The sequence below is a fragment of the Cibotium barometz genome, chromosome 1, assembly GCF_041138505.1.
Source record: "Cibotium barometz isolate CiBa-2024 chromosome 1, ASM4113850v1, whole genome shotgun sequence".
In the NCBI taxonomy this organism is placed as follows: Eukaryota; Viridiplantae; Streptophyta; class Polypodiopsida; order Cyatheales; family Cibotiaceae; genus Cibotium; species Cibotium barometz.
This window is the reverse complement of record NC_141046.1, coordinates 34,877,909-35,022,087: the sequence shown is the minus strand read 5'-3', so window position 1 is coordinate 35,022,087 and position 144,179 is coordinate 34,877,909. Positions and strand designations below refer to the sequence as shown.

The window sequence follows — 144,179 nt, the reverse complement described above, 5'->3', positions numbered from 1 at the left end:
CTCATGTGACATATCATTGGAAAGAGCTTGAAAAGTAGAATCTAGATCTACTTTGTCCGACAAATTTGGAGTTTGCATGTTCAAGTTATGGCCAAAATAATTTTTTTAAATACATTCCCATTTTGAGGGATTTTTTCCATTTTATCTAATATTGACTTAATATCCAAGTTGAGCTCTTCTTCATCGAGTTGGGGGTTATCATTTCTACGACGATGACCTCGATCCTCCATGATCCTATCAATACGAAAAATCTTGTTAAGTCCCTTTATTTACGATTCAAATCCGATTTTTGATTCATCTGATTCTGGGGTTCTTTAGATTAGGTGTGCTCTCCACTAAATTGTGGGATAAAGATACTCGCATTATCAGATAACAATTCATTCAGAACATATCATTCATATCTTTAACACAATAATGGCCTATTAGACCGAAATTTCCATCTGAACAGTACTCCATGGGGGATTTCAATTTTACAGATTTTTAATTTGTCATCCCTTAACTTGATCCACTGGGTCAACAGTACTCCATGGGGAATTTTAATTTTATAGATTTTTAATTTGTCATCCCTTAACTTGATCCACTGGGTCAACAATAGAAATCTGTCAGCACAATCCACTAATCTCATAGTGATTTGTTGAAGTCATTATCGTTATTCTAGTTATACGAACATCAACACAGGGACTCGTCCCATTCATCCTCATTGTGGTTTTGCTCAGTTTATCGCTTTTCAACCAAAAATTCAGGAATCATCTTTTTTCAATCAGAATCCAATTCAACTCATCAGTTCTCAATCAGAATTTTAAAATCATATCAACCACATTCGAATTCATCATACGGATAGCATTTTAGCTTATAATTTCAAGATCTTAGATTTACTCGTATATACTGCTAGTAAAGAGCTGTAGTTATACCCTCGATATATATGGGTAGTCACGGTCCTTAGAACTATAAGGTAAATACCATCATATCTAGGCCTCTAGCCAGTCAGGGATTCCGTATAATTGCAATACTTCCATTTGAAGACCCAATTATCAATTTATGAATTTCAATCTGAATAACAATTTGTATGAATTTTATCACACAATTACAACCTTTTAATGCTTCTTCATAAATTTTTGACATTTTTGGCTTCTTGGTTGATCCACATCAACCAAATTTGCTCTGATACCAGCTATAAGATCCCTGTCCCCACCACGCAACGACCACCACGCAACGAATTCAAGGGTGCTAGCAGCGGAAGTAGCACTTCTTGTGCAGGGCAGGGTTCCACACTCGGGGCCTCCCACGGATATCCCGACAAGAGACTAATCCATCGGTTCTTCCAAAACCAAATCCGTAAAAACTTCCCTTGCCCGGAAAGCACGGGCGATTCCTCCAGGATAACTTTTTCTCTAACGTAGTCAAAAGCCTTATCTAACAGAACTGATCTGACCGAACCCGTAAGTCCCATAATTAGTTCAGGGAAAAGATTGCACTTGGATCATAGAGACCAATGCTTTTTTCCTCATTGAGAGGCACAACCGTTGATTCTTTTCCATTAAACAATTTCTATCCGGGATATACTTCATCTATCGTACCATAACAGAATTGAGTCTCAATTTAGGGATCCATCAGTCTAGCCCTAACCCCATATAGCCCCATGGGTTAGCCAACCGCCTAACCACTATAGTGATGGGATCTAATTAGGAATTTGGTTAGGTTTTGTCCCGAATACCAGGGAAAAGAGTTCCCAGGCTCCCTAACCGGATATTCATGCAAACTTAAAACTAGTCACACCACTTACACACCCAATATGAAATTGCCTTTTTCACAGAATCAGCTATCTTTAAAAAACAATCATTTAATGAAACCATTGAGTCACTGATCCTAATCCTCAAAATCTCTGGTTAAAATCCTTATTTCCAATCATTCCTTCATCAGTGTACCTATGGCATCATTGGCAACCAAAACGCTCACCCCCTGTCCACTCTCAGGGGCCTTTTCGAGAGTTCCTAGCTCATAGGTAACTGGCAATATATTCACATATCAAAATGGAAACTCAGTTGAAGATCAGTAAGATCAACCAACGGGTCCATATAAAAGGGCCATGGACTCAACAGTTGAGGACCTGCAAGGTCAATCAACCAGATCCATGCCCGAATTCAGAAAACAACTCTTACTCGTTGTTCCAATATCTTCCATGACGCACGTGTGGGTATCGTCGGCGACCCAGATCCCGAGCATCGTATGGTTAGCACCCTCTAGGATCCTTCGCAGGTGACCTAGTGCTTCACTCATCGTACCGGAAGCTCACCATTTTAATCGAACTGAGGCTAGTCAAGACCTCGACCAAGACCTTGCTACGCGAGACGTCCTCCATTGACTCTCCGTCAGTTGTTGCAACTTATTAGATTAGGTCTCCACGACCTCATTCACAAGACGATCAAAATGCTTCCCCAGCATTCTTGACATAAAACATTCATTAAATAAATATAATTTTTATAGCGAACTCTCGTCTTTCCACATTGTTCCACATCAACCACATTATTTAATTCCACAACCATTTCACAAGTATTTCTATTCTCATCCAATCACATCATTTTCATCTCATCATATCTTTCCTCAAATTTATCCTCATCAGATCTCATCCACTCGCATCTACCCCCATAACCACATCTCATCAGATCTCATCCACTCGCATCTACCCCCATAACCACATCTCATCATAATCACATCTCATCACATTATTTAATTCCACAACCATTTCACAAGTATTTCTATTCTCGTCCAATCACATCATCTTCATCTCATCACATATTTCCTCAAATTTATCCTCATCAGATCTCATCCACTTGCATCTACCCCCATAACCACATCTCATCACATCACATTCATTCACATCTCATCCATTCAGACCACATCACATTCACTCACAACTCATCCATTCATTTTACCTCACATCTCATTCATCACTTCTATCTACATCATATCTCATTCATACACATCTCATCTCATTCATCCACATCCATCCAATCGTTCACATGTACGACTACTCATATCTATCCATACATTCATATCTATCACTTCACATCCACATATATTCATGTCACATCACATCACATTCTTTCACATACACATCTATATCCGTTCTTTCACATACATCCACATTTATTCTTTAACATACTCATTCACATCCATTCTTCACATACACATACACATTCACATCCATCCTTCTTATACACATCCTTATCCATTCTTTCACATACTCATTCACATCCATTCCTCACATACACATACACATCCTTATCCATTCCTCACATACTCATTCACATCCATTCCTCACATACACATTCACATTCATTATCATCACATACATTCACTCATATCCCATATCATTCATTTACATTCTGATTCACATGACATGACATCTCATCCATTCATTGACATTTATCTGATTCACATCGCATCTCATCACATCTATCCACCTCACATTCTCATCACCTCTATTCACATCACATCCATCCATCCATTCATTCCCATTCACATCACATCTCATCGCATCTATCCACATCACATTCTCATCAATACTATTCATATCACATCCATCCATCCATTCATTCACACTTATCTGATTCTCATCACATCTCATGACATCTATTCTCATCACATTCATTTAAACATAGAATTTAAGAGAATTTTAATTTTTGATATAAAGATTCTTTACGCATCTATTTGTGCATAAAATCAACTTCAGTGGGAATAACACCTTTAACAAAATCCTTTTATGCATCTATTTATGCATAAAATCAATTTTAAGAAAAATAACACTTTTAAAATAAAAATAAATCCTTTATGCATCTTTCTATGTATAAAATCAATTTTGATGAAAATAATACTTTTCGAATAAAAATAAACCCTTTATGCATCTTTCTATGCATAAAATCAATTTTGATGAGAATAAGACTTTTGGAATAAAAAGAAACCCTTTATGCATCTTTCTATGCATAAAATCAATTTTGATGAGAATAAGACTTTTGGAATAAAAATAAACCCTTTATGCATCTTTCTATGCATAAAATCAATTTTGATGAGAATAAGACTTTTGGAATAAAAATAAACCCTTTATGCATCTTTCTATGCATAAAATCAAATTTGATGAGAATAACACTTTTGGAATAAAAATAAACCCTTTATGCATCTTTCTATGCATAAAATCAAATTTGATGAGAATAACACTTTTGGAATAAAAATAAATCCTTTATGCATCTTTCTATGCATAAACTCAAATTTGATGAGAATAACACTTTTGGAATAAAAATAAATCCTTTATGCATCTTTCTATGCATAAATTCAAATTTGATGACTGGGGGATGTCTAATGGATGTAACTTCCCAAGCATTTTTACTCTCTCGGCCTTGACTTTCTAACAGGTCAGACATTGATGTACATGATTAAGTACATCCTTTTTTAGACCAGGCCAAAGAAGCTTTTCTTCACAGACATGTAGGTTTTGATGAAACCTGGATGTCCTGCAATAAGGCTGTCATGGGCTTCATTTAGAATTTGACCCTTAGTTCCCTCATCATTGGGAATGCATAGCCTACAATTATAATACATAATTCCATCATCCAGGCTATACCCTTGAATTCGGTTCAACTCCTGTGGACTTTTGCTTTCCTGCATAAGTAGGGTAGCAATAGGGCCAAAGAATCTATCCTGCATTCTCTCTTGCCTCAATAATCAAAGGATTTGACACTACAGTAATTGCAAGCAAGGAGGCTTTTCTGCTGAGGGCATCTGCTACCACATTTTCTTTGCCTGGGCAGTACTTGATTTCAAAATCAAATTCCTATAGGGTCTGCATCCACCACCTTCTTTGGCGCATGTTCAGATCCTTCTAAGTGAATATCCACTTTAAGCTCTGATGATCTGTCATCATCAAAGTGAATCTTTGACCCAGTAGATAATGTCTCCACCACAACTTCAAGGCATATACTACTGAAAGGAGTTCTAGGTCATGGTGGAAAGCATAATTTCTCTCATGCATTCTGAGTTTTTGGGATTCATAGGCCACTGCATGACCTTCCTACATGAGTGCACCTCCCAAGGCAAAACCACTGGCATTAGTTACTACCTCAAAGGGTAGAGAGAAATCTGGCAACTTTAGAACGGGATTGGTTACCAAGGTGGTCTTCAGCTTATCAAAAGCACTCTGGCACCTGGAAGACCATTGAAACGGGATATTCTTTTTGAGAAGATTAGTCAGGGGGGAAGCTATGAGAGCATACTTTGGTATAAAAATTCTATACCAACTAGTCAATTCCAAGAATCCTCTGACTTCTTTCATTGTCTTTGGTTTAGGCCAATCTATGACTAATTGGACTTTTGCAGAATCTGGAGAAATTTCATCTTTGGATACCAGAAAGCCCAAGTATTCAACATGGTCGGCAGAGAAAGTGCATTTTCTCTTTTTTGCAAAGAGTTGGTGCTTCCTTAGAATCTCAAGAACTTTTCTGTTGACATGAGCTTCATGGTCAGCTGCATTCTTTGAGTAAATCAGAATATCATCAAAGAAAACAAGAACAAAATCATCCAAGTATTCTCTGAGAATGTCCTGCATTAAGCGATTGAATGTAGCTGGGGCATTTGTCAATCCAAATGGCATGACAGTGAATTCATAATGCCCATACTGAGTATTGATGGTTGTCTTCACGATATCTTGCTCATTAATCTTGATCTGATAATACCCTAATTTGAGATCTATCTTTGTGAAGATCTGGGCTCCACTTAGCCCTGTCTAGAAGCTCATCAATTCTGGGGATAGGATACTTATTCTTAACTGTCACAGCTGATTGAGACCTCTGTAGTCCACACAGAGTCTTAGCGTTCCATCTTTCTTTTTCTGAAAGAGAACTGGTGCACCCCAAGGTGAAACACTGGGTCTTATAAACCCTTGTTCTAACAGCTGTCTAAGCTGTTCCTTGAGTTCGATGGCTTGAGGAACTGGCATTTTGTACGTGCGCAGGGCTATTGGCTGAGCTTCGGGGGGGGGGGGGGGGGGTCAATTCTATCACATGATCTACTTCCCGAATTGGAGGCATCTCTGTTAATTCTGCTTGGAATAAATCATCATAATCACTTAACCATTCAGGTTCTTTAGCTTTTAACTTTGTGCCTACTGGATTCATTTTGACAACATAAGGGAGCTGCTTCTTTCTAAGTCCTTTTAGTAACTTAGAAGCCTTTACTAATAACTGCAAACTTGGGGATCCTGAAATTCCGGTTCCTTGAACTTTATTTCCGTGAAGGTCACAGAAGGAAATGGTTCCATTATGACAGTGAATGTCAGCTTGATTTTTGTGGAGCCAATCCATTCCAAGGATCCCGTCAAAAACTCCCAAAGATATAGACTGACAGTCAGGTAAATTCCCATCTAGATTGAACTAAATACAATCTGTCTCAAGGTGAGTGAAAAGAATCTTCCCACTGGCCAATTTAACTTGCATAGGTTTCCCTAAAACCATATATAAAGTATGGTGGGGGGTTGCACAATCCTCCCCAAAATTTTATAAACATTAGGAAATGTTCCCTAGCCCATTTCCTAAGTAACACTCTCGGTATTGAAAGGGGACCAAAGATACACCTTCAATGTTGAAAGTGGACATAAGTTTGTTCGAATGTAAAAGAGAGAAAAATAAAAATATCTTTATCAGTCTGTGATACTGAAGCCAATGATGCGATCAGTCAAATGTGATATTGTTTCACAATTGTTAATTAGTGTAGAGCTATAATCGTCGTAGGTGCACACGAGTTATCTTTGACCTCGTAAAATTGAAGCCATAATCTGTAAAAAAAACATCCAAATCAAGAACAAAATTAAGATGCAGGCAAAGCTTCTCCTACAAGTGGCTATCGAGGCAGCTCGATCAAACTTTTCACTACCATGTCAGGTGTCGGTGATTCCAGAAATGGACACCTTTATTCTTTGCGACATTCAACGTGGATCGTTCTCTTTTGAGGTCGTGGGCTTTGATGCTCGATGAAAGAGCTTTGGGTAAGCTTATCTTTTAAGGTCGTGGGCTTTGATGCTTGATGGAAGAACTTTGGATAAGCTTATCTTCTACTACATTTTGTAGAGAGCTCGTCCTTTATGAACTTCATAGCCAGCCCTTCAATATCTTGTGTGTGGTGTTTAGAGAACTCAGAAGCCTGCTCCTAAACGTGATCATATAGATGCACATTCTTTACAACCGCATGGGCTGCCCTGGTAGATCTGGGAGCACAACCTTACTATCTCTTTCGTAGGAATTGAAGGGGATGATAAAGTAGGTGAAATTGTACTTGTAGCCTTGCTAGGATTCAATTTTGAAGATGAAATCATTATATAAGGGGATGGTTTGTAACAAAATGATTTTAGGGAGTACGTCAATGTTATGAGCAAAAAATTACGAGCAAGATTCTTTCGAGCGAGAAAAATAAGACCAACACCCAACTATAGTTCTCTTTGAAACTACATGTGGTGACAAACGAGAGAGAGAGAGAGAGAGAGAGAGAGAGAGAGAGAGAGAGAGAGATTGTAAGATAGATAGACATCCCTTTGTACCGTTGTTATTACCTTAAAAAAGTATTGAAAAATAATTCATTTAAGAAACGTCCCTCATAATCACTCTCAATATAATAATATTATACATAAATAATTACTTATTAAACATATCATATGACAATATCTTTCAAGTGTTTTTATAGTATTAATAACAAGATATTTATGGACATGTTTCTACAGAAGTTTAAATTATCGTAAATAAGTATTAACTTGGGCTCATATATCACTCTCATAAAATACATGTAATATTTAATGCTATATATGCAAGGTTTTCCAAAATATAACCCCATAGATGTGCTCAAATGGGGTTTTTCGATCAATTTGAGTGGCTGAATGACTATATTTGGACATTGGATGTGAAAGTTATGTCACTTTTAAAAGTGCTGTCCAAGGTAGTTTCGCCAGCGAAACTACCTTGAAAGACCTTGTTCAAAGGGGTTTCGCTGGAGAAACTACCTTGATGGCTTGCTTCAATGAGTTTTCTTTGGAGAAACCCTTTCATGAAGATAGGTTGAGAGAGGTTTTTCAATGTCACCCCCTATTAAGTAAAAAGTTGTAAGAAGGATCATAAGGGAATTTTCATAGAGAAGTCTACTCTACATGTGGGTTTCTTCAAAAGCCATCCCATTATGTTCTCACCATTCCCAAAGATTCACATAAATAGTCGTGTATAAAATAGGCATTCCTATAATACTTTTCATATTTCTAAGTGAAACTATGCTTTCTTCTGATCCATTTTTGTCATATTTTTGCATAGTTGGAAGCTTTGTTTTTCCTTCGCTCGGACGCTCGGAAGATTTCGCTCAGAAAATGCTCGTCCCCGATTTTAGGATACACATGCGTATGGGGTGTGGCCTAGGCACATGGGGGATTAGGGTATATTTAGGCATATGGGACTAGGGCACATGTGGCCTTGGGACTATACAAGGCACATGGCGTATGTACTTTGTACCACCTTTTTGATATCTTTTGATACTATACAGTCTATCGTCCTTGGAGCTTATGGCCCAAGCTTTCATGGCTTTCTTTATGAACCTATGGCTACTCTAGGCATTGAGTCTAGTTGTGAGGACTCCAACCATTGAGGTCTACTCTATCCCAAGATTCCTCCCTTGCATACCTACTATGAAAAGCCAACATTATGTTTAGAAGAGGAACGACTGATTGTGGAAGCATCTCTTCTCAAGCTCTTTGAGTGGTGGGATAATAAGTAGGACATAAATATCCATTAACACCTAGACGTCAAAGACACAAGGATATTAGATACCTCCCTTGCATACCTACTATGAAAAGCCAACATTATGTTTAGAAGAGGAACGACTGATTGTGGAAGCATCTCTTCTCAAGCTCTTTGAGTGGTGGGACAATAAGTAGGACATAAATATCCATTAACACCTAGACGTCAAAGACACAAGGATATTAGATAGCCCCTCTAGTTGTATAAAACATGAGTCCTCTTCGATGGTGGGACTCCAAACTACACACCTAGATGCATACAAGGATTTATCATTCCATGAATTTCAAAGCATATGTAAAGAAGGTCAAATGAACATGGCCCTTAATTCCTTCCCACATGCACTAAACAGGGATTGAAAAATATATAACTGTGTACTAGTCTACCTTGAAAGCCTACCATGAACAAGAATAAGGGCTTTAAGCTAAGCAAGTGTATGTGCATCATCTCGCCCATCGTCATGCAACCCATAATAGATGCTCCCCTTGGTGTGAGTACCTGGTCATCACTCTTACCAAGTCACTCTTGCCAAGTGTAGTAGGGCCTTGAATATGCCTTTCGAGTAGGTAATTCACATGTTGTCCTCATGCATTGTCTTTGTGTGGAAATCCATGATTGTTAGTTATACGATACGGGGAAAAAAAGGATGAGAGCCAAATGGATATATTTAAGTTAGCCTTTTCGAATCTTGTGCAACTTCTCATTTGAAATGATTTCCTCTTTCTTTGTTTTGGTAGTTTCAAGTGCTCTATCAAGAATCTTCCTCCTCTAATCCAATAGTTCAACATGGATTTCGGTGATAGTTATCTATGACTTGTCCAGTGATGATGAGCTCCATGAAACTAGAGAACTTTATAAAACTTCTTGAGCCCTGCTATACTCAATATTTAATTAGTCTTCCTATCAAAATCCATGCTACTAATATTCATGAGATGAAGTTTTGCAGAAGAGAGCAGAGAAAAATAGAGAGAGAGAGAGAGAAAGAGAGAGAGAGAGAGAGAAGAGAGAGAGAGTGCATGGAGAGATTTAGAGTGAGGAACAGTTTGAGAGTGAAATAGAGCATGTATGTACATGTACATACATATGCCTATATGCATGCATGTGTGAATGAATGCATGCATGCATATATGTATGTGTGAATGAATGCATGCATATATGCATGCATGCATATATGTATGTGTGAATGAATGCATGTATCTATGTATGCATGCATGCATGTATATATGTAGAGGGAGAGGGGGAGAGATGAAAGCTTTTGAAAACTTCTCACTAATCAAAAACTTCTCGTCGCTAAAAAATATTCCTCATTTCTTTGTTCGATTCAATGACTTTATTAGTGGATTATGGTGGGTGAAGTTTTATTGTCTTGCCATATTACACCATGCTAATAGACACTTGGTGTGTTAATCATGTATCCAATTGCTAGCTCATGTCACTTTGAATGCCTTCATTTGGAAGAGCTTTCATTGGTCCTTTCCATGGTGTTTGATGTTGTATCAAGATCTCTAAGTGTCACACTTGTCCATGTGTGTGGATTGATTACCCTTTTTGTAGTTTTCATAGTGCTTGCCCCAACCATATATCACCAATGTAATTTTCACTTGTACTAAGTGCTTTCCCCAACCAATTCATCACCACTGCAATCCTAAGCTATGGAAAGGGAAAAGTGGGGAACCAGGCAAAACCACTAAGAGGATTGCGTATCTTAAACCTGTGATCATAATTAGCACAAGTTTAAGGTACAAGTTTAAACTGGGGAACTAGATAAAACCACCAAGAGGATTGTGTACCTTAAACCTTTTTGTAATTTTCACTTGCACTAAGTGCTTTCGCCAACCAATTTATCACCACTGCAATCTTAAGCTATGGAAAGGGGAAAGTGGGGAACTGGGTAAAACCACCAAGAGGATTGTGTCCCTTAAACCTGTGATCATAATTAGCACATCTTCCATCAAACCAAGTCGTGGGATCCTTGCGTGACAGGCCAGTTTGATGACTTTATCCAACTTCTCTAGTGATGTTTGATCCCACTTGTGGGTAAAGGTCTTTCATGAAGGCAATTACAACCTAGAGTTTCATCCAAGATTGTAATTACTCCTCTTGGTACAGTAGTGTTTCATTAGGAGAATCACTCTCCCAAAACTTTGGTTTGCCTTGCATCATGACTTCTATTTCCCCATAGCATGTCATTAATTCAACCTCACCACCATCTACTAGGACTTATTTCCTTTCCACATCAATTGCTTTAGTATTTATAAAAATTTGAGATTGTAGTACAATAATGTCCCTAATGAGATACTCATTTGTAGTGCACCAGATCTCAACTTTATGCATGTTGTGATTTTTTACTTTTGTGTTTTTTTACATTACTTTTTGGTTTATATGAGGATTCTTTCCTCTAACTATGCTATTATTCTCCTTTTAGTGATGTGAGACCCCTATCCCTCTATCTATGGGGAAGGGAATCACACTAAGGGTAGAGCGACTAACTTAAGGCCTCATATCACAATATCCTAACACTTGGCTATACCATCATTTCCTCTAGCTGATTAGAATAATCCTTACATAAGGAAGGGTGAATGATTCCTCTAGGTGTTCCTTCAAGTGCTTTCCCTTCATAATTCTCACATGAAGGTTACATCGAGGCTCAACAAGATGTCTTGACTCCTTGATTATGAAGGCAATTCTTCTATCCTTATTCATGATTTGATTACTAGACTAAACTACTCATTCCAAGTTTCATCGTTCTATAAACACAAGTTTGTTTGGAAAGTACCCGCAACTCGAGTCCACCCTGTCGCCCACTTTCTAGTGTTTGATTCTTTTCTACTTAACCGAGATCTATAGTCTCAACCTAGGCCCATCCAATCTTTTGGTTCTATCTTATGGAGTCGCTCTATGAACTCATGCACGTAATTGAAATAGCCACTTTACTCACGCACACAACTTAATTTCACATATGCACTCCTTTGAAAACAATCCTAACATAAATTTTATAGTTCTTTCTAGAACATGCATATATCATATACATATCCTAATCAAGACATATATGTCACATCATTATCACAAATCTCCTCAAACAACAACCGTGATCCTTAGACCAAGACGGAAGGCATCTGTTTCACTCTAGATCTCCTTCCTTGTCTATCACACCAATTGTGTTAGGAGCATCTACATTTGGATGAGAGGGGTCAAATTCTAAGAGGACCACCTTCGTGTGATGCACCCTGCAGATGACACCCCATAAATGTTAGGAGCATCTACATTTGGATGAGAGGGGTCAAATTCTAAGAGGACCACCTTCGTGTGATGCACCTTGCAGATGACACCCCATAAATGTGACAATCTATAAACATGTGTGGTACCTTCACAAAGTTCCACAAATAAACACATAATGCATCGCATGAATACATTATCCAAACAATAAAACATGATTTTAGAATAATATACACCATATTCATATCTGAAGAAGTAGTGTAAACCATCACAAGCTTGTCAAGCTCCATTCAAAACTCCAATCGAGCAAGTCGAATTCCTCTAGATACACATATCCTAGCCAGGTCTTCTCAACATCTTCCCTTCCATTTTGGGGCCACTTCCCAGTCTTGATTACATGTTATTCCATTCAACTTCAAGTAAAGTCCTTTGCGTACAAAGAAGGTCTTTCTAAGGTCATCCACTAGCTTCTCTTATTTGGGTCCTATCTTCATATGAAAATCCCTAAGAGCATTACGGTCATTCTAAACATCTTCCTTATAGAGTTCTTAAAATATCCCAACCTTGATTTCTTCTCTTAATGGGATTCATTTTCCTATTTATCGGTGTAATTTCATTCCTTCACAAACCTAAGGACTTGTCCTATTGATTTGAGCCTTTGATTTGAGCATATCCGGTCCTTGTCTTTCCTAACTTCGTCCTTATTTTGAATCAATGTTATTCTTGGGCTTTAAATTTACTACTAAGGATCATTTAATTTGATCACTTTAATGTACTTCTCTCTAGGATATGAATTTTCCATTCATTAAGGTCAATAAGTTTCTCTCAACATCCCTAATTTAAGGATTAGTCATGATTTTCTCTCTCTAAATATATGTTATCCTTGAAGAGATTAATATAATCTAACCACATCTACAGAATCCGGCTCTCAAGTGTAAAATCTAAGGTTTTTGGCTAATCTTAGCCTTAATTTTTCCATGCATGTGAATGCAAGTAAATAGTTTATATCTCTTTCTTTCTCTAGAATCCTTGACTACCCTTGCACCAATGATTTTTCCTTTTAAAAAAAACTCATTTAAATCTTAACTATCCCTAAATTTCTTTCATTCAACTAGGGTAATTCCTTATCTTTTTATTATCTTTGTCTCTCTACATATTTCTCTCTACTCTCTCTCTCTCTCTCTCTCTCTCTCTCTCTCTCTCTCTCTCTCTCTCTCTCTCTAGGCATGGGAGTGTCCCTAAACTTACAATTTGAGTCTAGTCCTCCAAATTAAACTCCACTATTCATAACTTAATAAAAAATAATGCCTAAACTTAGAATCTTAATTAAAGCATCTAGATTAATTTTCCTCTCTCTAGGAACTAGTTTAACCTAAGGCCTAGCCGTACATTATTAAATATAAATTTTTTCCTAGGTTTAGAAGTAAGATGTCCCAATACTTAATTTTCCTATGGTTCTAGGCAACAAGAAGGTTCCCTCAATTTATTAAGGTCTCTATAAAGGTTATGTGCAATATCTAATTTAAGTTAAGGGTAAAGAGTCAAAATTAGATCTTTGAGATCTTTGATTTTGAGAAATGTGTAGAGATTGGGAAATTATTATTATAATTTAATTTAAACTTGAATCAGTGTAGAATAGATAAACTTGAATCAGCGTGAAATAGATAAATAGTTTAGAAAAGAATAGGAGAAATATCATTTTTAAGCAAGAGGTTCAATTGTACCTCTAAAAATTGACTTGAAAGGGGTTGTTGTACCCTATGTGCAGAGAATTAAATAGTCCACGTATTTTTTTATGGATACCTGGGTGCTTGTACAACTCCAATTATCACTATTTTACACTCAAATGATTACTTTACAACCTAACATATGACTAAGGAACATGTGTAGCTAGGAATCCCTCTGCCATAGAAAGAACGCAAGGAACAACCTACCTTGTAGTAAGGTAAAGTCCTTTTCAGTACTATCAAGAACTTCCAAAGAGTAGAAAAACTTGATAATACTGAAAAGATACTTAACTGTACATTTAGTACTATTAAGTACTCCAAAGATACTTAATTGTACCGTACAATACTGTTAAGTACTACAAAAGATCTTAATTATACCTTCAACAATGTTAAGCATTAAAAATATACTTAAGTATGTCTTCATCAGTGCTGTTAAGTACTACAAAAGATCTTAATTATACCTTCAACAATGTTAAGCATTAAAAAGATACTTAAGTATGTCTTCAGTGTTGTTAAGTACTCCAAAAGATACTTGAGTGTACCTTCAGCATTGTTAAGTACTCCAAAAGATGCTTAATTGTACCTTTAGCACTATTAAGTTCTCTTAAAGATACTTAATTGTACCTTCAACACTATTAAGTAATCTAAAAGATACTTAGTAGTACATTCAAAAATATTAAGTACTGTAAAAGAATATAATAAAGCACTCCAAAACTTACTTAACAATACCTTTGAGTACTATTAGGTACTTTAAAAGAGTACTAATAAATTATTATTTTTGCTATCAAGTACATTTGCAAAGTCAAGTACATTTTTTCTACCTTTGAGTATTGTTAAGTACTTTAAAAGAGTACTATCAAATCATTTGTGAGGTCATGTGATTTTCAATACCTGGCACTAAGGTGAATACCTTTTTAGTACTGCCAAGAACTTCGAAATAGTACTGAAAAGTACTCCATAGCTTTCAAAAGTACTCAAAAGTACCTTTCAATAATGTTATGTAACTTAAAAGTAATTGTTAGTACTGTTATATACTCTTAAGTAGACTAAAATAGCACTCTATACCCTAATGTGTGTAATAATATATTTTATGTTTTGGCAGGTGGAGTTCTATAAAAGATTTTAGGATAGCCATCCATAGGTGCATATCTCTCTAAGATGCTTTAAGGGCTTGAAGCCTTACTTTGTGTGCAAATTGAAGGATTGGATTACTTGTTGTGGTATATATCATGTATAAATGATGTATTTTAAATATGCCTTCAATCAGATGCGACATAACTAGTTTGGGCACCATGGGGAATCATGTATATGCATTAGTAGAATTTGTGTTCTAGAAACTTGTAAGAGTCTGTGTGCAGCTCTTCAATTTGTATACAACATTTTCATAGCTCTTTGGGGATCTCTACTGCCAATAACTTCAAAATACCTTTTTAGTGTTGGAAATCATGGATCTAGGGCTAGGCTAGCCTATGGAGGCTCAAACATAATGCTAAACATCATTATAAACAAATGACAAAAAGCAATACAAAGCAACACAAGATGCACTTACTTGACCAAGAGATTGTGTACTTGAGAATGAGTTGTTGCTTTTTTGCATTACATTGAAATGACCCTTTATATAGGTCCAAGTACCATATGGGCTTTGCCTTTGCATGTGGGATAACTCCTAGCCTTCACCACATTCATCCACATCCCTTTGACCTTGTCTATGATATGACATAGATCACTTTTTCTAACACCCTTCCTTGATCATGGCATATCATAATGCCCTTCCTTGCTTCTAACATTACATGAAAGAAAAAGCTTAACTCATAAGGAGTATAGCTCTACAGTACATAAAAGAAATTAGCATCGCTCATAGGGAGCATAGCTTCTACATTGCGAAAAGAAAATAGCATGACATGAAAACATTCCTCTCCCATACCCCATCTGTTGAGATATCGAGCTCTAGTGAGGCGGTGGACACTGATGACCCGCCTGGGGGATAGGCCCCGCACTTACACCACTGGCATGGTTGGTGAGATCTTGGGTGATATGCGGCCAGTGGGATGACAGGCTGTGTGACAGCCACTCTAGAGACTGGCATAGTTATAGCGCCAGCTCATTTAGTCGGGTTCACACTATAGAGAACCCGTGTATGTATTGGTTGAGTACCTTTCATATTATTGTGTACTCTTATCTTGTATATGGTGTGTTGAGTGTTGAGTAGAGAAGAAGAAGATTTTCAGCCTCTCACCTAGTGTGTTCTCTATTAGGGTTTGTGAGTGTGTGTGTGTGCTTGTAAGAGCTCAAGCTCTCTTCCCCCCTGCATCTTTTCATGGTATCAGAGCCTGGTTTGTGCTAAGGGCTGAGCTGCAAGCAAGAGAACCACAAGAAGCGGTACAAGGGTAAGAGCTACAACTACTCTTCCCTATTGTGTTGGTGACTACACCCTTGTCGGGAGCTCTACGGGAGGCACCGACAAACGATCTCCGATTGAGGAGCTTTCTTCGCGGGAGTGAAGCTATAGGGCAACTATATAGTCCTTCGGACTGTAGTCCTTCGGACTGTAGTCCTTCGGACTGAATTTCTGGGCCGAAAAAGCATTTCGGGCGCGTCTGGACCTCCGTTTTTTAGAAAGCAGGCGATTTCGAGCACTGCGGGTAAGTCATCGATTCTCTGCAGAACTCTGTTTTTAGAACTGCAGGAAGACAGATTGACTGTGCAGACACTGTGGGTGCTGCAAAGAGGTCTACAGTTGCCATTGGGTGTATGTATGTGCATTGAGGTCACTGGTTGTGACATTTGAGTGGATTGCAGTACCGCTGTGCAGAAAATACAGCAGTTGTGTAGAAAAACCAGAGTGCAGTTTCTGGTGAAATTGTGTGTTTGGCAAGATGTCTAATGATAGCATAACACAGATTGTGGCTGAGAAGCTGGACAAGAATAACTTCCATGCTTGGAGGTTCAGGTTGACGAATTTCCTGATGGGAAAAGGCTATTGGGACTACATAGAAGGTGAGCATGAAGAGGCACCGGAGATACCGGATATAAATCCGACTGCTGCATTAGTATACAGGAAACCATGATTGGGCACATTCAGGATGCCAAGTCCCCCAAGGAGGCGTGGGACACCTTGGTAAAGCTTTATGAAACAAATACCAAGGCACGTAAGATACAGTTGAAGAATGAACTTCATACTGTGGAGAAAAAGAGCATGTCTGTGAATGACTATGCGCTGAAGATAAAGGGTATTGTGGAATCCCTTGCATCTATTGGTGTGTCAGTAGATGATGATGACAAGGTGGAAGTCTGTTTACGTGGTCTCGGGCCACAATACAAGGCGTTTAAGACGTCTATTCAGACTCGGGAAAACATTCCCAACTTTACAGATTTGGTGTCTATGCTGATTATCGAAGAGAAGAGCTTGGGTGAAGACCAACAGTCTTCACAAAGCAAAAACAGTTCAGAGCAACAGGCCTTCTACACGAGTTCAGGAAGAGGACGAGGTAGAGGAGGCCGTGGACGCGGTCAAGGAGGTGGCCGAACAGGTAATCAGAATTACGGCCAGCAGCAGCAGCAACAACAATAGTCCCAGAATCAACAACAACAACAACACGCAGGTGGAAGAGGCAAATTCAGAGGCAGGGGGAGTCAAAGAGGCCGTGGAAATTGGCAAAGGCAATATAATGATGCACGTGAATGCTATTATTGTGGTAAGCCTGGACATGTGCAGTCAGAATGTTATAAGAAGTAGGCTGACATGCAAAATGGGAAAGTGCAGCAAAACAACTATGCATCCTCAAGCAGAAATAATGAGGATAATGAGAGGTTGTTTGTTATGCAGCATGTTGTGAATGCCATGTCTGAAAATGTTGATGCAGCACAAAAAGATAATGTATGGTATGTGGATTCAGGCGCTTCGAACCACATGACGAGTCATGGAGAGTGGTTCAAGGAGATGAAAAACCCGAAAAGACCAGGTTTTGTGGAAACAGGGGATGACACTGCTCATCCAATTGCCCACGTTGGAGATGTGCCATTGTCTATGCAGGATGGCAAAGTGAAGTACCTTGCAGATGTACTTCATGTACCGAACATAACAAAGAATCTGGTTTCAGTTGGCCAGATGATTGAGCAGGGTTTGCAGGTTCGGTTTAACCCTGATGAGTGTTATGTTGAAGATTTTAAAGACAAGTGCAGGTTGGTTGCAAAAGGCAACAGAGTGGGCAGAATGTTTACGTTGGATGTAGACATGCCTGAAATGAGTGCTGCGATGTTTGCAAATGGTTCAGGAGTTGTTGGAGACACAGACATATGGCATAAAAGAATTGGACATGTAAATGTGCAAAGATTGAAGTCTATGCAGACAAAAGGAATTGTGACAGGGCTGCCAAAATTTAAAGTGGAAGGTATGCAGAAAATATGTGAAGCATGCCAATTTGGGAAGCAAACAAAGCATGTGTTTCCACGTAACAGATATGTGAGCAGAAATGCACTAGATGTTGTGCATTCAGATGTATGGGGTCCTACGAAGACCGTTTCTATGGGAGGCTGCAGGTACTATGTCACTTTCATTGATGACCACACAAGGAAAGTGTGGGTATATTTCATGAAGGAGAAGAGTGAGGTATTCACTCACTTTCAGAATTTCAGAGTTTTGGTTGAAAAGCAAACAGGGAAATATGTTAAGTGCCTAAGGTCAGATGGAGGGGGAGAATACTTCTCCAATGAGTTCTCTGAATTTTTGAAGAAGAATGGTATTCGGAGACAGTTCACATGCAGATACACTCCGCAGCAAAATGGAGTTGCTGAGCGGAAAAACAGGCACATTGCTGAGATTGCGCGAGCATTGATGGAAGAGAAGAATATGCCGCATTGCTATTGGGCTGAGGCTGTTTCTACAGCAGTATACATCATGAACAGGACTCCAACTGCAGCCATACATGATGTAACTCCAGAGGAGAGGTTTACTGGCAGAAAACCAGATTTGTCTCATCTGAAAGTTTTTGGATGCATTGCATATGTGCATGTGCCAGATGAGCTGAGAACTAAGCTGGATCCGAAAGCTGAAAAATGTGTGTTTATTGGATATTCCCTTGAGCAAAAGGGATACAGGTGTTATAACCCTGCTACACGTGAGTTGAGGGTAAGCAGGGATGTTATCTTTGATGAGATGAGCAGCTGGTATGCTGCTGAAAAAGAAGCTGTTGGGGCTGATGTGAGTGGAAGTGTGGTTGCACAGAATGCAGGTCAGCAATCACAGTCTTTGAGTGGACCAGGAGAGTCCTCATCTAGTGGGTCTGTTGATAGACCATGGAGTGGCAGGCTACGTCATAATACTAGCCCTGCAAATGTGATTAGTACATCACGTAAAGGAAAAGAGAAAATGGTTGAGCCCCTTGGTATGCCTGACATTTCTGTAGGGCACTCTCATGTTGATGGAGAGTCTAGTGGCTCAGATATGAGCCTTGATGAGGAGCTTGGGATCCCAGCTATGAGAACACCTGGTGTAAAGAAGGCTATGGAAGCCATGAATGAAAAGCTACGAAGATCAGGGAGAGTGAAGAACCCTGTGCAGAGATTTACATATGATGGTTATGTGGCACATCACTATGCATATATGGCAAAGGTTGTGCAGGTTGTTGAGCCCACATGCATTGATGAGGCTGTTGGAAATGTGCATTGGGAGAAAGCTATGGATGAGGAGATGGATGCACTATATGGAAATGAAACTTGGTATTTAGTGCAATTGCCTGAAGGCAAGAAAGCCATTGGCTGCAAGTGGGTGTACAAAGTTAAACATAACAGTGATGGAAGCATAAACAGGTACAAGGCTAGATTGGTAGCCAAAGGATATGCGTAGACATATGGGATTGATTATGAGGAAACTTTCAGCCCAGTTGCCAAGATGGCAACGGTGAGAGTTGTGATAGCAGTGGCTGCATCAAAGAAATGGTCTTTACATCAGATGGATGTAAAGAATGCATTCTTGCATGGGGATTTGCAAGAAGAGGTGTATATGTTGCAGCCACCTGGTTATGAGGATGTGGGTCACCCCGAGCATGTTTGCAGGTTGAAGAAAGCCTTGTATGGCTTAAAGCAAGCAAAAAGAGCATGGTCTGACAAGATTTCTGAATATCTTGTCACTATTGGCTTTCATGTAGCCAATGCAGATTTCTCATTGTATGTGAGACATGGTGATAGAGGAGTTGTGCTTGTTGTCATCTATGTAGATGACTTGATCATTACGGGGGACCATGATGCAGAGATCTTTGATGTAAAGATCTTGCTTAGACAGAAGTTTGAGATGAAGGATCTGGGGGAGCTCAGATATTTCTTGGGCATTGAGGTGATTAGGTCACCACATGGTATTGGATTACTGCAGAGACAGTATGGCTTGGACATGTTGTCCAAGTATGGTATGACAGGCTGTAAGCCTATTTCTGTGCCATTGGATCAGAATGGCAAGTTGAGTGCAGATTCAGGAGAGATCTTGGAGGATCCTACTATGTACAGGAGCATAGTAGGAAGTTTGATCTACATGACGATCACCAGACCAGATTTGAGCTATGCTGTTGGGTTGGTGAGTCAGTTTATGCAGGTTCCACGGAAACCGCATTTAGATGCAGTAAGACGCATACTGAGGTATGTGAGGTCTACTTTGCATTGTGGACTATTCTATGAGACTGGGACAGAGATATGTGTACATGGGTACACAGATGCTGATTGGGCTGGTAGTATCTCAGATAGAAGATCTACCAGTGGATTCATGTTTTCTTTGGGGAGTGCTGCTGTGACTTGGAGCAGCAAGAAGCACCCTACGGTTGCTCTATCGAGTACAGAGGCTGAGTACAGAGGAGCTGCTATGGCAGCATGTGAGGTAGCTTGGTTGAGGAAGCTACTTGTAGATTTGGGTCTATCAGTGGATAGACAAGTTGTCATTTTCTGTGACAACATTAGCAGTATACAGTTGGCCAGGAACCCAGTCTTTCATGCTCGTACGAAGCACATAGAGGTCCACTACCACTTCGTCAGAGAGAAGGTCTTGGCAGGAGACCTTGACCTTGTTTATGTCAGCACAGAGGATCACGTAGCTGACATTTTCACCAAAGCATTGGGTACAGAGAAGCTCCGCAGATTCAGGGCTTCGCTTGGTGTACATGAGATGGAGTTGAGCTCGAGGGGGAGTGTTGAGATATCGAGCTCTAGTGAGGCGGTGGACACTGATGACCCGCCTGGGGGATAGGCCCCGCACTTACACCACTGGCATGGTTGGTGAGATCTTGGGTGATATGCGGCCAGTGGGATGACAGGCTGTGTGACAGCCACTCTAGAGACTGGCATAGTTATAGCGCCAGCTCATTTAGTCGGGTTCACACTATAGAGAACCCGTGTATGTATTGGTTGAGTACCTTTCATATTATTGTGTACTCTTATCTTGTATATGGTGTGTTGAGTGTTGAGTAGAGAAGAAGAAGATTTTCAGCCTCTCACCTAGTGTGTTCTCTATTAGGGTTTGTGAGTGTGTGTGTGTGTGCTTGCAAGAGCTCAAGCTCTCTTCCCCCCTGCATCTTTTCACCATCATCATCATCATATCCATGGGCATCATCATCATTTGTTGGTCATGGAGACCCAACTCCCCATCAATCCCCCCTTGAGGGCTACATGGCCTACTGAGAGATATAGTGGGCATCATAAAAATAACACATAACCTACATCATCGGTGGTTAGAGGTGTCCATACATAAACATTTGGGTAAGAGAGGGCATAATTCATTCGTCATTATGACATGTGAGCCATGACATAATAATTAACATAGACAGCATCTTGTTCATCTTCATTGACATCTTCGTCTTCGTCTTCATCCATTTTTGCATCTCTGTCTGCATCTTCATCTGCATCTTCATTTTGCATAGCATCTTCTTTGTCTTGACATTGCTCATAGACTGGACGTACGTGCATTCCCATCCTTGAGGCATCTTCATAATGCATGTGGGCATTCCATTGTGGCATCCACAAAGTACCGAGAATTTTCCAAAAAAGGTAAAAGATACACCCTTTCTTAAGTACCATATGAACAACCTCTTATATTACTTAAAGGTTTTTCAAACCTTTAAGTAATATGAACAACCTCTTATATTACTTAAAGGTTTTTCAAACCTTAGTCTCAAAATAATAAAGAATAAAAATCCTTTATTTCAAATGAGAAAAACGGCCAGATTTATTCCACCGGCACCGCCCGTTTTCGCTGCGCTGATTTCGGATCTAGTTTGTCAGGGGCTCCACGTTGTCATTTCTGTTCAGAGCTATCTCTGATGTGCTGATGAATGCTGAGTTGGATCTTTGTCACAAAGCTGTAGATGTGTTTGCTTACTGATCATCACTTGCCTCGCTGCCGTCAGCTTCTTGCTTGCAAAAGGTTTGTGCTACTTACTACTGGATAGCACTGACAAGCAACAGGGTGGTTGTTGACTATTACTGAGGAGGGAGGTCCCTCTAGCCTCTCTCTCTTTGTCTCTACGTGTTGGCGATGGAATGCTTGCAGCCTGCTGCTGTCGTGTAAGCTAATGTGTTGATGCGTTGCCTAGCTGGTCTTCTTTCTTTCTTGCTGACTTGTTGACAGTGTCAAGTCCCACCACTGCTAGCACTCTTCTTCTCTCTCTGCTATGAGCTATGGAGAACACCGCTTCTTTCTAATGACAGTGAGCTGGCTTTTGATGTGTAATGCGGGAACAAGAGCAAAAGCTCTCTCTACTTCTTTGAAATGAATGCAATGGACAACACCTAAGGAAACCCTAATGATGCAAAGACTAATGCAATAATTTTGCTATTCCTTCTTCTCAATGGCACTTCCTTTTGCGGGCACCATATTGAAGAGAAATGGCAAAACAACTAAACTAAGCTAAGCCATAGCCTGCCAGGCTCTGATACCATGTTGGAAATCATGGATCTAGGGCTAGGCTAGCCTATGGAGGCTCAAACATAATGCTAAACATGATTATAAACAAATGACAAAAAGCAATACAAAGCAACACAAGATGCACTTACTTGACCAAGAGATTGTGTACTTGAGAATGAGTTGTTGTTTTTTTACATTACATTGAAATGACCCTTTATATAGGTCCAAGTACCATATGGGCTTTGCCTTTGCATGTGGGATAACTCCTAGCCTTCACCACATTCATCCACATCCCTTTGACCTTGTCTATGATATGACATAGATCACTTTTTCTAACATTTAGTACTGCCAAGAACTTCGAAATAGTACTGAAAAGTACTCCAAATTACTCCATAGCTTTCAAAAGTACTCAAAAGTACCTTTCAATACTGTTATGTAACCCTAAAGTAATCTATATAGTAATGTTATGTACTCTAAGTAGCACTCTAAACCCTAATGCGTGTAATAATATATTTTATGTTATGGTAGGTGGAGTTATATAGAAGATTTTAGGATAGCCATCCATAGGTGTAAATCTCTCTAAGATGCTTTGAGGGACTAAAGCCTTACTTTGTTTGCAAATTGAAGGACTGGATTACTTGTTGTTGTATATATCATGTACAAATGATGTATTTTAAAGATGCCTTCAATCAAATGCAACATAACTAGTTTGGGCACATGGGGAATCATGTATATGCACTTGTGGAATTTGTGTTCCAGAAATTGGTAAGAGTCTATGTGCAACTCTTTAATTTGTATACAACAACGTCATAGCTCTTTAGGGATCTCTACTCCAAGAACTTTAAAATACCTTTTTAGTACTGCCAAGAACTTTGGAATAATACTGAAAAGTACTCCAAATTACTCCATAGGTTTCAAAAGTACTCAAAAGTACCTTTCAATACTATTATGTAACCCAAAAGTAATTTTTAGTACTGTTATGTACTCTTAAGTAGCCCAAAATAGCACTCGAAACCCTAATGTGTGTAATAATATATTTTATGTTGTGATAGGTGGAGTTCTATAGAAGATTTTAGGATAGCCATCCACAAGTGCAAATCTCTCTAAGAAGCGCCTGAAGCCTTACTTTGTGTGTAAATTGAAGGACTGGATTACTTGTTGTTGTATATATCATGTAAAAATGATGTATTTTCAATCAAATGTGACATAACCAGTTTGGGCACCATAAGGAATCATGTATATGCACTTGTGGAATTTGTGTTCCAGAAACTGGTAAGAGCCTGTGTGTAGCTCTTCGATTTGTATACAATAGTGCTATAGCTCTTTGGGGATCTCCACTGTGCCCAAAGCCTATAGATTCACAATTCCATGCACAAAAATGCTTTGATGGAATGTGTGCTCAATGTGGCATAAAGAGGATGATGCTATGTCCTAATGAGATTTTTGAGAATAGCTTCTTGGTCTCAATTAAAGTCTTTTGTGGGACATAGAGACACGCCATGTTGATGAGGATGGAGCAGTGAAGAAAAGAAAGGATCTTGTAGTTTGATAGATGGGATGTAACGAGTTTAGATCCTTATTCATAGACCACATCACAAATTTCATCAAGCATGACTTCATCTACAGATTGCAAGCTCAACAATTCAAAGACTATTTGCTTAAGTTTCCAAATAATGTGGTGGTGTCGATAATTGACTTTGTAGAGAATTGTTCATTTAAAGAGTAGAATGAAATACGATCAATGCATTGGTATTCTAATCAGGTGACCATCCTAGTTCATATATTGCATATGTTTGCATGCCATTGGGTGATGTCGAGAAGAGACCATCCATTTCTTTATCTCTAGTGATAAGATGCATGGCACTCTATTTGTGTAGCATTGTCTTCTCTTGTATGACAGGTGGCTGAAAGATTAATAATTTGTTCTAAGACGACATTGGGTGTGTGTTAATCCCATTTTGGATTAACAAAGATGTTCCTCACATTGAGGAAATTAATAAGTGTTATGTAACGGCACTATAAATGTTGTACATTATGAGATACTGGCCAGCCAAGGCTTTAGTTAGTAAGTTTTGGGTGCCCAAGTCTGAATAAGGGCTAGTTGTATAAAAGAAAATTTCTCATAATAGAAAGACACAATCCCCCTTTGTGCTATGAGAGCTCTTGTCTTGTGTATGTGTGTGTGAGAGAGAGTGTGTGTACTCTAGTGCATGTGCATTTTCTATGCTTAGGTGTGGGAGAGTGAGAGGATGGTTGCCTTGCATTGTGGTGTGAGCAACTCCGTGGTGGACAGAGTGGAGATGGAGATTGGGAGATTGGAGCTTCTACAAGCGAGCTTGGAGAGCCTCAAGGGACGTGGGCTCGAAACATGGCAAGTACCCTACGATGGTTAGTTGTTGTCTACTACTTGTTCCATTGGTGAATGTGTGGAGTTTTGTTTTGGGAGGTGCAGTAGGGCATAATATTTTTTGCGCCACTGCCAGGGAAACCACCATTGTTTCTTCCATATTCTTAGAGCTCTAGCTCCCACTATGCAAGATTCATTGTTGCTTTTGCATTTTGGAAGTGCATTGTGAAGTACTATGTGTATAAGGTTTGTGTGAAAGTGAATGAACTATATTAATTGTGAAATTTTGTGTGTATTAAAGTGGGTGTGAGTACTTGGTAATGCTTGGAGGAAAGCAGCACTTGGGTTTTCTTTAGGTCTTGTTGTTTTTATCACCAATTTTGCTATCGTGAGTTGATACTCTTTTTTTGTTCTTAAGTTCAAAAAATCACAAAAATAAGGAGCCATTGGTTGTGTTTATGACTTGCATTACATTCTTTTTGCTAGGCATGACCATTCTAGATTCATTGGGCAGGGAAATCAAACTCTAAACCACTCAAAAAATCATTCTGTTGGCTCGATTGACAAACACGTGAAAGTGCAAAAAACCATTTCACAGCGTGAGACCTAATTGCATTTCACGGCATGAGATCCTACCCGCCTTAGCACTAAAAATCTCCAGATTGCCTTACTAAAGTTAATGGCATCTTACCCTGACACAACTGACACAAGGAAACTGAAAAAAATCTTATCTCATGAAATGGGTACATTTCATGACATGACAGGTCGAGTTCATGGATTGAAGGATTCTCAGATCAGGGGCAAGAGAGCGTCATAAGTGCACTATAATAATCTCCTCGATTTATATTAATGCAATTTTAGCTTGAAATTGCAAGGCGTGAAACATAAGCTATTAATGGCATGAAACACAAGCTGTTCACGACGTGAAGTACATCTCACGACATGAGACCTAGTTCACGACATGGAACCCCTTTTTCACAATGTGAAACGTCAGTCTGACAAACAACCGAGCATAAAAGTTAGAGTAGTGAGTTGGCCTGCTGAACTGTTTTCTCATGCATTTAAGGTCTGGAAAACCTATTGGAGACAACCCTACCCTTGACGACAGTGCATCTAATTACCCAAGAGCTTTCTACCAGAAAAGTATTGGTTCAAGTCACTCGCACTCAATTGAGTTTTGCAGCTTGGAGAAATCTGACCATTGTAGAAACCAATATCGAAGAATCCATGAAAGGACTAAGCCGGACATGGAGAGGAAGGGAAACCTGCTTCTCCTGCAAAATATAGTGGAATATTTGATGTAGCTAGGGGATTCTTTGGTCTCCAACCCGGCATAGAAGATGAAGCCCAATCTGTGGACAAGGGTCCGTCAACGAGCGCGGGACATGGTCCAAAACTGGACTTAACAACACCTACAACCCTAACGTCTAGCCCGAGGCACACTAACACCTTGAGACTTAGTGGAATTACTCCTAGGGTTAGGTAAGACAGGGAAAATGCTGTCAAGATGGGTCAAAACTTCTTCCCCACATCTGAGGAACTGGGGGTTGACATTAAGATGGCTGAAGCAAAGGGTCAATTACGACTTCTGAGCTTACAAAGGCAAGAGCTCAATACGTATAGAATGGTGGTGAAATGGAGAAAAATTGATCTTCTGTTATGTGGCAAGGAAGTAGAAACATCTAGGGATGCCACAGATAACATGGGGGTTGGAATGACAAAAGGAGGGATACCAGCCCTAGAACCCATAAATGAGGAACCCAAGGCTGAGGAAGACCTCGAAATACAAGAAGAAGAGGACGATCAACATAGGGCATTTGTAGAAGAGAAGAGTATCTGCTCTACACAAGGGAGGACATAAATGAGATGATTAATAATCCCACATTCTTGCAGAGCATGGAACTCTTGATTCAACAAAGGCAATCTGAGTGCTATGTGATGAGGAATTTCCCGGACCCAACTATAGACCTATATTAGATAGAAGGACCCATGCAGGCAGAGGATGTAAAATTCCTCCCCAGCCCCTCAAGATGTCCAGTATCTTCCCTTGTAATCAATCCCCTCTTCAGATTAATAAAAGATCTTGTTTCTACCTATTTTGGCTTAGAGAGAGAAAATATTCTAGAGAGAGGTTATTCAGATTTTAGATATTTTTGGATGGAAAAATATCTCTTCTTATTAAAATAAACTCCCCCGAAACATAAGTTCAAAAATATTTTCAGAAGGTGCATTAGAAATAAATTATAATCTGTTCAAAAGGCCTTATCTCCTAAGGGTCTAGATTTTCTGAAAATTTTAAATTAAGGTTCTGAGGGGCCAATCCGATTCATCCAAATGTATGGAGGAGATAAATTGAAGAAATAAAGAAAATCCCCCCAAAAATGAGTAAATACTCACATAAGATGAAGAGTGGACTAAGGACCAAAGGAAATACTAAAAAAAAGAATTTTTGACACCTCTCAGAGTGGGGATTCCCCCTCATGAATTTTTGACACCTCTCAGAGTGGGGATTCTCCCTCATGAAGGAGGCGCCTATTTCACATGTGTGGTGGAGTTTTAAATTCTCAAATATTGAGATATTTCATCTCTCCTCTCTCCTAATTCAAGTCTAGTTCCAAAAAGTAAGCTAAACTGTCCCAAAAATGGTCAAAAATTGACTAAACTGATATGAAAAATTCTAGAATCAGTTTGCTTGGTTAGAAGCTCACTTTTTCCTATAAATAGAAGCCTTCCCCTTTGTAGAAGCTTAATAGTGTTTTATGCACTGTTACTCTACTCCAACCCAGAGCCAAAAACAGTGAATTTATTGATAATTCATTAGTTTTTGACCTTTCCCTCTTCAAAAGAATTGGTGGCCACTCTTGTTGCAAACAAGAGTAGATCCCTCAAATTATCAAGCCAAAGGAAAGTTCACAGAAATTCAAGTAAGCTAGAAATCCTACTTTTTCTTTATTCCTTTTAATGGTTTTCCAATTTTTATTTTATTTAAAATAAAAAAATGATGTTATGCCTTGTTGAAAAGGCTTTCCCCCTCTCTTCATTCTTAAATTCAGCCTTTCTTTATCGTAGATAAGTAATCAAATTGTTAGAATTAAACTGTTCATATTGTTTCTCTTTTAAAAGTGAAATTTGATTAGTTTAGAATGCTTTAAACCATTTGGGATAATTTTTAAGTAACTTGAGGATAGAAAATTTTGAAAAATGGTCAACCATACGAAGGAGGTTATGGCGAATGTTTTCTTAAATTTTGTGAAATAAGTTTTATCTTTTATTATTCAAAAAGAGTAATCCCCACCATTTGTGTATTCTAAAAGTGTTATTTTCATCCTAGGCATAGAAAAATGCATAGTAGAAATATTTTTATTATAAAAGTGTTATTTTCATTAAAAATTAAATTCTATGCATAGAAAGATGCATATTGGTTATTTTTTTAAATTATAAAAGAGTGATTTTCATTAGAGTTAAATTCTATGCATAGAAAGATGTATATTGGTTATTTTTTTATTATAAAAGAGTGATTTTCATTAGATTTAAATTCTATGCATAGAAAGATGCATATTGGTTAATTTTTTTTTATAAAAGAGTGATTTTCATTAGATTTAAATTCTATGCATAGAAAGATGCATATTGGAAATATTTTTTTTAATTATAAAAGTGTTACTTTCACCAATATTGATTTTTATGCATAAAATGATGCATAAAAGAAAATTTTTCATTATAAAAGTGTTACTTTCGCCAATATTGATTTTTATGCATAAAATGATGCATAAAAGAAAATTTTTTAATTATAAAACTGTTACTTTCATCAAAATTGATTTTTTACATAAATAGATGCATAAAAGGATTTTCTTTTATATAAAAGTGTTATTTCCATAGAAGTTGGATTTTATGCATAAATAGATGCATACAGAATTTTTATATCAAAATAAGAGTTCTCTTTAATCCTATGTTTAAATCCCATGAATATTGGTAAATGAATAAATAAATACTCTATGAGAAAATTCTACCGTTTCATATTCTCTAGGATGGTAATGAGAAAATTCAGAAAAACTATTGAAGTCAGAATTTTAGATAAATGATTAATTTATTCCTCATAGGAATTCATTATTAGTTTTAATTTCAGTTAAGCAAAATACTCAATGATTGAAATTCAGTAAAGTAGTAATTGAAATATTACTCTTCGAGAAAGTTAGTCTTCAGGGAGAACCTTTTCCTGAATTCATTATTAGTTTTAATTTCAGTTAAGCAAAATACTCAATGATTGAAATTCAGTAAAGTAGTAATTGAAATATTACTCTTCGAGAAAGTTAGTCTTCAGGGAGAACCTTTCCAGACTCAAACCCTGAATCAGACTATGACTAAGACTTAATCTCCTTCGTTTGTTTTAAGAAAAGATGATGTGACCAGTTCAGGAAAATTTCACTCAAATCACCCACCGAATCTGAAATCAGTTTTAGACCCTTCATTCTGATCTGAGGATCAAGGTTACAGAATTCAGAAAATTCTATTGGAATTTTAGAGCTATGATCTAGAAGTATTGGGATACGGATTTAAGATATACCCATTGTATTCAAAAGAAAATCAAAATTGAAAACTTGCATAGAAACCGTGTTTTCTTAAAGGACTGTCTTATGCCAGAATGCTGGAGGGAGCATTTGGTATATGTGTTTTTCTAAGGGAAGTTCGGTTGCAACAGCTAGCGGGGAGTGTTCAAAGGACAGCTCACGACATAGCAAAAACTTGCCCAGGTCTTGACCAGCCTGGGTATGGTGAAAAATGGTGTGCTTCCGGTAAGATGGGCGAGGGCCGACGAAGCAGTCCCTGAGTGAAGTGCCAGGGCACCTAAGGAGGATCCTGGAGGGTTCTGACCAGGCGATGCACGGGCTGGTGGTGCTTAGGACACCCATGCGTATGTCGTGGAAGATATATATATGTATGATGACGAGAAAATTATTGTAATCTATTAGTGGATCTCGTTGTGCTGACCTGCTGGTGTTAACGGAGAGTCCAGAGTGATACTATTTTGTGAGAACAAGGATTGAATGGAAATTTTGAGTTATGACATCTGTAACCAATAATTGTTTGTCAATGGATTGTTTTAAAGGTTAAAGTTTAAAGAGTAGTGTGTGCGTATTTGTATCCTAAGCAAAAGTTAAGAAAGGCATTCAATTATGGGTGGGTGAGTACTTGTCTGGTTCTACCAATTCCAGTGGTTGGGTGGTGGCTAACCCATGGGCCGGAAGCTGGAATCAGTAGAGTTTTAATAATACGTTTAGAACTCGAGTACTTAAATAAAAGCCTGAAGACTTCTCTAATGAGTAGATCAACGACTGTGCCTGATTCAATTAGAAAAAAAGCGTTGATCCCTTCAAGTTAAGTCTGTAATAGTTTCCCTTCTATCTGGTTTATTCAGATGAAGGTTAGTTCAGTATCTTGACCTCGTTAGAAAAATTCGTTAAGAAATTAAAAATGGTGGAATCGTCTCCATTTTTCGGGCATGGAAAATTTTCCTGGTTTCGATTTTCAGAATGACTACCAGCTTAGTCTCGTGCCCAGACATCGAGGGTGAGGCCCCGAGTGGGAAACCCTGCCCCGCGCATGAGGGAGCTGCTTCTGCTACTGCCAGCCTACTGGAAATCCGGTGTGCGGAGGGGGCAGTGGGATCCCACAGTTGGTATCAGAGCGTTGTTGTAAATTTACGTAACAGCAATAGAAATTGCTTAAAATTTTAAAGTAAATCTGGGAAATAATGTTTTCACTTGTTAATATTATGTTGAATGAACTTCAAAAATTGAAAACTCATAAATTGAATTGGAAATTTATAGATGGATACCCCGAATCTATCTGGCATTCCTGAACTCTCCCAGAGTCAGGATGATATGATAGCCTTTCCATTCGAGCACCTCATCAACTCTGCTATACGACCCGAGTACGTAGAGTGAGACTCGCATGTCATTTTGAAAGCCTTTACTTTCCTGATCCTATTGAGCAACGTTGGTATATGTGGTTCTTTGGAGGACGATGTATTAATGTCAGTACCAGTCAGCGTCAGAGGCTTAGGCAAAATATTTCCTTAGCCATGATTCTGATAAGGCTAGGGCTTGTTCAGCATGTTCAACTCTTTGATCAGTCACCTAGGAACTTCAGAATTTCATGCCGAGTTTTTAGGCTTCTTAGCTACTTTGTTCCTAGAAGTAGAATTACAGCACCTCTTTCTATAATGAATCGTGTGTACCATGGTATATCTCCTTCGCAATTTCGCTTCTTTATGCGTACGCGATTGAGGCAGTGATTTTGGGAGCCGTGATGCTCTATGTATATATCGAAAACTTTTGATAATAAATGATGTTTTGTAAAAAATTATCAGAGTAAATCTTGTTTCATGAAGTATGATGAAATAATTATCTGTTTAAAGAATAAATCATAAAAATTAAATAATCATAAATCTATTGTCAAAGTTAAGTTGACGAAAATCTCGTTTTGTCATAATCATGAGGCGCATGGCCCGTGCAAGGCAACTGGATCCTCTAACCGATGATTGAGGAAGAGTTAGATCCGGATGTTCGAAAAGCCCTGCACATATCCCAACCTGGTCCCTTCAAGGGTGAAGGGGAGCAGTTAGGTGAAGTAGTGGAGAAGTGGATTGAGGCTATGGAAGAATACTTTGATGTAATTGGCTACAATGAGAGAAGCACGATGGCTCTCGCCAGGTTAAAAATTGTGAAAACGGCGAGGGTCGCTTGGAGGAATCACTGCGAGACTAACCGTCTCGACCGTAATACCCAGACCTGGACCGATCTTAAAGCTTACCTCAGAAAGAGATTTTGTCCTCCGGGCTTCCTTGAAACTAAAATGAATGAGTTCTTGGAACTAAAGCAGGATAATCGGACAATTAAGGAGTACCATCAAGCTATTGCCCTTCTCCTCAAATATTCCCCGTAATTGGATGAAGAGCAGCTGATGGCCAGATTCATTTGAGGAATGAACAAACCATTGGACACCTTAGTGAAGAATGCCAAACCTGTCTCAATGGGCCGAAGCTGTAAGAATGGCAAAGGACTTTGCCAAAGTCTTTGTTGTTAAGGTCCCGCCAAAGCCTGTACCCTCTAGCTTTAAAAGATTCCAAACCCTGGGAAGTACTTCAAACTTTCCTCCCCCAAAGAGACAGCAAGGCTCAAATCAGAATCAGGATACTGGGAGATTCAGAAGAAGTGACGAAAAACCCTTCCCACAAAACACTTTCTTAGGAGCCCCACCTCTTTCAAGGATTCGGAGGGATGAGCTCAGAAGTGAGAACCGGTGTTTTGGATGTCAAGGTTTTGGTCACCAACTGAAAGACTGCCCGACTCCTGCCATGTCAAGGGGACACGGAAGTCGTCAAGGACCGAGAGTGCAGAGACTAGCCCCTTCCTATCAGTCAAATCAGGGTCCATCTCATCAAAATCAGGGCAATCCCAGGAGAACTCCAACTCTGCCATCTTCCTCTGTCCAGAGTAGCCTCAGAACTCCTTCCCAGAACTGGGGCAACCAAAGAGAAAGAGTTCCGTCTCAGACTGCAGCAGCCAGAGCAGTCACAATAGCAGAAGTAGTGGAAGAGGAAAGAGGATAGATTTATGCAGTAATTGAAAACCAAGGGCCAAATCGCCAATTCTCAGTCATCCATACTCCAACTGAGTATCAGGGTAAGCCTTTTAAGCTTTTGATTGATTCATGCAATAATCATTCTTTCATTTCCCCAGGATGCTTGCGTAAGCTAGTCTTAGAACAGAAATCAAGGAAACCTATGCAAGTTAAATTGGCCAGTGGAAAGATTCTTTTCACTCAACTTGAGACAGATCGTATTCAGTTTAAATCTAGATGGAAATTTAACTGACTGTCAGTCTATACCTTTGGGAGTTTTTGATGGGATCCTTGGAATGGATTGGCTCCATAAAAATCAAGCTGACATTCACTATCATAATGGAACCATTTCCTTCCGTGACCTTCACGAAAATAAAGTTCAAGGAACCGGAATTTCAGGATCCCCAAGTCTGCAGTTATTAGTAAAGGCTTCTAAGTTACTAAAAGGACTTAGAAAGAAGTAGCTCCTTTATGTTGTCAAAATGAATCTAGTAGACACAAAGTTAAAAGCTAAAGAACATGAATGGTTAAGTGATTATGATGATTTATTCCCAGCAGAATTAACAGAGATGCCTCCAATTCAGGAAGTAGATCATGTGATAGAATTGACCCTCGGAGCTCAGCCAGTAGCCCTGCGCACGTACAAAATGCCAGTTCCTCAAGCCATTGAACTTAAGGAATAGCTTAGACAGCTGTTAGAACAAGGGTTTATAAGGCCCAGTGTTTCACCTTGGGGTGCGCCAGTTCTCTTTCAGAAAAAGAAAGATTGAACGCTAACACTTTGTGTGGACTACAGAGGTCTCAATCAGCTCTGACAGTTAAGAATAAGTATCCTATCCCCAGAATTGATAAGCTTCTGGACAGGGCTAAGTCGAGATTTTAGATAAATGATTAATTTATTCCTCATAGGAATTCATGATTAGTTTTAAATTCAGTTAAGCAAAATACTCAATGATTGAAATTCAGTAAAGTAGTAATTGAAATATTACTCTTCGAGAAAGTTAGTTCAAGGAGAACCTTTCCAGAATCAAACCCTGAATCAGACTATGACCACGATTTAATCTCCTTCGTCAGTTTCAAGAAAAGACGATGTGACTAGTTCAGGAAAATTTCACTCAAATCACCCACCAAATCTGAAATCAGTTTAAGACCCTTGATTCTGATCTAAGGATCAAGGTTACAAAATTTAGGAAATTCTATTGGAATTTTAGACCTGTGATCTAGAAGTATTGGGATACGGATTTAAGATATACCCATTGTATTCAAAAGAAAATCAAAACTGAAAACTTGCATAGAAACCGTGTTTTCTTAAAGGACTGTCTTATGCCAGAATGCTGGAGGGAGCATTTGGTATATGTGTTTTTCTAAGGGAAGTTTGGTTGCAACCAGCTGGCGGGGAGTGTTGAAAGGACAGCTCACGATGCAGCAAAAACCTGCCCAGGTCTTGACTAGCCTGGGTATGGTGAAAAATGATGTGCTTCCGGTATGATGGGCGAGGGCCGACGAAGCGGTCCCTGAGTGAAGTTCCAGGGTACCTAAGGAGGATCCTGGAGGATTTTGACCAAGCGATGCACGGGCTCACGGTGCTTAGGACACCCATGCGTATGTCGTGGAAGATATATATATGTATGATGATAAGAAAATTATTGTAATCTATTAGTGGATCTCGTTTGCTGACCTGCTGGTCTCAACAGAGAGTCCAGTGATACTGTTTTATGAGAAACAAGGATTGAATGGAAGTTTTGAGTTATGACATCTGTAACCAATAATTATTTGTCAATGTGGATTGTTTTAAAAGTTAAAGTTTAAAGAGGAGTGTGTGCGTATCTGTATTCTAAAGCAAAAGTTAAGAAAGGCATTCAATTATGGGTGGGTGAGTACTTGTCTGGTTCTACCAATTCCAGTGGTTCGACGGTGGCTAACTCATGGGCCGGATGGGGTTAGGCTGGAATCAGTAGAGTTTTAATAATAAAATTGATTAATAGGAATACGTTTAGAACTTGAGTAATTAAATAAAAGCCTGAAGACTTCTCTAATGAATAGATCAACGGCTGTGCCTAATTCAATTAGGAAAAAAGCGTTGATCCCTTCAAGTTAAGTCTGTAATAGTTTCCCTTCTATCTGGTTTATTTAGATGAAGGTTAGTTTAGTATCTTGACCTCGTTAGAAAAATTCGTTAAGAAATTCAAAATGGTGGAATCGTCCCCGCTTTTCGGGCATGGAAAATTTTCCTGGTTTTGGTTTTTGGAATGACCACCAGCTTAGTCTCGTGCCTAGACATTCGAGGGCGAGGCCCCGAGTGGGAAACTGTGCCCCGCGCATGAGGGAGCTGCTTCCGCTACCAACTATCGGGAATCCCGGTGTGTAGAGGGGGCAGTGGAATGCCACAGTTGGTATCAGAGCGTTGTTGTAAGTTTACGTAACAGCAACAGAAATTGCTTAAAATTTTAAAGTAAATTTGGGAAATAATGTTTTCACTTGTTAATATTATGTTGAATGAACTTCAAAAATTGAAAACTCATAAATTGAATTGGAAATTTATAGATGGATACCCCGAATCTATCTGGCATTCCTGAACTCTCCCAGAGTCAGGATGATATGATAGGTTTGGCATTCTCCACTAACGTGTCCAATGGCTCGTTCATTCCTCAAATAAATCTGGCATCAGCTGCTCTTCATCCAATTGCGGGGAATATTTGAGGAGAAGGGCAAAAGCTTGATGGTACTCTTCAATTTTTCGGCTATTCTGCTTTAGTTCCAAGAACTCATTCATTTTAGTTTCAAGGAAGCCCAGAGGACAAAACCTCTTTCTGTGGTAAGCTTTAAGATCGGTCCAGATCTGGGTATTACGGTCGACGAGATGGTTAGTCTCGCAGTGATTCCTCCAAATGACCCTAGCCGTTTCCATAGTCTTTAACCTGGCGAGAGCCATCTTGCTTCTCTCATTATAGCCAGTTACATCAAAGTAATCTTCCATAGCCTCAATCCACTTCTCTCATTGTAGCCAGTTACATCAAAGTATTCTTTCATAGCCTCAATCTACTTCTCTCATTGTAGCCAATTACATCAAAGTATTCTTCCATAGCCTCAATCCACTTCTCCACTACTTCACCTAACTGCTCCCCTTCACCCTTGAAGGGTGAAGTAGTGGAGAAGTGGATTGAGGCTATGGAAGAATACTTGACCCTAACTGCTCCCCTTCACCCTTGAAGGGACCAAGTTGGGATCTATGCAGGGCTTTTCGAATCCGGATCTAACTCTTCCTCATCGGTTAGAGGATCCGGTTGCCTTGCACGGGCCGTGTGCCTCATGACTCTAATAAAACGAGATTTTCGTCAACTTAACTTTGACAATAGATTTATGTTTATTTAATTTTTATGATTTATTCTTTAAACAGATAATTATTTCATCATACTTCATTAAATAAGATTTACTCTAATAATTTAATTAACCATATTCACAATCATGAAAACAATTTGGAATTTTTTTTGCAAAACATCGTTTATTATCAAAAGTTTTGGATATCATAGAGCATCACGGCTCCCAAAATCACTGCCTCAATCGTGTACACATAAAGAAGCAAAACTGCGAAGGAGACATACCATGGTACATATGATTCATTACAGAAAGAGGTGCTGTAATTCTACTTCTAGGGATAAAGCAGCTAAGAAGCCTAAAAACTCGGCATGAAATTCTGAAGTTCCTAGGTGAATGATCAAAGAGTTGAACATGCTGAACAAGCCCTAGCCTTATCAGAATCATGGCTAAGGAAATATTTTGCCTAAGCCTCTGACGCTGAACTGGTACTGACATTAATACATCGTCCTCCAAAGAACCACATATACCGTCGCTCAATAGGATCAGGAAAGTAAAGACTCTCAAAATGACGTGCGAGTCTCACTCTGCTTACTCGGATCGTAGCAGAGTTGATGAGGTGCTTGAATGAAACCTGTCTCAATGGCCGAAGCTATAAGAATGGCAAAGGACTTTGCCAAAGCCTTTGTTGTTAAGGTCCCGCCAAAGCGGTCCCGCCGCCAAAGCCTATACCCTCTAACTTTAAAAGATTCCAAACCCTGGGAAGTACTTTAAACTTTCTTCCCCCAAAGAGAGCAAGGCCCAAATCAGAATCAGGATACTGGAGATTAAGAAGAAGTGAACGAAGACCCTTCCCACAAAACACTTTCTCAGCAGTCCCACCTCTTTCAAGGATTTAGAGGGATGAGCTCAGAAGTGAGAACCGGTGTTTTGGATGTCAGGGTTTTGGTCACCAGCTGAAAGACTGCCCGACTCCTGCCATGTCAAGGGGACAGGGAAGTCAAGGACCAAGAGTGCAGAGACTAGCCCCTTCCTATCAGTCAAATCAGGGTCCATCTTGTCAAAATCAGGGCAATCCCAGGAGAACTCCAGCTCAGCCAATCTGCCTCTGTCTAGAGTAGTCTCAGAACTCCTTCCCAGAACTGGGGCAACCAAAGAGAAAGAGTTAGTGGAAGAGGAAAGAGAACAAATTTATGCAGCAATTGAAAACCAAGAGCCAAATCACCAATTCTCAGTCATCCATACTCCGGCTCAGTATCAGGGTAAGCCTTTTAAGCTTTTGATTGATTCAAGCAGTATGCATTCTTTCATTTTCCCAGGATGCTTGCATAAACTAGTCTTAGAACAGAAAAATTTTTCACTCACACAAACAAGCACCAAATTTGTATGATTTGAGCGAAGTGTGACTCAGAATCGAATGTGCTACAGAATTTGTAGTTATCCTTTTAACGAGGTACTTTGAGATCTCCATTGATCATAAGCGTACGCGTGTGGTTCATCAGAATAGCAGATGTGCCTTCGGCACCCTTTCCAAGTATATTTACAAATTCATGTGCGTTTCATTTAGGCAGATATGGCTACCCAAGCATCCTAGTTGTGAACATGTAAATATCGTATGTACTAAATTGTGTTAGAGCACTACGAATATGACTACAAGGAGGCGGAGACACAATTACAATTATGGGAAATAGGGAGGCATGGTGCATTTAAGAAGCCAGGAACATGGCATCGATTGCATGGAGGTCGAGCGAGCATCCCGAGGCGTTTAAAATAGCCCAGATGCCCGACTTCAATACTAGAGGCCGGGTTTCGAAACCGCACCATAGCCACGCGTACACTCAACTGCTACGCTACACGCGTATCGCACGTCATGGGCGCGCGACTTGCTTAGAACCCAACCCTTGCCCACTAAGTTCACTCCACATAAATCGAACGGCTGCTTGTGTTTCGCTACGCGTGCCCAAATTCCACACCATCGATGCCATCTTCCCGGCTTCTTAAATGCACACCTCTTTGTTTCTCTTAACAGATTTCATGAAGTCGATGTTGACAATGATGGTGCACTAGATAGGGATGTACCCCCATAGCCCGCTGTTAGTGACTGGTGGCTAGGCCGCTGTCTAGTGGCCTTGACTTGGGCAGGCTGGATGTAGCTCGCAACCGGCCACTGATAGCCTGCACAGGTTAGGATCACAAGCTTCAATTGGAGTTGCAGCAGCCGATACATGTAAAAAAGACAACGCACCCCCTTTGCTTGCATTCTCCTTGTTGTGAGGAGGCATTTCAAGTTCTCTAAAATGGCCAACTTCACTTCCATGTGTGTTCAGGTGTGATTATTAACGGGTCGGCTATGAATGAGTTAATCCTATCAAAGATCGTTACATATAACCAGTGCTTAAACTTCTTCATTAGAACCTTTGCTAAAAGCTCTGCACCTAATCTTCCAAGATAGCTCTTCAGTAAATGCCTTTTAAACCACCAAAAAGGAGCCCAAACAACCATTACATCCACACTTCAAAGACACATCACTTGGCAAGATAATCCTTAACCAGCAATGAAAATGTTTACGATCTTCATTAATGATGTTGATTAGCCATGAAAGTTGAGGAAATATATTAAAATTCCATAAAAGAACCCGTTAACGTTATGATTGGAAAGAAACCTCACAGAGGGTGGTGCAGGTGGAGGTGGGCGGGCCGCTGGGCGTCCGGCCAGATACTAGGGCAGCACGGGCATGCAAGAGTTCGGGCGGACGGAGGGCCTCCTCCACCTCGTGTGAACCGACCCACTCGTGAAGACTCCCCTCTCCACACCACACGTCCGGGATCTGCACCTTCCCGGCCACCTGCAGGCGGTGCCTCTGAAGCCTATCCCGAGGGCAGTTGGCGTTCATCACATGCTTACGATCGTAATTAAGCACATTAATGCACGACTCCAACCCTTGAAAGGCCACATTTTCATTGACACCTGATTCAGAGGCCCTTTCACTAATACCGTCGCAGAGATCATCATCAACTTGATCATCATCATTATCATTAACACTGTCAAGAGCATTCTCGCTGCCGCTTGCAATCTTTTCGTCAGAAACCTTGCACGCTCCATCTCCATTTACTTTCTCGTCGCTGCAGCGAACGAAGGAAGGACTCCCATTATCGCTAGCATGCGGATCTGCCATGGTAGCATCCAAAAAGCACTGTTCACGAAAACCCACTGAAGAAACCAAGAGAATGATAAACAGAGCCTCGGTATCAGCGCCTAAGCTTCTTTCTAGCTAGAGGCGATCATCGAGGCCCCAACAGCAGACAAGCTCAGGATTTGATACGGGCGCAGGAGCTCAAGAAACGCTGCTGCAGAGATCCAACAAGGAAGGGGCAAAGCCTAATGGAATCAGAACTAGCTTGGAATGTCGGGCAACTACGTGGAGAAAGTATCTCTTGCATGATTGAAGCCACACAAAGAATGTGGCAGACAAGAGAGAGGAGGAGATACGCCCTCGTTACATGCCCTCGTTACATCGTGTGGCCCCAGTTCTCTCTTATGTAAACTACCAACTAAATATCACCCTTGCCTTTGTGTGGCTGTTCCTCTCACACGTTATTACCTCCTCAACTTACTAGCGTAGTACCAAGTACCCTCTCATCCTTTCAAAGAATCGGGAGTTGTATAGAGTTGGGCAACCTTTTAGTTTAGGAAACATACACACTTTACGGAAAAAATGAGTTCCGTTTTTATAGCCTTTTTAATTTTTTTTAAATTTTTAATTTTTAATTAATTAATTATTTATTATTATTATTTTTTGGCTAGAAACACAGGTTTATATCCACTACTCACACACCCAACTCCGGTTACAAGGACGCGCAACACCGTAGAGAGCACGGATCGTACCCACATCATTGGCTGGGACTTCATCCTCTTTAACCACCCCAGCCGTGTTCGCGTTTTTATAGCCTTAAACATACACACTTCATGGAAAAAATGAGTTTCGTTTTTATAGCTTAATTCTTTAAGAAAATTTCACTATAAGTGCATCTTTTTTCATCCATCTCAATTCATTTTAGTGAAGCTCTCAACCAGCCATTTTGGTTTTTCAACTAGCTCATGGATAAGTTTACTAGGGTACCTTTTCTCGAACGCTGTGTTGTATGTGTATCTACATGTGCACGCATGCGTGTGCATATGTATATACATGAGTGTGGATATGTGTGCGTTGTGTGTGCATGTGTGTCTTTATATGTGCATATATGTGAAGATAAGCATATTGTACTCAACTCATCATAATAATTAAGAGCATTTTAAGCACCATAAATGCAAAGTTTTTAAGCAGATAAGATCAAGGTTTCACAACAACATCGTTATATCCCCAACTATTATCTATTGGAAGTTTACCAAGGCAAATGCATCAAGAGAAATAATAAAAACTAACAAAAAACTAGTTAGTCTTGGAATTTACGTTTAATCATAGCAATGACAAATTGTATGATGTGTGTGAGCAAAGGTTGATTGTCCAAATGTTATTTGGTCTCATAAGTGAAATTATAAAAGATAAAAAGGCCAAAGGGATATCATGTGGTTGAGATACTCAAGTAGGAGAGATGGGGTGATTTATGGAGATTCGATGGAATGAATCATGGAGGGAAATGTGGATCTAGAGATGCTCCTTTAGAGCTATGAGTTAATAAACAATGGACAAGCTATGGGAAAGGATTGTTACATGATGGAGGCAAACTTTAACAACTAGATCCTTTATAATATTCTATCCATGTGCTTGAGAAATGCCCCTACCACCCGCCACTTTGATGTGTGTGCTTGGGTTCTCGTTGCCTTCCTTTCTTAGACCTAGAAGGTTGGGCTACTATCTATGTGTGCCACTTATGTATGCTAAACAGATGCCCCACTAAGGCCTTGCAAACAATCACCCCTTATGAAGATTAGAATGGCAGGAAGCCCTATGTGGCTCATTTGCATGTTTTTGGTTTTCTTAGTTATGTTCTTGTGCCTAAGCAACATTGCAAAACAATAAGCTAGATGATAAGGTGGTAAAATGTATTTTTGTGGAAGGCATCTCAGAAAGCAAAGGGTGTAAACTCTACCATCTAGCCACAAAGAGGATTTTGGTGAGTAGAGATGTTGTCTTTGTTGAGAAATCAATGACTCTACAACCATATGTGGAGCAAATGAATGCTTAATAAGGTGTTGCAAATTAATCCATATTGATCAGTAAGTTTTAGTCCATGGATCATCCTATTGATGAGGAAATAGTGGAGATTCAGAAAATGTTAACCATACAAGTGTCCAAGAGTATGCCAAAATGGCTGGTGTAGACATTATAGGATAGCATATTAGCTACTTCTTTCCTAGTAGTAGGACATGTGGAGGTTCTCATCATGTATCTTATTCTTTTTTGGATCATGCTCTCATTGAGAGTATATGAAATGAAGAGGAACATGTTTCCTTTTGAGAAAGCACAAGAAAATGAACATTGGCTGTAGGCCATGTAGGATGAGTACTTAGTCCTCAAAATTGACACTTGGTATTTGGTAGATTTTCCTTATGGTAAAAAGGCCATTGGTATGAAGTGGGCTTATAATCTTAAGTATAAAGTTGCTAGTAGCATTGTGACCACTACAAGGCAAAGCGTATTGCAAAGGGTTATAATCAAGAGAAAGACATAGATTATGATGTGAGACCTTTACCCTCACGTCTCGTATGACTATAATACGGTGTATTATTGCAAGGCACAGCTTGTTGCAAAGGGTTATGATCAAAAGAAGGGCATAGATTATGATAAGGCCTTTACCCCATGTCTCGTACGATGTGGTGTATTATTGCATTGATAGTTGTAGGGTGCAGAGAAGGTGCTCCTTTGCCTTACAAATAGAATTAGGAAATAAAGTGTTGAGTTATGCTCTGTGTCCAGGATGGAAGGAACTTGTAAGTCATGCATTTTGGCAACATCTTTGAAGGGTTGACTGGCCAATTCCCTATCTAGGTGTTATAGGGGCATTAAAAAAACCCCTTACCTGTGAATTTTTCATGAATAAAATGACCCCTTTCTCTTTATGGACTTATGGGGTTTTTTTCAAAATTGATTAAAAAACCCTTTCTGTAAATGTATTTCTTTAAATTTGCCTTAAATTTTTTTAATTAAAAAATCCCTTCATTTGAATTCAAGTGCTATACTTACATATTTTTAGGTGAATCCCCTAAGTCTGACTAGCACAAACTCTTCGCACTGGCTCAAGTGTGTGATGTTGGTAGTCTGTCCATTTCTTTTCTGTGATATTAGTAGCTCCCTATGCTTACACCGTTTCTCATTGTGGAAGGTAGGAAGATACTATGAGCCCTTTGTACCATACATCTATCCGAAAGTGTGCTTGACCGGTTTCACTGAATGCTCCTATGTCTCGGTAAAGGTCATGTGAGTGTGCAGTTACACTTCAAATGTTAACTATACCCATATCGAATCCGAGTTTCCCTTGTCCTCGGTGCACTCACTTTGGACCTTAAACAACAAGGAGAGACATAGTAGGGAGAAAGACCTACTTTTCCAACATGTGTAGCTGATCGTTTCACTGGTATCTTGCATTTACAATACTCCCCATTCAATTGCCACTTATAGTTAGAAATATGCCAAGAGTTGGCTATTTTTTATTATCTCCTTTTAACACCATATTCGTGAGTTTGGGAATCTCCCAAGTCCCATTTTTGTAATACTAAAAAGGTTGGACCCGATTAACATGTCTATAAGTTTCTCAAAACCCTATCATGTGACCTATCATTGGAAAGCGCTTGAAAAGAGGGATCTATTAAGCTTTAAAGCGCACAATTTGGAGTAATGGTGTTCAAGTTATGGCAAATCCAAAGTTTTGACCACGTGTCCCAAACTTATGGGAAATTCCCATATTCTCCAATATGGTGTTTTTTATGACATGTTACCGTCACCATATCCTATATGGTGACGGTAATATGGGAATATGGGAAATATGGGAAATTCCCATATTTCCCAATATGGTGTTTTTTATGACATGTTGTTACCGTCACCATATCCTATGGGAAATTGACATGTTGTTACCGTCACCATATCCTATACGTTGATTAGTAAGTATAAATAATTAGGATACTGATAGGTAAACATAATCTCTAGGTGAAGTATAGAAATAAGTTACGTGAGAAACTTTCACACTCCAATTTACCCATAGAAATAGTTATACTTCTTCTGGCTATTCTTTCGAAGTAGTAAACACCGCACCACCTCTATGAAAACCTCTGGTATAGCCTCCAAAGAAAATGCATCATGGATGGAATGTACATTGGTTAGATATTAAGACTGCCTTTTTGAATGGTGATTTGCATGAATGGAATGTACATCATCTGGATATTAAGACTACCTTCTTGAATGATGATTTGCATGATGACGAGGTAAATGTATCTTAGCCTCATGGTTTTGTTCAGAAGGGGCATGAGTCTTAAGTATGCAGGTTAAGAAAAGATTAAGTAGGCTCCTAGAGCATGGTATGAGAAGATACATGTATACTTGGTTGCAAATGGTGTTTGCAACAGTCCAATTGAGAGCACCCTAAGAAGATACATGTATACTTGGTTGCAAATGGTGTTTACAACAGTCCAATTGAGAGTACCCTAAGAAGCAAGAATTAATTTTTTGGTCGTCATTTTATACGTTGATGACACGTTGTGCTTATAGGCCCTAATGAGGAGAAGATTTCAACTTTCAAGGCTAAATTACATGCATCATTTGAGATAATAGATTTGAGCTCATTGCATTATTATTTTGGCATATAATTTATGTACTATGATGATGGTATTGTGATGTTGCCAATCAAAGTATATACAAAGATTGTTTACAAGGTTTGGTCTTGAAGACTGTAATCATGTTACTAAACTAGTAGAGATAGGTGCTAGGATCAATCTCTAGGATGTAGGTGAACCATTTGATGCATCAAATTATGTATAAAGATTGTTTACATGGTTTGGTCTTGAAGACTATAATCATGTTTGCTACACTAGTAGAGATAGGTGTTAGGATAAATCTCTCTAGGATGTAGGTGAACCATTTGATGCATCACTTTATTATCAGAGTAGAGAAACCTATTGGGAGCCCTATCTATCTATGCAATACAAGGCCAAACATTCCCCAGGTGAGTAAGATTATGAATAATCCTAAAGCTAAGCATTGGCAAGCTACCACAAAAGAAAGTATTAAGGGGGATAATATTCAGTTGTATGTTTTCATTGATTTTAATTAGGCTAGATGTTATGACACACGAGTGTCCACTATAGTGGTGGCTTTTTCTTTCATCTTGGTGATTCAAATATGTCATGGTTTAGTATGAAGCAACCAATGGTGGATACTTTGATTTGTGAAGCTATGTACAAGTTAAATTTTACAACCAATTAGGTTAGATGCCTTTAGCATATCTTGGTGTTGGACAATAGATTATCTTGTAAGGAATCAAGTGTTTCACACTCGAGGTGTAAGGATGGATTGGTGGTACAAGAAGAATTGTCGTTGACATTACTTTCCAAGTGTTTCAAATAGAGTGGGAAAAGAATTGGACCCCTTTTTAATTTTTTATACTAAAATTACCTTTTCGTAATAAAATCTTGGAGATGAAATCATGTGTGAACCCCTCTCTTTAGAATCATGGCATTGTTCTATGTGTGTGTGTGTGTGTGTGTGTGTGTGTGTGTGTGCAAGGATGGAGCTACAAATCCCTTCTTAAATTTGGTAACTGGATCTTGGATACACCATCATGTGTGGACCCCTCTCTCTAGAGTCACAATATAGCTCTCAATGCACAAACTAAGCTACAAGTTGAAGGCATCAACTCCATGGAGCTGCCAGGTGAGCTGCACAACTCTCTCTCTCTCTCTCTCTCTCTCTCTCTCTCTCTCTCTCTCTCTCTCTCTCTCTCATATGAGCCTGCCTTTTCTCTTTCCTCCCTTCTACTTCATGTGTTCTTCTCTTTACTATTTGCAATATGGACCTGTTTGTTAGAACACACACACACACACACTCTCTCTCTCTCTCTCCATTTTTTTTCAGTGGATGGATTGTGAGTTCTTCTTTTTTTGAATGAATATTTCAAGTTACATCAATGAGAATGTGGCTGCACAGGTTAATGCATTTCATATTCGTCACGAAGTCACACAGCATATGAGGGAATATTGGGCTTTAAAGAAAAGGAAGCAAAGAAGAAAAGGCACGCATGGGTTGGGAGATAATACTCCGATTGATGAAACTGAAAAAAAGAAGAGTTGCAAAGCTGTGGTGGCTAAATGTTGGCATAAGAAGACATAGGGTATGAACACAAGCAATCAAAAGCATATATTTGGAAAACTCCTCCTCCATCCAACTTTTAGTGAAATACAACCTGCAACATTGGACATTGAAATAGTTTTCATCTCCAACATTTGCAATACATTAACCCAAGTGCAGGTGTCTCGCTCGACAGATGAGATTTTCCTAAACAGATCATCTTTAATGATGCTACTAAATGGTGACGGTGGCACATCAAAGCATGTCAGCTATTCCAAATTTGCAAAGGTGTTGGGTAGGAGAAACTTTATTGCAACAAATTCTCACATGCAGGCCAAAGAGGATGATGAAGTCTTACCCTTTTATGTATGCCAAAGACAACCACATCAAAGTAACATCATCACATCCGAGATCAGAGACATTGTCTTTGTCTTCTGGGGATTGGAGACTTAGGTATCCCTGAAAAAAAAAGATATATGTTGAAAGAGTATAGGTAGAAGTGATTTTGTAAAGCATCCGCCGGTACATCTGCTTGATTCGCCTCAGGTTTTGTACAACATGCCACTCTTTTTAAGTTCATTGAACTTTAAGCACTATAAAGCCCACTAATGTGATTGCATTTTTTGTTCTATCATGTACCTTGTAGAAAGGTCAAGCTCCTTTCAGTAGTACTGGCAATGTCGTGGGGCTTTGCCCAACCACACTCGGGATCACAAAACAGATCAACCAAGAAACCACTTTATCGTGGCCTAGCACACAAATGCACAATCGAGGTGTGTCACTCACCACATGAAAGCTAGTTGCTTGGGATTCTCGTAGGAAGACGATGTTGCTATGCAGCCACACCACATCTAGTTAAATCCAACATTTATGCACAGCTAGAGTTATCTATTGATGCACCATGCTTATCTAGCAAGGATGTGTTCAATCTAATGTAACTCCTTGGGTTCTTTTTTAGAAAAAGAAGGATGGGACTTTCACATTGTGTATTGATTATTGAGGATTAAAATCAACTCACCATTTCATATGCATAAAGTCTTGGAAACCCTTAGAGAGAAACCCTCAAAGAGTACAAGAGTAAGTATACCTTCTTTACCGATCAAATTGAATATCTAGGGTTCATAGTGTGTCAAAGCATGGAATATGAGCTGATCCTACAAAGGTACAAGATGTTAGTGAATGGCTAGAACCAAAGATAGTAAAGGAAGTCAAAGGATTCTTTGATTTAACAAGGTGATATCAGATCTTTATTCCCCAATATGCCAAGATTGCTTCTCCTTTATGTCACTTCTCAAGAAGAACATTTCATTTCAATGGTCTTCGATGTGTTAGAGTGCCTTTGATAGGTTAAAGGCCATATTAGTGATAAATAATCTACTAAAGCTACCAAAGTTAATGGATTCATCTCGGTGGAATCCTAATGAATCTTAAAAATTGAGATTGCATAAAAAGAACTATGTTGTTCATGATTTTTAGCGAATGACTTATCTTCTTAGGCAGAAGTTCACTTTGGTTTACTGATCATAAGAGATTAAAGTGGATTTTCACTCAAATGATCTTCACATGAGGCAAAGAAGATAGATGCAAACCCTTCAAGAGTTTTATTTTGAAATTAAGTATAGGTCAAGAAAAAAGAATGTGATCAACCAATGATGCACTTAGCAAGAAAGAATCCTTACTTGTTTTTGTGATACTACTGAGGAGAATATTAGATCAGATAAATTCTTCACCCCCATTATCACGTTGCTTAAGTAGGAAAGCAAGATATCCCAAGAAGTGAAGAAAGTTCATGGATTCATTTTAGAGGATGGATGTATGTACTTCAATAATTAGCTATGTTCCTGAAGGAGGAAACCTCAAGATAAGGATACAGGTTAGAGGATGGATGTATATAATTCAATAATTGGTTGTATGTTCGTGAAGGAGGAAACCTCAAGAGAGAAGGATTCTAAATGAAGCTCATAGTAGCCCTATAGCAGGACACCAGACTATGTTAAGGCTTTAATGGCTATATAGAAGAGTTTCTTTTGGACACCAAACTATGTTAAGGCTTTAATGGCTATATAGAAGAGTTTCTTTTGGCCCAAGCTTAAGAAGGATGTACTACAACATGTTCAGTGCTTAGTTTGCCAAAAGGTCAAGGCTAAAAGAATAAAAATGCTAGAAAATTAGCATCCTTTAAACATATCACAGATGAAAAGGTAGTGTATAAGCATGGATTTCATCATTGGACTATAGTTAATCCAAGATATGATTCTATCTTGGTCGTTGGTATTTTGTTTTGATAAAATTCCCTCATCTAATTCTAGTGAAAAAGATAGATATTGCTAAAGTCTTTTTAAAGGGAATATTCAAACTCCATGGATTGCCTAGAAGGATAGTCGGTGACAAAGATGACTACTTTCATTAAAGTCATGGCTACCTCCCTGGACCTTAGTATTACCTATCATCATCTCGAAAACTGATGGGCCAAATAAAGAGAGTAAACTAAGTGATTGAAGATATTCTTTGAGCGTTCTATATGGACGAGAACCCATGAGATGGATGAATTATCTATATTTGGTAGAAGCTTCTTATAATGCATCTTATCATCAATAGGGATGAATCCATTTAAGGCACTTTATGGATAAGATTGTATTATGTTATTAAATTGGTCCAATCCAATTATTAGAGTAGAAGTGTCAAAGCAAATGCTATGAGTCCATTTAAGGCACTTTATAGATAAGATTGTATTATTCTATTAAATTGGTTTGATCCACTCAGAGTAAAGTGTCAAAGCAAATGCTAGATGAAATGGATTATCAAATGCAAACTATAAAGATGGATATTAAAGCTATCCAGGATAGATAAAAGTAGTATGCACATCCAAAGCAAACTACTAGAGAGTTTGATGAAGTTTATATGGTTTTTCTTTGTGTACGACCCAAGAGAAGTTCACTCTCCTTGGAGAAATATAAGAAAGTATCACCTAGATATTATAACATGTAGCTAATTACATGGAGAATCGGAGATCAAGCTTATGAACTTTTACTTCCTTTGTACTTAAATATCCACAATATCTTTCATTTGAGTTTATTGAAGAAATATGTCATAGATATGAGTCATATATTATATGATGAATAGGTTGCTTTTCCTGCCCAAGGTCAAGTGGAATTGGAACAAAGGTAGTATTGGACGTGAGAGAAAAACCCCTCAAGAACAAGATCTTAAAAAAACAAATGGAAGCTACATGGGAGAAAGAGGAAGAGTTAAGAAATCATTATACCCAAATTTACGAGAGAGATGAGGATATCTCAAATCTTCAAGTGGGGGAGGACGCAAGATCCCTCTTTCCTTATCCTAATGTAAGTGAGATATTAACTTCTAAGGTGTATATTTCTAGGTAGAGAACATTTTAATATGTGAATTTTAACAAGATACTTGGAGCCTACATAATTAAAAACTAGCAAAAAAAAAAGGTTCAGAGCCAAGCTATACTTGGAGGCATAATGAATTGAAAAATTAGAGAAAAAAGATTAAGAGCCAAGTTATCATGTGCATGAATTAATTGGGGTCTTTCCATATGTGCACGTGTATATGGGCACTCCCTCCACACTGGAGTTAGAAAGAGAATAATAAAAATAATATTTAATGTTTTAAAGAGAATAAATGAGTTATTTTTAGAAAAATTAAATGATAATAACTATCTATTAAAATATGCTAGAAGGTGGGTGTCTGTATTAGCCTTGGTATAAATAGAGTGCACCAATTAATCAATCCAAGGTTGAATGGATGAAAGACTGAAGTAGTCTAAGATCGGAAGGTGGAGTGCAAAACCTTGGGAGTAATTTTTGGAAAGAAAAATTATTATAAAGTTACCTCAACTGTGCCTTGAGTTCACTTACTTCTGGAATGACCATATTATAAAGTTACCTCAACGGTGCCGTGAGTTCACTTACTTCTGGAATGACCATCTTGTAAGCCCTTTTTACAATTAGCTGAGCTCCAAATATGAGCTCTATCTCATAATCTACCTTCTTATGAGTCGAGGGAATTTCGATCAAAACTTCAAGAAATACGTCAACATACTCACTTAACCATTATGGTTCCTTGGTATATCTGACTCTTTACCTGCTGGGTTAAGCTTAATAACATAAATTATATGAGTCTTCCTAAATCCCTTCAATAGCTTGGATGCCTTTATATGATGTAGATAGGAGCTCCAATTATTCCAACCCCTTGCATCTTGTTCCCATGAAGATCCATGAATGAAATAGCCTCCTTGTTCTTGCAATAGTGGATGTCAGTCTGATTATTCTATGTAGGCCAGTCTATCCCAAGAATCCCATCCTATACTCCTAAGGGAAAAATTATAGACTTACATCCATCTCATGGCATGTGAAAAGAATCTTTTGACCACCTAATTCCACTTACATTGATTACTAATTTACACAAGCATCTAGGTGAGATGAATGCATGAGTGCTTGAATTAACCAAAAGCTTAAAATCTTTACCTTGGGAATTGTCCAGGGTCCAAATTACTAAAAATTAATGGTTCTAACCTTAGTGCTCACTATGGTGTAAATTCCTCTTTATTCTTCCTCCTGGTCAACCCACTATAATGGAATTAAATGCTGTTAACTAGGGCTGGAACAAGTCTCCTCTAGTTTCTCTAATTTTAAGGTAAGGATCCCTCATTGCTTTGCACTGGAATTGTAGGCTTGTAGTAACAAGCTCCTATAGTAGGAAGGATTTGGAAACGTAACAACAACGACATGTGAATTTGGACAATCATTCATCAAGTGTCTTGGTTGCTGGCATTCGAAACACTTACGCTCCTTCCTGAGCTAAAACTACAATTCTGAAGGCATCGTAGGGTAAGAATCCTGACCTCTAGGTCCACTAACCTCCAAGATTCGGCTTCTATCCTATCCCTAATCTCTCCTTGGCTTTGGTAACTTGGAATTTGATGGAGCTCTCTTCAAGGAAGGGGCCAAAAAGGGATTCTATTGAATGTCTCCTTAGGAAAGCTTGTGTAAAATCCAAAGCCATTCTCACTGATTTGGGGATATGGAAGAGGGCTTCAGATTCTTTACCAACCTATTTAGAGGACAATCCAACCTTCTAACAAATTGATGAAGAAGGTTCTCATCATCCATTATGGACAAGGCTTGCATAAGACTATTGATGGTATGCTTCAACGGATTTGCCTACCTAAGATAATTCTAGAAATTTAGTCTTCTCCTCCTCTTAAAATCTAGGGAGGCAAAACCTTTGATGCTTCATGTTTTCCCATTTGAGTTGATTTTGATTTAGATAGTTGGACTCAATATGATTCCTCCAAGTGTTCCAAGAAACATCGATAATCTTGAACTGGGCAAGAGCCACATTTCTTTGATTGTTGCACCCCCAATGTCAAAGTACTCATCCATGGAATCAATCCAATATAGAATCACTTCTCCAAGATTGTTATCCTCAGCTCAGAATGGCCCTAGTTGAGACCTATGTAGTGCCTCTGTCATCATTATTTAATGCCTTAATTTCAGATACAACATTTTATGCTTGCACCTCATGATTTCTTCTAAAAGAAAATACTCTTCTTGTATTAAAATTTACAACAATTAAATAATAATAAAAAATTGCAACAATTAAGTTTTACAACAATTAAATAATAAGAAAATTGTTTCTTTTATTTCCTCGCAATTGTTATTACATTGCCAGTAGGGAAAGGTCCCACTTCTAGGATCCAAAAAGTTTAAAACAATAACATTAGCCTACAATAATAAATTTTCTACGAGAGAGATACCAACTAAGATGATTAAGCCTTGCTAAATAATCATCTAGGGCAAAGAGACTCTTGCCATGAATCCTATATTCCTTTACAAAATTCAAAATTTTCATAATCATGGAGATTTGAGGCATAATGTGAAAGATAGTCTATGACTATCACCAGAATAAACTTATCTTCGTCCTCGTCTCATTGGTGATGCCATATGAATACGGACTAATAAGGTTGAGCCAAGCAACACAAGAAACAAGAGAGGGACGACCAAACAAAACTAGCACTTTTGAGCTGAGTAACAAGTTAGTTCACAAACAACAGTTGCAATTCATTTCCAGCCTAGGTCAAGATGGTAAGTAACAGGATGCTCCAAACTCGACTAAATGATCTAATGTGGCATTGATCGCTTCATGCATGACAGCTTCATCACCTTCAACCTCTTTGTCCTCTTTCAATCCTCCTCTCCTACCTCCGAGAGGCACCAAAGTGTCAAAAGGCCAACATTGACAATACGAGACTCCTTGGAGGGGACCTGGAAACATTCTCTCCATACGTGCTAGAGACTCGCATGGCAAGCCTGGGTAGCTTGTCTAATGAAAAAGATCATGTATGAATAGGTCACTCCAAGACAAACATAAGGATGAGATGATCTCCATCGAGTCTCCTCCCTCGGTTGGTAGTGTTTTAAAACCATAATCTTGGTTTTGCCGAGACTAACTGTTAGGTCTCTCTCATCACAGAACCTACGCATCGTCTAAAAATTATCTACCGTCATAACTATGTGTTTATCACTGTTATCACATTTTGGAGCCCACTCTTGTAATTACTTCTCTAGTATTTTACTAGCATCAGTTAAAAGGCTTTTGCCAAGAGTCTATAATGGTGAGTTCATGCGAACATTTGTAAAGGTTGTGATCATAAAGCCGAGTTGGTTTTGGGTCCTTTTTAAGAAGTGTCCACCGTCGGCCTAGTGTGAACACATGGGCAAGTATGTAAGTGACTTTTGAGTGTCCTCAAAGATATGATCTCACCAAACACTATAAGAGAGCATGCAACCCTGTTTAATCCCAATGATACTGTTGATGTCCCATGAGAGTCCTTGTAGTGTTCAATCCTACCTGTCATGGCCTCGGATAAGGCTTTCACCTCCCATTATTATGTCTAATGGAAACATAAACTCTTGTAGAAAATCTAGAAGTTGGGTTTGAGTGGCAGATTCAAAAGCCTTCCAAAAACCCACAAAACGACAATATATACGTGCCCATGCCGTTGCCGCCTCAATGATGGCTAGGAGAGTAAAGATACGATCTAGAGCAAGTAGTTCCTCCCAAAGCATGCATGAAGATATGATCTAGAGTAAGTAGTTCCTCCTGCAGCATGCATGGCCTAGGATGGTGGTGTTGGTGGTCCAGCAAGAGGGGAAGCCTTCACATATGGCCAAGTTGTTGTGCCCATGTGCAAATGTTTCACACAAAGAACCTCATTGTCCTTAGCCCAACCATTATGCACCTTTAGTAGGACCCTAGTGACATTGGTAGCGTTGACGAGGATGGCTGAAGTGGAGCATGGAATAAGTGGCTGTACTTTGGCAGGTCATAGAGATCACTCGTATGATTTAGGACCCATGATGGGGCGTGGGTGGTTCTTTTCTTCAAGAGTGTGCCATGTGTCCAAGTTGTCCGCGAGTTGGTACAACTCTTACTTGGGTTTGGCCAAAAAACGCACAGAAATCCACCCACACGCCTGCTCCTGAAGCCATGGGTTCATGGATGATGGAAGATTTCTGTGGAGATGGGCAATGTGAGATCAAGGTGTCAAAAATGCAGAAAGATAAATAAACCGGAGAGAGACAGAGAGAGGCACGTGCGCAGTCCAAAAAAAGGTAAAATTACCTAATTTAAAAGTACTTGGATTGAAGAAAAGATTTACAATTACGTAAATACTGTGCACAACAGTTGAAATTATCAACACATTTACAGCTCTGCTGCCCCAGTGACAAACCCCAGTTCAAGTCCTTGCAAGGGAAGCTGGTTTTCCCACTTTGTCAATGGAAAACATCAAACTTCAGTAGCCTCCAGAACCTGGTAAACAGGACCAAATTAAAACAATAAAACCCTCTCCTCAACTTCATTCATCTGCAGCATGCACCCTAGTCTGAAGTTAAGCATCTCCTCTTATCACCTTTTGTGGTCAGGCATGTCAAGGACCTGCTTTTCCCCCCAGCCCTCAAACCCCATCTTCAAATTTCATCGACCCATCGCCTCACACCTTAAAAGGCAGCTCTTTAAACACTTCATTGATGGATCTTTCCTGTGCTTTCTCTTCCATTTACTGTATAATGGCGTGCAAGCTTCAGTGTCTGGAAAATTGAACCAAGACAAGTATCTTTGTAACATGACTCCCCCGGGCTCTGTTACATTTCCACACTGCCTGTTTTACTAGAGATACAAAGGTTGCACCAAAAGAGTGTGTACCCTAAAGATGTATCCATCCAGTCAAAAATAAGCGTTACTTAGATATCGACGTGCTGGTGAGGCCGCCATGCACGTCGACGTCATGCCTGGTTTCAATGGAAAATTAGGCTGTTGAGATTCCACAGCAAACATTCGCTTGCATGTTAACATTGAAAAGGTGTGCACATGTAAGGATAGATGCACCCACACATACACATGAACACATCCATACACACTCATATTAATACACATGCACACACATACATGCACGCCTGCCCTCATACAAAACATTTTAAGACTCAATATGCTCACTGGAAAACGAAGTCCGGGATCGTTAGCTGATCTCGCGAAACATATTTGAACAAGTTAGGCAGCTTGTCCATATATGTCACCTTTGCCCAAACCTACATATAGCGAAAACCACATAAATACAGTCTGATTTAAATAACACCCTTCTAAGGTCCACTGCATTACATGTCTATATAAATTTGATTAAATATAACTGAAAATGAGAAATATATAAAATGAACACCTCTGAGTCCACAAACATCCTCAGTAAGAGTACACTGGTTTTCAAACCCAGAGTGGGGTGTACCATATATATTCTCTGCAAGCAAGGAACAAAGACAGTTAGCATTCAATAGATTGTAAATTCAAAATCCAAAGAGCTTTGTGAAATGAAAGTGCACGCGCACGGGCACGTGCACACACATGCACGCACATGTGAGAGTTCCAAGTATAATACACGCAAACTTACATGTAGATTAGCCTTATGTTTAGGTCCCATGATTTGGTGTATACGCTTCATCCATCGAGTGTCTGGAACACTAATGCATACCAAGACAATGTCTTAGTTTCAATACTTAACTGTGTATCTCAACCAAAATACTTTGTGCATGTGACCGGCCTTTGGATAGCTACAACTTCAATTTTCAAAAAAGAAATTCATTCAATTTGACAAAGGTATTGCCTAGGCCCAAGAGTTCAAAAACCTTCATCAGACGTGAGGATAAGGAGGACCAGCAATCATATTATCAGCAAATGCAAAAGAGTGGCTTCAGGATTAAGGTGAACAAGACCGTACGGAAAAGCATCAAGTACTCATTTAAGCAGCAAATGACTGTCATTTCAAGGGAGAGTTAATAATTCAGCTGCCATGAGGTTGGGCATGCCAGTAGGGATTGTTTCAAACTCAAGGATGGTACACAGGACCTAAAAATCAGAGTCATGGATCGGCAGAGGAGATATCTGGACCGTGGAATTGGCCTGTAAGAAAAGCAGAATCGACAACTCCTGCAGTCACCTGTGTCACTGTCACTAAAATTTTGTGCCTGCTAATGTGTGACAATTCCCAGTACCCACCAGCTCCAGCAAAGCTGCCTCCACGAAACTGTGACGTGTGGGAATGGCATCCAAATTCCAACTACCGTTTGCTGGTACAAAATAATATAAATTTACCTAGAATGTTGTTGTGCATGAAAACAAAACAGAATTTCAGAAAAACTGAGAACTTACAATTGCAGTGCTGCTGCAGAGTGAAAATAGACGACACTAAAGGGTTTGTTAATCAAAGGTTCAAATTCCTGCAAAAGATGCATAAAAATGCATGTCAAAATTCACGAATTGTGATTGATCCTTGCAGATCTAATCTTAACATACGTGCTGGCTCAGCAGACCATAACAGCAAGCAGCTGCAGGAAGAAGACTCTTGAAAAAGAACCATGTGCACAGCTTCACAAGAATACACAAATGAAAGGTTCCTATTATCAACTTTACTATCCATCAAGGTTGTTGGGCTGCTGGATCCCAGCCACGCACCAAAAAGACCAGTAACAATGACCTGCACACTTGCTGATGGCGCTCAAACTGTTCAAGAAACAGACCAATGAAACACTTGCTGACTTTGAACAAATCCACCGATCGGCATGATGTAATTTTCAGCTGTTGCTACCCTCAGATCATCTCCCACCAACAACCTTGATGTTGGTAAAAGTGCTTTGGTAGAATTTTTTCCCACGAAAAGGCTCTTGCCTCAGTTCCCACCAGCAGTTACCTTTTGCCCGAGACACTCCCAAAGCACTTTCACCTATTATACATGTCCTATGACACATTCAGACTCACGAGTCCAAGACCCGAGAGGGACAGAACAAAAAGCAGCTCAGATCAATTAGAAGAACAAATGAGACATGGACTTTACCTTTACAACATAAAGAAGGAACTGTTCCAAATCAAGGCATCGCAGCAAAAAATGAGCTCCCACCACTACCATGACTGGGTGTCCATCATTGTCAACTCCACCACGATACCTGCACCACAATTCATCAAGCCCCAATTAGCTATAATCACCAATCTCTCTCTTTCTCTCTATTTCATGATGAGATTTCCATGGACAGTTTTGTATCACTCCAGTGAGACAATTTTGATTTGTTCTATTTTATTTTCTGTTCCATGATGAGATATGCTATGGATATTGCATCACTTTGGTCTCATAGGCCCATTGGGTCTTTAGTAGACACTTAATCTCCTCTCTCTCTCTCTCTCTCATCCCACCACCTAGAGTGGAGACGGAGAGAGCACAGGAGAGGACAGGATCTGTAGACTCTACTCCATGGAGGTCGAGACGAGGGAGCATTACATATGCAAGATGCCCAATATTTTATGAGACCTGAGGGAGAACCTGTTGCCTCTTTCTGGTCCATTGTCCAAGATCATTGACTTTCTTGACCAGCGCTGCCTGGAACTTTACCTAACGGAGCTCAGCAAGCACCAAGAGTCACTCTTTAGAGAGAGCAGAGCCCTGCCCCCGGACACCTCACAGGAGGCAATCTTGCCTCAAGCGATATAGAAACACCCCCCACTGAGGGCGGACTTCGCAGTTCTCTCAACAGTCCTAGACTCACCTATGCTGGATATTCTGGACTTCACATGTATTTTCACATATATTCACATGCTCACCATCGTGCACACCATGCTGATGATGATGATGAGATAGACACAGCTAGTCTCTCTTCGTGTACGAAGTCTTTCCATGGCCCAATACCACATGGAACTCTTGTATCACTTTTGGTCCCATAGACCAGCCGGCAATCAGAGAGTTACTTGTGCCCGTAGATACACCCCGGAGGTCTAGCTGTCCCCATGTCCCACCTCGACCTCCTAGAGTCACCCTGGACTCCGCCCAGCAGCTACAATGCACTCGACATCCAAGGGCCCCATGTCCACATCAGCTCTCCACATGGCAGCTGCCAGCTCCAGATCAAGGAGTTTCACCACCTACAGAGACCCCCCTCCCCCCCACCCCCGCCTGGAGACCGTTCATGGATTGGGGGAGGATGTGTGGAGGAGTATTGAGAGGCTTCAAGTGCTGATGTTGTCGTGTATGATCAAGAGTAAGCCATCGATGCCCATGACATAATATGTGTGGAGTTTGGAGTAGCCCCACTGGTAACAAATTTTTGGAGACTCACTAGGGATGGATTCTTTGAGATCCCAAGGTACACGCAGATCCACATGTCACATGCTATGCCCATTGAGATTGGTCAGCTCAGAGTAGCCTCCTAGTAGAGACTGGGAGAGCCGAGACCATCCCACCAGAGACAATAGAGACTAGGAGAGCCGAGAACATCCTACCAGAGGAGGGGATATGCAGAGTATGCACCACAGGGGAGATAGAGGATGAGGCCCACCATATGTTCATATGCCCAGCGTATTATGAGATACGGGGAAGATTTCATTGCTTCTTGCGGGAGGGGTTCGGGCCACTGGCACATGTGATGCAGTATGAGGACCAGAAATGTCTCCGCATGTACCTAATAGAGCTCAAATGACAGGGGGATGGAGTCTTGAGAGGACATGCTCTGAGAGACAAGGCCAACCCATACAAGACGTTGCCCGAAGATCCATCACTAATTTCTTCACAGCACAAGCATTCACATCAACCACCCACGCCAACACCATCACATCGACATCAGCTCATACCACCCGTACACGAGGTCATATTCACATTTCAGAGGAGTCTTGAATGAGCAAGCCTGCTCCGTCTTGCGTGCTAGGCGCCCCCGACCCATACTCCCAAGGATCTCCACCACCACAGCAAAATCTCCACTTATACCACCGAGGCTCCGGGAGGTATGTCAAAGGACATCACCAGCACTATTGGGGTGAAGCAGGGTTGCCCGCTATCACCCACACTCTTCGAGCTATACATTGATGAGATCTCCGACTACATTGATAGACTAGGAGGACCTGGAGCTGGCTTGGGAGGAGTGTTGATCCCTCTATTGCTCTATGCCGACGACACTGTACTTATCTCAAATACACCAAAGGGGCTGCAGAGACCTGGATGCATTACAGACCTTCTGCCAAGATAGGGACCTTACAGTGAACCTTGGGAAGACCAAGGTAATGGTGTTTAACACCTCTCAACAGTGGGCCAAACGGTTGCCAGAGTTCACCTATTGTCACCATTTGGCCACCCAATTGGTCCACCCATGCTTTCTCATCATGTATGAAAACTGGACTAGTGTCCATGGCAGTTGTATATGCTAGGGATTGATGCCACTCATGAGATACTGTGGACTTGGCTTTCCGTTGGGACTTATGCCTCTATGTACATGCCCGGAAATGCCTGGTGGATTGGTGTTCCATTGGGTCTGGTACCTCGTGTACTTGCCTGGAGCATGTCTATTTTGCTATAGTCTCATGAATGAGGATTCTCCATACCAATGCTACAAGAAGTAAATTGTTGAATTGACAAGAGACACACAATGAGCCGGTACGGCCGATCCCTCCCTCAAATAAAGTATATTGATCTTGGGAGAATCAAGTACATAGTGTCATGAGCATTTCTGACCAGATTTCCATACCAATGCATATGAATACAGTATTGCAAACAAGTGGTTGTCGATGTAGACTTGCAATCCACACTACCCTCTCAAGTGTCCATGTTCCCTACCATCTGCTCTCTATTGTTCCACCAACACATGGTAGCAACAATATGCAAGAGAGCACGTAGGACAAGAGAACACTACACAGGGTATGTGGTCTTGTAATCCGGTTCCTCCCTCTTGCTACTTGCTCCCATATTTAGGCATAAAAGCTTACCAATAGCAAGTAGAGTCGATGACAGCGGAAGTCTTCGCGATGTAAGTCCTCAGAGTGTTGAGATCTTCGATTTGTCGCATTTCTTCGCGACAAAAATCTTCAAGAGGATGAAGGGAACCTTGGGAAAGCTTCCCCTATGGTTCAACTTGAGAAAGGAGGACTGAAATTAGGGTTTTCAACAAAAAGACCAAAAATTACAACAATAAAGAGAGCTGTTTTGCTGAATTTCAGTCATTGGGAGTGTGTAGGAGAGTGATTAGCATCCGGAAACACTCTTGGAAGCTTGAGAAACACCTTAGCAAGCTTGGAAATGAAGTTGGGAAGGAGAAAGTGAAGAAAATGCAGCCCAACAGCCCTCATCAAGGAGGCGCCAATCTCTAGAGAGAGGAGTGGTGCAGGTGGTGAGTTGTCCAGTGTAAGTGGCAGGCAGGTGCTTTGTGGAGCAAGCTAGAGTGGACACATGGCTGGTTACTCAATTTGTACAAAGGGGATAAGGTTTGGGCGGTGGACATTGGGTTATGTCCACCCAAGACTCCATTTAGCATCAATGGGAAGATAGTTCTTAACCTTCACAAGGTAACGCCTCACAACTTTGCCTGCAGCATGCTTGCGTTCCTTGTGATACACAATCTGCTCTCGCTGCAAGATCTCCTCAAGCTCATCCACTTCTGGTGGATCCTCAATGACCGTCTCACTGGGCTCCGGCCCTACATACTTATGAAGGAGACTCACATGAAAAAGCATTGTGTATGTGCCAATGACTAGGTAATGCCAATCTAAAAGCCACTTCATTGATCTTCTCGATCACTCGAAAAGACCCATAGTACCTAGTTGCAAGCTTAGGATATGCACCCTCTTTGCCAGGCCTCTTTGCAAGTCTTGCTTTCTCAAATTTCAGCAATACCCAATCATTCTCTTTAACATCCAATTGCCTTCTATGCTTGTCGGCAGCCTTTTTATGCTTGTCTTGTGACCTTGCAATGGTTGTCCACACCTGAGCAAAAGCAATATCCAAGTCTCTTACATACTCATCAGCTGCAAATATCTCATCCTTTGTGAGGATAGGTGGGAAAACCACCTTACCATAAATCATCTCAAATGGGGCCTTTCCCGTAGATGCATGCACTGTGTTGTTGTATGCAAATTCCACAAGTGGTAAGTACTTCTCCCAAGAAGACTTCTGATCCGCCACATAACATTTCAAGAGATCCAACACGGCTAAATTTGTAACCTCACTTTGCCCATCCGTTTGAGGGTGATAAGCTCATGAGAAGTCACCCATATTATCAAATAAGGCCCGCCACCAAAAGAGACTTGTAGTCCTGGGATCTCTATCCCCCACAATGGACTTCGGCATGATGCTTGAACACTTGTGCAAGATATATTTTAACCATATCCTCAGCTTTGATGGTCTTTTTGACCGACAAGAAATGAGCTTGCTTGCTAAATCTGTCCATAATTGTCCAAATTGCATCATTATCCTGTTGGGTGCATGGCAAGTCCATAATGAAATCCATCGTAATACTTTCCCATGGCTGTGTGGGAATAGGCAATGGCTGAAGCAAACCTAGTGCCTTTTGCCTATCAAATTTCACCTTTTGTGTCATGGCCCTGTGAAAATGGAACAGTACAAGTGTGGGCATGGTGGTTGCAGAGTCAGAATATTTTATGATTCACATGGGGGGTGCCCGGACAGAGTTTAAGATGTGTGGACATCCCTAGGTGTGAAGGGGGAAACTAGAAACATTAAACTTTAATGTTTATTAAAGTTTGCCCCTAGGCCTTAGTGGCCCTAGGAACTTATTAATGTTTGGGGCCCTAGGGATTAATTTGGGGAAGAGGGCCACTTTTGGAGTGCTTCTCTCTCCTCCCTCTCTCTCTAGCTTTTTGGGAAGGGAATCGTGGAGTTTTCTCTAGCGCATGTAGACAAGCGTGGAAAAGCACAAGAGAAGCAAGGCGGCTGCTGTTTTCTGAGTGTTTTGCTGCTGATTTCTTCTGTATAACCAGCTGTACTTCCCACGTGTGAAGTCCGTACAGCACTGTACGACTGCAAGTACAGGCTGCTGCTGAAATCTGCTGCAAGTGTTCTTCTTCTCTGCTGGATACTCTGCGCACAGGCCAGTACAGGCTGTACCAGCAAGTACACAGCCCGTACCCTACTGTACGACTGCCGTACAGTGTACGGACAGTCAGGTACAGCAAGTACAACTGCTGTAGGCGGCGTAAACAGGTGCTGGACAGGTCTGTGTACTCAGATTCAGGCAGGTACAAGAGTGGACAGCAGGCTGTTTGTGCAAGTACAACTCCTGGCACGTATCCCGAGGCGGTACAGACGGGTACTGTGCTGATTTTCAGATCTGTATTTTTCAAGGACAGCATAAGAGTGGACATCAGGAGGAGGATACAGGCAAGTACAAGCACATGTGTGAAGAGGGGTTGTGAATACAAGTGCCTGCAAGTACAGATTGGTGCTGTTGCTTCCTCCAGTGCTGTTTCACGAGCTGAACTTGGTAAGCTCTGTTTCTGTTCATCACTCTTTCTACTGCTTGATGTCTGTTGCAGATATGTGTTATCTGGCCCCTTGTGAGAGGAGGGGTATGGCAGATTGACAAGGGTTGAGACAGAGATTGGACAGCACATGTATGTTTGAGCTGAGAAGATGTATCATGCACTTGAGTTATGCCAGATGTATGCCCATGGCTGGCCTGCTTAGTGATCTTGGCTGATCAGAGGGAGGCACAGTGTGTTGTTTGAAGACACAGATCTGTGTGCATAGATCCTCTGTGCTGAGAAGGATTTGTGGGCCGTCAGATTGGACTTACAGGTGTAAACTCTTGGCTGGTCTTTGTGTTGTACTCAGCCATTCATATTATTTTAATTGAATAAAGAAATACCGCAAGGGGCGCCAAGCTTTGGGGCCAACAGGTGTCGCTGTGTTTTCAGATTTGGCCACTCTAGCTCCAATCTGTGTTTTGTTTCTCATCTAGACTACAAGTGGACGGGTGATTGCTCCTACCGCACTCTGGTTTTCTATCAGAGGCCGGTTTCAAGGTTCCGTCCCCGGGACCTATCATCAACTTTCTGAAGGGGGTGAGCTCGTGGTTGCTTTGAAGAAAGCCATTGCTGAAAATTCAGCAATCATGTCTGATACAGAGGATGAGTACTTCTATCATGAAGAAGAAGAGCAAGAGACTTCTCCTGAGAGAGATGTATCTGAGGATATTTTTGCAGGAGAACAGGCTGCAGATGTTGAGCCTTATGAGGATGTAACACAGCCAGAAGATGTGCATGGTAAAGAGGATGATGATGCTCGGTTCAAAGATCGCTTGGCTAGTGTTATGGATACTTTTATGCAGCTCACACAAAGCGAGAGATTTGCTGAATTTTTGAGATCTCGCACAGAGCCCCGCACAGAGCCCCAGAAAAAGAAGAAAAGTTCGTTCAAAGAATCTTCCTCAGGGTCATAGTGGTGCCATCCCACAGGAACCATCTTTTGGCCAGTTTCCGAATATGCAGCATGCTTATGGAGCAAACTCTCAGAGTTCCTTCTATGGACAGCCACCTATTCCTCAGCAGAACATGCATCCAGGTTATTTTGGTGGTGGCTCGGTGTTCCAATCCATGACTGGGGGTTATCCTCAGGGAGGCATGGGTATGTATGGGCCTTTTGGAGCCAATTTTCAGCCTGGCATGCAAGGGAATATGTATGGTGGTATGCAGTCCGGTATGGCTGGAAATATGTTTGCAGGCATGCAACCTGGGATGCAAGGCAATATGTTTGGTGGCATGCAGCCAGGTATGCATAATGGAATGTATGGAAACATGGCTGGAATGTATAGTATGCCTGGCATGGGAATGGGAAATGCTGACCCAATGATGGGTATGAATGTTGGGGGCAGCAATCTTACGAAACCACTTCCATATGATAATCTAACGCCTATGGGAAAGGCGAAGGATTACAAGGAAGGGGGAGCTGCAGTGAAGTTTGACACTTTCAGTGGGGCCAAGGATAAATTGAAGGCACTTACCTTTTTACAGCAGTTTGATGCTGCTTTTTCTGGTGGGAATTACACAGAGTCCTCTAAGGTGAGGAAAGCTGCCACTTTTCTCAAGGGCAATGCTTTGCAGTGGTGGTCTACTCTTCTTTTGCAGGGCATAGCACCCACCACATGGGTCCAATTCAAACAGGTTTTCTCTTCCGTATGGCTCACATCTACATTTGAGGTGGATGTTATGACCGCATGGCACAAGCTGGATGCTTCAAAGTGTGATAGTTTGGAGGATTATAACAAGAAGTTTTGGGAAGCTCTACTCCCAGTGACTTCTTATCGTGCCGTGCCATTATCTGAGCAGGTAGAGAAGTATTGTTGTGGGCTGCCCAAGGAGGTACGAGATTATTGTATAAAGACAAGAGTAACGAACATGTCACAGATGATTGAAAATGCTATGACAGCTAATGCGTTACTCACAGGTGGTTCATCTGGGTTTAAAGGCAGTAAGAAATTGGGCAAGAAAGCTGAAAAATTTGGGCATGCTTCTCGTGATGCTAAAGGGTCTACAGAGACAAAGTATAAGAAGTTGCCAATGCCCAAAAGGACTTCTGAGGAAAGACAGGCTTTGAGAGATGCTCAAAAGTGTTTCTACTGTACTGAAGAGGGGCATATGTCATTCAATTGTCCCAAAAGAACGTCCAAAAAGGACCCTGACAATAAAGGAGAGCCCAAGCCAAAGAAAACAAAGCCTTCTGCAGGCTTAGTTCCTGATCTTGTGGGGGAGCAGCTAGGTGGTGAAGCTACAGAGTTGTGCAGGGCATGGGGCAAAGTGAGAGATCAGAATGCTTTGATCTTCTTTGACACAGGTGCTAGAGCCAACTTCATTTCACCAGATTTGGCTAGCCGATTGGGGATTCGCGCAGAGGAGATGGGGCCGTTACATGAGGCAAATATGGCTTGTCCAGGGTATGCAGAACCCGTTACTCCTATCATTGGGAAGCTTCGGCTTCATTTACAGGGTTATGTGGACAACGAGGAGTTCTTCATCATGCCTTTGGATGGCTGTGATGTTTTGTTGGGGATGCCATGGTGCCACAGGGTACATGCGGTGGTGGATACTTACAATAGGAAAATTTTACTCACTCATAGAGGGAAAGAGCATGTATTGGATGTAAAACTCAAAGGGGAATCTGTTCCTATTGTATCCGCTTCGGCGATTTCATCAGTAATGAAAAAGCATCTTTCCGCGTACTTGATTTATGTAAAGGATGCACAGGATGATGAGTCTAAGTCTAATTTGTCAATGTTAGATAAGGACACGGCTGATTTCTTAAGTGGGTTTCAAGACTGTTTTTCCAAGTCATTGCCAGGAGAATTACCTCCTGAGAGGCCAGAAGACCATGCCATAGATCTGATTCCTGGTAGTACTCCACCGAATAGACCGCCGTACCGTGTTAGTGCAGCCCAACAGGAAGAGATTATGAGTCAGGTGCAGGAGCTATTGAATAAAGGGTTGATTCAGCCTAGCTCATCACCCTTTTGCTCACCTGTGCTCTTAGTGCAGAAGAAGGATGGTTCTTGGCGCATGTGTATAGATTACAGGGCGCTGAATAAGAATACCATCAAGAATCGATTCCCCATACCGAGGATCGATGACATCTTGGACCGCTTACAGGGCTCCACAGTTTTTAGTCGTATTGACTTGAAAAGCGGGTATCATCAGATACGCATTAGACCCGAGGATGTGCATAAGACAGCATTCCGAACCACGTTTGGGTTGTATGAGTTCTTGGTTATGCCCTTTGGTTTAACGAATGCGCCTGCCACATTTAACAGAATGATGGACAGGATTTTCAGACCTCATAGAGAGTTTGTGGGCACATTCTTTGATGATATGATTGTGCATTCACGAACTGAGGAAGAGCATAGAAGGCATTTGGCCATTGTGTTTGCAGAACTCAGAAACCATAGGTTGGTGGTTAATGGCAAGAAGAGTGAGTTCTTTTTGCAGGAGATACATTTCTTGGGGCATATTGTGTCTGGTCGTGGAGTCCGTATGGATCCAGCCAAGGTGGAAGCAATACTTAATTGGCCAGCTTTGAGGACCGTGCATGATGTACGCAGCTTTCTAGGATTGTGTCCCTATTACAGGCGTTACATATGGCACTTTGCTGAAATTGCTTCGCCTCTTCATGCTTTGACGAAGAAAGCAACTCCGTTTAGATGGGCTGATCGGGAAATTACAGCATTCAAAAAGCTCAAAGAAAAGCTTACTTCGGACCCAGTATTGGTGTTACCGGACCTCCGAAAGGCTTTTGTTGTCCAGTGTGATGCATGTGGAAGTAGCATTGGTGCAGTTCTCATGCAAGAGGGACATGTGATAGCCTATGAGAGTAGAGTTTTGCAAGATGCCGAGAAGCATTTACAGGTGTATGAGAAAGAGATGTTGGCTGTAATTCACGCTCTTTCTACATGGAAACACTACTTGCTTGGGGCTGATTTCACTGTACAGACAGATCATCAGACCTTGCGTTACTTCCTCACGCAGACTAAGCTTTCAGAGAAGCATATGCGTTGGGCAAACTTTTTGTCAATGTTTCACTTCCAGATTGTGCATGTGGAAGGCAAAAAGAATGTAGTGGCAGATGCTTTGTCACGCAAGCCACAGGTCTCTGCAGTTTCACTTGCTTATCATCATGAGCTTGATGAAATGAAAGAGCAGTATGCCCATGATGAGGATTTTGAAAGGTTGTATGATCAGATGTCTGAGGGTCAGCGGCATGAGCATTACACTCTCAGAGATGGGTTTTTATTGATGCATGGCAGACTGTGTGTTACCAGGCCATTGCGACTCAAGGTTATGATTGAAAGTCATGCTCCACCGTATGCAGGTCATAGAGGTATTGACACCACGGTCAAAGCAGTGGAGACTTTCTTTTATTGGCCAACCTTGAGAAGAGATGTTGATGCCTTTGTGAGGCAATGCATCGTATGTCAGAAGGTAAAGTTTGACTGTCAGAAGACACCTGGGTTATTACAGCCTTTACCTATTCCGGATAGACCTTGGGAGAGCATTGCCATGGATTTTGTATTTGATCTTCCACGGACACAAACGGGAAATGATGGCATCTGGACAATCATATGCAGGTTCAGTAAGCAGGCTCATTTCATTCCCGTGCGGAAGACAATTAAAGTGGATCATATGGTGAAGTTGTTCATGGCGAACATCTTCAAGTATCATGGCTTGCCTACGTCTATCATTAGTGACCGTGATCCACGGATGACGAGTTTTTGGAGAGGGTTGTTTGACAACATGGGTACAACTCTCAAGTTTTCATCGTCATTTCATCCACAGACAGATGGTCAGTCAGAAGAGGCTAACTCTACAGTGTTGGATCTTCTCAAATGTTATGTGTCAGAGCACAAGCAACAATGGGAAAAATATCTTCCTTTAGTGGAGTTTGCATATAACAACACTGTACATAGCTCGACAGGCAAGGCGCCTTTTGAGATTGTAGAAGGAGGGAAGAAGGTTCCACCCATTTTGCATACAAAGGATAAGATCTTTGAGGCTGATCAGTATGTGGAGAGCTTGGATGAAGCTTATCGGAGAGTTAAGTTGGCCCTCCAGAAAACTCAGCAGAAGCAAAAGAAAGCCGCAGACCGTCACAGACGTGATTTACAGTTTGCATTGGGTGATTGGGTTCTTTTGCGCTTTGAAAAGGCTAGACTCAAGAAGATGAAGGGTAAAGAGCGCTTATTCTCTAAGTTGAGCATGCGATATTATGGGCCTTTTCAGGTTTTGGAAAAGATTGGTGAGGTAACCTATCGTTTGAAGTTACCAGATCACTGGAGGATTCACAATGCTTTTCACGTGAGTCTTCTTAGACCTTTCCGTGGGGATGTGCCTGAGGATGTATCAGATGAGGCTCAGCCGGAAGTTGAGGAACTTGATGAGGTTCTAATTCCAGAGCAGATACTGGCACATAAAGAAAGGAAGGTACGAGGTAAAGTTTCCCGTCGCTATCTTGTGAAGTTCAAGAACTATTCACCGATGGATGCGAAGTGGATGGAGGAAGGTGACTTAACAGATTCACCTCAGGTTTTGCAGCTTTATCTCGATGCCTTTGAGTTAGAGCCGACTCTTATTGTGGCTCATTCAGGTTCAGCAGAGCATGGGTCTGGAGCATTACCTGATGCTCAAGAGGGGGGTAGCACCTCCACTCCCTTGATACAGACAGACTCAGATGACATCTAGAGGTCGCTTGGTGCAGATTTTATCTCACCCGAAGGTACTGAGGCTGACAGTACATCTGTTTATGGGACTTCTATGATATATGTGTACTAGTCACATGGAGATTTTTGTGGATATGTATGGTTCACAGTGGTATACAACTTGGACTATTACTATGCCATTGGTTTGCAGTGAATGTTGATACATGTGTATGGCTCAGAGAGATTGGGACGCTGATCTTGCCATATTGTATATTTCACTTTGGATATTTTGATGCATCACCAGAATGCAATCGAGGACGCTTGCCATTTTTCAAGAGGGGGGTATGTCATGGCCCTGTGAAAATGGAACAGTACAAGTGTGGGCATGGTGGTTGCAGAGTCAGAATATTTTATGATTCACATGGGGGGTGCCCGGACAGAGTTTAAGATGTGTGGACATCCCTAGGTGTGAAGGGGGGAACTAGAAACATTAAACTTTAATGTTTATTAAAGTTTGCCCCTAGGCCTTAGTGGCCCTAGGAACTTATTAATGTTTGGGGCCCTAGGGATTAATTTGGGGAAGAGGGCCACTTTTGGAGTGCTTCTCTCTCCTCCCTCTCTCTCTAGCTTTTTGGGAAGGGAATCGTGGAGTTTTCTCTAGCGCATGTAGACAAGCGTGGAAAAGCACAAGAGAAGCAAGGCGGCTGCTGTTTTCTGAGTGTTTTGCTGCTGATTTCTTCTGTATAAGCAGCTGTACTTCCCACGTGTGCAGTCCGTACAGCACTGTACGACTGCAAGTACAGGCTGCTGCTGAAATCTGCTGCAAGTGTTCTTCTTCTCTGCTGGATACTCTGCGCACAGGCCAGTACAGGCTGTACCAGCAAGTACACAGCCCGTACCCTACTGTACGACTGCCGTACAGTGTACGGACAGTCAGGTACAGCAAGTACAACTGCTGTAGGCGGCGTAAACAGGTGCTGGACAGGTCTGTGTACTCAGATTCAGGCAGGTACAAGAGTGGACAGCAGGCTGTTTGTGCAAGTACAACTCCTGGCACGTATCCCGAGGCGGTACAGACGGGTACTGTGCTGATTTTCAGATCTGTATTTTTCAAGGACAGCATAAGAGTGGACATCAGGAGGAGGATACAGGCAAGTACAAGCACATGTGTGAAGAGGGGTTGTGAATACAAGTGCCTGCAAGTACAGATTGGTGCTGTTGCTTCCTCCAGTGCTGTTTCACGAGCTGAACTTGGTAAGCTCTGTTTCTGTTCATCACTCTTTCTACTGCTTGATGTCTGTTGCAGATATGTGTTATCTGGCCCCTTGTGAGAGGAGGGGTATGGCAGATTGACAAGGGTTGAGACAGAGATTGGACAGCACATGTATGTTTGAGCTGAGAAGATGTATCATGCACTTGAGTTATGCCAGATGTATGCCCATGGCTGGCCTGCTTAGTGATCTTGGCTGATCAGAGGGAGGCACAGTGTGTTGTTTGAAGACACAGATCTGTGTGCATAGATCCTCTGTGCTGAGAAGGATTTGTGGGCCGTCAGATTGGACTTACAGGTGTAAACTCTTGGCTGGTCTTTGTGTTGTACTCAGCCATTCATATTATTTTAATTGAATAAAGAAATACCGCAAGGGGCGCCAAGCTTTGGGGCCAACAGGTGTCGCTGTGTTTTCAGATTTGGCCACTCTAGCTCCAATCTGTGTTTTGTTTCTCATCTAGACTACAAGTGGACGGGTGATTGCTCCTACCGCACTCTGGTTTTCTATCAGAGGCCGGTTTCATTTTGACAGGTAATACATGCACGTACATGTGCCTCTATGTCCTTCCGCATACCTAGCCAAAAGAAATACCGCTCAATCATGTGCATAGTAGGCATTATGCCTCTATGACCAACATATGGAGGAGCATGGCACTCATCCAAAACCTTTTGCCTCATGTCAGACACCACACAAAGGCAATTATCTTTCGTGAGATAACCCTCTTTGATCACATATGAGGGATGTGCATGACCAGCCATCAAATCAGTCCAAATAGTGGCAAAACCAGCATCCGTATGATACAAATCACGCATGGCAGACAAGTCCCCATGAGAGGCAACGGAGATAGCTGCTACATACGGCTTTCGTGACAATGTATCGGCCACTACATTCTTCTTTCCTGGGGTGTGCAAGATCTGAAAATGAAACATAGAGAGGAAATTGGCCATCCTCATATGCTTCTCTGACAGCTTAGTTTGGGTAAGAAAATACCTCAAACTCTGGTGATCTGTCTTCACAGTGAAATCAGCCCCAAGAAGGTAATGTTTCCATATAGTAAGTGCATGAATTACAACCAAGAGCTCTTTCTCATAAATGCCAAGAGATAGCTCTGCATCATGAAATCTACGGCTCTCATAAGCCACGGCATGTCCCTCTTGATTAAGGACAGCTCCTATGTAGTTTCTAGATGCATCACATTCCACACTAAAAGGCTTTTGCAAATCCGGAATGATCAACATTGGACCATGAGTAGTTGCATCTTTCAATTTGAGGAATGCATCCCTCTCTACACTAGTCCATTTGAACACAGCCGCCTTTGTCAAATCATGCAAAGGAGAAGCAATCCATGCAAAGTGCCAAATGAACCTACGGTAGTAAGAGCATAATCCAAGAAAACTACGGATCTCATGCACCGAACTCAATTCGGGCCAATTCTGAATTGCATCAATCTTTGCAGGATCCATCCGCACTCCATCTTTGGACACAATATGCCCAAGATAATGTATCTCTGACAAGAAGAACTCACTCCTCTTTGCATTTATGAAGAGTTTATACTTACGGAGTTCTTCAAAAACAATGGCCAAATGAGCTCTATGCTCTTCTTCGGTCTTCAAGAAGACTAAGATGTCATCAAAGAAGACACCTGTAAATTTCCTGTACCCACAGAATATGCGATCCATCATTCTATTGAATGTTGCCGGGACATTTGTAAGACCAAAAGGCATAACAAGATACTCATAAAGCCCAAATGCTGTCCTGAAGGAAGTTTTGTGTACATCCTCAGGCACTGCACACACTTGATGATACCCACTCTTGAGATCAATTCGGCTAAAGCATGCCGATCCATCCAACTTGTCAAGGATGTCGTCTATGCGTGGAATCGGAAACCGATTCTTAATGGTAAGCTTATTCAAAGCTCTATAATCCACACACATACGAAAGGATCCATCCTTCTTTTGAACCAAGAGGACGGGTGAACAATATAGAGAAGAGCTTGGCTGAACCAAGCCCTTCTCAAGAAGCTCATTCACTTGCTTTATGATCTCCTCTTTTTGGGATGCACTTACACGATAGACTGGCCTATTAAGTGGTGAGCTACCCGGCACAAGATCAATGCGATGGTCTTCCGGTCGTACGGGTGGCAACTCATTTGGTAACTCATCAGCAAAACAATCATTGTGCTCTTGCAAAAATTTCAGCTTATCATTACTAAGAGTGTTTACATGTACATTATTTTCCTCAACATGATCTCGTACAAAAATCAAGTATGCAAAAACACTCTTTTTCATTACTTTCTTAATTTGTACATGAGATACAAGGGGAATGGTATCACCCTCTTCACCAACATCAATTACATGCTCTTGGCCTTTATGCATGAAGGTGATCCTGTTGGTCTTGTAAGCCTTGCACAGATCAATACGTGTATGCCAAGGCTTTCCAAGCAATACATCACAGCCATTCAAAGGTGCCACAAGAAAATCCTCATGATCCACATAGCCTTGAATGTGTATGCGCAACTTGCCAAAAATAGGTATGACCTGTACTTCTCTACCAACAAAGGCAGCCCCTCCTTCAATTTGAGGATCCGTGTCCTCCACTTCAATACCCAAAGTAGCTGCCATCTGTGTAGATATGAAGTTCTCAATTGCACAATCATCAAACATGAACAAAGCGAGTTGATCCTTAAGCTATCCCCAAGCTTTACATACAACCCTGTCTTTGCTATCATGTGAAGTGTTGCCCTGTACATCCGCTATCATATGTACATTGGGCTTTGATGCATTTGCATTATCACGCTGTGTCTTGTTTGGGCATGCATTTGCAATATGCTCAGTGCTACCACAAGTAAAGCATTTCCCCTCACTCATATATTGCTTTTTCTACTCCGGAGTGAGACCATAGTCTCTCAGTTTGAAGGGACGCTTCTTGGTAGTGTTATTTTCAGGCTTTGGACCATTTTTATCTTGGTTTTGGTCCTTTTTAGGTGGCTGCCCATTATTTTGCAGGTTTGAGACAACCCTCTCTTTGCCTTGAAATGAGGGTTTAGCCTTATTGGATCGACTCAATTTGAGTTCCAATTGCTCGGTGGCGGTGGCGGTGGCGGTTGCTATTAGTTGGTGTAAGGTATGACCAGGATACATTTGTAGTCCCGCTGTGTACCAGGGTTGCAATCCCGATGGAAACCTTCTCTTCCTTTCCGCCTCGGTGACATGCATAAATGGAGACAACTCCAAAAGCACTTTCCAAAACTTTTGTACATATGCATTTACCGATTCCCCCTCATTTTGCTTCACCCAATCCCACTTCATTGTTATCTCATTCAATGCATTGGGAGGCAAGAAGTGAGCATAGAACCTCTCCTTGAACTCTTCCCATGATCTAACAGGATTCGGTGAGAGCTTCTCCGTGAGCCACCAATGGGCAGCAATGCCTTTCATGAACATGCTTACATGCCGGATCATGGATTTCTGAGTGAAATTCCATCACTGAAAGCAATATCAAACTGGGCAATAAAAGCAAGTGCCTTTGATGCATCATATTCCCCATGATATGTGTCAAACTTCACAGATTTGTCTCCGGCTTTGAAGTCACGAGACTTTGATACATGTGCCTGCATCTCAACATGTTTTCCCCCATGTTTGTCCATTGGGACAGCCCCTGTGACTGGCATCATTTTAGGACCAAAAGGTGATGCATAAGGCTTAGATACATGTGCCCTGTAAGCATGAGGCATGGCCATCCCCTCAACATGCATTGATACATTTCAGCCATAGCTTCTCCCTCACGAGCACACTCCAAGACATGAGTGGCATGAGAGATGCCCAAAATACCTACACCAACAGAAAATTGCAGCCCATGTTGCATGTGTTGTACATGCACATTTTCGGCCAGCAATGGCATTTGACATAAATTTTGACCACTGCCATAAACATTGTATCCTTCACGGGCTATATAAGGTATTCCTGCATGGCGTGAAGTCAGTGATTGTTCCTCTCCCATAGCATGGAGATTCATCCGCTTAGACATAAGTTCTTGTTCGGGCACCTGTGGGGATTCCAAGACATGTGGGATGGTTGCCTTTTCTACATAGGCATCCTCGGTACGAGCCAAGTATTCACGTGCTGCATCCCTCGGTTGCATGTGCAACTCTTGAGCAATCATTGCCATTGCATGATCCATATAAGATTCAGCTTTCTTAGCCTTCAAACGGTCATGTACCAATGGATCCTCACGGCGGTAGAGATTTAATTCTTCTTGTTGTGCATGGAAAAGAGCCTGCATACGAGTAAGTTCAGCCCTCAAGACTATGGACTCTTCTTCCTGCATCTTCTCTTTGCCACGGGACGGCTGTCCCACATATTCATGTTCCCTATTGTGCACCACATGAGTTTGCTCATCCTGTAGAGCATCGGAAGCATGCATTTCATTGTCCCTGCCTCTTGTGTTAGCATCTCCAACATTCATTGTATGGCTGTCCATAATGTTCTAAGCGTAGAGATAGCTAGTGTTCACGGTGATCATCTCTCACGATAGAAGTGAAAGAGAAATGTATGCTCTAATATCAATGTAACTTGAGTGAACACAATGCTAATCAATACACTTAAATACACCAAGATTTGATGGACACTTGCTCAAATACAAGAAGTAAATTGCTGAATTGACAAGAGACACAATGAGCCGGTACGGCCAACCCCTCCCTCAAATAAAGTATATTGATCTTGGGAGAATCAAGAACATAGTGTCATGGGCATTTCAGACCAGATTTCCATACCAATGCGTATGAATACAATATTGCAAACAAGTGGTTGTCGATGTAGACTTGCAATCCACACTACTCTCTCAAGTGCCCATGTTCCCTACCATATGCTCTCTATTGTTCCATCCAATGCAGCATTGGTATGGACAACCCCCGTTCATGAGACTATACCAAAATAGACGTGCTCCAGGCAAGTACACGAGGTACCAAACCCAATGGAACACCAATCCACCAAGCATTTCCGGGCATGTATACGAAGGCACAAGTCCCAACGAAAAGCCAAGTCCATAGTATCACATGAGTGGCATCAATCCCCGGCATATACAACTGCCATGGACACCAGTCCAATGTACATACATGATACGAAAGCACGGGTGGACCAATTGGGTGGCCAAATGGTGACAGTAAGGGGACGCCCGCCCACGAACCGTGCATGTGTAACTATCTGCTGACATGGTTATGTGGCATGTGACAAGTGATAAGTATTGGTTATAAACCTAGCCTTAGGAATTAGCACAAAAATTATAAGTGAGTGTGTACACACTTCATTGAGTTTTGGGCGACCAAAACTTACTTATAAATTATGACCAGCTCGGTGTTCACACACACTGATGTCCCAAGGTGGACAAAACCCAATGTCCACCGCCCAGACCTTATCCCCTTTGTACAAAGAGAGTAACCAACCATGTGTCCTTTCTAGCTTGCTCCACAAAGCACCTGCATGCCACATAGAGTGAACAACTCACCACCTCACTCTTCCCTCTCTCTCTAGAAGAAGGCGCCTCCTTCATGAGGGCTTTTGGGCTGTATTTTCTGCACTTTCTCCTTCCCAACTCCATATCCATGTTTGCTAGGGTGTTTTCCAAGCTTCCAAGAGTGTTTTCGAATGCTATTCACTCTCCTACACACTCCCAATGACTGAAATTCAATAAAACAACTCTCTTTCTTGCTGTAATTTTTGGTCTTTTTTGCTGAAAACCCTAATTTCAGCCTTCATTTCTCAAGTTGAACCATAGGGGAAGCTTTCCAAGGTTCCCTTCATCCTCTTAAAGACTTTTATCGCGAAGAATTGCAACAAATCGAAGACTTCAACACTCCAAGCACTTCCATCGTGAATACTTCCGCTGTCATTGACTCTACTTGCAATTGGTAAGCTTTAATGCTTACATATGGAAGCAAGTAGCAGGAGGGAGAAACCGGATTACAAGATCACATACCCTGTGTAGTGTTCTCTTGTCCTACGTGCTCTCTTGCAGATTGTTGCTACCATGTGTTGATAGAACAACAGAGAGAAGATGGTAGGGAACATGGACACTTGAGAGGGTAGTGTGAGTTGCAAGTCTACACTGACAACCACTTTGTTTGCAATACTGTATTCATATGCATTGGTATGGAAATCTGGTCAGAAATGCCCATGACACTATGTACTTGATTCTCCAAAGATCAATTGACTTTTTTTGAGGGAGGAGCCGGCCGTTCCAGCTCATTGTGCGTCTCTTGTCAATTCAGCAAATTTCTTCTTGAAGACCAAAGAAGAGCATAGAGCTCATTTGACTATTGTTTTTGAAGAACTCCGTAAGCATAAACTCTTCATAAATGCAAAGAAGAGTGAGTTCTTCTTGTCAGAGATACATTATTTTGGGCATATTGTGTCCAAAGATTAAGTGCGGATGGATCTTGCAAAGATTGATGCAATTCGGAATCGGCCGGAATTGAGTTCTGTGCATGAGATCCATGGTTTTCTTGGATTATGCTCTTATTATCACAGGTTCATTCGGCACTTTGCATGGATTGCTTCTCCTTTGCATGATTTGACAAAGAAGAAGGCCACATTCAAATAGACTAATGTAGAGAGGGATGCATTCCTCAAATTGAAAGATGCAACTACTCATGGTCCAGTGTTGATCATTCCGGATTTACAAAAGCCTTTGTGTGGAATGTGATGCATCTGGAAATTGCATAGGAGCTGTCCTAAATCAAGGACATGCCGTGGCTTATGAGAGCCGTAGATTGCATGATGCAGAGCTATATCACTGTGAAAACAAATCACCAGAGTTTGAGGTATTTTCTTACCCAAACTAAATTGCCAGAGAAGCATATGAGGATGGCCAATTTCCTCTCCATGTTTCATTTTCAGATCTTACACACCCCAGGAAAGAAGAATGTAGTGGCAGATGCTTTGTCACGAAAGCCGTATGTAGCAGCTATTTCGATTGCCTCTCATGGAGACTATGCTAATTTTGCCACTATTTGGGCTGATTTGATGGCTGGTCATGGACATGACTCATATGTGATCAAAGAAGGTTATCTTATGAAAGATAATTGCCTATGTGTGGTGTTTGACATGAGACAAAAGGTTTTGGACAAGTGCAATGCTCCTCTATATGCTGGTCATAGAGACATAATGCCTACTATGCACATGATTGAGCAGTATTTCTTTTGGCCAAGTATGCGGAAAGACATAGACGCACATGTACGTGCATGTATCACCTATCAAAAAGTGAAATTTGATAGGCAAAAGGCACTAGGTTTGCTTCAGCCATTGCCTATTCCCACGCAACCATAGGAAGGTATTACAATGGATTTCATTATGGACTTGCCATGTTCCCAACAAGAGGGTAATGATGCTGTTTGACAATTGTGGACAGGTTTCGCAAGCAAGTTCACTTCTTGCCGGTCAAAAATACCATCAAAGCTGAGCATATGGTTAAAATATATCTTGCACAAGTGTTCAAGCATCATGGAATGCGGAAGTCCATTGTGGGGAATAGAGATCCCAAGACTACAAGTCTCTTTTAGCGGGCCTTATTTGATAACATGGACACCAAATTGGACTTCTCATCAGCTTATCACGCTCAAACGGATGAGCAAAGTGAGGCTGCAAATTCAGCCGTGTTGGATCTCTTGAAATGTTCTTCGCAAGTATGTAGGGCCGGAGCCCAATGAAATGGTCATTGAGGATCCACCAGAAGTGGATGAGCTTGAGGAGATCTTGCAACCAAAGCAGATTGTGTATCACAAGGAACGCAAGCTTGCTGCAGACAAAGTTGTTAGGCGTTACCTTGTGAAGTTTAAGAACTATCTTCCCATTGATGCAGAGATTGTTCGCATGTGCTGCAGACATATTTGAATACTTTTAAGTTGCGGACAACTGTTTAGAAGCCGGGGGGGGGGAGGGGGATGTCACCATTTGGCCACCCAATTGGTCCACGCGTGCTTTCTAATCATGTATGTACATTGGACTGGTGTCCAGGGCAATTGTATATGTGGGGATTGATGCCACTCATGCGATACTGTGGACTTGGCTTTCCGTTGGGACTTGTGCCTCTGTGTACATGCCCAAAAATGCCTGGTGGATTGGTGTTCCATTGGGTCTGGTACCTCGTGTACTTGCCTGGAGCACGTCTATTTTGGTATAGTCTCATGAACGAGGATTGTCCATACCAATGTTGCATTGCATAGCATCTTTATGTGCTTGCTTGCAATTGAAATTGCATGTTGTTTTCATGCTTACTTGACTAATATGTAGTTCCAGGTAAGGGGACGCCCTCCCGGGAACCGTGCGTGTGAAACTGTTTGCTGACATGGTTATGTGGCATGTGACAGGTGGTAAGTATTGGTCATAAACCTAGCCTTAGGAATTAGCACTAATTTATAAGTGAGTGTGTACACACTTCATTAAGTTTTGGGTGACCAAAACTCACTTATAAAATATGACCAACCCGGTGTTCACACACACTAATGTCCCGAGGTGAACAAAACCCAATGTTCACCGCCCAGACTTTATCTCCTTTGTACAAAGGGAGTAACCAGCCATGTGTCCTTTCTAGCTTACTCCACAAAGCACTTGCCTGCTACCTAGAGTGGACAACTCACCACCTCACTCTTCCCTCTCTCTCTAGAAGAAGGCGCCTCCTTCATGAGGGCTTTTGGGCTGTATTTTCTGCGCTTTCTCCTTCCCAACTCCATATCCATGTTTGCTAGGGTGTTTTCCAAGCTTCCAAGAGTGTTTTCGAATGCTATTCACTCTCCTACACACTCCCAATGACTGAAATTCAATAAAACAACTCTCTTTCTTGCTGTAATTTTTGGTCTTTTTGCTAAAAACCCTAATTTCAGCCTTCATTTCTCAAGTTGAACCATAGGGGAAGCTTTCCCAAGGTTCCCTTCATCCTCTTAAAGACTTTTATCGCGAAGAATTGCAACAAATCAAAGATTTCAACACTCCAAGCACTTCCATCGTGAAGACTTGCGCTGTCATTTGCAATTGGTAAGCTTTAATGCTTACATATGGAAGCAAGTAGCAGGAGGGAGAAACCGGATTACAAGATCACATACCCTGTGTAGTGTTCTCTTGTCCTACGTGCTTTCTTGCAGATTGTTGCTACCATGTGTTGGTAGAACAATAGAGAGCAGATGGTAGGGAACATGGGCACTTGAGAGGGTAGTGTGAGTTGCAAGTCTACACTGACAACCACTTTGTTTGCAATACTGTACTCATATGCATTGGTATGGAAATCTGGTCGGAAATGCCCATGACACTATGTACTTGATTCTCCAAGGATCAATATACTTTATTTGAGGGAGGGGCCGGCCATTCCGGCTCATTGTGTGTCTCTTGTCAATTCAACAAATTACTTCTTGTATTGTGAGCATGTTGTCTATCATATCTTGGTGTGTTTAAGTGTATTAATTAGCATAGTGTTCAACCAAGTTCCACCTATGGTGGGGAGATAGTACACAGAGTCACGAGATATGTCTACCTAGGGGTCACTTTTGATGGACCGCGCTTTACCACGAGGAGGGCGGCGGAGAACAAGATATGCTGCACTCGGAGACCTGGAGAGCCAATGTGCACACATCTAGTTTCATGAGCCTTTGACGAAACTGTGGTTATTCGACACGTTGGTTACACCAGCGCTTTGTACGGTGCTCCCATCTGGGGGCCGAGTCTCTTTATCACAGGCGGAGGAGTGGATCTACAGCAGAGCAGCCAGCCTCGAGTGGAGGCGAGTTTTATGATAGGTGGGAGCAAATGGAGAGACCACTAGTGATGATGATCTCCCGTATGATCAAGAGTAAATCATTAGTACCACATGAGGTAGTCCGAGCAAAGATGGAGCCCCACCGATCGTAGCCGAGGCCCTCTTCCAGACGGTCACTTTCATACATAGGCTATGGAGCCTCTCCAGGCACAGGCACAGATACTCTAGACTCGCGCTAGAGTCGTTCAGACAGCTCGCATCACAGGGCGACACGAAGTGCTGGTATGCCCAGACTAGCACATGGTTACAGCTACATGGTATGCATATGGACCGCCTTCCACCTTTACAGTACACCCTGGACTTCCCCTTCCTGGAGTTGAGCCGGAATGAGCTCACCTTGCAAAGGGTAAGGGTGATTGATTTTCGAGCACGAGAATGGCACATAGATCCAGCACTGACCAAGGTGGCCAAGGAGAGATTATGGCGGCTATGGATCTGGGAGTGCCGACCTCTCACGCGCCTTCAGTGCCACCCGGGAGAGTGGACTTGGCATGATCCAGCGGATCGGGAGGAGACTCTAGATGCCCCCTTCTTTGCATATACTGTGCGGCTAGGCCGCAAGATCCAGATGCCTGAGATAGATGGCACACCAGCAGCAGCAGCAGCACATTGGCAATCTCAAGGCCCCTCACAACGCTTCCTTTCCGATTTCTGGAAGAGACCATGGGACAGCTTTCGGCCTAGAAAGATCACCCTCTTTCTTTGGTTGATGGCACATAGGAGTTTGGCAGTCGATACTTGGCTGGTAGTTGGAGGTCGGCCAGCAGCTTGCCCGCAGTGCGGCCACCCCAAGAGTCTCAAAGACGTTGCCTTTGGGATTGCCCGAAGGCTCAGTAGATTTGGCAATAGATTCTCCGCATCTTCGCTATGGACAAGTCATCAACCTGGAACATTACATGGGGCACTGTCGCTTGGGCCACAAAGGCTGGAGTGGTCAAGGCTCATGAGGAGGATGGGGGCGGGCTAGGCCTTCAGGTCTCTCACCACCATATTGCAATAGTACCAGTCACAGCCCCACCTACACACGACTGGTAACCAGGCTCATGCCAAAGATGGGAGATTTGCAGTAGCATAGCATCCTGGCACATTTGGCATGCTAGATGCAACACGCCATTGAGGGTACCCACACTCTGTCGGCTGAGATCATCAGGAGCATATGGCTTGATATCATTCACACCCTCCACGGTTAGTGGAGGATGGGGAAAGTTACAGGGAGGTTCTAACCGCATGCAGAAGTGACGGGAAGCTTTCTTGAGGCATTGGAGGCCTGGCCCTTTCCTCACAGATAGAGGCGGTGACCCCATTTGGCATTACAGACCGCTTGTGCGGTTGGCCCCCCCCCCCCCCCCCCCCCCCCCCCCCCCCCCGTTTCTGGATGGTAAGTTGTACTGAAACAAAGCTACGTTCCTATGGCTTGAAATAGGTATGTTCAAGACTTTGAAGTGAATTCAGAGTCTTTGTCATTGAATATCCTCTTTGGCAATCTATGATGCCTAAATATCTCCTTGATGAAGAGGCGCACAATATCAGAAGATATAAGTGTTTTCTTTACTAGGATAATATGGGCTACTTTGGTAAGCATATCTACAACTACTAGAATGAAATAATACCCTCCTTGTACTCGGGGAATACTTGTGAAAAAATCCATACTGATGCACTCCCACTTTATCTGAGAAATGTACAAACGTTGAAGATTTATGGGCATTTCAATTCTCTTAGCTTCCTGACATATTGAAGAACATCTCTCTTCATTCATGGAAAAAGTAGCTTCTTCTTAAGGCAATCAGAGTTTCATTCACGATCATCTTCTTTAGAGTAATATCCTTAGGGATACAGAACCCATGCATGAAGTAGAGACACTCATCATTAGTACAGGTTTCATCCCACTGCCTCAAAGTCGAGACACGTAGAGCTGAGCACGTCTTCAAAGCAGGAAAGCTCATACGAAGACCAAGAGAGGAGAGGATCTGCCGATTATGCCACACAGAGGTTGAGACGGAGGAGCATTACATATGCCGCTGCCCAATATACTATGAGATCCGCGGGAGGTTTCACTATTTGTTTCGTGAGGGATTTGGTCCACTCTCTAGGATCATTGACTTCCCGGACCAGCGTTGCCTAGGCCTCTTCCTGCTTGAGCTCCGTAGACACAGGGACACTTTCTTGAGAGAGCTTCGGGCCCAGCCACCCCGCCCCCTCCCTTGCTAGCCAACCATCACCAATTTCTTCCGGATCCAGGAGGTGGAGGACACCAATACAGTGGATCTTGTGGACCCACCTCGAGCTGCTCCAAAGCCACCTCGCCCGAGAGGAGTTACCTCGGACCGGGCCCCGCACTCCAGCGTGCCCAACGCCCCAGGCTGTCGGCCACAATCTCCTCATCAGCTCCAGATCCAAGACATGCTCCACCGCCATCGAGCTACCTTTCCACATGACATAGCTAAGGGAGACCTCTCGGACATACTCATTAGCCCCATGCTTGATATTTTGGAGTGTAACATGCGGAAGCTCCGGAGAAGAATCAGTAACTTCAATGCTAAAAAATCAGCACTCTTTTCGTGACGGAAATTAACGCACAAACTGAAAGGAGATGTGCAGAAAATAGAGAGAGAGAGAGAGAGAGAGAGAGAGAGAGAGAGAGAGAGGACACAGTATTGGGTCCCAAATACCCTCTGTAGGGCCCCCACCACGGATGGTGTATTTTCTTTATTAGAATGATGTAAATCTGAAAGAAAATACAGAAATCCTTGACCTTTCTTGGCTGGGAATTCCCTACCCTTGACCTGAAATCCTTCACCCCTTTGCTTAGCACCTTCTTGGCTTGTCTAGCCTCTTTATGCTTGAGCTCTTGGTGAGAAAATGAGATGAGAGAATGGGATTGTGGGCTCACCCTTTTATACTATCCCTACTACAGCAGTCGGCCAGTACATAACCAGGCGGCCAGCATTAAATACTCCCACGACTGCATTTCCAGCATTAAATGCTGAAAATATTCACATAAAATGCTGCGTTTTATTCCTAACAGGCTGGGCAACATGCGCCTACTTCTGATTGGCTGGACAAAGCTTTTGCAAACCTCATGAGGGCTGGGCAGCCTGTATGGGCTGCCCCATACCTGCCCTACAGCCATGAAAAGGCTGTATTCTCCTGAAATCTGCCTTTAGCTTGCCCCTAGGGCTGTCCTACAGCCCCTCCATGGCTGGTGGGTTCAGCCAGGGCCTTCCTGGCCCTCATGGAGGTGGTTCCACACCATCCCCATGCCCATACTAAGTCTTGGGGTAGCCCTATGGGCTGGCCCCTTGTTCTGAAACGCTAACTACTCAGTGATCTGGCATCTGGTACCATACCAGATACACAGAATCACTGACATCATTCCAGAGGGAGACTCACAACGCGGACTGGCACTCATGTGCAGGACAGTGCACACCTGACCGTAGACTCCTGTGCAGGACACTGCACACCTGACCTCGGACAACTGAGATGGATCCCTGGCTGACTCGTCCCGGACTGGGCTCACATGGGACCAGTTCACCATCCCAGGTCCTGCACCTTCTGTACAGAAATGTCTACCGGGCATCCAAGTGCGGGATGCAGACATCCCCTTCTATTGGCCTGTCGAGTGTAGACCTCTTGCGCTTTAGCCAATATGTCTTTTACTGACTCTAAAATCTCCTGGTAAGACTCCGTCACTCTGTTCGCTTCAGGTACTGAAGGCGAGGTCCTGGTCAACAATGACTGGAAAGGTCTTCCAAATGCTGCCTCATATGGAGTCCTGCCAATAGCTGAAGAAAAAGAATCATTCAGAACAGCTTGAACTAAAGGCAAATATGATCCCCACTTACCTTTCTGATCGTTGACATAACACTTCAGCACATCAAAGGCCAACTGGTTGTATATCTCTGTCTAGTTCTCCGTCTATGGATGGAATGCACTGGAAAAATTCAACTTAGTACCAAAGTTATCAAACAATGCCCTCCAAAAATGACTGGTAAACTTGGCATCTCGGTCTGACACTATGGTCCTAGGAATCCCGCCAATCGGGTACCAATGCCGAATGAGCAACTGGGCAACATCCTCGGCGGTCACATTGGCCCTGCAAGGAATAAGCATAACAAATTTGCTAACCCTATCAACAATAGTTAAGCACTGCGTATTATGCTTACTCGGACTGGGAGGCAGATTCGTGACAAAGTCCATCGAAATGTCTTGGAAAGGACCCTCAGGAATTGGCAAGGGTTGTAACAACCCTATCTTCTTTCCATGAGGAGCTTTCACCTTTTGACAAATATCACAGCGTTGTACATATGTAAATACATCTCGCCTCATCTTTGGCCAATAGTATTGCCGTTCCAATTTCTCCAGAGTCGAATTCATGCCCCTATGACCACCTGTAATGGCGTCATGGTGGACATCATGGAGAAGAGCTGCCCTGAACGACTTCATGACACATAGTCGGCCTTTGTAGAAAAGCCAACCATCGCGTATCAGAAAGTAGCATGGTCCTGTGGCATCTAATGCCTGTTCCCACTGTGTACCGAATTCCTCAGAATCCACGTACGTGTGCTTCATGTCATCTAGTCCTGTACCAACAAGATCAAGTCTAGTGGTCTGAATCGTAGTCACTTGTCCCTTCCTACTCAAAGCATCGGCCACTGGATTGGCCTTTCCTGGAAGCTACTCAATCATACCACCGAATTGCTGGAATATTTGACTCCAACGGTGTTGTCAATCACTCCACTGTGCACTTGGCATTGTCTGAATCCAGCGTAATGTCTGATGGTCAATGCGAACCTCAAAGTCACGGCCATACAAAAAATGTTTCCAATGTTTCAAGGCCTGTATAACTGCTAGGAGTTCACAACACCTCCAATTGCGATGTTACTCGCATCGGTGATCACCTGAAATGGTTCGTCCCACGAGACAAGTGCTAAACAAGGCGCTTCTGATAAAGCCACCTTGAGGTTCTGGAATGCCTTTAACGCTCATGCAGTCATTCGAATCTTTTGTCTTCTTGTCTTCACACCCTTTAGCAGATCGGTGAGATCCGCTGAGAGATCACAAAACTTGTCTATGTGGGTGGAGTATGCCTGGCATATACCCACAAAGGATCTACTGTCATAGGCTGTCTGAGGTACTTCCCAGTTAACAATCTCGGCCACTTTAGGCGGATCAAGTCGAATGCCTTCAGCACTAATTATGTATCCCAAGTAATGTACCTGGAACAGATAAAATTCCGACTTCTTTTCATTGACGTAGAGCTCGTTGCTTTCCAGCAACTTAAGGACTTTCTCCACATCAATGTCATGCTGCTCAACTGTAGCTGAAAATACCAGTATGTCATCCAGAAATATGAACACACACTTTCCAATCAAATCCTGAAAAACACGCATCATCATGCGGTTAAATGTAGCTGGGGCGTTCGTCAAGCCAAATGGCATGACCACAAATTCATAGTGGGCCCATTTCGTACGGAAGGCTGTCTTGGGCATGTCCCCCTCCACAATGCGCACCTGGTGGTACCCACTCTTTAAATCAAGTTTCGAGAACACCTTTGCTCCATTCAGCCTCTCGAGAATATGATCGATTCGAGGCATCGGGAATTTGCTCTTGATAGTCAGCTTGTTGAGTGCACGATAATCGACACACAAACGAGAAGACCCATCTTTCTTCTTGACAAATAAGATCCGTGCTGCAAACGACGACACGTTGGGGCGGATGAAAACAATTCTTGGAGTTGGCGGTCCAACTCCGATTCCATTGCCTCGGAAAGGCGATACGGAAACTTGCTCAGGGGTTTCGAGCCTAGGAGGAGCTCAATCTTGTGGTCCTCCAGTCTAGACGGGGGGAGCTGGGAAGGGAGACTGTCCCGAAGAAAAATCTTCTGGAACTTTACATGGAGAACCGAGTACTTCTCGGAAGCACTGGCCACCGTCTGGGCTGTCTGGATGTAAATCATCGCACACTGTGCGCCTTTCCTGACTGCTCGTGTAAGATTCCTCCCCCAACCCCTTTTTGATGTCTAGCATATTCCCCTGTAATCAATCCCTCTTCAGGAATATAAAGACCTTGTTTCTAACTGTTTTAGCCTAGAGAGAGAAAATTATTCTAGAGAGAGAATATTCAGATTATGAATATTTTTGGATAGAAAAATAACTCATCTTATTAAAATAAGTTCCCCTGAAACAGAAATTCAAAAAGAATTTTTCAATGTGCAATTGGAATTAATTGGAAATAGGTATAAAGAACCTTAGTCTAAGGGTCTAGATTTTCAGAAATTTTTAGATTATGGTCCAATTAAGGTTCCTATGGACCAATAGCATCAATCCATGTGTAGGGAGGAGATAAATCCAATTTGAAAAAGAAGATACCCAAAAATGAGTAAATGCTCAGATAAGATGAAGAGTTGAAAATGTACAAGGTTTATTAGTAAAAAACTATGAGCAATAAAATTTTGACACATATGTAAGGAAAGGGAGTTCTTTAAAGAAGGTGCATATTTCACATAAGATGAAGAGTTGAAAATGTACAAGGTTTATTAGTAAAAAACTATGAGCAATAAAATTTTGACACATATGTAAGGAAGGGGAGTTCTTTAAAGAAGGTGCATATTTCACATAAGATGAAGAGTTGAAAATGTACAAGGTTTATTAGTAAAAAACTATGAGAAATAAAAATTTGACTAATTTGTAAGGAAGGGGAGTTCTTTAAAGAAGGTGCATATTTCACATAAGACGAAGAGTTGAAAATGTACAAGGCTTATTAGTAAAAAAACTATGAGCAATAGAATTTTGACACATATGTAAGAAAGGGGAGTTCTTTAAAGGAGATGCATATTTCACATGCTTGAATGAGTTTTAAACTCAAAAATAATGTGATATTTTTATCTCTCATATCTCTTGAACCAAACCAAATCAAAATGGAACCAAATCGAATCAAAAAGTAACCAAACTAGGTCCAAATCTAGTCCAAATTCAACCAAACTGACTTGGAAAATTCTAGAATCAGTTTGTTTGGTTAGGAGCTATACTTTTCCTATAAATAGAAGCCTTCCCATGTTGAAAAAGATATAATGTCTTATGCATTGTTACTCTACTCTATCTAAGCCAAGAACTGCGAATTCTTTAATAATTCACTAGTTTTTGATACTTCTTTCTTTCTTCAATCCCCATTGGTGGCTCCATCAACATACTAAACCAATTGATTGGTTGGGAGCCTCTACCGTGATCAAAGAATCAAGCAAATTATAAGATAAGTATAGTGAATTTTGATCTTTTCTATAATTTCTCAATGATTCTCTCTTCTTAACCCCTCTCAAGCTTGAGAAGCTTAATTGATATGGTTTTTGAAATGCTATTGAAGTTAATTAATTAATGATAGTAAAGAATTACATAAAATTCTATTTATATTTAATTCTAATGGTCTTTCTCTCTCTCACTTAAGAAATGGTCATACTCATGACCCTTTTCAATCCAAATGAAGCTTTTCATAAGGCTTCTCCTTAATCCAAGATTAAGCTATGCTTGAGGCTAAATTAATGGCCTTCTTCTATGCTTTAGTTTATGTATATCGATGATTCAATCCATTATGGATTGATGATCCAATTAGAGACCATTCTAATTATTTCTTTAATGATGAGCCTTATCCCTTAGAAAAAATTGAGATTTATCAGTCATAGTAGCGGAGCTATGGCAAAATTTTTATAGAAATTACGCATAAAATAATTTCATTCAAAGCTTAAAAAGAGGACTTCCTACCACATTCTAGGAACTATCATCCTAGATTAATTAAAAGAATTTTATTATGCCTGGAGATGTGGATGTTTGCATGTAGATGTAGATGTATGGATGTGAGTGTGAATGTGGAGGTGGATGTATGCATGGAGATGTGGATATATGCATGTAGAAGTAGATGTATAGATGAGGATGTAAATGGAGATGTGGATGGATGCATGTAGATGTAGATGTATAGATGTAGATGTGAATGGAGATGTGGATGTATGCATGTGGATGTAGATGTATAGATGTAGATGTGGATGTGGAGGTGGATGGATGCATGTAGATGTAGATGTATAGATGTAGATGTGAATGGAGATGTGGATGTATGCATGTAGATGTAGATGTACAGAAGTAGATGTGGATGTCGAGGTGGATGTATGCATGTAGATGTAGATGTGGATGTAGATGTGGAGGTGGATGTATGCATGTAGATGTGGATGTAGATATGGAGGTGGATGTATGCATGTTGTAGATGTATAGATGTGGATGTGAATGTGGAGGTGGATGTATGCGTGGAGATGTGGATGTATGCATGTAGAAATAGATGTATAGATGAGGATGTAAATGGAGATGTGGATGGATGCATGTAGATGTAGATGTATAGATGTAGATGTGAATGGAGATGTGGATGTATGCATGTAGATGTAGATGTATAGATGTAGATGTGGATGTGGAGGTGGATGGATGCATGTAGATGTAGATGTATAGATGTAGATGTGAATGGAGATGTGGATGTATGGATGTAGATGTATAGATGTGGATGTAGATGTGGAGGTGGATGTATGCATGTAGATGTAGATGTATAGACGTATAGATGTAGATGTATAGATGTGGATGTGAATGTGAAGGTGGATGTATGCATGTAGATGTAAATGTATGGATGTGAATGTGAATGTGAATGTGGATGTGGATGTATGCATGGAGTTGTGGATGTATGCGTGTAGATATGAATGTATGCATGTAGATGTGGATGTATGGATGTGAATGTGGATATGGAATGTGGAATAAGTAAGGTGGGTTGATGAGGGATAATGTGGAAAAATGAGAGTTAATATAGAAATTATATTTGTAAACTGTTTGTAAATGATTGTTTTATGTCAAGAATGCTGGGGGGAGCATTTTGGCCGTCTTGTGATTAAGGTCGTGATGATAAAGTTGCAACTGCTGACGGAGAGTCAATGAAGGACGTCTCGCGTAGCAAGGTCGGCCGAGGTCTTGACCAGCCTCGGTGCGATTAAAATGGTGAGCTTCCGGTACGGTGGATGAGGGGCCAAGGAAGCGGCCTATGAGTGAAGCGCTAGGTCACCTGCGAAGAATCCTAAAGGGTGCTGACCATACGGTGCTCGGGCTCTGGGTCGCCTAGGATACCCACGCGTGCGTCGAGGAAGATATTGGAACAAGAGTAGGAGTTGTTTTCTGAAATCGGGCATGGATCTGGTTGATTGACCTTGCTGGTCTTCAATGGATGAGTCCATGGCTCTTTATATGGATCTGTTGGTTGATCTTGCTGATCTTCAACGAGAGTCCATCTTGATAAGTGATTATATTGCCAAGTATGATGGGCTAGGGATTAGGAAACGGCCCCTGAGTGGACAGGTGGTAAGCGTCCTAGTTGCCAATGATATCATAGATACTCTGATGAAGGAATGATGAGAAAATTAAGAATCAACTGGATAAATTGGAAGATGGTGATCAGTGATACTATGGTTTTATTAAAGGATTGTTTTAAACTGGTTGAATCTGTGAAAAGGCAATTTCATATTGGGTATGTGAGTGGTGTGACTAGTTTTATTTTGCATGAACATCCGGCTAGGGGACCTTGGAACTCTTTTCCTTGGTACCCGGGACAAAACCTAACCAAATTCTTAATTGGATCCCATCACTACAGTGGTTGGGCGGTTGGCTAACCCATGGGACTGGATGGGGTTAGGCTGGACTGATGGATCCGTAAATCGAGACTCAAACTTTTGTTTTTACGATAGATAAAATAAATCCCGGACAGTAACTGTTCTATGGATAGGAATCAACGGCTGTGCCTCTTGAATGGGGAAAAAAGCGTTGATCCCAATGATCCAAGTGCAAGTTTCTTCCTTGATCTGACCAAGTATCTTATAGATGCAATTGGATCAGCTCGATCAGAAATGATCTTGACTACGTTAGAGTAAAAAGTTATCCTGGTGGAATCGCCCGTGCTTTCCGGTAAAGGAAGTTTTTCCGGGTTCGGTTTTGGAACAATCGACGGATTAGTCTCTTATCCGGATATCCATGGGTGAGGCCCTAAATGTGGGACCCCTGTCCCGTGCGAGAAGTGCTACTTCCGCTGCCCGTATCCTGAATCCGTTGCTCCGTGGGAACAGGGATCTTACAGTTGGTATCAGAGCATTTGGTTAATAAAGATCAACTGATTAGACAAATATGTCAAAAATTTATCAAGAAACACAAAAAAGTTATAATTGTGTGATATAATTCATACAATTTGATATTCAAACTGAAATTCATAATTTGGTAATTGGTTCTTCAGATGGAAGTACCGCAATTATATAGAATCCCTGACTTGCTTGAGGCCTAGACATGATAGTATTTACCTTATAATTCCAAGGGCCGTGACTACCCGTATATACCGAGAGTATACTGCAGCTCTTTACTGACAGTATATACGAGTAAATCTAAGTCTTGAAATTATAAGCGTTAATGCTATCTAGATGATGATTTCGAATGTGATTGATATGATTTTTAATTCTGTTTGAGAATGGATGAATTGATTTGGATTCTGATTGAAAATTCTGATTGAAAAATGATGATTTTTAAAATTTAGTTGAAATATAATGAAACCACAATGAGGGAGAATGGGACGAATCCCTGTGATGATATTCATAACTAGAATGATGATAATGAATTCAACAAATCACTATGAGATTAGTGGGTTGTACTGTCAGATTGCTACTGTTAATACTTGACCAGTAGATCAAGTTAAGGGATGTCAAATTGAGAACTTGCTTGACTGAAATTTCCGTGGAGGAAGGTTCCGAAGGAAACTTTGCGGTCTAATGGACCATTATCATGTTAAAGATATGAATGATATGATCTGAATGAATTGATATTTATTGATGAGTTCTATATAAGGGATATTTATCCCAGTGTTCTGTTGGGTTGACCAGAATATAAGGAACCCCAGAATAAAATTGGATCTTAAGAAAAAGAGCTGTCCTCTACCTTGCGAGATGAGGACATCTCGCACTTTTTAAGTGGGATAGAATGTAAGATTCCTCCCCAGCCTTCGAGGTATAAAGGAGTAAGAATCTCCCTTTCTGATCTTATAATTATTCCCTCTCTAAAATAAAAGAAAGTTTCTGTTTAAAAAAGGAAGACCCTTTCCCTAGAATACTTCTCAGGAGTCCCACCTGTTTTAAGGATTTAGAACAATGAGTTCAGAAGTGAGAATCGGTGTTTTGGATACCAAGGTTTTGGTTTTCATTCGAGTACGGCCCAAAAGAAGTTCTTTATCTCTTGGGGAGTATAAGAAGTTATCCCCCAGATATTGTGACCCTTATATCTGAATTCAATGAAAGTAAGTGACTTAGCCTACAAGCTTCTTTTATCTCCTCATCTCAAAATTCTTAATGCCTTCTATAGAAAAATGTGTCAAACTCAAATCATGGAAAGACGGTAAAACTTCAGTGGCAAGTTACCGTTGGCTTCTAGGTTACGCTAGCTCCTTCCTTTATATAAGTCGTAACTTTTACTTGTCGCTCACAGTAATCTTACTCCCATCAATCTCCTTTCTTTCTTAATCTCCTTCATGGCTTGGCAACAAGAACTAGTTTTATCCATGATGATTTCTCACCTTCAAGACGCAAGAGAGTCTGTGAAGAAAGACTTTATAGAACAGTATGAGCGCTCACTTTTTCCTCACCTAGGAACTTCTGTAGCGCAGACCAAATGGCGGACCTATCAAAACATAACTAGGGTAACACCCTGGAGTCAGCAGCACTTTCGTAACAATGTCCGCTTGGCCATGGTTATTGAAGCTTTGGGTTTGGGTCCCCGATACTACTGCGTCATGAGATCAAGGCATCTTGGGTTTTCTGAGCGGGTCTTCTTACTGGCGTGTTTTCTTCCTCATGAGAAGATATGCTTTTATCCCGTTTTTGGCTTGCCTCTCAGAGGTCCTTTTGTTAGATCACCTCATACCACTAAGATAGATGCGGCAATAACCAGCAGAATCATTCCCATAGATGAGTTACCCTATACTTGTGCAGCTTGTGAGTGCTGCTTTTGTGACCATATGATGGACGGGCTTATGGAAGTGTAAAGAGTTCTTCTATCTTTACTGTATAAGTTCCGAGAATGAATAAAGTTTAAATCTTGTTCTTATCTTGCTTTCTTTAAGACTTTTCTTGGTGGTTAATCTTGATTAAAATTTTTCTCTAAGTCTCATATTCGTGCATCTTGCGAAATTATCCCAGTTTGCGAGATGAGGACATCTCGCATTTTTTAAGTGGGGTAGAATGTAAGATTCCTCCCCCAACCCCTTTTTGATGTCTAGCATATTCCCCTGTAATCAATCCCTCTTCAGAAATATAAAGACCTTGTTTCTAACTGTTTTAGCCTAGAGAGAGAAAATTATTCTAGAGAGAGAATATTCAGATTATGAATATTTTTGGATAGAAAAATAACTCATCTTATTAAAATAAGTTTCCCTGAAACAGAAATTCAAAAAGAATTTTTCAATGTGCAATTGGAATTAATTGGAAATAGGTATAAAGAACCTTAGTCTAAGGATCTAGATTTTCAGAAATTTTTAGATTATCGTCCAATTAAGGTTCCTATGGACCAATAGCATCAATCCATGTGTAGGGAGGAGATAAATCCAATTTGAAAAAGAAGATACCCAAAAATGAGTAAATGCTCACATAAGATGAAGAGTTGAAAATGTACAAGGTTTATTAGTAAAAAACTATGAGCAATAAAATTTTGACACATATGTAAGGAAAGGGAGTTCTTTAAAGAAGGTGCATATTTCACATAAGATGAAGAGTTGAAAATGTACAAGGTTTATTAGTAAAAAACTATGAGCAATAAAATTTTGACGCATATGTAAGGAAGGGGAGTTCTTTAAAGAAGGTGCATATTTCACATAAGATGAAGAGTTGAAAATGTACAAGGTTTATTAGTAAAAAACTATGAGCAATAAAATTTTAACACATATGTAAGGAAGGGGAGTTCTTTAAAGAAGGTGCATATTTCACATAAGGCGAAGAGTTGAAAATGTACAAGGTTTATTAGTAAAAAAACTATGAGCAATAGAATTTTGACACATATGTAAGGAAGGGAAGTTCTTTAAAGGAGGTGCATATTTCACATGCTTGAATGAGTTTTAAACTCAAAAATAATGTGATATTTTTATCTCTCATATCTCTTGAACCAAACCAAATCAAAATGGAACCAAATCGAATCAAAAAGTAACCAAACTAGGTCCAAATCTAGTCCAAATTCAACCAAATTGACTTGAAAAATTCTAGAATCAGTTTGTTTGGTTAAGAGCTCAATTTTTCCTATAAATAGAAGCCTTCTCTTGTTGAAAAAGATATAATGTCTTATGCAGTGTTACTCTACTCTACCTAAGCCAAGAACTGCGAATTCTTTAATAATTCACTAGTTTTTCATACTTCTCTCTTTCTTCAATCCCCATTGGTGGCTCCATCAACATACTAAACCAATTGATTGATTGGGGCCACTACCGTGATCAAAGAATCAAGCAAATTATAAGATAAGTATAGTGAATTTTGATCTTTTCTATAATTTCTCAATGATTCTCTCTTCTCAACCCCTCTCAAGCTTGAGAAGCTTAATTGATATGGTTTTTGAAATGCTATTGAAGTTAATTAATTAATGATAGTAAAGAATTACATAAAATTCTATTTATATTTAATTCTAATGGTCTTTCTCTCTCTCACTTAAGAAATGGTCATACTCATGACCCTTTTCAATCTAAATGAAGCTTTTCATAAGGCTTCTCCTTAATCCAAGATTAAGCTATGCTTGAGACTAAATTAATGGCCTTCTTCTATGCTTTAGTTTATGTATATCGATGATTCAATCCATTATGGATTGATGATCCAATTAGAGACCATTCTAATTATTTCTTTAATGATGAGCCTTATCCCTTAGAAAAAATTGAGATTTATCAGTCATAGTAGCGGAGCTATGGCAAAATTTTTATAGAAATTACGCATAAAATAATTTCATTCAAAGCTTAAAAAGAGGACTTCCTACCACATTCTAGGAACTATCATCCTAGATTAATTAAAAGAATTTTATTATGCATGGAGATGTGGATGTTTGCATGTAGATGTAGATGTATGGATGTGAGTGTGAATGTGGAGGTGGATGTATGCATGGAGATGTGGATGTATGCATGTAGAAGTAGATGTATAGATGAGGATGTAAATGGAGATGTGGATGGATGCATGTAGATGTAGATGTATAGATGTAGATGTGAATGGAGATGTGGATGTATGCATGTGGATGTAGATGTATAGATGTAGATGTGGATGTGGAGGTGGATGGATGCATGTAGATGTAGATGTATAGATGTAGATGTGAATGGAGATGTGGATGTATGCATGTAGATGTAGATGTACAGAAGTAGATGTGGATGTCGAGGTGGATGTATGCATGTAGATGTAGATGTGGATGTAGATGTGGAGGTGGATGTATGCATGTAGATGTGGATGTAGATATGGAGGTGGATGTATGCATGTTGTAGATGTATAGATGTGGATGTGAATGTGGAGGTGGATGTATGCGTGGAGATGTGGATGTATGCATGTAGAAATAGATGTATAGATGAGGATGTAAATGGAGATGTGGATGGATGCATGTAGATGTAGATGTATAGATGTAGATGTGAATGGAGATGTGGATGTATGCATGTAGATGTAGATGTATAGATGTAGATGTGGATGTGGAGGTGGATGGATGCATGTAGATGTAGATGTATAGATGTAGATGTGAATGGAGATGTGGATGTATGCATGTAGATGTATAGATGTGGATGTAGATGTGGAGGTGGATGTATGCATGTAGATGTAGATGTATAGACGTATAGATGTAGATGTATAGATGTGGATGTGAATGTGGAGGTGGATGTATGTATGTAGATGTAAATGTATGGATGTGAATGTGAATGTGGATGTGGATGTATGCATGGAGTTGTGGATGTATGCGTGTAGATATGAATGTATGCATGTAGATGTGGATGTATGGATGTGAATGTGGATATGGAATGTGGAATAAGTAAGGTGGGTTGATGAGGGATAATGTGGAAAAATGAGAGTTAATATAGAAATTGTATTTGTAAACTGTTTGTAAATGCTGTTTGTAAATGATTGTTTTATGTCAAGAATGCTGGGGGGAGCATTTTGGCCGTCTTGTGATTAAGGTCGTGATGATAAAGTTGCAACTGCTGACGGAGAGTTAATGAAGGACGTCTCGCGTAGCAAGGTCGGCCGAGGTCTTGACCAGCCTCGGTGCGATTAAAATGGTGAGCTTCCGGTACGGTGGATGAGGGGCCAAGGAAGCGGCCTATGAGTGAAGCGCTAGGTCACCTGCGAAGAATCCTAAAGGGTGCTGACCATACGGTGCTCGGGCTCTGGGTCGCCTAGGATACCCACGCGTGCGTCGAGGAAGATATTGGAACAAGAGTAGGAGTTGTTTTCTGAAATCGGGCATGGATCTGGTTGATTGACCTTGCTGGTCTTCAATGGATGAGTCCATGGCTCTTTATATGGATCTGTTGGTTGATCTTGCTGATCTTCAACGAGAGTCCATCTTGATAAGTGATTATATTGCCAAGTATGATGGGCTAGGGATTAGGAAACGGCCCCTGAGTGGACAGGTGGTAAGCGTCCTAGTTGCCAATGATGCCATAGATACTCTGATGAAGGAATGATGGGAAAATTAAGAATCAACTGGATAAATTGGAAGATGGTGATCAGTGATACTATGGTTTTATTAAAGGATTGTTTTAAACTGGTTGAATCTGTGAAAAGGCAATTTCATATTGGGTGTGTGAGTGGTGTGACTAGTTTTATTTTGCATGAACATCCGGCTAGGGAGCCTTGGAACTCTTTTCCTTGGTACCCGCGACAAAACCTAACCAAATTCTTAATTGGATCCCATCACTACAATGGTTGGGCGGTTGGCTAACCCATGGGACTGGATGGGGTTAGGCTGGACTGATGGATCCGTAAATCGAGACTCAAACTTTTGTTTTTACGATAGATAAAATAAATCCCGGACAGTAACTGTTCTATGGATAGGAGTCAACGGCTGTGCCTCTTGAATGGGGAAAAAAGCGTTGATCCCAATGATCCAAGTGCAAGTTTCTTCCTTGATCTGACCAAGTATCTTATAGATGCAATTGGATCAGCTCGATCAGAAATGATCTTGACTACGTTAGAGTAAAAAGTTATACTGGTGGAATCGCCCGTGCTTTCCGGTAAAGGAAGTTTTTCTGGGTTCGGAGTCTCTTATCCGGATATCCGTGGGTGAGGCCCTAAATGTGGGACCCCTGTCCCGCGCGAGAAGTGCTACTTCCGCTGCAAGTATCCTGAATCCGTTGCTCGGTGGGAACAGGGATCTTACAGCTCGCCTAGACTGCAAGTGGCTTATGAGCAGAAAGTTCGAAAATCCTGGCGCACACTTTAATGGTCACCAGGGCGTTTGACACATTCCGATTGATCTGGAACGTGTGCTTGTCCCACTTAACATCAGGAAGAAACTTGTGAAACCACTGAATACCCAAAATTATGTCTGCTCCTACAAGAGGGACAACCATAAAATCACACACAAACTCTATGCCCTGAATAACTAACTTAGCACCTAGAGCTTCATACTTGACGCTCGTTGTCATGCCTATGCTAAAACCCTCAACCTGTTTGTCCACCGAAGTCAGGTCGAACCGGACACACCTAGCGGCCTGTTCCGTGACCACATCCTCCATGCTGCCGCGCTGTCAAACAAGACGACGACTCTCTGGCCACCTATGTAGCCAAAGGACTTGAGCAATTCGTTGCGCTCATACTCCTGGTCATGGCGCCCTTCTCATAGTCACAGGGGACGGAGGGAACGGCAACTTGGAACGCCGGGACGGCGATGCGGGACGGACCAGGGACGGGGATGGACGGACGTCCCCCACGGCGCGTTTCTCACAGGGGACGGCGCAGGGACGGGGGACGCCGGTCGAGGACGGCACTGTGCGGGGACGGCAGAGAGCCGTTGCTCGCCGTTTTTTGCTGTTGCGCCTTCCCGTTTCTAGCCGTTTCGCTTTACGTTTCTAGCCGTTTATGGCTGTTGGCTCTTTGAGGCTTGGCCCTCTCTCTCTCTCTTGCCCTTGAGGCTTTCCTCTCTCTCTCTCTTGCCTATCTATATAAGAACAAGCCTCTACAAGGCTACAAGCACACACAAGTTCACAACTCTCAAGGCTCAAGCTTCTTCTCTCTTCCAACTTCCAAGTTCCAAGCCTCTAGGCTCTCACACAAGGCCCGCGGGCCGCCGCCCTACTATCTAGATTCTAGAATCTAGACTCTCTCTCTCTCTCTCTCTCTCTCTCTCTCTCTCTCTCAAGCCTCTCGAGTCTTGACTCTTCCAACTTCCAAGCCTCTAGGGCCTAGGCTCTCTCTCTCTCTCTCTCTCTCTCTCTCTCTCATTCCTCAAGGCTCAAGAGTCAAGCCATCTTCAACCATGGCATCCTCCTCACGTGCCGGGGCTTCTCGTAGAAGTACAACGGGATGGACATGGTGGGAGGAGGTTAACTACACCACATCCGTTCACGGAGGCGGTTCTCGGCCATGGGTATGCAAGCTTTGCCCGTACCGGCGAACGGGTGGCGCCGACAAAGTGCGAGCCCACCTCTTGCATGAGAGTGGGCATGAGGTGAGGTTTTGCACGAATGTCACGCCCGAGAATAGACGGGAACTTCTTGACAAGCTTAGCGTCTACGAAGCGGTCGAAGCGACAAGAAGGACACCACGAGTGGCCGTGGATCCCGCGACGATGGGGAGAGGAACTCAAGCCTCTACAATGGAGTCATGTGGTGGATCGGGATCATGCACACCATCACCTTCACCATCAAGTCGGAATGTTACTCCATCCACGACGCCGGCACCCTCCATCTCCACGGCCTCTCAATCATTACGTGGCCCACGGCGACAATCTACAGTTGGGGAGAATTGGAACCCCAAGTTGAAGGAGGAGGTGGATATGGCGGTGGCCGCTTCTTCTTCCACGACCACATTGCCTTTCAAGCGGCTAGGTAAGTGCAATCGATCATTGCCAATTCATCATTCATGTTTTCATCATCCTAGTCCCCTTCTCATTAGTAAATTACTTTCTTGAATAGGTCGGAATACTTCAAGGTCATGGTTAAGAAGATTGGGGAGTATGACTCAACCTATACGCCCCCCTCATCCGAGAGCTTGCGCACTACATTGCTCAAGAAGGAGAAGCGCATTGTAGAGCAAGCGGCCGACAACACAAAGCGGCAATGGGAGAGGAACAGAGTCTCCCTCATTGTGGATGGATGGAGTGACACCCGCAAGAGGAGTATTCACGGCATGGTTGCATATTCCCGCGGAGAGATGTACTTCATCTCATCTCATGATGCATCTGGCACTGGGAAGAGCGCGGATGTGCTTGCGGCGGAGTGGGCTACCACCATGGAGATCGTTGGCCCCGAGCATGTAGTGGGCTTTGTTGCGGATGGGGAGCCTTCCAATAGGGCGGCGGGAGCTATTCTCCAAGGTATGTATGGACATGTCACGGTGTCCTTTTGTATGGCTCATTGCCTAAACAACCTCCTCAAGGACATCGGGACATTACCATGGATCAGCCCGCTCATTGAGGAGGCCAACACCATGGTCTCCTTTGTCCTCAACCACCAAAGACTTCGGCATGAGTTCAACAAGAGGTCCTGTCTCTCTCTCCTCAAATATTCCGACACTCGGTTTGCCTACAACTTTCTCATGTTGGGCCGGTTGAAGGATTGTACCGGTTCTTTGAGGGGGCTTTTCCTTAGCGACGAGTTTGTCACCATGCAAGAGTCCCATACAAACACTGGCCAAGAGTGTAGGCTACGGGCGGATGACGCCTCTTGGTGGAAGCGTGTGAAGACCACAGATGCTATGGTGAGGCCCATAGTCCACCTATTGAGGATTGTAGACGCTATGCAACCAAACATAGGCAAGGTCTACGAGGCCATGGATCGCATGATAGAGAAGTTGAAAGACTTCGTGCCTGACGAAGACAGATACGAGGAGATCCATGCCTTGTGTCTAGGAAGGTGGAATTCCTACTACTCTCCATTGCATGCAGCAGCTTATGTGGTGGACCCAGAATTCCAAGGCAACAAGCAGGAGACCGACCGGGAGGTAAGCGCTGGATGGAGGATCATCTTGGATCGTCTTGTGCCTGATGCATCGGTTAGGCGCAAGATCAGGGACCAGCTTTCGATGTACAGGTCATTTCATGGCTCCTATGGCTGTCATGATGCACAGGTTGACCGCTCCAAAGTTGGTGCTGCTCTATGGTGGGAGGACTTTGGTTCAGATGGACCGGAGCTGCAGCAGCTTGCCATCCGCATACTTAGCAGGCCGTCAGCTCCTCTTGCTTGGAGCAACTTTGGAGTACCTACAGCCACATTGCCTCTAGGAAGAGGAACCGACTCGGGGTAGAGCGTGCCAATGACCTTGTCTTCGTCAGCGCGAACTTGCAAATGCTTTGCAATATACATACATATATATATACATACATGTATGTATGTATATATATATATATATATATATATATACACATAGAAGGAGGATGAGCTTGATGCTTCTTTGGCACAAGCTACCCATGACCATGAGGCGAGCACTTCACGTGGATGATCATTCATGGATCATGATTCATGGGCCTTACTACTTAGCTCTAGCTTCTAGCCTCTAGTCTTCAGCACTTTTTTCTCATTGACTCATTTGAGTCCGTCCATGTATTCTGCCTCCTTAAGGCTTAGTCCTGACTCCTGACTCTTGAGTCATGACTCATTTTGTATCTACTTAATTATTAATATGACTCAAAAGCTTACCATTTTATTGTAAATTTGTGCTCATTTTGGTGTACTTCCAAAGTAGAATAAGTGTAGAGTAGAAAAATTTAAAAAAAAGTATTTTTTGAGTGTCGTTCCCTCCCCCGTCCCCGTTCCCTACTTATGGCCGTCCCCCGTCCCGTCCCCGTCCCCGTCCCCCGTCCCTTGTGACTATGTCCCTTCTGCTTATCTTCGAGCTCCCGGCTAATAATTGCTCTAACTGAAGCACCGGGGTTTGAAGAACTAGGGGTAGCCGCTGGGGTCTGTGTGGGAGCTGAGCTCGCCACGGAAGCTGTGGAGGCGGCGGTGACAGGCTTTGAAGGCTTCTTCGGACAATCCCAAGAAGTATGTCCTTTTGTATGACAAAAGAAACATCTACCCTCCTTCTTGTACTGAGAAAGTTCCTCAGCACTCAACTTGCTACCTGTCTTGCCTGCCTCCGCTTTTTGGTCTGGAGTAAGCTTAGACGCATTGTTCAAGTTCTTGGAGCCAGAGGCTCCCGAGCTCTGTCCTGGGGAAGACCCCATCTACTGGTTCTGGCCTTTGCCCCCCAAGGCGGTAGCCCTAGGAGAAGCCGGCTGGGAAGTCTTGGGCTTGCCACCATTATGTTTCATTTCTGCACTCTGCGCAAGCAAGAGTGCGTCTTCAAAGGTGGCTGGCCTAAACATATGCACCTCCCATTGGATTTGCGTGTCCAGGCCTTACAAAAACTGCCCTTTCTTGTCCGAATCAGATAAGCCTAATTGCAGACATAAAGTCGAAATTCTATTGGCAAACTGAAGGACTGGTTGCGCGTTCTGACGCGCTCCCCTGAACTCGTCTTCCAGTCGCTCAAGGTAGTGGGGCGGTAGAAACCGCTGCTTAACCTCGCGAACAAACTCATCCCACACACATAAGTTGCCATACCTACTCTGGTGTGGGCATGAGCCCACTGAGTCCACCAAGGAATGGCCTCACCTTCCAAGTACCAACGGGCTAAGATCACTCTGTCAGTATCTGTTTTTCTAACTGCGGCAAAGTAAGCTTCAAACTAATGCAACCATGAATAAAGAGTTGTGGGGTCGAGTTTACCATTATACTTACTGAAGTTCATTTTCTCGGGAACATGATTTGAGGGCGCCGCCGGTGTCAATCTGGCGTCCAAAGCTCTGAGGTAACGCTCGTGTTCCACGCGTCGCATGGCTTCGTCTTCTCGTTGTCAGATCTCCAATGCACGCAACTGCAACTCAAGCAAAGAGCTTGGCTGCGGCTGTGACCCCACGAGAGGGTCCCTGTGTCGAGGATCTGGAATCTGGGATACGGAAGGAGAGGGAGGAGGAGATGGAAAACGCGACGCTGGAGAACGGGTGCGCTCTTCCAGAGCCAAGATCTACGCCTTCTGCTCATCCAACTTGGCTGTCTGTTCTGCGATTGCTCGCATCATCTGCTGGAACATGTCTGTAACACTCAAGCCTGGTGCCCTAGCTGGGCTGCCTGGTGCACTCTGGTCCCATGGTTCTTGGTCTCTCTCGTCGTCGAAGCTCTCGCCATAGCAGGAAAATGCACTTCATTTCCGGAACGCAATCTGACCATCCACTAACTGTGTGGGAGATGTCCGGAGGCTTCCGGAGGCTGAAAACCAACCGTCCTTCGAGGGACACGAGTCACTCCGAAAGGGGTAGTCCAGCGGCGTCTAAAAACCAACCACACGAGCGAGAAAAAATTCTGGTTTCTTTGCTGAATCTTTGCACTTGAAGTAGGCTCTGATACCACTATAACATGCGGAAGCTTCGGAGAAGAATCGGTAACTTCAATGCTCAAAAATCAGCACTCTTTTCGTGACGGAAATTAACGCACAAACTGAAAGGAGATGTGCAAAAAATAGAGAGAGAGAGAGAGAGAGAGATGGAGAGGACACAGTATTTGGTCCCAAATACCCTCTGTAGGGCCCCCACCACGGATGGTGTATTTGCTTTATTAGAATGATGTAAATCTGAAAGAAAATACCTTTCTTGGCTGGGAATTCCCTGCCCTTGACCTGAAATCCTTCACCCCTTTGCTTAGCACCTTCTTGGCTTGTCTAGCCTCTTTATGCTTGAGCTCTTGGTGAGAAAATGAGATGAGAGAATGGGATTGTGGGCTCACCCTTTTATACTATCCCTACTATAGCAGTCGGCCAGTACAAAACCAGGCGGCCAGCATTAAATACTCCCACGACTGCATTTCCAACATTAAATGCTGAAAATATTCACATAAAATGCTGCGTTTTATTCCTGACAGGCTGGGCAACATGCGCCTTCTTCTGATTGGCTGGACAAAGCTTTTGCAAACCTCATGAGGGCTGGGCAGCCTGTATGGGCTGCCCCATACCTGCCCTACAGCCATGAAAAGGCTGTATTCTCCTGAAATCTGCCTTTAGCTTGCCCCTAGGGCTGTCCTACAGCCCCTCCATGGCTGGTGGGTTCAGCCGGGCCTTCCTGGCTAACACCAATTGGCCGACCATTTGGTCCATCTCCAGATTTGTGTCTCGTTCAGGCCAGGCCGATGTCTCATGTGAAGGGGCCAGTATTTTGCATAACATGGACGGGAGCCAGACTGGTGCCACCCGTGTGTTAGCAAGATGGTGTCGTATGGACGGGAGCTAGACTGGTGCCACCCGTGTATGACCTGGACTGTGTTCTATCCATGGGATTGTCACGCCATGGAAGAGCCAGTATTTGTGCCGTGTCTTGCCTATGGGACTGTCACTCCATAGGGAGGCTCGTGCCTGGATCTATGTCTTACCTATGGGACTGTCACTCCATAGGAAGACCGGGATTTATGTTTTTTGTCGTGCCATCATTGTGCCCGACAGAAATGTTTAGTACTTGTTCCATGAACGGGAGATATGTCCATGATACTGTTTGCACATGCATTCATGTTTGCATGCCTAGAACTGTCTTCACGTGACTTGTATTCTTGTGTTTGCCTGTTTGACGTGCCACTTACTGAGCGGGGACGCCTGCCAGTGAGTCTTGAAGTTTGCTCTGTCTTCTGACGAGTTTTGTTGCGTGTGAACAGGTGGTAAGTGTATTCCATTTGTTTATTTTATGGCATTATTTCTAACCTTTGTTTTTATAAGGCTGCAGGTTCACACTCATTAATGAGTGGGCAGCCTCCCCAATATCAATTATGCCAATGGTAGGGTGGGCACCCACGCATGGGCCATGGTGGGGAGGAAAGCCCTCCCTTAATCAGGTGTGTGGGGGTGGGTGCATGGCCACCTACCCACCCCCCCTTGGGAACTTTGGAACTGGCCGCCTCCATGCAAATAAGGTGGGCCGGCCAGCTGTTCGACGTGTGCCCCTTCCATCGCTCAGGGTGATCCTCCTCTTGCATATAGGCGGCTGTGCAGGCGACCTCTTTATCTGGGTACCCACAGACGGCTGCGCACAGGCGACCTCTCCATCGTTTACCCACAGACGGCTGCGCACAGGTCACTCTTTCGTTTGCCCCCAGGCGGCTGCGCACAGGCCTCTCTTTCGCTTGCCCACACGCAGCTACACACAGGCGGCTGCGCACAGGTTCCCATCTCTATCGCTTGCCCACTGGTGGCTGCACACAGGCGGCTGCGCACAGGTCTCACCTCTCTTGCCAGCAGGTGGCTGCGCCCAGGCGCCACCCTCTCTTGCTTGCAGACGGCTGCACACAGGCCCTCCTCCTTTTGCCCGCAGGCGGCTGTGCCTAGGTGTCCTTCTCTAACCCCTATGCAGCTGCACTCACGCGCATCTGATACTTATTCTCCCACTAGCGAGCTACACGCGACTCTCTCACTTGCGGTCTGGCAACAGCAGCAGTAATAGAGACTTCTCCTTTCATACGGATACTCTCTACTGCTAACACCCGTTCGGTGCCGAGTAGTCCAAGCTTATGGAGAACCACGGTCCATGGGTGCCGAGATCGGGAGAGCCAGGCGTTAGTACAGGAGCGCCTGTTTGTGCGTGGTCGTGGCACACCAGTGGGGCGCTCTCTGCGGATTCCAGTGAAGGCACAGGACTGTAGATGCATCTTCTCCACAAGGCACAAAGGGTGACACGTATATGTATGCTAGTGCTCATGGAGGGCATGATGGCTGTCCCAAATCTGCAAAAAGGTGGACAGCCACCTAAAAAGAGCTTCCGAGAGATCCAGAAGGGAGGTAAAGCTGAAAATACCTCATCTAAAGATCATGGGCCAAAGAAGAACAAATTTGGCTTGACCCCCGAGCAAAGGGAGCAATATGCCGAGGGGAAATGTTTCTCTTGTGGTCACTCCATAGAGAGGCTCGTGCCTGGATCTGTGTCTTACCTATGGGACTATCACTCCATAGGAAGACCGGGATTTATGTTTTTTGTCGTGCCATCATTGTGCCCGCCAGAAATGTTTAGTACTTGTTCCATGAACGGGAGATATGTCCATGATATTGTTTGCACATGTATTCATGTTTGCATGCCTGGAACTGTCTTCGCGTGACTTGTATTCTTGTGTTTGCCTGTTTGACGTGCCACTTACTGAGCGGGGACGCCTGCCAGTGAGTCCTGAAGTTTGCTCTATCTTCTGACGAGTTTTGTTGCGTGTGTTTATTTTATGGCATTATTTCTAACCTTTCTTTTTATAAGGTTGCAGGTTCACACTCATTAATGAGTGGGCAGCCTCCCCAATATCGCATGATGCCCTTGGTAGGGTGGGCACCCACGCATGGGCCATGGTGGGGAGGAAAGCCCTCCCTTAATCAGGTGTGTGGGGGTGGGTGCATGGCCACCTACCCACCCCCCCTTGGGAACTTTGGAACTGGCCGCCTCCATGCAAATAAGGTGGGCCGGCCAGCTATTTGACGTGTGCCCCTTCCATCGCTCAGGGTGATCCTCCTCTTGCATATAGGCGGCTCTGCAGGCGACCTCTTTATCTGGCTACCCATAGACGGCTGCGCACAGGCGACATCTCCATCGTTTACCCACAGACGGCTGCGCGCAGGTCACTCTTTCGTTTACCCCCAAGGCCTCTCTTTCACTTGCCCACAGGCGGCTGCACACAGGCGGCTACGCACAGGTTCCCATCTCTATCGCTTGCCCACTAGCGGCTGCGCACAGGTCTCACCTCTCTTGCCAGCAGGCGACTGCGCCCAGGCGCCACCCTCTCTTGCTTGCAGACGGCTGCGCACATCCCCTCCTTTTGCCCGCAGGCGGCTGTGCCCAGGTGTCCTTCTCTAACCCCTATGCAGCTGCAGTCAGGCGCCTCTGATACTTGTTCTCCCACTAGCAAGCTACAGGCGACTCTCTCACTTGCGGGCTGGCAACAACAACAGTAATAGAGACTTCTCCTTTCATACGGATACTCTATGCCGCTAACACCCGTTCGGTGCCCGGTAGTCCAAGCTTCTGGAGAACCACGGTCCATGGGTGTCGAGATCGGGAGAGCCACGCGTTAGTATGGGAGCGCCTGTTTGTGCGTGGTCCTGGAACACCAGTGGGGCGCTCTCTGCGGATTCCAATGAAGGCACAGGACCGTAGAGATTAGACTTCTTCAAGTGGATCGCTCTCCTTCGAACGTCTACTTCAAGTCTCTTGTTTGGTAACTGTATTCATCTCAGTTGTACATGGACATCATCTGGTTCATTGAACCCATGGAGCATTGTATCACTTTAATACTCCCAATAATATATCATATATTGAGGGGGGGGTCGGCCCGTTCCGGCCCCAGTGCTGGTGTCCATTGATCATCATTTCATTTCATTTCAGTTTTCAGTTGTTAGTGAGTTGTCCATTTATATTGTGATATTTAAGTTGTGCTATTACGCGTGTGGGTGTCCAACAGAGTCTATTCCCACTTGACGGGATTGGTTTCACTGGCCCTCATGGAGGTGGTTCCACACCATCCCCATGCCCATACTAAGTCTTGGGGTAGCCCTATGGGCTGGCCCCTTGTTCTAAACGCTAACTACTCACTGATCTGGCATCCGGTACCATACCAAATACACAGAATCAGTGACATCATTCCAGAGGGAGACTCACAGCGCGGACTGGCACTGTTTCATGTGCAGGACAGTGCACACCTGACCTTAGACTCCTGTGCAGGACAATGCACACCTCACTTCGGACAACTGAGATGGATCCTTGGCTGACTCGTCCCGGACTGGGCTCACATGGGACCAGTTCACCATCCCAGGTCCTGCACCTTCTATACAGAAATGCCTACATGGCATCCAAGTGCGGGATGCACGTGACATGGAGAGTAGTATACCATCTACTGGGGGCTGATGCTGCTTTCATGTTTCTATGTTCCTAGTATTCCATGATGAGTTTATATGGATAGTTTTGTATCACCCCAGTGAGATAGCTATGTTTATGTTTTGTTTCTGTTTTATTTTCCATTCCATGATTAGATATGCCATGGACATTATTGGATCACTTTGGTCTCATAGGCCCATTGGGTCTTTAGTAGATGCTTAATATATCTTTCTTCTCTCTCTCTCTCTCTCTCTCTCTCTCTCTCTCTCTAACAAGCCGGCGCACAAGGGCTAGACTGTCTCCCTCTCTCTTGCAAAAATAGGCGGGTTGGGCTCTCTCTCTACTGTCGCCGCCTGCAACTGCTCGCCCTCGCCTCCCCTATTTTGTTGTTCGCTACTGGTCGCTGCCCGCTTTTCGCTGCACTGTTCGCCACTTGCTTCACTTCGCTGTTCCCTGTTCGCTTCGCGCCTCTATACGTAGCCGCCCTCTCTGTTCACCACTGGCGCCCAGTACTGCTGGCGCTATGCTAGCCGGCCTGCATGTCCGGTAGGCCGTGCAGTGCCCTTTCCGCAACCACCCTTGCTCAAGCCCCCAAGGCAGCAACATAACTCTCTCTCTCTCCTCAATCTCGAGGAATGGCCCCGAGTCTCCAAGAGAAAGTCAAGGCCCTCGAGACGACAATGAAGGCACTAATCAAGGAGAATAAGAAGACATCCGATTCCAACCTCAATGAGGTGGAGAACAAACTACACCGGCACATCATGGCCCTCGAAGCATGGGTCACGGACCTTGAAGAAGAGAACACAGCACTCAAGGAGGAGGTGAGTGCATTGAAACTGGAACTGGTAGCCGTCAAGAACACCGAGAAGGAAGAGGGGGAGATCAATGAGAACACTCTCACGGCCATCAAAGAAGAGATCACAAAGGACATGGAGGGAAAACTCGAAGCCAAGCAGTCAGGATGGGTTGAGGTGGTGAAGAAGAACATCCGCAAAGAAGTGAGGGAGGAGACTCAAAGGGAAGAACATCAAATCATTCACACCACCATTGAGGAGGAGAAGATGAGGCATGCCCGCCGTCTCAACATTCGAGTCATAGGTATAGCCGAGACACCCAACTCCACTCCCGAGAAAGATGGACAGCTTCTATGCATGAAGCTAGGCTACACGGAAGAGGACCCTCTCCCCTTCACCAAAGCATGGAGAGCCGGGAAAGACGTAACACGCAAGCAAGCCCTCATCCTACAGTTTGCAGGAGACGGAGAGGGTCATCTTCATGAGGAAGAGGGTCATACTACGAGGCTTAGAGGGAGCTCCTATTTTCTTGGATGATGATCTCACGAGGATGCAGCTAGAGCATAGGAGAGCTTGCATGCCACGAGTCTTACACGCGAGGAGAGAAGGCAAGAAGGCCTTCTATCGAGATGGTCGGGTCATCATTGATGGCCGGCCCATGGATTGGGGCCTATGGGACACAGACCAGGCCACTGACAGAGATACACATGGCAGTATGGAACTGTAATGGTTCACTATGGGTGCAGCCTGGACGACTGGAGCATGGTATGGTGGGGAGAGACATCATACTTCTGACAGAGACACATCAGAGCCCAGAGAGAGGGCTACCTCGAGTAGAGGGATTCCAGTGGGAGTCAGCATACAAGAGGACCACACGCCAGGGTACCTCGAGATGGTCGGAGGGAGTAGCAGTTCTATTCAGACGGGAGCTACAGGGGAGACTGAGAGTGGTAGCACAGGATCCAGAGGCCAGATACATGTGGATTAGCTTACAGTTCTCACAGGACAAGGTTATATACATAGCCCTATGTTACTTTCCTCCATCAGGATCCTCCTATGTCATTACAGAGGACATGCCACAAGAGGAGGAGACAAGAGCCTCGCCATACACTTGTCTGTCAAAGGAGATTATGCATTATTCTACACTAGGGGAAGTATTTCTTACGGGTGACTTCAATGCCCACACACAGAGCAGACAGTGTGAGGTGTATGACTATGATGACATGGAGATCCTCCACCCTGTGGATCCAGAGGAGATAGGGGCTAGTCGGGCATCAGAGGACATTGGACCAGACAGAGGACATTATGGGGACCACTTACTAGAGTTGGGAGCCAAACATCGTCTCGTTATTTATAACAGGATGCTACAGTGGCCGGGATCAGGAGGGCTGACATGCTTCCCACATGGGGGTCATACACGGACCGGAGGCACGGTGGTGGACTACATTATGGGGTCTTTGGAGGCATCACAGCTTGTCACCTCATTCTCCATCCCACCTCGTCCTATTGGGGCAGATCATACATACTTGGCATTTTCACTAGCAGGATCACCAGTATCACCAGCCCCCCACATACCGACGCCACACACTACCATCTACTTCACACATGACATGGCAGACATATACACTGGCAGAGTAGAGGATGGGCTCCTACTCATGGATCCCCTGGCACCTATGGATACCATTACAGCCCAGCTGGCATCACTCCTACACACGGCTGCATTACAGAGCTTCCCACATCGTGTCCACTCAGGAGAGCCTGCGAGATCTAGGACTATGCCCCAGAACAGATGGTATGATGACGAGTGCAAAGCCCTATACTCACGGCTCCGCATACAGAGAGCCTTCGGAGCCATCACAGAGCAGGAGTCAAGGAGAGAGATGAGGAGACTTACTCGCCGCAAAAGGCGGGCCTTCGCAAACATACAGGAGCTAGAGATCTTCCATTTCTTCATGAGTAGAGATAGCCCTATCTCATGGCGGCACTTCAGAGAGCCCCGGACACCGACACCCATTGCAGACCCACAGACATGGCACACATATGCAAAGGGCCTATACCACGCCCCACAGCAGCCACCTATACCTCAGCCACAAGAGCCTCGACCTACCACAGCTAGCTTCTTTACCCACTCGATGGTAAAGAAAGCTGTCCGCCGCCGCCTACAGCATGGACGGGCCGCCGACCATATGGGCCTACAGGGTGAGAATCTCATATATGCAGTAGATTCTTTGGCTCCTTTTCTTGCACACCTGTTTAACAGGGCACTAGCAGAGGGTTTGCTTGCGGAGTGGACGATGCACACGATCCACAAAATAGGGGATATGCTCGATCCGAGCAACTACAGGACGGTTATGGTTGGCCACGTGTTGGCAAAACTCTATGGTGCAGTGTTGGAGCAAGAGCTTAGCTTATATGCTGAGCGAGCAGGTTTACGCTCATCAGGGCAGGCAGGCTTCAGGAGAGCTTTCTCTACCACTGACCATGTATTCACTTTGAGATGTATGATTGATCAAGGCATTTGACACAGTACCACGAGAGAGTCTCTTTCAGCGCCTGCAGTCTCTTGGCATACCAACAGATATGACATGGGGCATCTATGCATTATATGAGCAGGTTTTTGGGCAAGTCGTCAGATGCCCAGGAGGTGTGTCCGAGACTATTGCTAGCACCATTGGTGTGAAGCAAGGATGCCCACTTTCCCCCACGCTATTTGGGTTATACATTGATGAGGTGACTGACTTCATTACACGGGGAGGCGGAGATGGAGTTGATCTAGCAGGTACCTCAGTACATATTATGCTTTATGCTGATGATATTGTATTAGTGTCTGAGTCTCCAGGACGTCTACAGTAGCATCTACATGCACTCGATGATTTCTGCACACAGAGGGGTCTTACTGTGAACCTTGCGAAAACCAAGGTTATGGTCTTTCATACATCAAGACAGGGCAGGAGTCAACTGACATTCACTCTCGCAAAACGCCAGGTGGAGGTGGTGACATCATACGTGTAACTAGGGGTTACCTTCTCTGCAGCAGCCACGCGCTTCACCATGGGTTCAACAGCCAGAGCCACATTGACACGGGGATATGCAGCATTGGCTAGGCTAGAGAGACAGTGCCCACATGCGCATTTTCAAGAGCCCCGGACGAAGGGGTGGCTATTTGACACATTAGTCACACCGGCACTGATGTATGGAGCAGCGGTATGGGCGCCAGGACTTGCTACCCATTGGTGGACACAGATAGAGAGACCACAGGCCCTCATGATGGCACGCATGATACGCAGCAAATCGTCAGTACCTCATGACATTATCCGAGCAGAGTTTGATGCGTCTCCTATGATGGTAGAGGCCATATTCCAGATTATATGCCTACTAGACAGATTCAGAGAGATGCCACATGACAGATTGACATACAGAGCTTTTGAGGCATCTAGACAGCTGGCTGAGGCAGGAGACAGAGGATCATGGTATGCATAGGTCACATATTGGTTCTCATAGCATGGCCTAGACATGGATCATCTACCACCATTCCAGTATGACAGGGATGCACCACATATCCGTCTCTCATAGTGAGAGGAACAGAGTATTGAGACAGGACCTATGGCAGCTCTATACACGAGAGACATGGATATCGCCTACACAGCCTCTTCCACCGAAGATGCTATACTACAGAGATCACTTCATGAGTATCACTGATGATGGATTTATAGAGAGGCCTAGATACATGGAGGGCTTTTTACCACACGGCTCCCGAGTAGCTATTGGTCAGCTTAGAGTCTCATCACATCGATTGGAGATCGAGACTGGCAGAGCAGCACGGATCCCCCGAGAGGAGAGGGTATGCAGATTGTGCAGAGAGGAGGTGGAGAGTGAGGAGCATTATGTATGCAGATGCAAAGCACATACAGCCATCAAAGAGAGATATCCCATCAAACATCATACAGTAGGTGTGGACAACATTGAAGCGCAGCATTTAAGTGAAGAAAATAGCAGATTTTTGTCCACCAAAGCTGGCCGACAGGATGGTCTACTGGCCGACTGCAGTCCCATCATCGTATATAAGCAATAGATCATTTTCAGCATAATATCAAGTCATAGTTCAAGTCTTAAATCAGTCGTTCAGCATGACAAGAAGTAGAGCATAGGGAAAAGGGCTTAGGGTCAGCCCATAGGCTGCCCACAAGCCCTAAATCATGTACAAGTCTCAGTAACCTCATTGTACCATAGTAATACAAGAAAATCTGAACACTAATCTCCCTCTTCTTCTCTCTCCTCTCTATCTTAATCATAAGTAATTAGCATCAATGTTCTTAAGTATGCTTAGGGCTGTGGATCCCCCACATGCAACATTAATAGAGCCTTTTGTGAGGGCTTTCCTCCCTCTTGGACCACAAACACTATATAGACCCCATGGACCCGAATAATTACAGGACTATCATGATTGGCCATATGATAGCCAATTTACGGGGCAGTACTAGAGTCAAAGATTAGCTCTATGGTGGAGAGATTGGGACAAAGAGCATCAGGCCAAGAAGGCTTCAAAAGGCGGCAGAATTACTCCACTCTAGATCATAGTTTCACCCTACATGCCATTATAGAAGCGGTGATGTCACGGATACAACATGTATAATGTTGCTTCATGGATTTCTGCAAAGTTTTCAACTACGTCTCTTGGTCCCGTTTACGGGAATGCTTTCAATTCCCACATGAGGGGGGTGATACCCCTTTATGAGGCAGTGACTTGTAGGGTTCAGGCGACAAGAGGGCTCTCCGGGGATCTATGCAACATTATTCAGGTCAAACAAGGCTGCCCACTCTCTCCCGCACGCTATTGATGAGATATCGGCTTTCATGGACATATTTGGAGGCAAAGGCTCACCATTGGCTCAGGTGTTAGTGCCCATCTTGTGATATGCAAAGGACATGGTCTTGATATATGAATTGGTGGAGGGTTTATAGAGACATCTAGAAGCACTTCAGAGGTTTTGTGATGAGAAAGACCTCATGGTCAATCTCGGCAAAACCAAGCTCATGGTCTTCAATAAATATATCATATGAGGTCACATCACGACTATCGTCCATGTATAGAGGAGCCCAAGTGGAGATTATTAAGTCGTATGTGTACCTCAAGATGACATTTAGAGGACCACGCTTTTGCATGACAGCAACCACTAAGAAGTTGGCAAGGGGCTATGCACCCCTGCACTTGGAGAGAGAGTGCTTTCAGGCCCACTTCCAGGAGCCATGTACCAAGTGTTGGCTCTTTGACACTCTGGTATGCCTGGCAACATTGTGTGGTGCACCTTTTTGGGGATTGGGACTTGGTGTGGCCTCTTGGAAGAGCATAGAGAGATTGCACGTAATGATGCTATCACGTTTGATCAGGAGCAAAGCATCGGTGCCACATGCTATTGTGCAAAAAAAAGTTTGGGATAGCCCCCTTAGTCAGAGATGCCCTCTTCGAAACCATCACGTACATTCAGCATGTATATACACTTACTAGGGACCGTCTCTCAAGACTAGCACTTGAGTCATCCTTGCAATTACACCGGGCATGCTAGACTACCCTCCTCATCATCATTAGTATCACTATCATTACCGACACCAGTATGGTACTCTCAGGTGGTTGAGTGGTTTGACACACATGGCCTCCAAATAGACCGTCTCCCTCGTATTTAGTATAGCTTGGACTTCCCATACCTAGATTTATTCGGTTGGACTTGTTAGGGCTTCACATACATCAAGAATGGGTGTCCTTGCCGCAGCTTAGCAGGAGGTTCCACATCTATAGAGACCATTTATTGAGAGTTTCGGAGGACGGATTCATTGAGAGCCCGGGATACATACAAATACACATGTCACATGCCATGCGGATAGTGATTAGTCAGCTCATAGACCCGACACCGTCATACACATCACATGACTGCAATGGATTGTGGCTAGCGACTCACCATTCAACTGTAGGTTCAGTGCCTCGAACCACCCTTGAGCTTGAGGTCTAATTACCGCATGCCTTCTTGGTACCGATGGCCCCAACCTAGCATCCCATACCACTAGGCCGAACCACCCACTTTGCGGCTCCATGGCCACGAGATCTTGCACACTTCCTTGGAAGCCCCAAGCCACCGCGTGACTACTTGACCTCTTGTGTCTAATAGTCACTTATATAGTAATAATTGGCCCTTGCTTTATTTATTAGCTTTCTGCCATTATTAGCCCTAGGCCATTAATTATAAGCTCTTAGCCAATCTAGACCTCTTTTTGCTAGCGCCCTTAGCCCACGTGTAAACCCTCCCAGTGTGTGTGTGTGTGTGTGTGTGTGTGTGTGTGTGTGTGTGTGTGTGTAAATGTATATATATACACACACACACATATATATGCACGCACGCGTGTGTGTATATATATATATGTGTATGTAAATGTAACACTGACTTGGTTGAGAAAGCCAATAAAATTACTCACAATATCTTCATCTCTGCAGCTTCTGAGAGGTTAACCGCCTTCGCCCTTGCTAAATATCTGTGATGGAGTGAAGTGTCTAACCCCCCACCATGACTCCCGTAGCCTATCCATTTTGACCAGGGCCAACCAGCATGTGCCTTTGCTGCTTTTTCCCACTGCTCTTCCCGTCTGCGATCAGGATCTTCAGTCATTAAGAGAAAAGAGGAATCCAATGAAGATCCTTCGTAGCCAACCCTGCCCAAGAGAGAGATCAACACACATAGGAAAGCCAATAACAAAGAGAAGTAAATGACAAGGATCGTATCAAAAAACTCACCTGCTTGACGTAAGCGGCTCGATCGTATCCTTGGAAACAGGGGACCTTGGCTCACCAGCTGGATCAGAGACCCCTGGAAGTGCTTTTATTCTAATCTTACGTTCAAATATCACAGTCTCTCCGTTTTCATCCCCGACATCTGCTGGTAAATTCAGCAATGCATTATGCTCTTCAATTTTATTTCTAGGAAAGTAGAGGAGTAATAGTCTGCAATTTGCCATCCAAAGTTGGAACCCCTGTAAGACAACTCCGACCACATGCAATGCTTTGGAAATAGCGACCAAGGTAAACAGCGACGAGAAATTATCACCTTTCATATATTTCTATGTCCATAGCTGCTAACAAGCATAAGACTACTGCGCTAATTTTGTCCTTATGTTTCTCTAAGAGGCGTCGCAGAGTACCTAGTTATAAACGCGCACATACACACACACTTCTTCAAGTAAGCCCCTTGTGTGTGTCATAATCAACATCCTATGGTGAGGATTGAATTTGCAACCTCGCTATCATAATATTTATATATAAAAGATGGCGCAATATGAACACGTCAACTCACGTAAAGCCACGTGTGCAGCTTGTTCTCGAGGATACCCTTTGGCCTCTGTATAGATGCATCCCAGCGCAATACTGCAATGCATCAATTCTTTATAATTAACAGTAAAACCTTGGCTATCAATTTTTACTCTTTACTGTTCATAAGAAAAACCACCTGTGAAGGTCATGGTCAATTAACAGCTCAAGACATGACTGATAGCAGCGACTCAACGCATTCTCTGCAGCTGAATGGTACTTTTCTACATATTTTGGTCCAACCGTATGTATGACCCTCCTGTAGTAATGTCACGATGATGAACACGAGTATCAATTAAATGATAAGAGGGAGACTGAAATCCCACTAAGATAGTAAAAAGCTCAGTTTTAACCTCGCAGGCAACTCATGAGCACCTGTAATTTGTGCCATCCCGGTTCTACATCCACTCTGCATATAAGAGAGCACAATTTGAAGCAGCAACTCACTAACTTCATTCACAAAATTGTAATCCCTAAGATCCAGTTTCTGCTTACCAAACCCGAACATTCCTCAGCAAGCCTGGGCCCAGCAGCAGCATGTAGCCCTGGGCTACTTTCCAGGACATCAAGTGTCTGCAAACCCCATTGAGAGACACAAAGTTGATGCTTGATTTTGATAAAGAGCATATAATACACTCAAATTATATGGGCAAGAGATCACTAAACCTAATCTAATGTGTATTGATTAATTGAATAAACCTTGCAAAGCTACAAGTAATTTATCAAATATGCTAGAAACTAATCTGGCTTTTTCCCCAAAGAAAAGACCATTACTTAGAAGAAAATTATGTCCGTAATGCAGACTACAACCCTCGAGAGAGAAAACAAGGTACAATGGACCCTCATGTTAGATCTGAAAACCAAGGCACACGAGGGGGGGGGGGGGGGGGTGCGGGGTGGGGTGCTCCTTGTACGCGGATGTCGTGTCAAGAGAAAGATGAGACCCATACCGGATCAGGAGGGCAAGCCTAAGGAGTGCACCATGTTAAGATATCAAGCTCAACTAGTGCTGCGGACATTGATGACCCACTTGGGTGATAGCATCTGCACTTATGCCACTGGCACAGTTGGTGAGATTATGGTTGATATGCCACCAGTTTCATGTGCATGCTCATTCCCAAGGCTAATCCTTGAAGCGCAGCAGATAAAGAACAGATTCAGGACCAGATTTAGGAGCTTCTGCAGCTTTATTGGCAGGGAAGATCTGGTGGGAGGACCAGGAGGCTGTCAGCCAGCAGTTTAAGGGATTGTGCCTGTGTCGGCTACAGCAAAGGGGCTTTTTGGTCCAGGGACCTGGCCGACAGCAGGTCGGCCAATGCCTATTTAAGGCAGGCACATAGCTCATTGTGGGGATCTCATTTCTTTTGGGGATGTGGTCATAGACTAGAACTAGGTAGGAATTTTTCCGCCTTTTCAAGGGCAGCCAAAGGCTAGCCAAGTTGTACATCCTTTTTGTAATATATGAACATACTGAAACTCAGCTCTCTCTCTCTCTCCTCTCCATCTTCTGCTTGCGTTTTGCATCTACATGTTCCAGGAAGGGTGTTTAGGACTGAAAGGAGACTCCCAAAGCTTCCGCACGTGACATTGGTATTAGAGCTTTAAGGTTGGTTGGTGGTGTTCCACAAGACCCAAGGGGAATGGCAGTCCTCTGAGTTGGATGCCACTTGGGGCATACCAAGAAAGGCTTTCAGGCAATGGTTCCAAGGGAGGATGATCCTCCAAGGGGTGGAGTGAGAGTGCCAGACTCAATACTCAAGAAAAGTTTAGGGACAGGGCAAGAAGTCAAGGGGACAAGGTGGAACAGATGCACAGATCATTAGATTTGGAGTGGAATTGGAAAACAAGGCAGGATTCTCAGTGAAAAGGTTGCCAAGAAGGAAAGGATGACAGGTTTGGGAGTCAGCAGCCAGAGCCAGATTGACACGGGGATATGCAGCATTGGCTAGGCTAGAGAGACAGTGCCACCAGGCGCATTTTCAGGAGCCCCGGACGAAGGGGTGGCTACACCGGCACTGATGTATGGAGCAGCGGTATGGGCGCCAGGACTTGCTACCCATTGGTGGACACAGATAGAGAGACCACAGGCCCTCATGATGGCACGCATGATACACAGCAAACCGTTAGTACCTCATGACATTATCCAAGCAGAGTTTGATGTGCCTCCTATGATGGTAGAGGCCATATTCCAGACTATATGCCTGCTAGACAGATTCAGAGAGATGCCACATGACAGATTGTCATACAGAGCTTTTGAGGCATCTAGACAGCTGGCTGAGGCAGGAGACAGAGAATCATGGTATGCACAAGTCACACATTGGTTCTCACAGCATGGCCTAGACATGGATCATCTACCACCATTCCAGTATGACAAGGATGCACCACATATCCGTCTCTCTCATAGTGAGAGAAACAGAGTATTGAGACAGGACCTATGGCAGCTCTATACACGAGAGACATGGATATCGCCTACACAGCCTCTTCCACCGAAGATGCTATACTACAGAGATCACTTCATGAGTATCACTGATGATGGATTTATATAGAGGCCTAGATACTGTCAGAATCGATCCAGCGGAAGTTTGAATACACGTAGAGAGAGAAGTTGACAGAGAGAGAGAGAGAGAGAAAAGTTGACGAACAACGCTTGACCTTGATTAGCAATGAATAGATGATTAGATACAATAGTGGGCATGGGTATATATACCCTCAAAATGGAAATGGCCGACTTAGTTAGTTACGACTTTATTTCCACATGAGATACTCACTTTAACACCCTCTCTGTAGCTCATAGTGGACATAGATGAAGAAACCAAGTTGATGTAGATGCAACCATGGACACCTCAGTACCGGCCGGATACCGAATACACCTCGGAAAATGCACCAAACAACATGTCTCCTCAAGAAAATGCCATCTTGAGCTTTAGCTGCCACATAGAATAATGAATTGCAGACAACTCCACATCCATGATCCCCCATTCGTTGAACTGAGAACACATCACGTCCAAAAATCTCTGAATGCTTGAACTGTCAGACACGACGCCCAAAATTCTGCTACACAATGAACAAGGAACTCATCCCATCCATAGTCTACTACCAATGAACTACGAACACATCACGTCCATAGATTTGTCAAGCTGTTCCATGCCAGATGCATGTGCCTTGAACTCCGACACACGGGTCCAAATCACCAAAACGGGAGCACAGACTGCCCCTCTCTGCCACTCACATGCCTCTCTCTGGCTGAAGCACGTGGTAGCATCCATCCACCAAGCTAGAATGCTGGAGCATGTGCCAGTGAAGTCCTCGCCACACCGGCAGACGCCGTAGCATCCCTCTTAGAATCACTGTCCCTGTCATCCTCGTCAGCTTTGCCTTTGCCTTTGTCATTTGTCGAGCCTTGAGCTTTAGCTTTGGATGTGCAATCCCGAGCCAAATGCCCTCGCTTTCCGCACTTATAACAACGGCTCCTAGACTTCTTATTGGATTCCGATGCAGCATGTGCCGATTCTACATCCTTCGGAACCCGAATCTTGCCTTGGGAAATGAGCACTGCTTCCTCCTCAATGAGAAAAGAGCTGAGATCATCAAATTCCAGCTTTTCCTTCGTGACTTGTAAGCGTAATGCCCTCGAGACCATCTCGTACTCCTAAGGCAACTTCGTAAGAACCAAGGCAGCTAACTGGGTACTAGTTAATGCACTATTCATAGCCGATAACTGATCATGGATAACCTTTGCCTTCATTAGAAGTGACTGCATAGAGGTCCCAGTTTCAAACTTGATGGAAAACAACTGGCCGAGAAGGGTTACTGCTCGCATTGTTGAGTCTCGATCAAACATTCCTGCAAGCTTTGACCACATTTCCTTGGCAGTCTTTAAAGTCTGAATGGCAGGGGAAATTTCCTTGGTGAGAGATTCTGCAATCGCCGACATCGCCTTCGCATTGTGGGCATCCCAATCCACAAGAGATTTGAGAAACTCCTCCTCCTGAAGACGTGTGAACCGATTGCTATCCCTTCGGGGACGTTCCTCCGAGCCATCAACAATGTTCCATAAGCCTTTTCTGCTAAACCACAGCCTCATGATCAAATTCCAATGCGCATAGTTGTCGCCATTCAGTTTGTCGTCCTTGCTCGAACACGGGAGTCCCATCTCGAAAACTCCGTCCACCTCTTCTCAGTCGACCCGGTCTGCCTGCTCCAAAGTTTGCCAAGCACAGAGAGCAGTAGCGTTTTAAGAAACGCTGGGCAGGGCGTGCTCCGATCACAATCGAGCCAAGAGGCAGTTGTCCAGCTCAGCGCTGGGTATGGTAATGTCCCCGAAAACGTAACATCTGCAGTCCCCGCCAAGAAAAAAAACACTCCTTGCTGCCCAGAATATCCCACCACCAGCCGACCACCATCCAGCCGCTTCAACCGGTCGCCAACACCTTCGCCTCAACCGGCCGCCAACACCTTCGCTATTGTGCTCTGCCACGCTGAAACGCTGCAGCAGCCACCTTCTCCAACTCCTCCGTGTGCCCAAGAATCAACGAGCACTCAGCTCTGATACCATGTCAGAATCGATCCAGCGGAAGTTTGAATACACGTAGAGAGAGAAGTTGACGCAGAGAGAGAGAGAGAGAAAAGTTGACGAACAACGCTTGACCTTGATTAGCAATGAATAGATGATTAGATACAATAGTGGGCATGGGTATATATACCCTCAAAATGGAAATGGCCGACTTAGTTAGTTACGACTTAATTTCCACATGAGATACTCACTTTAACAGATACATGGAGGGCTTTTTACCACACGGCTCCCGAGTAGCTATTGGTCAGCTTAGAGTCTCATCACATCGATTGGAGATCGAGACTGGCAGAGCAGCACGGATCCCCCGAGAGGAGAGGGTATGCAGATTGTGCAGAGAGGAGGTGGAGAGTGAGGAGCATTATGTATGCAGATACAGAGCATCTACACCCATCAGAGAGAGATATCCCATTTTATTCAGAGAGCCACATTCCCTACGCCAGATCTTTGAGGCAGCAGACCAGCGCATACTGGGGAGATTCATTCTAGACATACAGCGTCACACAGAGACACCATTACAGGCTCAGACAGCTCTAGAGGGGGGACCAACAGACACAGATTACTACATTTTTTCAGAGATCCACCCCACTCCCAGCCCCTACACAGCAGGGAATTACTCTCCGGAGAGCAGAGACACTCAGAGCCCACAGGAGACAGAGGACACCTGGCTTTCGGACACCATGCCTATACCAGAGAGAGATGACAGAGATCAGAGCTCAGTTTCACAGAGAGGGTGCGGAGCGACTGGCTCGCTTCAGAGCAGACCCAAGCATGTTCTTCAGGGAGCTGTGGACACCCCCTTCATTGATGTATACCATTCTATACCCCCAGTATGGTACAGGATGGAGCTAGCTAGGTTGCATATCATGATTGTATACTCCATGCATATAGCTTTGCATTCTCCAAGTAGTAGAGCTCCATCACCTCCCCCACTCATTGTACTTATTGCACACCCAGATTCAGCTTTTTAGTTCAGTACTTTTTCATTTTGTTTGTGATGACAGAGGATACCCCTTACAGGTACACTGATTTGTCTCATAGGCCGAGTTCGGTCTTTTGGAAGACGTTAATAAAATCTTTCTTTCTTTCTTTCTTTCTATCTTCTTCTTGCGTTTGCATCACATATTCCAGGAAGGTGTTTAGGACTGAAAGAAGACTCCCAAAGATTCCGCATGTGACAGTCAGTGGTGGACGACAAGCTGTGTGACAGCCGCTTTGGAGTAATAGAGTTATGGCATAGTTATAGCGCTAGCTCATGTAGTCAAGTTAATACAAAGGACCAACCATTGTATATTTTAGTAGGAGAGTACTTTCCCTTATAGTATGTACTCTTATCTCTTTATGTTAATGGTTGTAGAGAAGAGAAGAAGTTAGAAGAAAATTCAACCATCCATCTCTCTCTAGTGCCTTGCTCTCTCTTATGTGTGTATTTGCTTACAAGGAACCCAAGCTCTCCCTCTCCTCACATTCTCTTTATGGTATCAGAGCTCCGATTCGTGTGAGAGCTACGCAAGCAAGCAAGAGGTAAGAACAAGGCAAGCAAGGAAGCGGTACACAAGTAAGGATACTTTCATCTCTTTCTCTCATTGATTTTGGAGCAACACCTTCGGTAGTTGTGAGAGCTACATGCAGACAAGGAAGTCATTGTCTCAAATTGAGGCATCCTATTGGGTGAAGAAAGAAGACCATATTGTGTGTACTTAACATAGTTAACTACGTTTTTGCGCATTTCAAACTCTCACAAACACTTCTTTAATCCCACTCTTCAGCCTCACACTTCCTCTTGCTATGTCCTCTACCTGGTGATTCGGGCTCCGTTTTGGCTCTACAAGTTTTTTGCACACACATTGTGAAGTGTTGATTTTGACTCTATATGCCCAATTTCTAGTTCAGTGCAAAGTTACAACAGAAATTTAGTTGCAACAGAAATTTAGTTGCAAAACAGTCTATGCAAAGAATCTAAGTGTTATAGGTGTTGATAGTTGTATGTGCATGTTACTGGTTCACATACAGTGGCATTATAATAGGTTTACATTACCGCTGTAGAAGGTTATAGATTTATTGCAAGTCCAGAAGCTTTTTTGCAACCACTGTTTGGTAAGCTGTTGCAAGTAAAGATGTCTGACAGTTTATCACAGATTGTGATAGACAAGAATAATGTCACGATTGTGACTTAATCTCTCTTAATTATCCTTAATTACTCTTAATCATTGAAAGGACACCAGTAAAGGGTGACACCCTATCACATGGGTCATCACCAAAGGACACGTCTCCTCGAACAAACACATCTATTGATTAAAGGACACATCTCTACACCTAAAGGACATAACTATTCATTCAAGAGTCACACCCTTTTGGTCAAGGATGTGCCTCTTCATTTGTACCTCTCCAGGCCCTATTTAACAAGGCCTTGTGTCTCAATGCAACAACACACAGCTTTCCACTGTAAGCATCTTACTTTTCAATGTTAAGCCTTTTTAATCATGTCTTAAATCACTAATAGACCGAGAAGTCCTCACAGTGGTTATCAAAGCAAACAAGCTCCAACCTGTAGGATGCCCATATCCAAAAAAACCTAACCCTAACCCTAACCCTAAAAATTTCAAAAACCCTAGATCAGTAATTAAACCCTAAAATCAGCCATAGCAGGGTTTGTATTAAAGAGAGGGAGAGAATGCCCCATTCCATTTTGCCCAATTTTACTGATTTTACCCAATTTTAGTTTTTTCCCAAATTTTCTACAACACAAGAAAAAGAAAACAATGGCTAGCTGTGAGCCCCACCGGGTATTCTGGCTTTGCCCAACAAGTGTCGGATCCCCTCTGTACCCCCATGCGCCAACCCTTGGGCTCTTCTAGGCTGAAACAACGCCGCTTGCAGGAGTCGCCACCCTTCTCAATAACGACACATCGTTTGAGGTGTTTTAAGTAAAAAATATATATATATATTACAAGTTTTTAACCAAAAGCCTTTAAAGGCCAAGCCTTGCAAGTAAAGGCTTTTCAAACCTTTCACGCCACATCGACAACCCACGCCCAGGCCCGACCAGCAATCTTTCCACAACAAAAAAAACAGGGGAAACGGACCCAACGGCAAATAACCAACGATATCTTTTCGTGTGTCTCCAGGCGGCTTCTCCTCATTATTACAATTGTGACCTGATTCCTGCAACACATCAATTCAGTCGTAATGTCTACATCACAGGTGTGATCTTTTTATAAAAACTATTCATCACAATTTTTTCAATACGAAAATGTGGTATTTCCATGTTCATGAAACCCAACGTTTCATTCTTCTCCGAGCACAACATTCTTCAAAAGCAAACATTACCTTGTACGGGCTGAAGATAACCACTCACATTTACTGGGCACACCTCACCACCTTCCAGTGAAGCCCCTTTTACTACAATGGCTTATGGCGGACTGGAGTTACGAAGTTCAGTTACATTTAGAACTCTCCCCCTCGAGCACTTTCTTCGACGACACCTCCAGTCCCGTACCTGATGTTGGAGGTGGCAATTCTCGTAGCTACTCTCGGGTTATCGCATGACTGGAAGTTGTGGTGGATTATCCCATATGCAAGAGCATGGCAAGTCAAAGAACCATACATAGGGTGTGGTGGCACCTTGTCATAGATATCTCCTCCGGCCGGTGGGAGCAACGGTTGGGAGATGGGAGCCTAGCCACCAACGTTGCTCAGTGCCCTGGGGTCGTGTGCGTGCTACTGCTACATGACTTTGACATGGTATCAAAGCTCGGCTTGTGGGAGATGGGAGCCCATCCACCGACGTTGCTCAATGCCCTAGAGTGGTGTGTGTGCTATTGCTACGTGACTTTGACACCTGACCCCCCACCTCGCATCTTTCGAGTTCAGGTAGCTACACCTACCTCAGAGCCTCGCCAATACACGTGTGGATCTTCACGGTGACAACTTCCGAGGAATACCTGCACCATTATACCTTTCTTTTGCAGCAATACCCATACGTGGATCTCTCCATTCCGATGTGCCGAATCCTCTTCCACGAGCTTGGTCTGTTTGTTTGCTAGCATGTTCTTTTCCATGAATGGGTTTGTCACTAGTTGAGGAATTACCTCTCCCAGCTAAGCATGCGATTGTTTGTGGTCTTTTAGAGACCGAGAATGTTGAAATCATCCATCGCAATGTGGAGTCGCCATGTTCGTGCTTGTTTATGTCTAGATTATGGTCATCAACGCCTATGCACTTTCTTACATTGACTATTGTCCCACTGAGTTCACCGCTATTCAGTTAGCCAGTCATTGGGGCATAGTTGATCGCATTGAATTTAAAACCATTCATTTTTCCCATGGGTCGAGTTATTATCATCATCAATTCTTACATAGCATTTCCCATTCCATGTGGTTTGACAATTTTCGTCCGTATTTTCCTTTATTGAGTGGCATGCCTGTGTTCTTTGATCCGGATACCAAGCAAGAACTGGATGATCTAGAAACTCTGTGGAATGAGCAAGGGTATGATTGCTAAAAGCAGTGCACCGCATGACCGACTGTGAGCAACGTTACGCTACTCGCCAGGAGCAATTTCATCTTACCGACCAGGCTAGCGAAAATCCTTTGGATGATGCCAGTGTACAATTCGAATCACAAGGATGCATGGGAGGAGAACTCTACTCACAAGGGATCTAACAGTGATTCCGGAAGTCCAGATGGGCGAAACTTGTTAGTTTTTGGTCTCCTTCTCGCGGGTCTTGGCACCACTAGTCCACCTTCGGTTCCGTTGGGCCTTGGTGCTGCAACATTGCCACCTGTCGGAATGGCTCATCGGGTTTCTTTGAAGTTTGAAGTAACCAAAGTTCAATGGCAAGAAAAAGAAGGATCCAGATACCCACGTCGCCAACTTTGAGAATATCTAGCACGCCAATGGTATGCCACCCATGCCACCCATTGTTCCCACAGTTACCAAGTGGAATGCCTTCAGCGGCACTTTTGATGGTGAGGCAACCAACTGGCATGCCCAATATGGCCCCAATCATTCTCTTACCTTTGAGGACCTACGGGATGCTTTCCTTCACCATTTTTGGAAAGATAAGACCTCGTCCCAGGTGCTTAATAAGCTTCGTCGGTTGGCACAGAAGCGTTTTCCACTCGAGGATTATGCAACACGTTTCCGCACTCTTCGGAGTCGGGTGGATCTTGCGGATCGGCCAACGGAAGGCTTGATGGGGGGAATGGTTTGTTCGTGGATTACGCAAGAAGCTGAAAATAGTTGTCGCTTCGGTAGATCTCACTGTTGGGGGCTTTGATGCACTAGTGGAAGCTGCCCGGCGTGCTGAGCGCAGCTTAACAAGTCGCACTTCTAAGAAAGAAAAGCATAAGCACGATTTGGATTCCTCAGATGATGACCAAGAAGAGAAGGACACTTTGGATGCAAACTTGGATTCGGATTCGGATTCAGACTAAAAGCACCAGAACTGGAGCAGAGCCAGAAGCCGGATAAGAAAGTTGATGAACGACTGTTGACAGTATTGGGGAAATTCCTCGGAGGAGGTGCGGGAGGGATTGGGTCCGGATTTCGTCCTAGTGTCTGGTGTGCCAAGTGCTCCGTCATACCAAGGAGAAGTGTAAGTGGACCCCGTATTTTGCGATCTCCGAGACCAACACACAGCACAAAAGCTTGCCTATACAACAGTCGTGTTTATCGTCCTCAACAAGCCGCAAGTCCAGTGCAACCTAGCGTTTCCGTACAACAACTGGCACCCATCAATCTCATAAACGCTGGTGCACGACCACATCGTCCTTATGGACGCAGAAGATCCAAAGGAGCACCTGGTGGCAATTTTCACTGTTATTACTGTAAAGCCCTTGGTCACCGGAAGTCTAAATGTCCAGTCTAGAAGTGCCATCAAGGGAAATTACAATAAAATCAGACGGAGGGGTCTACTTCTCAGGCTTCGACAATTAATATGTCCAAATTAAGCCTCTTCCAGTGGAAGACAGTCCACCAATGGCTGTACTGGCAGTGACACGTTCACAAGAGCCGGTGATGAAAGAGAAGCCTGATTCACCAAGGGCAAAAGACAAACTCATGGATTGGGCGGAACAAAAGCGTGTTCGGGACCAGGTTGCCAAGTTAGTGCAAGAAGCACAAGGGGCGGTCCAAAACGATCAGAACGTTCCTTCCCAGATTCAGGTGGTTAAGCGTCGTCCGTCGGCAAGTATGGCTTTACAGACAGCAAAGCACAGTAAGGCAAGTACACTTGTCGTTCCAGCTTCTGGAAAGCCAGACGAAGGCCAAAGTAAGAGGTAGTTGCGGATGGTGCGGGAAGAATCCGACATCTGAGAGGAAATCACAAAAGACAAAGGAGGCCGAAAAGTGTCAGTTCGCACAGGATGCGTGAAAGAAGTCTAGTTGGATGATACTCCGCCGAAAAGGCTAGAAGTTATGCAAAAGCCGCAAGATACAAGAAGCTTCAGTCAGATGGGGGAGCAGCCGGTGAAGATAAGTCCATCAAAGCATAATGATACTATCCGAGAGTCTGAAAAGCAGAAACAATCCGGATGTGGAAAGACAGCAACTTTTGAGTATGATCTCTCGAAAGATCTGAAGAATATGAAGCTCGACATGACGCTGGATCAGTTGCTGTGTCTGGTACCCAATTACCGTACACAATTAATCCGGAAGCTTGTGGGTGAAGACTACCTTGCTGAGGTTTCAATCGCAGTGGTCAGCACCTAGGAAGAAAAAGAGGATCAGTCAGCCTTTAAAGTCCAACTAGCTGCGGATTGGGATGAGGCGGTTCCAGAAGTAACCGTTCAGATACAGGGGAAGACCATCGAAGGTGTGGTTCTTGATGGCGGATCTGGAGTGAAAATTATCACGGATAAAACCCGTCGAGAACGAGGCATCCTGGAACGAGAATTGGAACCGGCTCCGTTTCTCATCCGAATGGCAGATCAACGAAGAGTAAAGCCACTTGGGTTAATCCGAAACTCCGAAATCCATGTGTTTCCCAATAGCTTTCATTGTGTTAAAAATGGAAGGAGTTGCCGGATCTTACCCATGCTGTTGCGAAGGCCATGGCTGAAACAAGCAAAGATTAAACACAACTGGGCAACCGATCAGATTACAATCCGGAACTAGAAGAAGAAAGTCCGTGTACAAGTGGCATCTCGCGATATGTTACAAAAATCTGTTCGCCTAGTTTGTGCTGAAGGATTGAATTGGCTGGGAGGAATTGATGCGGATGAGGAGAAAGAAATTCTTAAGCAAAATCCGGATTTAGTATCACTCTTTGAAGTGAACATGGATAAAATTGTTTCCCATTATAGTCCGACTTGTTGACATTATCATCTCCAGATTCGGCATATATGTGCATATTTCATGCTGTATCTTGCCAGATTTATGAGGCCATGCATTCATCTTATTTTAGATATTTTTTTGCTATTTTTGTCTATTTTTTAGACATTATTTTAGTATTTTTTGCATAGTCGACCAGCCCACCGTTTTTATGCTGGCCGACCAGCTCTTGTCCAACCTATATATAGGTGGCTTGGGTTTGCATCATTAGCACTTCATTATTCAGCCATTGCTGTTGGTTGTATGCACCTACGGGCAGCCCTCGTGCTCTACTTCAGCAGATAACAAGTTTTCTACTTCAGTTCTTTTGCACGTGTGTTTCTTTGCAAGATCTATTTGCTGTTTTTCTGATTTACAGCCATTCTTTAATGGTATCAGAGCCCAATGTTGCAAAGGGACATGCGTTTTCTACATCTACTGCTGTAGGCAAAGATCCACCGCATCTACATACTCTGAGGAGCTGCGTTTTCTGCTGTGGAGCTGCGTTTTCCATTGAGGAGCTGCGTCTTCTGTTGAGGAGCTGCGTTTTCCACACTGGTGCTGCGTTTTCAGCCTGAGATCTGCGTTTTCAGATCTCAGCCCCATATTTTGGTGCTACAAAAGGGTTTTAACCCAGGGGAGTCATTTCTTACCTCTCCTTTTGGTTTCCCACCCTCCCATCCCTTTCTTCTCCTTCCTTTCTCTTGGCTACACTCAGCTTTCGAGGAGGAGTTTGCTGATTTTCTGATCAGCTTTGTTGAAGAGGAGGATTCTGCTGCGTTATCGGAGGATATGGCTTCTGGTCATAGTCATTCTCCTCTCTCGGGGATTCTCTGTTCTTCTCCCCGATCCCAAGCCCCAACTTCACAGGCTTCTTCTTCCCAACTTCCTGTTTTTCTACCTTATTCCTAGATTCCTGCTTCTTCTCCTTCCATATTCCCCACCACCACCACTTCTCTTGTTTCTCCCCTCCCATAAACCCTCATCCCAACCCCTTCCCATGTGCCATCCTATTCACCCCCTCAAGTGAGTGATTCCATGAAGCTCACTGCTACCAACTACCATACTTGGTCGTTTTATACGCAATTGCTTCTTGAAGGAGCAGGTGTGTGGTCCTCTGTCACCACTCCTCACTTGGTGGATCCCGCGTTACGTGGAGTTCTGGATGCACGGGCCCGTCTCATCATCATACATTGTATGACACCATCTATCCAGGCACAATTCATATCTTCCCGGAGTGATGCCACTCAGATTGGAATGAGATTCACAGGAGGTTCGGGAGAGTATCTTCCCTGAAGATTGCTAAGTTGGAGGTGGATCTTGAGAAGATTACCATCAGTGACTCAGATAATATCATTGATAAGATTGGGGAATTCACAAGGATCAAGAGGCAGCTTGAGGAGTATGGGAGCTTGATCAACAACCCGATCCATAAACTACTTGGTAAGCTGCCATCATCCTTTGACTCTTTCAAAGATCACATCTACTTCCGTGAGCCTCTACCCTCTTTTGAGGAAGTTGTGACTTACTTACATGACAAATGTTTATTGAGAGGCAAAGGGAAGACAGATTCTACCTTTGTTGCCCAAAGTAAGGGCAAGTTCAAAGGAGGCAGCAACAACAAAAGCGAGAAGGGCAAAAGCAAGGATTCTAAGGAATCCAAAGGTTCCAAAGAGGAGGAGTGTGCTTATTGTGGCAGGCCTGGCCATACGGAGGCTCGGTGTTTTGCAAAGCGTAATGATTCCAAAGCCGCCAAAGCCAAGTACAAAGCCAAGGACACCTCCAAAGATGCTGATAAAGATTCCAAGGACAAAGGCAAGGACAAGGTTCCAGAGGAGGGCAATGCCAAAGTGGCATACACGGCAGTTACAGATTCTCCCGTTTCTTCACAGGATTCCTTCCTTGTGGTCACAGAGATCACTTCTGATACAGAGGTGAGTGCCACACATGAAGAAATTGAGTGGATTGGTGATAGCGGCGCTTCGGCACATACGACCAAACATTCTCACATTATGGAGGATTACAAGCCACTTTCTTCTTCAATACGCATTGGAGATGACTCCTCCTTACCTGTCCATGGAGTTGTTAACATTTCTTTTGGTTCCTCTGCTTCTTTATATGATGTTTTACATGTGCCACGTATTTCGAAGAATTTGTTTTCAATAAACATGGCTGCTCAGAAGGGACTTGGCATTTATTTCGATGATGAGTGATTGAGGTGATTGATCGGAGGACTCTTACGGTTGTGGCTTCTGGTGTTCATGATGAAGGCCTCTACAAGATCATCAACTTCTCTTCTCAGATTTCTTCCTCGGAATCTCATCTTCATCAGTTTTTCTCTCCCTCCCATGCCTTAGTTTTTGTTGCAGATAGTTTCTGTTACAAGTCCCCAGTGTCCCAAAGCACCCTCTTGGATGATGCAGGTGTACCGAAAGAAGTTCAAGCTCTCATTGCGGCCGTATAAAATCATGAGAGGGACATGAAGCATAACCGTCAGGTCACAGCAAATGAGCTGAAAGACATGAATCTGAGAGATGCGGAGGAAAGATGATGGTCCGAGTCAGCAGTAAGCTTGATGAAGAGTTTAAACAGAATCTTCAGCAGTTATTAAAATCATGTGGATGTATTTGCTTGGAGTTACAAGGATATGAAGGGAGTTGATCCTCAGTTTTATCAGCATCATATCAATCTTAAGGAGAATGCCGTTCCAATCAAGCAACAGCGGTACAGAATGAATTCTAATTATGCGAAGTAGGTTAAGGAGGAAATTGATAAACTTTTGAAAGTGGGGTTCATTTATCCAATGGATAAGGTGACCTAGCTATCTTCGATAGTGATTGTACCGAAGAAGAATGGAAAGCTCCGTGTCTGTGTGGATTATCGGAAGCTCAATGCTGCAATTCAGACAGATCCTTTTCCGCTTCCATTCACAGATTCAGTGTTAGATGCTGTGGCAGGGTATGAAATGTATTCTTTCTTGGACGGCTTCAGTGGATATAACTAAGTCTTGATGGCTCTGGATGATCGAGAGAAGACAACTTTTGTTACAAAATGGGGAGCATTTGCTTCCAATGTGATGACATTTGGTCTTAAGAATGCTCCAGCAACATTTCAACGCATGGTTCAGAAGATTTTCTATGATTACTGAGTCACATTCATGAGAGTATTCTTAGATGATTTCAGTGTCTTCAGCAAAATGGTGGAGCGTCTTCTGTTTCTGGCACCCTTTCTGGACACGCGCCATACTACCTGCTTAAGTCTCAATCCGGCTAAATGCACCTTTGCAGTAACAAGTGGAATCCTTTTAGGGCACGTAGTGTCAGCAACCGGAATTCCGGTGGATTCTTCCTCACAGAACGGCCGCCCGGAGGAGAAGGGTCTCTTCTCCTTTTGCACAGTCAACTCCCACCCTTAAATGAGGCGAGTTTGTATTTAGCCCTTTGTGGTTGTATCTAGCCCTTCATGGTTGTTTTTTCATTAACTAATATTCTTTTCCCGAGAAAAAAAAAGCAGTCCGGAATGCCCATAATGCGGAATACAGCTTTTGGTCCCAATCTGTTCGGTTCTCATTGACCACTTTCTTCACAAGTCTATGTAAAATTTTATTGGAGGATTCGGCTTGACCATTGGCTTGTGAATAATACACTGTAGAGTTCTTATGAATGGTCATATGTTGTTGAGTTAATCTCTTAATCACTTCATTCAAAAAATGTCCACCGTGATCACTGACTAATTCAATTGGACAACCAAATCTAGTCATGATCATTTCATAAAGAAACTTTGCTATTGAACTGGCTTTATTATCTTTTAATGCCTTGGCTTTCACCCATTTGGTACAATAATATGTGGCTACTAGAATATATTTATTGTTGGTTTGCTGAGCTGGAGGCTTAAATGGTCTGACAAAATCCAGATCCTTTCTGAAAAGGTTCCATCGGGAGCAGTGGATTATGTGGCATTTGATCCACTGCACTCGGCTGGCCAAGCCGCTGACAAACATCACACTCCCGAGCAAATTTTCATAATCTAGCTTGAAATATTTTTCGGCGTGTTACATGGCCGCTACTCACACCTTGATGAACTTCCATCAATACGGCTTGCTGCTCGTGTGAATGTACAAACCAACAAATTATTTGATCAATGCCCATTTTGTACAATTGGCCTATAATCACCAGAAAGGTTTTACTGTGGAGAGCTAAACGCTTCCGATGATCTCTGGTCATGTCTGATGGAAAATTTCCTTATGTCAAGAACATGAGCATTTCGTCATACCAATCTGTAATTATAGTAATCCGGAACAAATCCACATTCGGTAATTGATCCGATACACCTTCTGGGGCTTCTCCAGTGTCAACCCGAGACAGAAAAATGAGCCACTACGTGTTGATTTTCAGGTGTATGACGAACGGTGAATGAGCGACTGCCAACATCAATTGTAAATACTGAAAAGCTTGCTGATAGGCATCCGACCATTCATACGGAACATCCTTCTTCGTGAGAAGATACATTGGATAAGCCACATCTGCCAAATACCGTAAGAATTTGTTATGCTATTTGATTTGACCCAGAAATCTTCCTGATTCCTTGATTCTCATACAAAGGGGGGGGGGGGGGAACAACCCCAAAGGTGGTCTGTAATGCCAAGTGGGGTCACCTCCTCTATCTGTGAGAAATGGGCGAGGCCTCCAAAGCCTCAAGAAGGCTTCCCGCCGCTTCTGCATGCGGTCCGAACCTCCCTGTAGCTTCCCCCACTGACCACGGAGAGTGTGAATGATATCGAGCCCTCTTCCTCCCTGATTTTAACCTCTGTCCAGCCTCTATTCAAGCTGTAAGTCCGCCGTCCAGCCTCTATTCAAGCTGTAAGTCCGCCAGCCAGCAGTGGAGAACATGCAAAAGGAGTCGGCCTGCTTCTCCCATGCATCCAGTGAACTTCAGTTGCGATGGATGGCTGTAGAAACTTGCCAACAGGCTGAAAACCAGCCGACCAGCCCTCATGCACCCTAAAAAGCATGCGCCCCCCTCCAATCTGGAGCTTTTTCAATAATAGAGGCTTCCCCGCTGAAAATAGCCCACACGTGTGCTTTTCTGGTCTAGAAAGGAGACGCCTACATGAAGGAGGTCCAAATAATGTCCACATTGCCCAGTTTTTGGCCGCCACGTGTATTAAATAAGTCCTCCTCAATGTGTACTCACTTATAAGTTGTCCGGTCACTTATAAGTGAGTGTGAACTTGCACCAATAATTATTAACATGTGAACTCATAAAGCTGTAAATTGAGTTTTTGGGAATACTTACCACCTGCAAAACACATGTAGACCACCTGTCAGTCCCAAACAGGTGTGCACATTCACGTCCACAGGGTGCCCAAGCGTCCCCAGCCCCATGGACAACACAGGCAGAAACCTCGAGCATTGTCCAGGCAAACAAGACAAGTCATCCAAAGATAAAATCAAAGTCATGCGCACACATGAGTGCAATTATATTGGAAGAAACACCCATCTGCTTAGTTGTATCCGATAAAATGTCCAGGGCTCATGACCCTTCCGGATCCTTCCAGAACATAAATACAAAAGATCTCCAAGATAGCTAGTCCCAAAGACTTTCATCATGTCAGGCTCCATGGCCATACATGTACATCATGTCAGGCCCCACAAGCCACACATGTACTATCATGTTATGCTACACCAGCCATACATGTACTGTCATGTCAGGCTCCATATGCCACACAGACACACCATGTCAGGCTACACCAGCCATACATGTATGTCATGTCAAGCTCCATAGGCCACACATGAACAGTAGAAAAATAGAAGTTGTAAGGAATTTTGTAACACTGTCTTTTGCTGTTCACGAGAAGGCAAAACTATTGCAAGACGAGGAATGCGAGAATGGTCACGTCCAGAGTCCCGCCCACGATCAGATGCACGTGGTTGAAAGAACCACCAACGCTCAAAATGATTAAAAGATGGCCTGTCTTGTTGGCAAGGTTGCTGGAATGACTACTGCTGAGAATTGGATCGAGATTGAGAACCATCAAAAGGTTTAGAACCATCACGAATTAATTTATTACCATTGTCGAAATTAAAAGAGACTGGGCGATCTTTTGACAAAACGATCCCCGTGATGTGCTGGTATATCAGCTATGCGTTCAGCATAGCGAATAGCAGCTGCGACGTCAACTGGGTCATGTTTGTGAAGATCCATGCACAACATGGAGGTAAGTCCCTCCACAAAAGCATGTAGCTTGACAATGTTAAAATCTCTACTACCAAGCTGGTAAACTGCAAGATATAAGACGCCAATGATCTCGTTTAGGTCCAAGGACTCCAAGTACAAGCGAAGCTTGTACAACCATTGGTCAAGGATTCGCTTATTGCGTTACCCAAAAAGAGATTTTGGAGGTTTACTGTCCAATTTCTTAGTTTTTAACGCTTGTAATAAGGAATAAATAACTTTTAGATCATCGGCTTCTACCTCTGGGGATACCACGTCGGTGTTTGAAACTAGTACGTCAATTGAAGCCATCGAACTTGCAAGTTGAGAATATCAGGACTGCATCTGTGACGTGAGTCTCCAAAGTCTTCTGGAATTGACTTTGCATGGCCGCCATCTGGTCCTGCATCTCCTGCTGCCATCGGATGAGAACGGGTTTGTCCTCAATGATTGGTACATCCACCATGATAGGAGATGGAACTGGATTGCGTTGCTACAGCTCCTGTTGGCGTAGTTGTGCCCTAGTGAGAACCATCGCCTAGAGAGCGAGTCGATACCATGGAGGAAGGTCGTTGCAAGGTTGTCAAGGAATAGACCACCCAATGTAGGGGGGGGTGGGGGGTTAACAGGTATCGTGATCGGACAAAGACTCTTGGATACTAGTGTAGGTGTCCGAGGAGAATAATCAAGTGAGGCAGCGCATACCGTAAAAACAAGGAAGGTGATGGGTAGAGATCAAGCTCGTGGAAGAGGATTTAGCACACCAGAATGGAGAGGCGCACATATGGGTATTGTTGCTGCAGAAGAAAGGTATAATGGTGTAGGTATTCCTCGCGAAGATCCGCACGTCGTATTGGTGAGACTCTAAGGGGGTAGGTGTAGCTACCTGTACTCGAAAGATGCGAGGTGGGGGGGGTCAAGTACGGGAGAAGGCACTCGAGGTGTCGCCGAAGAAGGTGCCCAAGGGAGTCCTAAATGTAAGTGAACTACTTGTAACTCCATTCGGCCATGTAATATGCGAAAGCTTCGTGGTCAAATCGGTAACTTCAATGGTCAGAATTCAGCAATCTTTCACAACGAATATAAAGCACAAAACTGAAGTAGATGAGCAGAAAAAGAGAGAGAGAGAGAGAGAGAGAGAGAGAGAGAGAGAGAGAGAGGAGAAGAGGACACAGTATTGGGTCCCAAATACCCTCTATAGGGTCCCTCACCACGAATGGTGTATTTGCTTTCTTATCAAAAAAATAAAGACTGAATCTTGACCTTCTTGACTGAGATAAATCTCTATCCTTGACCTTCAATTTTCACCCTTGTGTTAGCTTCTCCTTGGCTATCCGAGCCCCTTCCAGCCCATGCCATGGCTGGTGGGCACTAGGCCCTCTTGGCCCCATGCCACACTAAGAGTACAAATCTAAGCCCTGGGGTAGCCCTATGGACTGACCCCATGCAAACCTACATGCCTACAGAGGTCTGGCATCCAGAGAACATCTGACATCATTCCAGAGGGAGACTCGCAGAACGAACTGGTATTGCCTCATGTGCAAGACAATGCACACCTGACCTTGGACGCATAGAGTGGAACCTGGTTAACTCGTCCCGAACTGGGCTCACATGGAACCAATTTTCCACTCGAGGTCCTGCACCTTGTTCAAATATGTCCACGTGGCATCCAAGTGCGGGATGCACATGACATTCCCTTCTGCTTAACTTGACAGAAGCTGCATAGCCTCCAAATAGTCCGTCAATAAAGCCGGATAGTCATCGAAGAACTCTTTCTCAAGCCATACCGCTTCGTGGGTTCCTCGGTCTTGAAACTTCGTGAGAAACTATCTTTGTCTTTGGCCGGAGCCATGCTTGAAGCGGTGCAAAAGGATCTATTCTGGAGCCATCACTTCAGCTTCGTAAACTATATCTGGTTCCGCTTCGTCTTTCACTTCTGAAGGGATTGGACCTGCATACGGTTTTAGCCAACTGACATGGAATACATCATGCATAGTCCAACTCGGAGGTAGCTTCAATTTCATTGAAACCTCGTTAATCTTTCTTTGGATGGAAAAAGGTCCGAAGCTCCTGAATGATAGCTTTGGGTATCACTTGCCCACCGGTTTCAGCCTTTGCTTTATTATTCGAAGATAAACCCAATCTCCTTCCGAGAACTTCATATCCCTTTGGTCTTTGTTGGCCTATCGTGTGTAGGCCTCATGTGCTTTAGCCAACCTATCTTTCACTAACTCCAAAATCTCCTGGTAAGACTCCATCATTCTGTTCGCTTCAAGTACTTAAGACGAGGTTCTGGTCAATAGCGACTGGAATGATCTTCCAAACGCTGCTTCACATGGAGTCCTGCCAATAGCTGAAGAAAAGGAATCATTCAAAACAACTTGAACTAAAGACAAATACGATTCCAAAACAGCTTGAACTAAAGGCAAATACGATTCCCACTTACCTTGCTGATCGTGGACATAACACTTCAGCACATCAAAGGCCAACTGATTGTAGATTTCTATCTGGCCATCAGTCTCAGTGGTCACATTGGCCTTACAAAGGGATAAGCATAACAAATTTGCTAAATCTATCAACAATAGTCAAGCACCGAGTATTACGCTTACCCGGACTGGGAGGCAAACTCGTGACAAAATCCATGGATATACCTTGGAAAGGTCCTTCGGGATCGGTAAAGGTTGTAACAACCTATCTTCTTCCCACGAGGAGCTTTCACTCTCTGACAAATTGAAAAATGTCACACTGTTGCACATGTGCAAACACATCTCGTCTCATTCTTGGCCAATAATACTTCCTTTCTAACTTCTCCAGAGTCGAATTCATGCCCATGGGCATCATGGAAAAGAGGTGCCCTAAACGACTTCATAACATAAAGTCGGTCTTTGTAAAAAAGCATCGCATATCAAAAAGTGGCATGATCATATGGCATCCAATGCCTGTTCCCACTATGTACCGAATTCCTTGGAATCCGCGTACGTGTGCTTCATGTCACCTAGTCCCGTACCAGCAAGCTCGAGTCTAGTGGTCTGAATCAAAGTCACTTGTCCCTTCCTGCTCAAAGCATCGGCCACCGGGTTAGCCTTTCCCGGAAGATACTCGATCATACCACCAAATTGCTAGAAGATCTGGCTCCAGCGGTACTCTCGGTCACTCAACTGTGCACTTGACATTGTCTGAATCCAGCGTAATGCCAAATGGTCAATGCGAACCTCAAATTCACGGCCATAAAGGAAATGTTTCCAATGTTTCAAGGCCTAAATGACTGCTAGGAGTTTTCGATTGTAGACCGAGTAATTATTTTCGGGAAGCAGTAACTTACGAGACATGTAAAGCTATTGGATGGCCATTCTATTGTAAAACACCTCCAATTGTGATGTTACTAGTATCAGTGATAAAGCATGTTAGTCACTTCCGCTCAGTTAAATCCAGTTCTCAAGATCTTGCACCTGGCCGACCTGCTGGGTAGGGCTTTTAGCCCTGTCGGGTGCTTGTCCAAAAGCCCTAGGATTGGCCGACAGCCCTTCCAGCCCATGCTATGGCTGGTGGACACAACCTGGGTCCTCCTGGCCCCTTGGGGGTGGTTCTACATCATCCCCATGCCCACACTAAGAGTGCAAATCTTAGCCCTGGGGTAGCCCTCTGGGCTGTCCCCATGCAAACCTACATGCCTACAGAGGTCTGGCATCCAGTTGCAAACCAGATACACATAACATTTGACATCATTCGAAAGGGAGACTCGCAACACGGATTGGTACTGCCTCATGTGCAGGACAATGCACACCTGACCTTGGACGCTCCTGGCTGGGCTCACATGGGACCAATTTTCCACTCCATGTCCTACACCTTCCTGTTCAAATATGTCCACGTGGCATCCAAGTGCGGGATGCACAACGTGACAGGCCACCATAAGCCACTGCAGTAAAAGAGGCTTCACTAGAAGATAGTGAGGTGTGTCCAATAAATGTGAGTGGGTGTCTTCAATCCATACAAGGTAATGTTTGCTCCCAAAGAATGCTGTGCCCGTAGAAGAATGAAATGCCGGGTTTCTTCAACATGAATATACCACATTTTTCATATTGAAAAAATTAAGATTAATTGTTTTTATGAAAAGATCACACCTGTGGTGCAGTACTTCCAACTGAATTCGTGTAGCAGGAATCAGACCAGAGTTGTAACAAAGAGAATCCACCTAGAGACACATATCGCTGGTCGTTTGCTGTTGTATCAATTTTTCCTTTTTTTGTTGTGGAAAGATCTTTGGTCGGACCTCGGCGTGGACTGCCGACGTGGCTTAAAAGATTTGAAATAGCTAAGCCTTATAAGTAAAGGCTTTTCAAACCTTTCAAGCCATGTCAGCAGTCCACACCCAAGCCCAACCAGCGATCTTTCCACAACCCAAAAAAAAAAAAAGAAAGAAAAACGAACCCAGCGGCAAACGGCCAACGATATCTTTTCGTGTGTCTCGAGGCGGATTCTCCTTGTTACAACTCCAGTCCAATTCCTGAAACACACCAATTCAGCCGGAATTTTTACACCATGGGTGTTATCTTCTCATAAAAACAATTAATCATAATTTTTTCAATACGAAAAAATGTGGTATTTCCATATTCAAGAAACCCCGTGTTTCATTCTTCTTCAGACACACATTCTTCGGGAGCAAACATTACCTTGTACGGGCTGAAAACACCCACTCATATGTACTAGACACACCTCACCATCTTCCAATGAAGCTCCTTTTACTGTAGTGGCTTGGAGTTACGAGTTCAGTAACATTCAAGACCCTCCCCCTCCGACACCTTCTCTAGTGACACCTCCAATGCCTTCTCCCATACCTAACCCCCACCTCACACCTTTCGAGTACATGTAGTGACACCTACCTCAGAGCCTCGCCAGCACGACGTGTGGATCTCCACGGTAACAACTTCCGAGAAATACCTACTTCCGAGCAACAGTATCCATATATAGGCCTCTCCATTCTAGTGTGCCAAATCCTCTTCCATGAGCTAGGTCTCTACCTAGAGTGATCACCTTCCTTGTTTACGGTCCGCCCTCCCTCACCCAATTATTCTTCTCGGACACCTACACCAGTATCCAAGAGTCCTAGCCTGATCACAGTACCTACTAACTACCCTCCCCCCGATACACCAGGTGGTCTATTCTTGCTCCCCCTTGACAACCTCACCCCGTGGTATCGACTCGCTCGACACCAAGGCCTCTTGGTTAGGAATGTATGGACAAAATCCTTGACCCTTATGATCGGACGTGATCCAATGTTCTCGGATCTATGGTTGGGTTGTGAGCCTAAGCCTGCCAATATTAATCATATGTTCTTGGATCTATGGTTGGGTGGTGAGACTCAGCCTGCCAATATTAATCATGTGTTTATGTTGTGTTCAGGGATCTTGGAGAGGGTTTGGACGCAACAAACCCTTGACAGCAAGGCAGCCCTGGTGCATTGACCGAGAATAGGGGAGCGCTCTCCTCTCGAAGGACCTGGCTGTGGGTGGAAGAGTAGAGGGCCAAGACCCATGAATCCGAGAAGCCCAAAACCCATCCGCCGCATGGTGCCTTCCAAAAACCAAATCAACTCTTATCAGAGGCCTTCTCGAAGTCAAAGATGGCCAACCCTGCTAAACGACAAAAGCACTATGCAGAAAAATCTAGACGGGTTCCCTTAAATACATATTAGGTGCCCTCTCTTTCTGCACTCCCGTCAAGCAGGAGGAAGCACTCGCCAAAGCAGTCTTGGTAGTGTAGCATATCTACAAACAGAAGACTTGCAATTGTGTACTACAAACAAGGTTGTATTGGAGTGCACCTCATTGGAAGAGTTGACGACCGCATCGACGTGAAGGTTCCAAGGGTCACCCCGCCACAGATAGAGCTTGGAGTTGAGGTGGTGGTCTATGGGGAACTTGGCAGGCGAGGATGGGTGTGTAGGTGAGATGAGCGGGTCGGCGAAGGGCCCCACCCCCGTTTCTCCTGCACGTGTGAGAATGTGCTGCGGCGTAGGATACACCTCCACATCGCTCCACGCAGGCACCTGATCGAGCGTCACCATGCTGTTGCTCCTCCTCGTCGTCGTCGTTGTTGACTCCATCGTTTAACCTTTCTTCTGATGTGTTTCCAACTATATATTTTTTTATTTTTTTAAGAGTATTTATAATATTAAACTTCACAGCATATGAGTCCTTTTTACATCATCACAAAAAGAGGGAATAAGGCCCTCAACCTACTCGAGATCATATTTGTTGCAATTCAGTAATTTGCACAGCAACTCCCATCGTTCATCCTCCCAAACAAATGAGGATTGGCTTCCCATGGTTCATCCTCCCAAACAAATGAGGATTGGCTTCAAGATACATGGTACCCAAGTTGCATACAAGCTATATCATGGGTTCAATAGTGAATCCCTTGGGGGGGAGTCTCTCTAACACATATTTACCTATCCGCACTTTTACCAATGGTCTAGTCCCTATTGGGTTCTCCACAAAAGTGTATATAGGATGCTTTTCCTTGAGGTACATCTCTTGGTTTTAGGTCCAAATTTAGGAAGTTTAATCTTCATATTATCTGCTGGAGCCACCTACAATCATCCAAGTGTTAGGGGAGCCTAGTATGCACCAATATCATCAGCCCTGCACATCAAATGATCCCATTCTGAATGGATTGAATGGCTTGAAGAATATTAATGTCATTCATTTGGTTAACATAATATACAGATCTACACACATTTATGCATTATCTCAATAGCATCCAAACCCCTCTTTGAAATACTAAAGTGTTCCTAAAAGTCCAAATTTCCCATAAGCATACATATCTAATGATGTTAAATAACCAATTAGCTAATTCCTCTTCCTCAACCCCCCTTCCCAACACCATAATCCCAAAACCCATCTCCCCAGCTTGAACCAAAAACTTTTAATAGCAAGGCAAGCCCAGAAAATATGTTTCCCATCCTCCAGCAAATCCACACCTTGGGCAGCATCCTAAAGTAAAGTTTCTTTGCAATAGTTTGGAGCCAATTGGAAGGGCTAGTAGGCAAACTCTCCATAAGAAAACATGAAACTTGAGAGGCAAGTTAGATTCCCAAAGAAGCTTCCATGTCTTCCTCCGAGTGCCAGCCTTTGAGTTTACCTTCCAGGCTTTGTTGCAGTAATCAATGTTTATATCTGATTTCCTTACCTCTGTGTACAGGACTTTAGCTGAGCCCTTATTCATTTTAACTCCATTAAACCACTTCTTTCCAATCTTTAGCCCAACAAGAGTCATCAAATGTTGTTGATACCTCAACCTTTTGAATTTCCCCTTGTATCTGGCTGACCAAGTAGTTTCTCTCTGGTCTATAATCCAAACTCCTCAGCTATCTAATCAAGTTCCTTCCATCCTGCAAGGGCCCAATCCCAACAGTCTGCCAATCTTCCTAGACCCCTATTATTCAACTTCTTTGCCAAGTTTACATTGAGCAAGGCCAACGCAGGGTTGAAGTTATGGGACCACCACAGCCCCAGATTGAAGAAGGAGTTGCCAGTGACTCTAGTGCAGCCATCGCATTGTATCAAGACCAAAGCTTCCTTCCACTAACCACATAAGAAGCTACAAAAAGGGGAGTTAGTAATCTTTAGAGGAGCCAAAGAGAATAGTTTGTTTTTCCAACTAATGCATGTCCACTCACCCTTCTGAAGAACCAGGGAGCCAAAGAGAATAGTTTGTTTTTCCAACTAATGCATGTCCACTCACCCGTCTGAAGAACCAGGGAGTCTTCCACCACCACCTCTTTAATCATCCTTGCCCATATTTCTTCCTGAGATAGGAATTCAGGGAGGAATAGGGCAGTCCTAATAGAAGCATGAGTGGGCAAATGCAGTATCCCCAATCCCCCATCTCTTTTAGGTAGACTGGTCTTATCTCAAGCAAGCCATACTGTAACTCTTTTACCATTGGCACTATTTCTCCACAAAAAATCTCTGATTGGGCTAATGACCCTTCTCCATTGAGCTTTACTAAAATTAATACTGGGGCCAGGAACATAATGTAAACATTTAACACTGTGTTATAAATAACCAACCTGTCATGAAATGGAACCCTTACACCCTCCCAGTTTTTAAGTTTCAAAAGGAATCTTTTTATGGCCCAGTTAGACAGCTGTTTATTAGTGACTTCAACCCCTAGGGGTACACCCAAGTGTCTAAATATCTGGCCCCTCCTAACCACCTTACATCCCCATTTGTCCAAATCAAAATCATTCTCCTCTGTAAGGCTAATCAATTTAGTTTTTTGTATGTTACATTTGGAGCCAGAAGCATCAGCAAACTCCTGAATAATGGTCAGTGCCTATCTCATGTTGTCTCCATTAGCTCTTAAGAATAAGAGGGAATCATCTACAAAGCATTGAATTATGAGTTGCTCCACATTCCTCAGCTTCAGGCCAACCACCTTCCCTTTCTCATCACTAGCCTCTTCAAGGGCCTCAATCAAAGGACGGGAAGCTATGGCAAAAAGCAAAGGGGCTAGAGAGCAACCTTGTCTGACTGATCTATTGATTTCAAATCCCCCTACAACCCTGCCATTTAGGAGAAGGCTAGAGAATCCCCCCAGGGAGAGTGAAGATACAAGAGGCCATCCTGAAGCCAAATCCCATTTTCTCCATGACTCTTGCTACTACAAAGGAATAGTGAATCATATCATACGCCTTTTCAAGATCTAATTGAAGCATAATGCATTTCTGTTTGGTTTTGGTGACTAGAGCTCTCCCCACCATGGCAGCTAGAATATTGTCATAAATTGATCTACCCTTGATAAAACCATGTTGTTTCCTGGATACCACCTTCTAGAGGAGAGGAGTAATCCTTAGAGCAATGACTTTTGCCAGGATCTTATAGATAACTGAGAGGAGAGCGATAGGCCTCTAGTGATTAAACTTGTTGCAAGCTATTTGTTTGGGTATAAGTTTGATCAGCCCTTTCTTCAGAAGATCCAGATCTAAAAGATTCTCTGCACAGATTCCAAACTATGTCCTTTAGAGAAGGCGAGAAAGAGATGAAACATTCAACTGAGACCATCCCATCCAGGGGATTTTTCTTTGCCCAGCTTGGAAAGAGCCAACCAGCACTCATCCATTTTTGAATCTCTCTCGAGCCAATTGGCTTCATCAAAGTCTTTGCTTAACTAAATTAAGCATTTTCTAATCCTGGAGTCATCTTCTTTAAGGTTCAGTATAGCCCCTAAGTAGTCCACCCATTTGCTGGCATAAGATCAATAACCTTAATTTATATGCCATTCTCATCTTTGATGCAACCAGTTATCTCTCTGTTATTTATATCATTGGCTACTTTGAATAGGTTTCTATCAGGGTTTTTTTTAAAAGATAAGGCATGCTTTTTGAGGACACTAATAGAAAATGCAGCCAATTTGTCATCCTCTTCTTTAAGATTCAATTGGCATGCCGTGTATTGGCTGATCTCTTCATCAGTGAGTTTTCCCAATTGCCTTTTTCTTTGTAATATATCTAACAGGTTACTCCACCTTTTCCTTTTCTCTTTCCTATCCTGGGCTCTTAATTTTCCTACCCTCCTAATGACCCCCTGCATTTCATTAGCAAAAGATATCCAGGTCCCTTCACCCAAACCTCTTCTCCTTAGCTTGTTAATAGCCTCTTTTGTGTATTTTATGAATAGCTCATCTTTCAACAAAGAATTGTTTACTCTCAGTTTCCTTGGATGGTATTGCTTCAATTTCTCCTCCCCCTTGTCCTTGACATGCCACTTCCATTTCAAGGGCATATGGTCTGACAAGGCAGAAGAGGTGTCAATTATAACCTCTAAGATATGAGGGATCCAGGCAACTTGGTGACTGAAGAACACCCTGTCAAGTCTAGAAGAAGAACCAAAATATTGCACACTAAAGTATGTATGGCCTGGGTCTACTTCCCACTCCCCCAGACTCCAAGCATCCACAAGTCTCAACTTCCCCCTAGGCTCTCCCCATTTCTTTTTTTCTTGTCCCATCAAGGTGGTGCTCCCTCCACATCTGCAACAGAGTTTTCCACCATGCTGAAATCCCCCATTAAAATCTAGGGGTACTACATATTGAGTCTACTAAGCCAATCCCATAACCCTACCCTCTCTTTGTAGTTGTGGGCTCCATATATATTCACCACCCATATCCTTTCACCCTCCACCGGACATTCTACTACCAGGGCCCTACCGCTAGGATGGTTAGCTATAAGGCAAGGATTCAAGGATTCCTTTATGATGGTCATAACCCCACTGTACCCTTTATCTATTACACCATAGAAAACTGACCAGTCCTTAAACTTCTCTTTCCTACTCACTTTCTTCCCAAACAGATTGTGTTCTTGAATTGCTAGAATGGAAGGTTTCCACTCCTTGACTAAGCTCCAGAAGGTTACATTTTTCCTTTTATCTTTAATACCCTTTACATTCCAAGTGCCCCCCTTAATCTCCATTTTCCTATTCATTGAAGAGTTGTTTTTTCAGGGACCATCTCAACCTCTTGACTTCCTCCCAAGAGCAGGGTTCTGATTTTGGTTCCAAGCTATTTCCACCTGCTAGTTAAATCTTTCCATGGAGGAAGTCTCACTATCCATTCCCCCCAAAGGGCTGAAATGATTAGAATACATTATGGGGCTAAGGTCACTTGAGTTATTCACAGGAGCTTTCTCCTTCACATGGGATTCAGCTTGAAATTTCCTAGCCTCATTCTTGGTAGTTATGAGATTTCTTTTTCCCTTGGGCTTCTCTATGACTTTAGTCCAGCCTCCCTCTGTATGTTCACTTCCTTGAGGTTTCAAAATCCCTTTGCCTTTAACTTTCTTGCCCTTCTTATCACTAACAGCTGGGTTCTCTGAGACCTTCTCCTCCCCTGATCCTACAGTGTCATCTTTTTTTTCTTCACTCTCTCTTCCTTGAGAATGATTAGTACAAAATCTAGCTATGTGACCCAGATCCCCACATTTAAAGCAAGCCCCTTGGAAATGGACCAAATTTCAGGGCTAACTCTATCTTACCCAGTTCTCCAAGATCTACCTCCATGGGGATTTTAAATCTGGTATTCTAGGAAATGCAGACATTGTTTGCATGGTGACTAGCATCATCTACCTTAGGAATGAAGAGAGGTGGGCCCAAAGATTTTGCCAAATCACCAAGTGCGAGCTGAAGCCAGGGAGGAAGGCCAACTAGTTTTACTCACACAGGGTATGCATTTTTTAGACTTCTGTTAATATCAAATAGTGGGTCAAGGGGGCTGTATGAATAAGCTTGGGGCCCATGAATAGAGGAGCATTGGAGAAAAGGTTAGAGTCTACTTGCCCCTTGGAAAAGAGCACATTAAAAAAAACCTTTTCCTAGATAAAAGGTCTGCTGCACCACCTTTTCCCTCAAAATGTCTTCTTGGAGCCATTTGCTTAGCTCGACTTTCGAAGGAAGTCTACTAGAGCAAAAAAGAATCATGTCTGAGGACCACGTTGAATTGAAGCCTGCTTGCCACCCAGTCAGGGTGTGGTCTCTTCTTCTCCTGTAGCTCTTCTTCTTCATCGCAAATGTGTTTCATCGCATCAAGATGGTATCCCAAACTCCCGAGCTGAGCATTCCTTCATCCCCGACCTCCTTGGCCATCCAAGAAGAGCACATCCTTGTTTGCAGATTGACTGCATGCGCGAGGTACGTCACCCACGCAAGCCAATAATTCCACTCGAGTGACCCGGGTCACGTAGTAAGGTTTGTTCATGTAATGATCTCCCGTCACACTCACTCCTCTCAAGCTTCAGCCAGTTTTACATTTTCTTCTTCTTCTTCTTCTTCTTCTTCTTCTCTCTCTCTCTCTCTCTCTCTCTCTTTATATATATATATATATATATATATATATATATATATATATATATATATATATATATATATATATATATATATATATGTGTCTCTCTAGGTTTAGTTTCTTTGTGTAACAAAGATGACAAAACTTTTCTTAATGATTTAGTAGTTTAGGATTTTGCAAATGATATCATTCTCATAGTCTTTTGTATACTCCTTGTCACTTGTATAATCAACGTCCTTCTTATCATAGTAACGTCTCCTAAGCTTCAACTTTCTAGTAGTGAGATAATTCAACATAGCAGTACCACTTGAATTAGCATAAAAGTAATAATTAGTAAGACCTGTAAACTCATACTAAACTTAATTTTGGCAGCTCTCACCATTCCTACGTCTCCACTAGCGATGCATCCTGTCTCGAAATCTACTCATCCTCATTCCATGTTTGTTGTGTGTGTGTGTGTGTGTGTGTGTGTGGGTGAGAGAGAGAGAGAGAGAGAGAGAGAGAGAGAGAGAGAGAGAGAGAGAGATTAAATGGCTCCATCGGACTTGCTTGTAAGAAGAGAGTGAGAAATTTATGGATCTTTGGGGATATTTATTTAGGTTCTCCTTCTGTAAGAAGGACACTCATTGTTCTTTGCTCAAATTTGAGAGTGGTGGTCCTTGTCCTCCAGTTTTGATGCTGTAGTTATGCTTGCCCATACCTCCCTACTTCTTCTCACTCTTCTAAATGAGAGAGAGGTTATTTAATCTCTCTCTCTAGAGAGAGAGAGATTATATATATTTAGAGAGAAAGAGAAACAGTATGGGAATCGCTAATCTTGCCCATACCTCCCTACTTCTTCTCACTCTTCTAAATGAGAGAGAGATTATATATATTTAGAGAGAGAAAGAGAAACAGTATGGGAATCTCTAATCTTTTTGATGCATGACATGTAGATATATATATATATATATATATATATATATATATACATACATACATACATACATACATACATACATACATACATACATACATACATACATACATATATATATATATATATATATATATATATATATATATATATATATATATATATACATACATACATATATATATACATACATACATATATATATATACATATGTATTGTTTCTCTTTCTCTCTCAATATCTATATATATATATATATGTATGTATGTATGTATGTATGTATGTATATTAAGAGAGATTTTTCATTCCCTCATTTCACAAGAAATCACCAAACTCATCCCCCACCATTTGATCTCAGTCATTTTATTTGCATACCGTTTTTCTTCTCGACCAAGGCTTTGAATCTCTAAAAGTAAGCAAACACCTCACTTTTCTCCTTCATAAAATAAACCCACACTTTCTTAGTGTGATCATTAATGAATATAACATAATTCTTGTAACCTGCAATTGTTGTAGTCTTGGTTAGTCCCCATACATCCGAATTTATAATATCCAATGGCCTTGCACTAATTTGCTTTTCATGTGGGAAAGCATGCATTCTGCACATACTTTGTGCATACCATCAACCTTAAACTTGGGCAAAAATATTTTCGGCTTGCATAGACTTCACATGACAAATGCGCTTGTGCCATATATATCAATATCTACAATTACATCAATCTTATGCGCAAACATGGTTGCCTTCACCTTAGGCATGTTAGCATCTCAAGTAAACATCTTGTCATTTTTGTTACCCTTTGTAATAACCAAGTAGCACTGATTTTTGAAGTCTTTCACAAATCACCCTTGAGGATTGAACTTCAATTTGCAGACCCTACTCAACCATCTGTCCAACAAAAACCAAGTTCTTTGTAATATTTGGAACTTGAACATGAAGTACATCTGCTAGGTACTTCATTTTTCCATCATGCATAGACTATGGCACTTTAGCAACTTGCACAATGGGATGCATAGTATCATCACCTGTTTCTACATAACTTGGGTTTTCCATTTTTTGTACATCAATAAACCACTGTATACCCTTATCCTACCCTTTCTAGAACTCTACTAATTCAAGGAAATCAAGAAAAAAAATACCAATGATTGTGGGAAACTTACCTTGCTCTCCTAAGCTCGGTCCTCTTGAGTTATATCTACCACTCATCATTAGGGGAAATTCAGGCTCCAAATGGGCCCTTTAAGGGCTTTCTCTCTCCTCCTAGA

The 144,179-nt window shown here is 42.9% G+C and overlaps 2 protein-coding genes across 8 annotated transcripts; both read right to left on the bottom strand.

Annotated features, from left to right (window-relative positions):
* Window positions 1-38,494: 38,494 nt before the first annotated feature.
* Window positions 38,495-39,417, bottom strand: LOC147641921 (uncharacterized). Its single transcript, XM_086820772.1, has one exon. The coding sequence runs from the start codon at window positions 39,095-39,097 to the stop codon at window positions 38,567-38,569; it is 531 nt and encodes a 176-aa protein (XP_086676898.1). The 5' UTR covers window positions 39,098-39,417; the 3' UTR covers window positions 38,495-38,566.
* Window positions 39,418-52,848: 13,431 nt separating this feature from the next.
* Window positions 52,849-136,287, bottom strand: LOC147641920 (uncharacterized). 7 transcript variants are annotated; one of them, XR_015266393.1, is made up of 15 exons: window positions 135,985-136,287; window positions 112,562-112,639; window positions 112,420-112,475; window positions 112,206-112,325; window positions 112,053-112,123; window positions 111,807-111,900; window positions 111,497-111,703; window positions 111,181-111,414; window positions 55,611-55,719; window positions 54,929-54,996; window positions 54,171-54,240; window positions 53,946-54,020; window positions 53,726-53,817; window positions 53,142-53,520; window positions 52,849-53,041 (listed from the first exon to the last, which is right to left on the bottom strand). XR_015266393.1 is itself a non-coding variant. In XM_086801113.1 (15 exons), the coding sequence occupies exons 1-14, from the start codon at window positions 136,264-136,266 to the stop codon at window positions 53,469-53,471; spliced, it is 1,608 nt and encodes a 535-aa protein (XP_086657239.1). In that variant the 5' UTR covers window positions 136,267-136,287; the 3' UTR covers window positions 52,849-53,319; window positions 53,435-53,468. The 7 variants fall into 7 exon arrangements, 5 of the variants coding, with proteins under 5 accessions (XP_086657239.1, XP_086657231.1, XP_086657221.1 ...); XR_015266391.1 differs by having other exon boundaries at window positions 53,142-53,370; XM_086801113.1 differs by having other exon boundaries at window positions 52,849-53,319; window positions 53,435-53,520.
* Window positions 136,288-144,179: the final 7,892 nt, after the last annotated feature.

Coding starts and splice junctions, on each gene's coding strand:
- LOC147641921 (XM_086820772.1), bottom strand. CDS start 39,097: ATGGCAGATCCGCATGCTAGCGATAATGGGAGTCCTTCCTTCGTTCGC.
- LOC147641920 (XM_086801095.1), bottom strand. CDS start 136,266: ATGGAGTCAACAACGACGACGACGAGGAGGAGCAACAGCATGGTGACG. Junction 112,640..135,984: donor TCGTCAACTCTTCCAATGAG/GTGCACTCCAAT, acceptor TGGGGTTTGCAG/ACACTTGATGTCCTGGAAAG. Junction 53,371..53,725: donor ATCCCGGACTTCGTTTTCCA/GTGAGCATATTG, acceptor GAAATGTAACAG/AGCCCGGGGGAGTCATGTTA.